Genomic DNA, 119,474 nt, shown 5'->3' on the forward strand with positions numbered 1-119,474 from the left:
TTTGGCTGAGGTCACGATCTCACGGTTCATGAGATTGAGCCCCGCATCAGGCTCTGTGCTGACAGCTCAGAACCTGGAGCCTGCTTTGGATTCTGTGTCTTCCTCCCTCTCTGCTCCTCCCCCACTCGTGCTCTAGGTCTCTCAAAACATAAATAAACATTAAAAAAAAATTTACTGACAAACTTTTTAAAACTTTTCTCAAAATGTATCAGCAGTTTGGTTTTTCTGTTGCTCTATGTTCGTTCTAATGCTTAGAATTGTGAGAATTTCTTTTCTGGCCAATCTTCTAGGTAAGCGATTGTATGATGGGTCTATTTTGTATGTATCTCATTATTTTACTGATGATACTGAGCACTTCCCCCATGTTTAATATTTGGAGTTTCTCCTTTGCAAAGAAACTGTTCAGGTCTTTAGCCAGTTTTTCTTTTGCCCGTTTTCTTATTGGCCTGTACATGTTACTTAATATTCTACATACTAGTTTGGTGTCAATTATGTGTTGTCATTTTCTAATATTTTTACTGTATAGAGACTTTGATAAATATAAATTCTTACTGTCCTTGTAGTTGAATTTATGGTTTATGCTTTACTGTCTTAAGAAATCCTCCCCACCTCAAGGTCATGAAGAGTTACATAGCTTTTAAGAGTTACATAGCTTCATCTTTCATGTTTAGGCCTGTTGTTGCACCCAGAATTGATTTTAGTGAATGGTGTGAAACAGGATCAAATTTCACTTTTTCCTTATGTGTAGACAACTATTCCATTATCCTTTCACCACTGATCTTCCATGCCCCCTCTATTATTAGTGCACATGTAATTATACATCAGTTCCTAGGCCAGAGTCTTTTTCATTTTCAAAACCACTCTATGAGGATAGAATTAGCTCCATTTTGCAGATGAAACTAAACTCTAAAAGGTTAAATAGCTTGCCTCTCTATTCAGAGAACTAAGGGACAGAACCAGAATTTGAGCCAATATAAATTGGCTTGATTTTCATATATCAAGATACAGGAAGTTTTTAGTGTTCCGAGGAGTCTAAAACTCATTACAAGTCTAACCCCTTCTATCTTGCTATTAAATATTGAAATATGACTGACTTTGTTCATTTTTCTTCTCTCCAAGTGATGGGTAAAGAAGGAAGTATTTGTATTCTAAGTGCATTTGAGAAAGCATATAAAATTAAGTATTTATTTTATAGAACCATGAAAACAAAGGAAAAGAGCTTTATTTCCTAGGTTGCTTTTCCCCCAGGGACTTTATAGGTGACAAGTAGGAAAGATATTTAATTCAGCAATAGACCAGTTTTATTTAAAGCAAGCAAATAAATTCTCCCTTTGAGGTAGATATTCTTAAGCTCCAAAATATACATTTGCTGGGTATTCTAGTCCCCTTGTGTTGAAAAGAATTGGAATTTAGTGTCTATGTTTAAAAAAAATTTTTTAAATTTATTTTTGAGACAGAGACAGAGCATGAGCGGGGAAGGGACAGAGAGGGACAGGGACAGGGAGACACAGAAGGGACAGGGAGACACAGAATCGGAAGCAGGCTCCAGGCTCCGACCTGTCAGCACAGAGCCCGACATGGGGCTTGAACTCACAGACTACAAGATCATGACCTGAGCTGAAGTCGGACGCTCAACCGACTGAGCCACCCAGGCGCCCCCTAGTGTCTATGTTTAAACTAAATTAACAGGATTAAAGTAGAATATTAATCTATTCTAAACCCTTGATTTACTAAAGCTAACAATCTAGGTTTTTAAGCTTACTAATATCATCATATAACAAAAATACTATTTTTTAAAAGCTCATCACTGGGCACCTGGGTGGCTCAGTTGCTTGAGCATCCAACTTCGGCTCAGGCCATGATCTCATGGTTCGTGAGTTCGAGCCCCATGTTGGGCTCTGCATGGACAGCCCAGAGACTGCCCATCTCCCTCTCTCTCTGCCCCATTCCCGCTGATGCATGCACACACATTCTCTCTCAAAAATACATATTTTTTAAAAATAATAAAAATTAAAAAAATTAAAAAGCTCATCACATACTGAAGTATAGCAGTGAAATTAGATGACATCTAGAATTTGCTTTAAAACATCTCAGCAAAGGAGAAAAAGAATATTGAAAATATTGCAGCAAAATCTTCCATTACATATGTGTGATGGGTATATTACATATGGGTGATGAGTATATATATATACAGGAATTTACTGTTCTACTTTTGTGTCTTTTTTTTTTTTTTTTTTTTTTGAGAGAGAGAGAGAGAGCGAGCGAGCGAGCAGGGGAGAGGAGCAGAGGAAAAAAGGGAGAGAATCTTAAGCAGTCTCCATGCCCAGTGCAGAGCCCGACAGGGATTGATCCCACAACCCTGGGATCACGACCTAAACCGAAATCAAGAGCCAGATGCTCAACTGACCGAGCCACTCCAGCACCCCTTTTGTGTCTTTTTTATATGTGATATACCCTAATATTTTCCACTCTTTTCCTTTAAAAGCAAAGCTGGTTGTAACCTATTAAAATTGCTTTCATGTGCCAGTATTGGGAATCATGGTTTGTAATCCATGGTCTCTAATACTTCCTTGTATGTTTCTTTTAACTATACTAAACTATTTTTGCTGTTGCCTATACATTTCTTTTCCTTTTCCCATTTGTTGTACCCTCTATCTAGATTTGTCTACAATTTATGCAATTCTACCCAGTCTTTACCAGACTTTAATAAGATACCTTCTCCAAAAAGCCTTTTCTTTCCCTGCCAAAAGAATGGTTTCCATTTTTGTGCTACAAAAGTATTTATATACAGCTTTACAGCATTATCAACATTTCACTTGTTACTACCTGAAAAAATGCTGGGCAACCCTGAACTTAATTAGTAATCAGGATTAATAATTGATATACTAAGGTCTAACAGTAGAAAACAATTTATTTAATAAAAAACTTCAAGTAATTTTTAAGGAACATGTGAGGTGAGGTAGAAGCAACAATTTTAACACATTTAACATTCATTAAAAAAAAAATACAACCTTGAGAGAGATATCCTCCCACAGAAGATGGATACAGTAAAATTAAAATTGATCACCATTTACTTAACTTAAGCATTTTGAGGCAATTATTTTACAAAAATATCTTTATTCCCAAGAAAAAGAGAGAGAGAGAGAGAGAAAACTGAGTAGTGTTTCAAAACAAAGGGTCATATGAACAATAGGTGAAAATAAACTTTTTATCATCAATTCAGCAAACAAAACTTCTCAAAATAATTATTTTCTTTTATATCAAAATCTACTGAAAATAACAAGTGGGAGATTAAGGGGCAATCAGGAATTAGGGAGAAATAATAAATTTATAATTAATAGTTTAAAAGACTAGATTTAAAGTAAAAATATACCTTATACCAAAAAAGCAATAGTCAAGGGAAAAATCCTGAAAAATGGTCTTTGGATCAGAGATCTCAAAACACAGAAAAGAATCACACCTGTGTCCTCATCATCATAAGGCTGTGCTTAGGTAATAAAAACAAATAATTTTCTTTCCCTAATCTCTTAAAGAATGAGCAAAATATGATAACCTATAAAATCAAATTAGTATTGAAATTTTAGTCTTAAAGTTTCTCAGATCCTAGAGTTAACCCATCAATAAAGCTGATAAAAATTTGTCAAACTCTTTCTAGGTCACACAAAAACATACTTATAGTACGTATAAACATACTTTTCAGTTTTGGGTACACTTATACTGAAACAATACTGTGTTAAATTCTGCATAGTGATAGAACTTTATGTTTAAAAGATTATACCAAAAAAAAATAAATAAATAAACAAAAAACTGGAACTCTGAGCAGAGTACATTTTACATTATTTCATATCCTTGGGATAAAAGTGATCTTCATAGTCTAACCAGACACTTTTCACAGATATCCAAATTATAAATAACAGGTAATATTTAGAGAAGATCACTATGCCAGTGAAAGAAAATCAAGGAAAACAGTGCTTTATCTTCTTTGAAAACCACCTAATACATGACAAAGACTTTCATGTTCCTCTGATGGAAGATCCATGATGTAAAATAAATTAAGGAAGATATACTTAACACAAAATGGAATTGCAGGAAGACATTTATGACATTATTCAACATTTTGTAATTTGGTTTAAAGAAGTGCTAAATGGATAATAATGTACCTAAGCAATAAGGTTTATATATCATAGCCTAAGACCTTCATATAATTTTTTAAAAGATGATTTATCTTAATAACCCATAATATGACTAGGAATAATTCTCCATTTTTTAATTCTTTGAATTTAATTTTTCCACACGAGAGCACGAGCAGGGGAGGGGCAAAAAGAGGGGACTGACTCAGAATTCAGTCTCACAGATTGGATCTCATAATCGTGAGATCATGAACTAAGTCAAAATCAAGAGTCCAGATGCTTAACTGACTGAGCCATGCAGGCACCCCTTTTTGTTTATATTAATGTTCTGTTCCAGATTAAAGAAAAATAATTATAAATTATTGTGAGAGGATCCAGAAGGGGTAAGAAACATGCATTCTGCTCCTAGGGCAGCAGATCAAGTCCCTTTTCTTCCCTTTCTCCCTTCACAAATCATCCTTCTCCATCACCTTCATTATTTCAGTTTTTGCTTAAAATTACTTCCTGTGACAGGGCACCTGGGTGGCTCAGTTAAGTGTCCAAACCTGATCTGAACTCAGGTCTTGATCTCAGGGTTGTGAGTTCAAGCCCCATGTTGGAGTCCACACTGGGCATGGAGCCTACTTAAAAAAATAATGATAAAGTAAAATAAAATAGGGGTGCCTGGGTGGTTCAGTCAGTTAAGCCTCTGATTCATGGTTTCAGCTCAGGTTACAATCTCACAGTTTGTGAGTTTGAACATCACGTTGGGCTCTGTTGGGCTCTGTGTGCATGGACAGTGCAGACCCTGCTTGGGATTCTTTCTCTCTGTCTCTGCACCCTCCCTGCTCCCTCTCTCTGTCTCTCTCTCAAAATAAATAAACTAAACTAAAATAAAATAAAATAAATAAAAATAAAATTAAAATAAAATAAAAATAAAATAAAAATAAAATAAAATAAAATAATAAAGTAAAATAAAATAACTTCCTGACAATTGTTTTCTCTCTTTCCTTTGTAAAATCAGGTCTTTGAAATATGCCCACAGAAAACACAGGACACTAAGTTTTAATTATACAAGTACATAAAATACTCACAAAGCACAAATGTGACCATATACAAAACAAAAAGGATATTAATTTTTCTGAGTTTAGATGATTAAGTAACTTCCCCAAAGGAGGATAGCGGTTTAGTGAGGGTACACATCCCAGAAGAATTAGTTTATGTTTGGCTCTGGTTATAGCAACATTAAGACGTCGCCAATCTCTCAGGAGTTCACCAAGCTGAAAGAAATAATTTTCAATTTATTTGAGTTTTCTTATATATTTAAGTTTGTTATAGCAAAGAACAGTTTGTTGTGAACTATTTTCCTACTTTAAGCATATAGTGCAGAAAAGATTCACCAACACATTTAAAATTCTATAGGCAGTTGGAAAAACTTGTTCACAACACCAACTTACAAATATTTTATCTTGGGTGCAATATCCTAGCTATAATTTAAGGAACTGAAGCTATATCCACTCATTATAACATTGCTGGTTACAGCAATAAAAACTTGTAATAGCAGAAGACTCAGAGGAATGATTAAACTGACTGGGTAGCTTCGTCGGTTAAGGATCCAACTTCAGCTCAGGTCATGATCTTGTGGTTCGTAAGTTCAAGCCCTGCATCTGGCTGTCTGCTTTTTCCACAGTGGCTACACCAGTTTGCATTCCTACCAACAGTGCATGAGGGTTCCTTTTTCCCCACATTCTCACCAACACCTGTTTTTCCTTGTGTTTTTTATTTTAGCCATTCTGACAGGTGTGAGGTGATACCTCATTGTGATTTTGATTTTGATTTCCTTGATAATTAATGTTCTTTTCATGTGTCTATTGGCCATCTGCATGTCTTTGGAGAAATGTCTATTCCTGTTTTCTGCCCATTTTTTAGTTGGATTGGTTTTTTTGGTGTTGAGTTGTATACAATTTGGGGTTTTTTTTTGGTAACCTATAATTCCTTTATGCAAACAGGTATGAATCAGTATTCATATTTCCTTTTTTTTACACAGAAGGTAATGTATATACTCTAACGGACTTTCCTTTGTTCACTTAAAAAATAGCTTACAGATCTTTCCATGTCGATACACAGAAAGAGACTTCATTCTGTTCTTACAATTGCATAGTTTCTTATGGTATATAAGTGTCATGGTTTGTGTGTATGTGTATATCTATCAAAATATCTATCTATATAGATATATGTATATGTTTTCATGTATATGTGTTTTTAGTGTTTATTTTTGAGAGAGGGAGAGAGAGAGAGCATGAGTAGGGGAGGGGCAGAGAGAGGGGGCAGACAGAGGATCCGAATCAGTCTCTGTGCTCACCAGAATGGAGGTTCCTCAAAAAATTAAAAATAGAATTACCATATGATCCAGTAATTTCACTACTTACTAGGTATTTAACCAAAGAATACAAAAACACTAATTTGTATGTACCCTAATGATTATTAAGCATTATTTACAACAGCCAAATTATGGAAACAGCCCAAGTACCCACTGATAGATCAATGGATTGGTATGTATACATATGGAATACTTGTGAGCCATAAAAAAGAAAGAAATCTTGCCATTTGCAACAGCATGGATGGATCTACAGGGTCTAATCCAAGTGAAATAAGTCACAGAAAGACAAATACTATATTATTTCACTCATATGTGGAATTTAAGAAACAAAACAAACATACAAAGAAAAAAGACAAAAAACCAGACTGTTAACTCTTAAAATTAACAAACTGGTGGTTACCAGAGGGGAGGTGGGTAGAGGGATATATGAAATAGGTAAAGGGAAGTAGGAGTACATGATCACCATGGGCACTGAGTAATGTATAGCATTGTTGAATCACTGTATCACAAACGTGAAACTAATATAACACTGTATGTTAACTATACTGAAATTAAAATTAAAAAATAAAAAACAGGGGCACTTGGGTGGCTCGGTTGGTTGAGCATCTGACTTCAGCTTGGGTCCATGATCTCATGGTTCATGGGTCCAAGCTCCATTTCAGGCTCTGCGCTCACAGTGTGGAGCTTGTTTGGGATTCTCTCTCTCTGCCCTTCCCCAACCACCACACATGTGCATGCATGCTCTCTATCTCTCTCTCAAAATAAATAAACAAACATTAAAAAAAAATTATGATTATCTGTAAAGGTGAGAACTGAGTGGAAGAGGAACTGGTAGAAAGGAGACTTTTTACTACATATATTTTTAGAACCTTATGAAGGTATCTCATATAATCTAGAAACAGGAATCAAAAGAGGTAAAAATGCAAAAAACAAAACAAAACAAACAAACAAACCCTGGAATTATATATAAAATTAAGAGTATATCGAAGGAAGCCTCTATGTTTAAAATGCCCCAAACACAACAGCCAAAAGATGGAAGCAACCCAAATATTCACTGATGGATGAGCAGACAAACAAAAGGTGCCCTTTCCATGCAATGCAATATTACTCAGCCTTAAAAAGGGACAAACTTCTGACATACTACACAGTGGATGAACCTCGAAAATACCACGCCGAATGAAACAAGCCAAGTACAAAAGGACAAATACTGTACAAGTCCACTTAAATGAGGTGACTATGGCAGTCAAATTCAGAGACATAAAGCAGAATGATGGTTACCAGAGACTGGAGGGACAAAGAATTGGAAGGTTGTTATTCATGGGTATAGAGTTTCAATTTCTCAAAATGAAAAAGTTCTGGAGATCTGTTGCAAAACACTATGAATAAACTTAACACCACTGAACTGTATATTGAAAAATGGTGATGATTTAAAATTTTACATTACATTTTTACCACAACCTAAAAAAAAGAAAAGAAAAAAATGTCCCAAGCAAATCAGAAGAAAATACAATGAACTCACAGGTCCATCTTTATTACTTCTAACAAAAGTTACTAGAATGATACTTTTGTCTCTTCCTTGGTATTTGTCTACGGTGTTAACTTCAACCATTCCAATAGAAGAATGGGACAATAAATCATTGATGATCTTTAACTGCTGCCTGTATGGTGCAATAATACCAATATCAGAGGGTTTACATCCAGCCTAAACAGAAAAAAAACACAATGAAAATGAAAATCCTGATTTCTGTTAAAGCTTTACTAAACTTATTAAATGTGTGCCCAATTAATGTTTATAACAGATCCTCTTGTTGCAAGGAGTAAATACAATTGCTAAATTTGCTCTAAATCTATATCTGTATTTCCCGAGATTAAATAATTTCCTCAGGGCACCTGGGTGGTTCAGTCGGTTAAAGGATCCAACTTCGGCTCAGGTAATGATCTCACAGTTCATGTGAGTTTGAGCCCCACATTGGGTTCTGTGCTGACAGCTCCGAGCCTGGAGGCTGCTTCAGATTCTGTCTCCCTCTTTCCCTGCCTCACCCCTGCTTGTGCTCTGTGTCTCTTAATGAATAAACATTAAACAAAATTTTTAAGTAATTTCCTCAAACATGGCTCCCTTGATTTTTATTGATTCATGGCAGTATAATGGTTTGCATGCCACTACAACAGTGCTGGCATTTAAAAAAAAAGTACAAAAAATACATTACACCCTGCTATCCCTTACATTGAAGTTTCCAATCCCCAACCATACTGATCATACTGACTACAACCCTACATGACACAATCAGAATTATCTGATGTTACAAAAAATTAACCTAAATGGAAACCCAAATTACCATTATAAAAAATTATATCCTAGATAGTTTTCTCAAAACAGAACAAAAGCAATCAGGCTGCATCTTAATGAACAAGGATTAACGTTAATTCTTACGTTCCTTGCATTCTAACATTATACTGCATTTCACTTTAATATTAATTAGCCCTCAAAATTAAAATTTAAATTACCTTAATAAACATTGAGGTCAGGAAAACTATTAGTTTGGCTTCTGTTATATTGCTCACACCACCCTTTTCAACTTGTTCTGCTGCTGGAACCTAAAAAGAAAAATAGGTTAAGAGTACTGTCAGTACACAGGTAGCCATAGAGACTAAACAACCAGTTGTGGAGACCAGTGAAAAATATTGTCATTTTAAAAACTGAAGGTAAAAGATGGGGTGCTCGGGTAGCTCAGTTGGTTAAGCACCCAACTCTTGATTTCAGCTCAGGTCATGATGCCAGGGGTCCTGGGATTGAGACTCGTGCTCAGCATGGAGCCTGTTTGGGATTCTCTCTCCTTCTGCCCCTCTCCCCTACTCACTCTAGCTCTCTAAAAAAAATTAAAAATAAAAGTTGAAGGTAAAAGAATAAAAATGAATGACATTAGCCACTTTCAGAAAGTCACCCAGAGGCACCCCATCTTAAACATCCTACAGTTCAGATTAAAATCTCTGTGAAAGCTGACCACACATTGGGCTTCACATAACTTCCTTTGTTATCTCCCAGTTTATAAGCATCAGAAGCTAGAAAAGATAAGTAACTTGCCCAAGACTTCACAATAAATCATAGCACTAGGATTCAAACCTAGATCTGACCCTAATATCTGTTCTCTTTCCATATTCTTGTTGCCTTTTATTTTTTACTTTTATAATTTACTTATTTTTAAATTTACATCCAAATTAGTTAGCATATAGTGCAACAATGATTTCAGGAGTAGATTTCTTAGTGCCCTTACCCATTTAGCCTATCCCTCCTCCCACAACCCCTCCAACAACCCTGTTTCTTCTCTATATTTAAGACTCTCTTATGTTTTGTCCCCCTCCCTGTTTTTATATTCTTTTTGCTTCCCTTCCCTTATGTTCATCTGTTTTGTATCTTACAGTCCTCATATGGGTGAAGTCATATATTTGCCTTTCTCCAACTGACTAATTTCGCTTTGCATAATACCCTCTAGTTCCATTCACGTAGTGGCAAATGGCAAGAGTTCATTCTTTCTGATTGCTGAGTAACACTCCATTGTATATAGATATACATCACATCTTCTTTATCCATTCATGAGATGACGGACATTTGGGCTTTTTCCATACTTTGGCTATTGTTGATAGTGCTGCTATAAACACTGGGGTGTGCATGCCCCTTTGAAACAGCGTACCTGCATCTCTTGGATAAATACCTAGTAGTGCAATTGCTGGGTTGTAGGGTAGTTCTATTTCTAATTTTTTGAGAAACCTCCATACTGTTTTCCAGAGTGGCGGCACCAGCTTGCATTCCCACCAGCAATGCAAAAGAGATCCTCTTTCCTCACATCCTCGCCAACGTCTGTTGTTGCCTGAGTTGTTAATGTTAGGCATCCTGACAGGGGTGAGGTGATATCTCACTGTGGTTTTGATTTGTATTTTCCTGATGATGAGTGATGTGGAGCATTTTCTCATGTGTCAGCTGGCCATCTGGATGTCTTCTTTGGAGAAGTGTCTATTCATGTATTTTGCCCATTTCTTCACTGGATTATTTGTTTTTTGGGGTGTTGAGTTTGGGAAGTTCTTTACAGATTTTGGATACTAACCCTTTATTGGATAATGTTATTTGTAAATATCTTCTCCCATTCCGTCGCTTGCCTTTTAGTTTTGCTGATGGTTTCCCTCGCTGTGTAGGAGCTTTTTATTTTGATGAGGTCCCAGTAGTTCATTTTTGCTTTTGTTTCCCTTGCCTCCGGAGACGTGCTGAGTAAGAAGTTGCTGCGGCCGAGGTCAAAGAGGTTTTTGCCTGAATTTTCCTCTAGGATTTTGATGGCTTCCTGTCTTACATTTAGGTCTTTCATCCTTTTTTGAGTTTATTTTTGTGTATGGTGTAACAAAGTGGTCCAGGTCCATTTTTCTGCATATCACTGTCTAGTTTTTCCAGTATCATTTGCTGGAGACCGTCTTTATTCCATTGGATATTCTTTCCTGCTTTGTCAAAGATTAGTTGGCCATACATTTATGGGTGCATGTCTGGGTTCTCTATTCTGTTCCATTGATCTGAGCGTCTATTTTTGTGCCATCTTGTTGCCTTTTATACAAATAATGAAGCCCATCGTTCCCTAGGTTCTACCATCCCCGGTAAAACTCTCCGAGGACTATTTTTTTCCTACATAATTCTTAAGTAATCTTGATGATGACGTTGATTATACATTATTATTATTATTATTATTATTATTATTATTATTATTAATTACAGTAGGCCCCATTGCCCAACATGGGGCTTGAACTTAGGACCCTGAGATCAAAAGTCACATGCTCAGGGCACCTGGGTGGCTTAGTCAGTTGATCATTCAACTTCAGCTCAGGTCATGATCTCATGGTTCCTCAGTTTGAGCCCCTCATGGGGCTCACTGCTGTCAGTACAGAGCCTACTTTGGATCCTCTGTCTCCTTCTCTCTGCCCCTCCCTGGCTTGTACTCTCTCTCTCAAAAGTAAATAAACCTTAAAAAAAAAAAAAAGAGTTACATGCTGTGCTGACTAAGTCAGCCAGGCAACCAAATCTTGATTATTTTTTACTTATTTTTTTGCATTTTTTTAAAAGTTTATTTGAGAGAGAGAGAGAGAGAGAGAGAGAGAGAGAGAGAGAGAAGAAAGCATGCATACACATGGGGGGAGGGGCAGAGAGAGAGGGAAGAGAGAGAATTCTGCACTGACAATGTACAGCCCGATGCTGGGCTCAAACCCACAAACCATGAGATCATGACATGAGGTGAAGTCGGATGCTTAATGGACTGAGAGACCCAAATGCCCCAATCTTGATTATTTTTAATACATTTTATTTGGATTCTTGATGCTAAGAAAGAAAAAAACTGAGTAGCAAAAACAAAAAATGATTGGTGAGGAAAATAATTGTAAATTATAACTAAAAAATTGGAATTGAGGTTTCTAAATGTAATCATTTGTGAAATCAGTTTACTGAAAAAATTTCCCAGAGCCCACTTGCCCCTATTTATTACTCCTTGAACCTGAAATGTTAAAGGCAATATCCAAGAGAATGAAAATTCCATCATGGTACACAGTGGGGTCCTATTTTTATTCTTATTTATTAAAAAAAAAATTTTTTTTAATGTTTATTTCTTTTTCAGAGAGAGAGAGAGAGAGACAGAGCACGAACAGGGGAGGAGCAGAGAGAGAGGGAGACACAGAATCTGAAACAGGCTCCAGGCTCTGAGCTGTCAGCACAGAGCCTGATGCGGGGCTCGAATTCACAAACCATGAGATGACCCGAGCCGAAGCCAGATGCTCAACTGACTGAGCCACCCAGGCGCCCCTCTTACTTACTTACTTATTTTTAAAGTAAACTCTATGACCAATGTGGGGCTCAAACTCATGACCCTGAGATCAAGGGTTGCATGCTCTACAGACTGAGACAGCCAGGCTCCCCTGCAAGAGGGGCCCTATTTTTAACAAAGCTGACTCCACTGATCATAATAACAAAATATATAATTATTTTATACTATATGCATACATAATATTGATAACTATTCTTATCTGAAGTCATATAAAGACTTCCAAATCAAGTGCTGGGAAGCACTATATAAAACACACTATTGAAATACAAGGTTAAAACTTTTTCTTAGTCCCTAGAAGTAAGAATCAAGTCATTTAAAGTCCTTGTGAAGATTTTCGTTTAATGACAAGTTTGTAAAGAGGTCTTTATGTGCATATGTGGAGGCAAGAGGTGGTATTTGGGAAATATCTGTACTGTCAAGCTCAATTTTGCTGTGAACCCAAAACTCCTCTAAAAAAAGAAAGTCTCCATTTGTAAACCCAGCCCTTTGATAACATCAATGCCAATTTCTTTTCTAAGAAATGTAATTATACACTTGAGTTCACTTTCTTTTCTTTTTTTTTTTGGTTAACTTTCTAGCTTTCCTACTTTAAAAGTCAATTTTGACATCTATTAATTCCCGGAATAAAGTGCCTTCCAAAGATACTGGGTCAATAGAAAGAAGATTCTTTTGTGTTGAAGTAAAAGAAATACACTAGTTTTAACTGGTAAGTTCTATTAAAGCATTCACTATTAAAAACTCAAGAATTTGGGGCGCCTGGGTGGCGCAGTTGGTTAAGCGTCCGACTTCAGCCAGGTCACGATCTCGCGGTCCGTGAGTTCGAGCCCCGCGTCAGGCTCTGGGCTAATGGCTCAGAGCCTGGAGCCTGTTTCCGATTCTGTGTCTCCCTCTCTCTCTGCCCCTCCCCCGTTCATGCTCTGTCTCTCTCTGTCCCAAAAATAAATAAACGCTGAAAAAAAAAATTACAAAAACAAACAAACAAACAAAAAAACTCAAGAATTTAAATAACAGGACTTGAGGTGCCTGGGTGGCTCTGTCAGGTAAGTGTCATACTTCAGCTCAGGTCATGATCTTACAGCTCATGGGTTTAAGCCCTGTATTGGGGTCTGTGCGGACAGCTCAGAGCCTGGAGCCTGCTTCCCATTCTGTGTCTCCCTCTCTCTCTGTCCCTCCCCCCACTGATTCTCTGTTTCTCTCAAAAATACATAAAACGTTAAAAACAGTTTTTTAATGTTATAAACAAACAAACAAACAATAGGACAAAAGGAGAAAAACCAAAGAAAATACTTAGGTTTTGTTGTTGTTGTTACCTTATCTGTATTAAGAAAACAAACAGGATTGTTTGGCTCAAATACTCCAATCATCCAAGGATTTTCAGAATAATCAGCATAAAATTCCAGTTCCAGCTTTACAGCTTTAAAGTTAGGTAGGTTTATCACTGCATTGGCCACTTTGTCCGATCCACACTCCAGCTTTCCTTCATATGTCAGTTTATTACTTAAGGACATAATTTTACTAAGGGAATTACAAAAATAATTTTAGTTCTGGTAGATGAAAACGAACATAAAAATCACTCATAGCTGACACTCTTAGAAATACCTGTTCATTCTGTACTGCACAGTTAATTGTACGACAGCATTCTTATTCTGTTCCAGCCTCTTGAATAAGCTTTCACTCATGCCAAGAGCTCTGTCAACAAATCAAATTCAGGCTTATCAGTATACTGAAATGGTTCCTTAGGAAGAATCTAATTTAAAATTAAAATGTCAATGTCTGCTTACCTTGCTTCATGGTTTAGCACCAAGGGAGGAAGCTGCTGATGATCCCCCACCAACACAAATCTTTGCGAAAAAAAAAGTGGCCCTAGGCAGACTGGTTGGCTAATTTGAGAGGCTTCATCCACAATACAAAAATCAAAAGTTTTACGAGAAAATATTGGATGGTTTATTCCCATACACGTTGTTGCCACTATACGCTAAAAACAAAGAAAATAGATCAGTTATCTAATATATATAAGAAACATAACTTGCTTTTCCCATTTTTTAAATTAAAGGCTCAAAAAGATTTTTGTCCCAAACAACAGAAATCCCGCAATATTATTTAATTCTGAAACATTTACAGTATGCAAGAAAAATTTAATTTTTTACTACAAATTGAAAAATCAAGTAAATTTTCTGGATACTATAACAGTGCTCAAATTGGGATATTTCCCAACAAAAATCTGAAACATTCAAGAGGCAGTAAGTTCATTTTTTTAAAGTTTTTATTTATTTAGTTAAGTAATCTCTACACCCAATGTGGGGGGCTCTAACTCACAACTCAGAGATCAAGAGTTGCATGCTCTTCCAACTGAGCCAGGCAGGCACCCTGATAATTTTTTTAAATGTGAACCAGGAGTTCACTTCTGGGAAGTGGAGTACTTTTCCTCCCTCCTCCCACAAAGCACACAACTAAAAATTCTAAAACATTATATATAAAACAAACATAAGGACTCTGAAAGGTGGAGTAAAGGTAGACCAGTTGGACACCTTGGGACCCAAGGAACAGCACAGAAGTTTGTTCCCTGGATTTTCTTTTGGCCTCACATATCCCAGCTTTGGAGCTGAAGAAGCTAGTGACCCAGGAGCACCAATGGGTGCAGACAAAAAAACCTCAAACAAAAGCCAAAGGAACAGGAAAGACAAAGCCTTGTATGCAGAAAACTTGTATACAGCCACTCTATCCTAGCCAAATACCACAGAAAACACTGTGATCTTACATAACCCCCACCGATGCCAGCAAAGGCACCCCAATATCCTACTGAGGTAGTAACAGAGAAGCCAAGCAGGGAGCCGGGACTTTCATCCCTGCTAGTTGATAATAAGCGCGCACCATAAAGTGTCAGTGGAGACCATGTGGGGAACCTAGACATCCACCCCATCCAGCAGGAATGAGGAGCCCCCACCCCATGTGTTAATAGAGGCTGAATGGTAACCTGCATTTCAACTCTCACCTGGCAGCAATGAGGTGGCATACACTCCTGCCCTATCAGAGTAATGTCAGAGGAAAGTCAGCTTAAACAAAAGTTTTAAATAATATAATATAAAAGTGTTCTGGTTTCATCAAAACTAGGAAATCTAGGAAAATCTCAAACTGAATGAAAAAAAGACAGTTAATAGATGCCAACTCCAAGGATGAAACAGATGTTAGAATTGTATAACAAAGACTTTTTTAATTTTTTAATGTTTTTTTATTTTTATTTTTTATGTTTATTTATTTTTGAGAGTGAGAGAGACAGAGCACAGGCAGGGGAGGGGGAGAGAGAGAGGGAGACACAGAATCTGAAGCAGGCTCCAGGCTCTGAGCTATCAGCACGAAGCCCTACACAGGGCTCAAACCCGGAACCGTAAGATCATGACCTGCACCGAAACCTGACGCTTAACCAACTGAGTCACCCAGGTGCTCCAAAAGTTTATTTTTTTAAGTTTATTTTCAAAATTTTTAGTAATCTCTACACCCAATGTGGGGCTTGAAATCACGACCCCAACCAAGATCAAGAGTATATGACAAGGATTTTAAAGCAGCCATGATAAAAATGTTTCACTGAAAAGCTATGAACATACTTGAATCAAATAAAAAAATACAAAGTCTCAACAAAGAAATAGAAGATGAAAGCAAAAGCAAATGGAAATTTTAGAACTAAAAACACAATAACTGAAATTTTAAAATCATGGGGCGCCTGGGGCTCAGTCAGTTAAGCGTCTGACTTTTGATTTCAGCTCAGGTCACGATCTCATGGTTCTTGAGTTCAAGCCCAATATAGGGCTTCAAGCTGCCTATGTGGCGCCTGCTTGGAATTCTCTCTCTCTCTCTCTCTCTCTCTCTCCCCATCTCTCTCTGTCCCTTCCCTGCTCACTCGCTCTCTCTCTCAAAATAAATAAACTTTAAAAAAAATTTAAAAATCATGGAATAGACTCAATAGCAGGGGACAGGGGAAAAATACAGTGAACCAAGAGACAGAAAAACAGAAATTATACAGGCCAAATAACAGAAAGAAAACAGACTGAGGGAAAAAAAATGAATCTAGTGGAACTATCAAAAAATCCAACATTTGTGTCTTCACAGTCCTACAGGGAGAAAATAAAAAGGAAAGAGCTGAAAAAGCACTAGAAGAAATCATGGCTGAAAAAGCAATCCTGTCTGAAAATGTCCCAAGTCTGACAAGAGACATTAAATCTATATTAAATCTATAGGTTCAATAAGCTGCGAAAACTTCAAACGTGATAAATAGAAAAGAAAAAACACTACAATACACACCATTATTAAAATTCTAAAAACTAAAAGAAAAAAATCTGGAAAGGAGTCCAAGAAAATAACAACTTGCTATAGGGGAAAATATTCTAATTCAAATGTCAGCATATTTCTCATTAGAAATAACAGAATACTTAAAAAAAAAAAATCATGGAATCCTTAAAAAAGTGGTAGAATATTTTTCCAGTACTAAAAGAAAACAAATTATTTACCCAGAATCCTATAAGTAACAAAATAATCCTTCAGAGATGAAGACATTCTCACAAGGAAGGAAAACTAAGAGAATTTGTTGCCAATAGACCCACTACCCTAAAAGAATGAATAAAGGAAGATCTTTAAACAGAAAGGAAATAATAAAAGAATGCAAATTTGGAGGGAACATCAGGAGAGAAGAACATAGTAAACAAAAATATGGATAAATACAATAGGTTTTTCATTTCTTCCAAATTATGTTTCATGGTTGAAGCAAAAATTAGAACAGTCTGACACAGTCTATGTAGGAGGAATATTTAAGACAATCATAAACAGGAGAAGGTAAGGGACATAAATGGAAGTAAGGTTTCAAACTTCACTAGCACTAGTAAAATGACATAATCAATGGACTGACTATACATTATGTATATACAATGTAATGCTTAGATCAAGAGAGCATCCACTAAAAGCTATTCAAAGTGATACACACAAAAACACTATAGAGAAATCAAAATAGAATTCTAAAAAGTGTTCAAGTAACCCATAAGGCAGGAAAAACAAAACAGAATAAAAAAAGAGAGAGAAGCACCCAGCTGGCTCAGTCAGTAGAGTGTGTGACTCTTAATTTCTGGGCTATGAGTTCAAGCCCCATGTTGGGCAAAAGGATTACTTAAAAACAAAAACAGAAACAAAAACAAACCACTAAACATACAACTACCAAATGATCCAGAAATTGCACTCCTGGACATTTATCCAATAGACTTAGGTTCACACAAAACCCTGTACGTGATTGTCTCCAGCAGTTTTATTCATAATAGCCAAAAACTATCCAGATGTTTTCAGTGATTGAATGGTTAAACAAACTGTGGTACATCCATACAATGGAACAATACTCCCCAGTAAAAAAACCCAACTATTGACACATTCAATAATCTGAATCTCCAGGGCATTAGACTAAGTGAAAAACACCAACCCCAGAAGATTACATATTATACGATCTCATTTATATAACATTCTTGAAATGACAAAATTGTAGAAATGGAGAACAGACAAGTGGTTATTAGGGGTTAAGGAGGGGGTGGGGCAAAAAAGAAGTGGGTGTAGTTGTAAAAGTGCAACGCAAGTAATCCTTGTGGTAAAGGAGCTATTCTGAAGGAGCTATTCTGTATCCAGACAGTATCAATGTCAATATCCTAGTTCTTTACTAGTTTTGTAAAATGGTGCCATTGGGCAAAGGATATACATGATGTCTATTATTTCTTACTACTGCATGCAAATCTATAGTTATCTCAAATACTAAGTTTAATTTTTAAAAAGTCAATCAGATATACATCTTAGCCACTTCAAAAATTTTCAATAACTGCTATAGACATTTGACAAAGGACTTGAAGGAACAGCCTATTACATTTACTTTAAGAGATTTTTTTTCAGACAAAAATATCAGTTAATTCCAGAGGGGCACCTGGCTGGCTCAGTAAATAAAGCATGTGACTCTTGATCATGGGGGTTGACTTCGAGCCCCATCTTAGGGGTGGAGATTACTTAAAAATAAAATCTTTAAAAAAAAAACAAAAAACAAAAACACTTCCCATAAAAATATATACAAAACATTAAATAATAAAATAAAAGCTAGGTTCTATATCAAAGTCTGGAAATACCTATAACAAGTCTGTTCATGTACCATTGCTTTGAATTTGAACTTGCTAAAAAATCCCGATTATTAGTAATATAATAACATGTAATATAATAATGTGTTTGGTGTTCCTCTGGGTTTCTGGCACAGAGCTCCTAAAACCCTTGGAATTTCCTGAGTGCAAGGGGTGAGAGGAATATCTTTTGTTATTCATAATAAATCCCTTTCAACCACACCTCAGTTTATGCTAATGAGATGGGAGTTGGTTGCCAGAGGAACAAACCTAGAGATTAAAGAGTCAAAACTTTCAGCTCCACCCCCTCCCCTCTACCTCAGGGAAGGGGAGAGGGGTGGGGATTGAGCTAATCACCAACCACCAATGATTTAATCAGTCATGCCTACATGATGGAATCTTCATAAAAACCCTAAACAAAGGGGTTTGAAGAGCTTTTGGTTTGATGAACACCTGGTGTTGGGAAGGTGGTTCATCTGCAGAGGGCATAGAGCTCCATGCCCCTCTCCATATTCCTTACCCTATGCATCTCTTACATCTGGCTGTTCCTGAATTGTACCCTACATAATACATCCAGTAATATAGTAAGTAAAGCACTTACTTGAACTCTGTGAGCCATTCTAGCAAATTCTCAACCCAAGGAGGGGGTCATGGGAACCACAATTTATGCCTGGTTATGCAGATAACACAGAAGGCCCAGATTTACAACTGAGAACTGAAAGGGGTAGTACAATCTTATTGGGACTGAGCCCTAACTTGTGGAATCTGCACTAACTCCAGGTAGTTAGTGTCAGAAGTGTTTTTGAGTAGAGAGCAACAAGTTTTCCTTTATTAGGATATTTTAATCTAGAAGATGGGAGCCCTGAATAAGAAACCAGAAACCTCGTCTCAGTTCAAAAGCAAACAGTAAATTATAAATTAATAAATTGGTCAACGTGACTGAATTTCCCAGAATGCCATTACTCCACTCTAGCTGCAAAAATTACTGTTGGCATTATCATGCAATAATTGTACTTACATGACTATTGTAGAGTTCTTCTAGAAGAGCTAAGGATGTAATGGACTTGGATCGGCAAACTTCCTCCTCTGTGAATTTCTGGATGTCTAGATGTACCTTCTGAGTCTGACCCAAACGCAAAAATCCTATTTTAAACTTTGCTAACTTCAAAAGAATATTGTCAACAGCAGAGTGTGTATAGCTGGTCAACAGAACACTAAAACCACAGGCATAGAGAATTCTTACCTAATAGTGAATAAAAGAAAGGAAAATAGCATTATTTTTAACTCCAGATAATTTTTAACATGCTTATATTTTTCAAACAGAATCAGAAAACTTAATAGTTAGGAAGCATATCTTAAGAGCTGAGCCAAGGTAACTTTTTATTAAGTTAAAGTGTTTTATGACAAACAATCACATGGCATTATTGTTATTAAGGATATGTTAATAACATATTATTAGTGATAATAAAATTGAATACATATGAACTTTGAATAGTGCCTTGCACACAGTATTAATTGATAAATATTTGTTGCCATCATTTTGGTTATTCTAAGATTAGCACAGAAATTTACTGACATGGAGGGAGAATACCAGAAAAATCTATTTCAACTACTTCTATATAATTTATCATTTTTATTTACTTTATTGTTTAATGTTTATTATTAAATATTTATATTTATATATTTTTATATATATTCTATAAATAATTATACTTATATAAATATTAGATTTATAAATATTTTCTATTTACACATATATTTTAAAATTTTTAAATATTTTTAAATACTTAAAAATTTTTAAATATTTAAAAATGTATAAATATAACATTATATTTATAATATATAAACATATATATTATGTAATATTTAAATATATAAATATTTATATTTATATATATTAAATATTTATTATTTTTGAGAGACAGGAAAAAAGTGTGCACACATGCACGCACATGCAAGCAAGGGAGAGGCAGAGATAGGGAGACAGAGGATCTGAAGCAGTCTCTGTGCTGACAGCAGAGAGCCTGATGTGAAGCTTGAACTCACAAACCACAAGATCATGACCTGGGCCCAAGTCAGATGCTTAGCCGACTGAGCCACCAGGCATTTTTTAAAGGGAAGGAAAACATACAATGACATACATGCCACCAACAGAAAGAGATCTCAGACAATCCTAAATGCAGGAAACCTACAACATGATTACAATTTTTTGTGACTTAGTTTTTCTATTTCTCCTGTCATTCTAAAAGGTTAATTTGAAATGAAGACTTGATTTAAAATTCAGCCCTTTTGATAGCAGACATCACACTGTCTGAACTTAGAAGCTGATTTAAATACTTAGTTTCTAAGCAAAAGAATAATAACCTTACGAGAGTACATATGGTAGTTGTTTTTCCTGTTCCAGGCATGCCCACGATGAGTGTGTAGTCTTTTGAAAGAAGTACCTTTTTCATTGCTTGCCTCTGAGGTTTATTCAAACCTGCATTTAAATTTTAAAATAATGGGAAAAAGAATGTTGGATTTCAGTGAGCAAATTAACTAGAAGAAAAGTAGCCTTGGGGTGACTGGGTGGCTCAGTCCATTAAGCCCCGTCTACGGCTTAGGTCATAATCTCACAGTTTATGAGTTCAAGCCCCACATCGGGCTCTGTGCTGACAGTGCAGCCTGGAGCCTGCTTCAGATTCTGTGTCTCCCTCTCTCTGCCTCTGCCCTGCTCGCTCTCTCTCTCTCTCTCTCTCTCTCTCTCTCAAAAGAGAAAGCAGCCTCTATTCAAGTCTGTTCTTCAATACATCTGTTTGTCTCTTTCTTCTTTTTCTTTCTTTCTTTCTTTCTTTCTTTCTTTCTTTCTTTCTTTCTTTCTTTTCTTTCTTTCTCTCTTTCTTTTCTTTCTTTCTTCCCTCCCTCCTTCCTTCCTTCCTTTCTTCCTTCCTTTTTTAAATGTTTATGCATTTTTGAGAGAGAGATATAAAGCACAAAGAGAGGAAGGGCAGAGAGAAAGGGAGACACAGAATCTGAAGCAGGCTCCAGGCTCTAAGCTGTCAGCACAGAGCCCTATGAGGGGCCTTAACTCAGGAACTGTGAGATCATGACCTGAGCTGAAGGTAGATGCTTAACCGACTGAGCCACCTAGGCGCCCCCAATAGGTCTTTTCAAAATAAGAAAATGTGACAGTGATGTTAAAGTGTATATGTAAACTGTTTCCTAAGAGAATCTGTCCAAAAATTATAACTGCAAGTTAAATAAATAACACGATAGACTATGACATACATTACATTATAAATACAACCAAGAACAATGGTAGAAGACATGCTCATTATCACATACCTTTCAGAATGCAGGCAACTGTATCCTTTGCATCATGTGGAAGAACAGAACTGAGGTAGGATATAAACTGAGGTTCACGAAAGTCAATGATCAAATCTCGAAGTTTCTGACTGACAAGGAAAAAAAATGCTTTTAGTAATATTCCTTAGGAAAGTGGGGTAAATTTCAGATTTATTCATTGTTACAAACCTGACACGAGTATTTTCCATCAATTTAGAAAGATTTCCTAATGGGGTATCTATATCACAATTCTTTTCTTCCTGGTCCAATCTGAACAAAGTTGATTCTGGGAGTACTGACAAGTTCCTACAACAGCAAAACACATGTACATAAATGTTTTTCATTTAACACGGTCAGTCTATGTAAGAAATACACTGCTGTTTGCTAAGAGTAAATGGGCCAGAATAGCTATTAAAAATGGCTACTAGGCCCTAAAATTCATACTTGCCAATCAAAGACAATAGAAGAAGGGTGGACTGGCAGGAAAAGAGAGAAAAGTAGGGTACAAGACACTAAGGTCAAAGCAGTTAATCAGGAACCTACATCTGCTGACAATTCACTAGGCCTTGGTTTACAGTCTAGCCTGGGCTCACCACCCCCAGAAGGATCCTGAACACATGGCCTCTCTCTCTTCTAGCCTGGAGCACAGGTCTCTTTCCTGATGCCTTCTCCCACTCTTCCTCCAGCTCCTCAAACCCTAGGGTTCCTTCCATGGTCCTGTATACTGCTCTTCCTTGGAATTTCCCTTTGGTTCCAAGCCCTTATGTGGCTCTGACCTCATATTCCTCTTCCAACTGGTTGCTCACCCAAGCTTCAGGTTTGGATATCCATCAGGCAGCAGTATCTTTCCACATGGCCAAACCAAGGCTATTAAACTGAATATATTCAAAACTGAACAAATCTTTATCCCTGCTGAACCTGATCCTCATTCTGTGGTTCTGATCCCAGTTAATAGCACTTGCTTCTATACCACTGTTTTATTCTTCCCTCTCCCTTAACCTCACCCTCTTCCCAACCTGCATATTCAACCAGCATACATTGTAAAAGGAGAAAATGAAATGGTGAGAGCTCAGAATAAGCTTCATAGCTGACAAAGGGGGTCTAGCCTGCCTGCCATTCATGTGATTGTGAGAACTAGATCAGATTATGTCCACATAAGCATTATAAAACAGAACATGCTAGATAAATGTTTGGCAGTTTGGTAGCTCTCAAAATATTAAGCTCAAAATAGTGCATAGCCCAGCAATACCACTGGTAGGTACCTACAAAGGTAAATAAAAAATATATTCACATATGGGGCACCTGGGTGGCTCAGTCAGTTGAGCATCCGACTAGCTCAGGTCATGATCTCACGGTTCATGAGTTCAGGCCCTTCATCGGGCTCTGTGCTGACAGCTCAGAGTCTGGAGCCTGCTTCAGATTCTGTGTCTCCCTCTTTCTCTCTGCCCCTCAAAAATAAAGAAAACTAATAAAAAATATTTAAAATATATATATATATTCACATAAAAATTTGTATGTGTATATTTATAGCAACACTAGCTATAATACCCAAAATGTGAAAACAAGTCAAATGTCAATCAGCTGATAAATGGAGGAGCAAAATGTGGCCTATCCACATAACAGAATATTATTCAGACATACAGAAATAAGGTACTGGTAAATGCCAAAACTTAGATGAACCTCATAAACATTATACCAAGTAAAAGAAGCTAGGCAATAAACAACAACAACACATATTTTGATTCTATTTATATGAAATATCCAGACTAGATGCATCCATAGAGACAGAAAACAGAATAGTTGTTGCCAGGGACTGAGGGGAGATAGACTGCTTAATGGGAATGTTTCCTTTCAGGGTGATGAAAATACTAGATAGAAGTGACAGTTACACAATATACTGTGAATGTATTAAAGGTCACTGAACTGTATGTTTTTAAATGGCTAGTGGTTAATTTTGTGTTATGTGAATTTTACATTTTTTTTAAGAAAAGGGAATGAAGTGGGGCACCTGGCTGGGTCAGTCGGCGGAGCATGCAACTCTTGACCTAGAGGTGGAGAGTTCAAGCTCTAGGTTGGGCATAGGGATTAGTTAAAAAAAAAAAAAAAAAAAAGGAAGGAGTGGGGGAATGAAGTATTGACATGTGCTACTCCATGAAGATGAATCTCAGTAACAGTATGCTACGTGAAAAATGCCAGTCACAAAAGACCACATATTGCATAATCCCATTTATAGGAAATGTTCAGAACAGGCACATTTAGAGAGACAGAAAAGAAACTGGTGACTCCCTAGTGTAGGGGGTGTGAATACCAAAGGGTACAAGGGTTCTTTCTGGAGTAATGAAAATATGCTAAAACTGACTTTGGTGATGGCTGCACAACTCTAAGGATATACTAAAAACCATGGAATTGTATACTTTAAACGAATGACTAGTATAGTATGTAATTTACATATCAATAAAGCTGTTACCCACCCCCTCCAACGGAACTTTTCATTACCTGTCTAATAAACAGGTTACTGATGTCATGTTAATCTCCTTCACATATCCCCTAGACAAAGCAAACAGTGTTCTCTCTTCTCCACTTAAAATAACTCTATCACCTGCCATTAGATTTGTGATAGGCATGGCACCATTTTTACGTTGAAAATTATGTAAATATTGCCCATCACAAACTGTCTTTACACGTTCTGTTCTAATCAGGTTTCCAATGCAGTTGCCACTCTCTTCCCTATGAAACAGAGAGAAAGAGAAAAAGCTTCCATTTACATCATATATATAAATACTGTATTTGCATTTTTCCACAATTTACTTGTTCCTCTGACCCCTGGAAGTTATAATGGTAACAATGAGTCCATCATTTTTACATTTTCTACAATCTACATTGAAGTGTTAGAAATGCTAAGGAAACATTCTGTTAGTTTTAAAATAATCTCTCACCAAACCATCCCTAGACAAGTGCTAGGAAGCACATCCCTTGTACCCACAGGCTGGTTTCTCTGAACAACATGTATCAGCACTTTGAACTCTGAACAATACCTCAACTTCATATGCTGATACATGTAACATTACAGAAAGCAAATGGTAATAACGTTTCCTGAACCTGATGTGAAGAAAATAGTGCCTATTTCTTTAGTATTTATAAAAGGATTTGTAATTATTCTTATTAAAATAATGGCAAGCAAACTGATAATTCCACTGTTTCTAAGAGATAAGTATTAAGCATTTACAATCTCTCAGGCACTACTATTAAATACTATACAACTTCAGAAGCTTGTTGGCATGTACACTTGACACATTCACTATACTTATGGAGTCTATCAAAAGCTACTTACACTTTATCCACTGTAATGACTCCTTGTGTTAAAATTTACTATTAAGAAAATGATTCAATTATTTCTAAAGTCACATTAAAATCAATATTCATTCTCGGGGCGCCTGGGTGGCGCAGTCGGTTAAGCGTCCGACTTCAGCCAGGTCACGATCTCACGGTCCGTGAGTTCGAGCCCCGCGTCGGGCTCTGGGCTGATGGCTCAGAGCCTGGAGCCTGTTTCCGATTCTGTGTCTCCCTCTCTCTGCCCCTCCCCCGTTCATGCTCTGTCTGTCTCTGTCCCAAAAATAAATAAACGTTGAAAAAAAAAAAAAAAATTAAAAAAAAAAAAAATCAATATTCATTCTCAAAAGTTATAAACAAGTAGATCAAAAGCAACTAAATACTAAAGAAAAATACTATGTAAAGATAACAAAATTACTTATTTATATGCAACTTGTAAAAAAAATAGATATCACAAAATGACTAACCAACTTTAGAAAATTTGAATCCATTATTTATAAGCAACTTGTAAAAAAACAGATCTCACAAAATGAAAGATGGACCAACTTTAGAAAATTTGAATCTGTATCAGAACTTACTAAATATATAAACTTTATAAAATACTAAGTGAAACTTCATTAACTTGTACTCTACTAGGATGCTAAAATTCACCTTATGATATATTAAACTTTATGCTCTTTTCAATGATAAACAAGGACTTACCAATAATTTTTAAAATAAGATTTATCAAGTCATATTTAACCTACTAAAAGTAACAATTGTGCTCTACTTAGAAATAATTCCTTCATAGCCATCTAGAGTTGGCATGAATATATGAAACTGCACATCTCTGAAATGTTATTACATATCCTGACATTTTTCCAAATGTCATCCCATTAGCTAATATAAGTTACTGACGTTTTACTGTATTAAATGGACCACTCACATTTCTGAAGCAGGCATTAACCATATATGTTGGTGATTCTTTTTATTATCCTTTGATTGTGACTCCAGGGTTAACATTAGACACCAAAGGCTGAAATACTCCAAGTGTGAAAGCTTCAGATGTTGGGTTTCTTCTTTTATTTTGGGCAGCATGCCAATCGGGACTGAACTGTCATCCATCTGTTGTTCAACTGCTCTAAAGATATAGCTCCAAGTCAGAGATGTATATAAAATATTAGACTGGCTAGCTATAAAAATGAGGCTATTTCTAAAATAAGCACATGTATATGATGATCACCATAGCTTATAACCAAAGCTCCTAATTTTCGTTAAGTCATTTCAACATGTTACAAGCAAAATGGCTTTTTATAAAACAAAATGCATAAGAAACCCAGTACTGCATTATTTTGCTTTTAAGGACTATCACCCTAACTTAAGTTTGGGATACTCTAGTTTTCATTCCTATATGTAGCAAATCTTGGCTTTTTATACAATTTCATTTCTCAAAATCACAATATTGTACATCCAGCTCTGTATCATAAGAATGTCAACATAAAAACATGGAGAATTGTATGGAATATAAATTCTGCTTAATACTAATTTTGGGATTATTGTATAGAAATAAATGTTATAGAGGCATACAAAACATAAAGAATAAAATAAGATTTCTTCTGCCTTTAAGAGATCATTTATTTGATAAAATACTTTTAAAAGTCCTTTATGGGGACCTGGGTGGCTCAGCTGGTTATGTGTCTGACTTCAGCTCAGGTCATGATCTCAAGGTTCGTGGGCAGCCTGGAGCCTACCTCTGATCTGTGTTTCCCTCTCTCTGCCCCTCCCCCGCTCACACTCCGTCTCTCCCTCTCAAAAATAATAATAATAATAAACATTAAAAAAATTAAAAAGTAAATAAATAAAAGTGCTTTATGTGGGAGCGCTTGGGTGGCTCGGTTGTGTCCAACTTTGGCTTAGGTCATGATCTCATGGTTCGTGGGTTCGAGCCCTGCAAACAGTTCTGTGCTGACAGCTCAGAGCCAAGAGCCTGCTTTGGATTCTGTGTCTCCCTCTCTCTGGCCCTCCCCTGGTCACGCTCTGTGTCTCTCTCAAAAATAAATAAACATTAAAAAAAAAAAGTCCTTTATGTGAATAGACTGAATTAGAACTTTGGACTTAAACAAAAGAACTTTGGTCTTGCTTTGATATTGTTTCCTACTCTGTATTTACATCTAACTACTTTTTTGTGTCCTTCAAGATTTCCACTGGCCTACGAAGGTCCATAAGACACCTAATAAACTCCCCATACATAGAAAAATACACATATAGGCACCTGGCTAGCTTAGTCAGTAAAGCATGCAACTCTTTATCTCAAGACTGGAAGTTAGAGCCCCATGCTGGGTATAGAGATCACCTAAAAAAAAAAAAAAAAAAAATCTTAAAAAAAGAAAAGAAAAATAGACATCTATAAACAAAACAAGTCTGTTGAATCATACTAAAAGAAACAATTTCCCTGTTTTTAACTAGACAAGGCATGAAATTAAAATAGCAACTAAGAACTGGAAGATTTCTTAAATATCATTTAAGAAAAGTTACTTAGAATTCCTATACTAATTCCCTTTTTCTCTTTTTAAGATTTTTTATTTTGGGGTACCTGGGTGGCTCAGTCGGTTGAGCATCTGACTTCGGCTCAGGTCATGATCTCACGGTTCATGAGTTTGAGCCCTGCGTTGGGCTCTGTGCTGACAGCTCAGAACCTGGAGCCTGCTTCAAATGCTGTGTCTCCCTCTCTCTCTCCCCCTCCACTGCTTGCACTCTCTCTCTCTCAAAAATAAATAAACATTAAATTTTTTTTTTAATTTTTTAAATTTAAATTATTATTTTTTTTAATGTTTATTTGAGAAAGAGACAGAGAAAGAGAGAGGACATCAGTAGGGAGGGGCAGAGAGAGAGGGAGAAAGAGAATCCCAAGGAGGCTCCACGGTCAGTGCAAAGCCCGATGTAGGGCTCAACTCCACAAACAATGAGATCATGACCTGAGATGAAATCAAGAGTCAGACGCCCAACCAACTGAGCCGCCCAGGTGCTCCAAAGATTTTTTATTTTTAAGTAATCTCTACACTCTGCATGGGGTTCAAACTTACAACTCCGAGATCAATTCGCATGTTGAGCCAGCCAGACCAGTTGAGCTAGCCAGACGTCCCTTAACCAGATTCCATTAAGTCCTAAAATTATTTCATTTCCCCAGAAACTATTTGCAGCAAAAATAAGTAACCACTTTTGGAAAAAGCTTAGAATGCATTCTATTATTCCCCAAGGAAAAAGGCTGCTTACAAAATATGAACTGTGCTTTTATTCCCCCTACTCTCTTCATTTTAGGAATACTACCCACAAAGAAAAATAACTAAAATGAAATCATCAATGCCAGACCATACAACAAAGTTAAATCCTTTTAAGTTGAGTAAATACTTAACTGGAACGAATACTTTTGGAAGGCAATGTTTTTACCTGCTATAAAGAGCACAGTTGCCAACATGTGAACAGTATTTACAAGTTTGCTCTTCCTCAATTATTTGTGGCAAAGCAGCAAGGTTTGTTTTCTCCTTTCCAACAGAAGATTTGCTAATACGGTTAGACAAAGAGAATGCCATCTGGTTTCTTAGCCTTAATAATTCTATGGGGGAAAAAGGGGGGTAGTTTAAGAATTAAGTAAAGCTTATTACATATCCTTCTCACATAAAGCTTTCAGATTTAAAAACATAAAATAAACAACATTCGTATTTCCCATTACACTAGAATAACCACTGTTAACAAATTGGCATATATTTCCCTTCAACTGTTGCTCACTTGATAAGTTCTTTTAAACAACCATATATCTCATAAACAGTAAATATTGTGAAGTTGGTATTTATAATTAAATTTTAAGGATGAATACAGCTATCTAGAATGTCTCAAATATAAGACAGGAAGCTTAAAATAAATTTTTGAATAATAAAACTTTAAAAGGTTAATGTTTTCATCTATACAGTATATTGTTCAAATTCTTTTAAAAATATACCACAATCAATCAATCAATGAATCAATCAATCCACAACTATACATTACAACCTGTATTAGGCCTAGCAAATACAGTGGATACTGCCAGGTATATACACAGATTGCCAAATGTTAAAGGAAAAAAACAAACAAACAAAACCCAGGGAAGTAAATTGAGAGAGAACAGCTCAACCTCTTTTATCAAGATGTTTGGCGGGCACAGGGTACATGTGGCCAGTCTTGAGGTAAAGGAGCAGGCCGGCCTCTGGATCAGCTCTCCTCTCTTGACTTAGCAGTGTGTACAGAACAAGCTGTGAAAAAACATTGTACATTTTGTCAAATAAAACTTGAGCTCTCATATTTCCATGCATGTTTAGCAATCAACACATATTGTAATTTTAAAATCAAAAGGTCAATGAAGTTATTTCCACTTTGAAAACAATACAAGGCAAATTAGTAGAGGTAACAGGATAATTCAATGACAAATATTTAATTTCCACAACATGACCACTGTTTATACTTCTCAGTTTTACACCAAAAAGAGATACATAGAATTTTTCTTAGTAAATATTTAGATTTCCAATAAATTAAAGAGGGAAATTAACCAAACTATATTTCACATTCTGAAGTTAACAGACTTTAGACACTATTTTCCATGTTTAAAATAAGTGAACTAAATAAAATAAATAAAATAAGTGAACTAAACACAAAAATGCGTGTTACTTATGTCATAGTTACTGGGACAACTAAGTGAGACTAACTCTACAGCGTTCACTGCTTTTTGCAGAGCATGAGTCATTATTAACTGCGTTAAATTTATGTGGTGCTCTCCTGGGAAACCATCTAAGACAAGTTAGAAACAGCTGGTTTACAGTTCGTGAAAACACCTTAGCAGTAATGGCAAGTCATTCAGTCACAGACACCCTACTAACAAGTTAGCTTGTTTTCCAAGAGATTTCCAAGATTAAAATGTTGAATGATTTGTCTTTAAATCATTCTAAAATACCAACACCAGTCATTGTAATTAACATGCCTACATAGGTCAAATTATAATTACATTCTTGTTTTCTAAGCTATATTTAAAATATAATGGGGCACCTGGCTGGCTCAGTCAGTAGAGCATAAGACTCTTGATCTCGGGCTTGAGCCCCCCATTGCATGTAAAGATTACTTAAAAATAAAATATATTTTTTAAATTTTATTTATTTTGAGAGAGAGAGCATGCACACAAAAGCTGGGGAGGGGAGAGAGAGAGAGAGAGAGAGAGAGAGAGAGAGAGAGAGAGAGAGAGAGAGAATCCCAAGCAGGCTCCTGGCTGTCAGCACAGAACCTGATGTGGCGCTTGATCCCAAATCAAGATGCCCTTACATAATATCCTGATGAAGGGCTGTTGCTTCAATATTTGAGCCTATGAAGCATGTTTTGGGAGGCAGTTTTACAAACACACTACTCGTGTTCGTGTTCCCTGATACAGCATCGGTACCAAATAAAACTTTTGAAAAACTTTTTTAAATTAAAATCAATCCATAAGTGACAGGGTAGAGCCTTGGGGCTGTAGACCAAGGGAGTCATCTGAAATTGTTTCCTTCTGTGCTATTTTTCCCTCCAAAGGAACTGAGGCAGAAGGAAGGAATATAAAGAACTCTGATGCTGGAACTTATTAGAAGGGAAAAGTATCTGAAATGACATTTTCTTATATTGTAACAAAAGGAAATTGGGTTGAAATTTTACAGTATTATTATAATTCAACTGTATCACAAGTTAAACAGGTTTTTTTTTTTTTTTTATGTAAGCTGGTTTAGATATCATAGCTCCATATAATATTTTTCCTTTAAAAAATGTGTTTTGGGTGCCTGGGTGGCTCAGTCAGTTAGGCATCTGACTTTGGCTCAGGTCATGATCTCATGGTTTGTGAGTTTGAGCCCTGCATCAGGCTCTGTGCTGACAGCTCAGAGCCTGGAGCCTGCTTTGGTTTCTATGTCTTCTCTCTCTTCTGCCCGCCCCCCCACCTTGCCCCCATTCATGCTCTGTCTCCATCTCTCTCTCAAAAATAAATAAACATTACAAACATTTTTTTTTTTTAAATGTGTTTTAGGGGTGCCTGGCTGGCTCAGTCAGCAAAGCATGTGACTCTTCATGTCAAGGTTGGGAATTCAAACCCCATGCTGAGAGCTTACTTTAAAAAAATAACAAAATTGGGGCTCCTGGGTGGCTAAGTTGGTTAAGCATCTGACTGGCTCAGGCCATGATCTCATGATTCATGGGTTTGAGTCTCACATCAGACTCTGCACTGTCAGCACAAAGCCTGTGTGGGATTCTCTCTCTCCTTCTTTCTCTGCCCCTTCCCTGCTCTTTCTCTCTCTCAAATAAATAAACTTAAAAAAAAAAAAAAAAGACAAAAAAATAACAAAATTTAGGGGGGCCTGGGGAGCTCAGTTGTTTGAGCATCTGACTCTTGATTTCTGCTCAGGTCATGATCTCATGGTCCATGAGATCGACCCCACGTGGGGCTCCGTGCTGAGTGTGAAGCCTTCTTGGGATTCTCTTTTCCCTCTCTCTCTGCCCCTTCCCCAAGTGCTCTCTCCTGCTCTCAATAAATAAACAGAAAAAAAAAAAAAGAAAAAAGACATGAGTTTTGGTAACATTATCCATTTATAAAGACCTTCCTTAAATTAAGTTAGTCTATAACATGAGCTTTTTCTGCATTACCAAAGTGAAACAGTCAGATCTTCTAAGAGGGGATATATATGTCTTTCCTCATCCCCAATACCTATATAACTCAATGGTTTACTGTAATTTCTTCAATGTCTCTTTTTTACTTTTTGTTGTTGTTGTTAATTTTAGAGAGAGAGAGAGGGAGAGAGAGAGAGAACACACACGCATGACTAGGGGAAAGTGGCAGAGGGAGAAAGAATCATAAGCAGGCTCCATCTTCTACCCAGAGCCCAACCTGGGGCTCAATCCCACAACCCTGGGGTCACGACCTGAGCGGAAATTAAGAGTCAGATTCTCAACCCACTGAACCACCCAGGTGCCCCTCCTTCATTCCTGAATAGTGAATATGCAATATAAATTCCAATATTTTAAAAAAAAAAATTTTTTTTTAACGTTTATTTATTTTTGAGACAGAGAGAGACAGAGCATGAATGGGGGAGGGTCAGAGAGAGGGAGACACAGAATCTGAAACAGGCTTCAGACTCCGAGCTGTCAGCACAGAGCCCGACACGGGGCTCGAACTCACAGACCGCGAGATCATGACCTGAGCCGAAGTCGGCCGCCCAACCGACTGAGCCACCCAGGCGCCCCATAAATTCCAATATTTCTGTTTGAGCCTTGCTCTAATCATTTTCCTCGTGTTTTAATACAAGAAATACTATATTATTCTTAAAATTCTTCTTGTAGCTTCTCTTCTTGCAAAGATAAAAGTTTCAACTGACTAAAATTATTTACAATTAATATTCTTTGTATACAGTAATATTCTTGAAGGTAAAGTCAGAATGGCAACCTTAGAATGTCTTTGAATCTTGACAACTTTAGATGCTAAAATGCTTTTATATTTCTCTTCCTTTTAGCAATCAAAAGTGATTTCAATCAAACTTGTCATTAAAAAAAGTAAAATTTTCGGTCACATGTACATAGAACACTTTTTTTCAAATCTTTGACTTCAAAAACAGCTTTTCTTATATCTTGGCATGATTTTCCTTCCTCAAGAGAGCTTTAATCTTTAATTAATTTAATCTTTAATTCATTATTTTAGCCATTCCTGTATTGCCAAAGTGAAAAGTTCAAGTCTTCTAATAGCAGAAATCTATTTTTTCCTCTACCTCCAATATCTGTAAAACCCAATAAGGGGTGAAACACCAATTCCCAAATGGAAAAGCTTGCATGGGAACATTTGGTGATGGGTATACAATTAAGAATGGTGAGACAGATTTAATGAGAAAAAGTCCCTTTAATCGCTAATTAAGTATTTTGAATCCGAACAGTACTTTATACAAAATCTGTTGAAACTAAAAAAAAAAAAAAAAAAAAAAAATCTGCTGAAATATCATGTAAAATTCCAAGGGCAAAAGGAAATTTAAGTTATATTACAAATGCTATGTTGTTATATTATTTATTCCCATAATATATATTATACCATAATAATACAATAATAGTACTATCTTTTAGTTTTACCTTTGTTGGTATAAAACTGTCTAGAACATAAATAAACTTAAAAAAAAATATTTGGGGCATCTGGGCTCAGTCGGTTAAGCACCCAACTCTTGATTTTGGCTCGGGGCATCATCTTGCAGTTGGTGGGTTCAAGCCCCACATTGGGCTCTGCACTGATAGTATGGAGCCTGCCTGGGATTCTCTCTCCCCTTGTCTCTCTCTCTGCTCCTCCTCCACATGTGCGCTCTCTCTCTCTCTCAAAATAAATAAATAAGCTTAAAAAAAAAAAAAAAAACTGTTTAGAATATGCCACAGACTGCCAATGTGGAGATGGGCAGAGGGAATGAAAATAATGAGAAAATTGGGAGGGGGGGGATGCGCTGAATAGGTAAGGGGCATTAAGGAATCTACTGAAATCACTGTTGTACTATATGACAACTAACTTGAATGTAAATTTTAAAAAATAAATTAAATGAAAAATAAAAAAATTTTTAAAAAGAAAATAATTAGAAAACAAAATAAAATTTCATGTTAATTGCTTTAAGTCATTATAAATAATATAAATTCCAGATTGTTTTGGAAGACAATAAAAGACTGTTGGGTTTATACATACCTAATACAAATCCATATTAAGATTTCTCAGAAACTTTAATACGCTAACATGCATCATTACATCTTCAAATATACTTGGTTTCTGCAACTTTTATCACCAAAGAATTATTTTTTTAGGAGTATCTGTTTCATAGTTTGGCAGCATAAACTTGGCAACACTGGCCTACAAATTCAGCTATCATATTTCTTTGCTGGGGAAAACTTTCTGCTATAGCTATGTATACATTTATAAACAAATTGAGTACTCTGGGTACGTCCCAAATTGAAAAGGACTGAGGGGCTCCTGGCTGGCTCAGTTAGAAGAGCATATTGATTTAGGAGTCATGAGTTTGAGCCCCATGTTGGGTGCAGAGATTATTTAAAAAAAAAAAAAAAAGTACTATATGAAACTTAAATAACAATTATACAAATTGAACCAAAATATGTAAGCAGACCTACATTTTTTTCAGACCTATTTTTTTTTCATTGTTTTAATGTTTTATTTATTTTTGAGAGCGAGAAAGAGAGGGAGACAGAGTATGAGCGGGGAAGAGGCAGGGAGAGAGGGAGACACAGAATCCGAAGCAGGCTCAAGGCTCTGAACTGCCAACACAGGGCCCGCATGGGACTAGCACCCACAAACCATGAGATCATGACTTAAGCTAAAGTCAGATGCTTAACCGACTGAGCCACCCAGGCGCCCCAAATATATATGTTTTTTAAATGTGTATTTATTTTGAGAGAGAGTGCAAGTGGAGAAGGCGTAGAGAGAGAGAATCTCAAGCACGACACACGACTTGATCTACAAACTATGAGATGACTTGAGCCAAAATCAAGAATCAGACACTTAACCAACTGACCCACCCAGAAACTCCCAATTTTCTTATTAAGACTTATACCCACCTGACTACGATGTTCGATAGAATTTAACTCTTTGCCAGTTTTAAGTTCCAAAGGCATTATCTTATATTTCGTTTTATATCCTCGATGTATTTTCACACCAACTGTGACATCTATTTTGCCTTTCAATCCAAACCTAGGGGACCAAATGCTTTCTTCAATATCCAATGAATTTATGACTTCAATATTACACGTTGAATTATTGTTACTACCATCACTTGGCCTAAAAAACAAAACACAAAAATACTTAATTAGAACACTTAGCTCGTTTCTCATATGCTGGCATTAACTTCATTTTACAACAGAGAATGTGGGGATGGGAAACCATCCACATACCTTTATAGCAGTGATTCTCAAAGTGTGGCTCCTAGACTGGCAGCATCAGCATCACCTGGGAACTTGTTATAAAAGCAAATTCTCAGGCTCCACTCCAGACCTACTCAATCAGAAACTCTCTAGGTGAAGCCGAGCAATTTGTTTCACAAACTCTGCAAGTGATCCTGATGCATGCTCAAGTTTGAGAACTGCTATCCTATAGCCTCTAACTAATGTAATTTAAATTTCCTTAATGTTTATCATCTATCCTTTTCAGTTCATTTCTACTACAATCTTCCTAACTTGGGCCTTTAAATTCCCCAGTCCTAGATTACTACAGAAGTCTATTTAGACTATGGAAGCCACAATACCAATCTGAATATTCTGATATACAATTATTACACTGATTAATATAAAATGGCTTGAATATGGTTGCACCCAGGGTAGCAAAGGTGTGTTCTTCATTAACACCATATTAAACTGTGTATGAGCTACCTTTCCCCATCACCTATGCAGTGTGTGTCTTGATTATCCAACATTTCACCGCTATACTCCCCACAACTATCTTCAAAAGGACCTCATGTGCTCCTACATTTCCTCATTGTTTTCTTTACTTAATCATTAAATGAATCCATCTCTGTCACTATCAATATTTAAAACTAAGTACTCAGCATTGTTGTTTGTATTACAAGAGGTTCTGAGTTTAATATCTTAACTGTTAAAAAAGCCAAGAGCACAGGAAGGAGGAAAAAAAATCTATAAACATCAAAGGAATTAGGGGATGAAAATAACTTTCCAAGCCTCTTATACTTTTCTTAGATCTAAGATTTATTTTCAGAGCAGTAAGTTATTCTTCAGGAGAAAAGTCAGATAAGCACTAACTTTTATTAATCCTATTTCAGACTCAAAGCCAAATAAGATATTAAATCTAATGGAAATCTTACATGAAAAGGAAAATTTTTCTAGTAATAAAATGTAGTTTAAGGGCACCTGGGTGACTCAATCAGTTAAGCAGTCTTAATTTCGGCTTGCGTCATAATCTCACGGTTCGTGGGTTTGGGCCCCACATGTGGCTCTGCAATGATGGTGCAGAGCCTGCTTGGCATTCTTTCTCTCCCTCTCTCTTTGCCCCTTCCTGGTTCACAGGCTCACTCTCTCTCAAAAAAAAAAAATTTTTTTTTTAAGTATTTTATGACATATAAAAATTGAGATTTATTATAACCATCAGAATACATGATTTAGTTGACTCTGGTTTACTAATTTTATGTTATTTATTTATATCAGCAGCTATTTCTTAACAATATGAGAATATTTTTTAAGAGAAAAATTGCCACCTTCAGTAACTTTTTTAGCTGTTTCAGGATGCTTCAAATATAATCTCCAGGTATGTATGAAATTCAAGAAAGCTACAACTTATCTGAAATTTCTTAAATATTATTGTTTCCTCTACCCAAATGTTACCTAATCGTGTTATATATTCAAATATGCTGTGAAATAACACAAACTTTATTATTCACAAAATGTTACATATATACTTAATAGAAGATAGGTAATGAAACTGTTAATGTTGCTAATAAAGTTCATTCCCCTAGAAAAAAAAGTAATGTGATTTTACACCTAGATCTGTGGAATAAATGACAGTATTTGAATTCAACTACTATGATTTTAATCAACATAATGTTATAAAACTCCTTCAAGAAGGACCTGATGGAGAATAGAGTATCATGAAAATGAAGAAAATATACATTTACCACCAATTGATGAGAAAGGTGTCTCTTTAAAAGGCTTTTAAAGGTCTCATTCTTGGGATGCCTGGGTGACTTAGTCGGTTAAGCATCTGACTTTGGCACAGGTCATGATCTCACGGCTTGTGAGTTTGAGCCCTGCATCGGGTTCTGTGCTGATAGCTCAGAGCCTGGAGCCTGATTCAGATTCTGTGTCTCTTTCTCTCTCTGCTCCTCCCCCGCTCACACAGTCTCTCTCTCTCTCTCTCTCTTTCTCAAAATAAACATTAAAAAATTTAAAAAAAAATAAATAAAGGACTCATTCTCTGTGCTATATACTAAATTTTTTGTTGTCGTTGGTTTTGTTTTGTTTTGTTTTTTTAAAGACTGGCTATAAACTGCTGGGAAAAGGGCACAAGCTAAAATACAGAGGAGCGCCTTCTTCACAGACATATAAGATTCCGTTAGAAATAACGGAGACAAAGAAAAATCTTATACCAAAACACAGAGATGAGAACACTGAGCTGGGAATCTTGGTTCCTACTATAGACTCAACTCCATCACTGTTTCTCATATAAAACCTAAACAAGTCACACTACATTTCAAGTCAAAGACAACTCTGAATCCCACCCTTTCCCCAGCTTCCTGATATATTTCTTCCAGCCTACCAAATCCCTTGTGGATCCATCCTAATCCCTCAGCCTCCTTTGATGGAGTCTACTCATCTCCCCCTCTGTCCTTACATAACACACCCTTACCTCCCAGAGTTCTGTGCCTCTTCTGTTGCCCTGCATGTTTTCTTTGAGCAATGCCCTCCACTCCTATGTTTTCAACTACCAGCAACAGAGTTTTGGAGAGAGTTAGTCTCCCTGTAACACTAGTACCTAGCATAATCCTGAGCACAGACACAGCATATGGAATACATGTTTGCTGAATAGGTTAAGTCCATGAGTCTATGAGAAAATGCAGCTTATGACTGCAAAAACACTAAGTTTTAACCAAAAGAAAAAACATGGAGACAAAATGCTAAAACAATTAAAGAGTAAAAGAAAAGCTAATATCTGAAACAACCATGAAAATGGATATTCACTACAATTTTAACTTTCAAGCAAATTTAAAGAACTCCAAAATAAACAAGAAAGGAAAAGAAAGGTGTGTAGTGAGGGAGGGTAAATAAGGATAAAGAAACAATTAGGAACAAGAGAAATCAAAAATTCAGCTTGTAATTATTACAGAAAATCAAGAGACAAGAATGACAGAAATACTACAAAACAATGCAAGGAATCAAGAAAAGAATGACTACTTAATAAACACTTAGTTGTTTATCACAATGAAGACTAAAGAACCAAGATCCATGCCCCATCCTAGACACAGGCAATCTGCTCCAAAGAAATAACAAAGAATGAAACATTTATAAATTTATAAAAAACACTACAAGGAGAGGCTGGGGGTTGGGTGGGGGACACCTGGGTGTTGGACTTTGGCTCAGGTCATGATCTCACGGTTCACAAGTTCGAGTCTCACATCAGTCTCGCTGCTGTCAGCACAGAGCCCACTTTGGATCCTCTGTCCCCTTCTCTCTGCTGCTGCCCAGCTTGCATGCGCTCTCTTTCTCAAAAATAAATAAACATTGAAAAAAAACAAAACACTACAAGGGGGCACCTAGGTGGCTCAGTCAGTTAAGCATCTTACTCTTGATTTCAGCTCAGGTCATCATCCCAGGGTCGTGGGATTGAGCCCTGGAGTCTGCTTAAGATTTTCTCATTTCTTCTGCCCCCCTCCCTGCTCAAGTGTTCTCTCTCTCTAAAAAAAATTAAATTAAATTTAGTTTACTTTTAAAGTTTAATTTATAAATAAATATGTATTTCAAAATAAATAAAATAATAAATAAAATAATATAAAAATCTAAATCCTGGCAAACTGATTGTGGTAATGGTGCACAACTCTAAAAATATACTGAGAGTCACTGAACTGTAAATAATAATAAAATAAATAAAAATAATTAAAATCCTGCTGGCAGATATAGGATTTCTTAAATTATCATTTTTTTAAAGCTTATTTATTTATTTTTGAGAGACAAAGAAAGAGGGTGAGCAAGGGAGGGGGCAGAGAAAGGGAGGGAGAGAATCCCAAGCAGGCTCCATGCTATCAGCACAGAGCCCAATGCAGGGGGAAGAGCAGAGAGACAGAGAAGAAGAGAGAATCCCAAGAAACTTCTGCGCTGCCTGACTTGGGGCTGGATCTCACAACTGTGTGATCAAAACCTGAGCCAAAATCAAGAGTCTGACACTTAACCGACTGAGCCACCCAGGCACCCCAGACACAGTACATTAAACATTACTAGCAACCTTCTAAAATGATTACAAAATTCTCAGAGAATTCTAGCAATATGTAAAAGGTTGTAAAATTTCTAAATATCTTTGATGAAATAGTCCACTTCTGAGATTTCAATGCCAGGAAATAAGTGTTCTCATAGTCAACCCTTCCACTAGTGTACCCTCATTCCTTCTCCACACTCAAGACATAACTGAACTCTCCCATCTCTCAGGATGAATTCTGCCTTCTCTGTGGAACTCTCCCTGTCAGCATATGAACATGTCATACTTCCCATCTTCAAAACAACAGCAAATCTCTCTTAACCCCACATGAGCCTCTGCCTACCATTCCATTTCTGTGTGTTCTTTCATAGAACAACCTCTCAGTATGGTTGTCTAACTCCCTGTCTCCAAATCCTCCTCTACCAGTCTCTCTTGATGCCCTTCTAAACACACCTGCTCCCCTAGAATCACTGCTGACTATTCTTTCCCTCTTACTCCACATCCAATCCAAAATCTATCAGTTCCACCTCTCAAGTCTGACCAAAATCCAACTGATTCTCATCACTTCCACAACTCTCACTGTGGTCTAAGCCACCGGCTTCTCTTACTTGGATTCTTGAAAGAGCCTCCAAATTGGTCTACCTCTGCCCTTATCCTACATCATAGTCCCAAAAAAGCAGCCAGAATGGGCCTTTTAAAAGTAAATCTGAGCAATGCATAAACTAGTACAGGGGTTAAGTCACACAGCTAAATTGTGGCAAAACTGGGATTCACATCTGGTCTCAGTATCTCCTTTTTTCTTTATTAAAAAAACATTTTTTTTTTAATGTTTATTTTTGAGAGATAGAGTGCAAGAGGGGGAGGGGCAGAGAGAGAAGGAGACAGAATCTGAAGCAGGATCCAGGCTTAGAGCTGTCAGCAGTGCCTGATGCAGGGCTTGAATCCATAGAAATGCAAGATCATGACGTGAATCTAAGTCAGACACTTAACCAACTAAGCCAACCCAGTCACTGCCGTCCTTTGAACCAGGGAACCTCAGACAACAAATTGATCAAAGGAACTGACGGTTCCCAAGATTTCTGTTGCGCAAGTCTTAAACAAGTTATTCAGATCACAAAATGTCCTGAGATAAAATACTAAGAATGTTGAAAAAAAATATTAAGAATATTAAGAAAAAGTTAAGAATATTTACATGAATGGAAGCCGTGCCTATTCAAAAAAAAAAGAAAAAGAAAATGTTGCTCATTTAAAAAAAAAAAAGTTAAATCAAAACCCTCTGTGCAAACTCTCCAGTGGCTTCTTATCTAATCAGAACAGCAGCCAAAGTCCTGACATGCTTCTTCCAAGGCCCCAGGAAAGCTACTTCTGCTCCTTCCTGTCTCATTCTGCTCCGGCCACCCTGGCAAGTGTGCATCACCCAGGGCTTTTACCTGGAACATTCTTCCTGGAGACAGCTGCACGGTTACCTCCTTGATTTCCTTCAGGCTTCACCTCAACACCAGCTTATTACAGAGGCCTTTCACAACCATTCAGTGGAAACATGTCCCACCACCACCACTACCAACTCCACTTTCCTTCTCACATTATTCCACACTGCATTTATCACAATCCAGCCCCCTGTTATTTACTTGTTCAGTAGTCTAGAAGCACCTTGAAGTCAGCTGCTTTTTTTTCATACGATAATCCCAGCACATAGAACATCATTACTTGGCACATATTAAGCATTCAATAAATATTTGTTGAATGAGTAAATAATGAAAGAGAAAAAAAAAGTATTACCTATTATCAATGCTACTTTAAGGGGGAAAACAATAAAATCCCAATGCCAAACAGCATTAAATGGTTAAACGCAGGATTTAAACATAAAGCACAAATCCACAGGACAATCAACAGATGACATAGTCCATATATGATAGTAATTGAAATATATATGAAATTAGGACCCCCACAATATTTACAAATTGGTTATTTAAAAAACATACTGACAGGGGCGCCTGGGTGGCTCAGTCGGTTAAGCGGCCGACTTCAGCTCAGGTCATGATCTCACGGTCTGTGAGTTCGAGCCCCGCGTCGGGCTCTGTGCTGACAGCTCAGAGCCTGGAGTCTGTTTTGGATTCTGTGTCTCCCTCTCTCTGACCCTCCCCCATTCATGCTCTGTCTCTCTCTGTCTCAAAAATAAATAAATGTTAAAAAAAAAAAAAAAATTAAAAAAAAAAAAAATAAATAAAAAACATACTGACATACAAAAATCAGAAGAGTTTATTATAGTGAAAATAGAATTTTTATTCACTAGATTATTTTTGGTTTTGGAAAGACACTCAGAACTGTAATTTATAAAATAAGCAAACAAAAGCTAGTTGTAATAACTTGACCTTTTAAAAAGCTTTAATTCGACATACAGAATAAAATCCTAATCTGAACATATGAACACCATATAAACAAAATGAGTTTCTTACAGAGAGAGCTGCATCTGAGGGAAGTCAGTTGAAATATATTTATGCATGAAATCTCCGGCCCATTTAGAAAATGAAGGAAGATACTCCTCTACTTCTTGTTTTATCTCATCTTGATTCAAATTTAAGCGATACCTGCCAAAATAAGAGATTAAACATGAAAGCATGAATATGAAAAAAGTAAGTAAGGACAAAAATATCCAAATAAGCAACTTAAGTTACCCAGCAACTAATTAACGGATATATAATGCGGTGTATACATGGGGCACCTGGCTGGCTCAATCATAGAACATATAACTCTTGATCTCAGGGTCATGAGTTCAAGCCCCACATTGGGAATAGGGTTTACTTAAAAAATGGGGGCGCCTGGGTGGCGCAGTCGGTTAAGCGTCCGACTTCAGCCAGGTCACGATCTCGCGGTCTGGGAGTTCGAGCCCCTCGTCGGGCTCTGGGCTGAGGGCTCAGAGCCTGGAGCCTGTTTCCGATTCTGTGTCTCCCTCTCTCTCTGCCCCTCCCCCGTTCATGCTCTGTCTCTCTCTGTCCCAAAAATAAATAAACATTGAAAAAAAAAAAAATTAAAAAAAAAAAAATAATTAATAAATAAATAAAATCTTCTGTGGGGGTGCCTGGATAGCTCAGTCAGTTAAGTGCCTGACTTCAGCTCAGGTCATGATCTCATGGTTGGTGGGTTCAAGCCCCATTTGGGGCTTGCTGCTGTTAGCACAGAGCCCGCTTCGGATCCTCTGTCCTCCCTGCTCTCTGCCCCTTCCCTGCTCATGCACTCTCTCTCAATAATAAACAGACATTTCTAAAAAAATATATTTTTTTAATGTGGTACATATGTACAATGGAATATTATTCAACCTTAAAAAGAAAGACAGCAGAACCCTCTGAGCCCTCCAAAAGAACTGGTTCAGCAGGGAAGACAAAATTAGCAACCCTAGCTCTGCCAAGATTGTATCTCCTGGGCATAGCAGCAACCTCAAGCTGAAAGAGAAGCTGAAATTCCTCAAGCCAGAGAGCAACTGCTAATACCAAAATACCCCAAATGATCATACATTCAGAATACCAGAGGCAAAGGTTATCCTTACAAAAGGCTGCTTCAAATCTGGCAACTTCCAGTTGATAAAAGAAGATGTAGGCGAGAATGCGGGAAAACAAGGATTCATGTAAACTAGGACAATGCCTATAGAGAACAATTTGGCAATAATTATCAAAAATGTTATTTATTTTTGGGGCGCCTGGGTGGCTCAGTCGGTTAAGCATCCAATTTCAGTTCAGGTCATGACCTCACAGCTCATGAGTTCAAGCCCCATATTGGGCTCTGTGCTGACAGTTCAGAGCCTGGAGCCTGCTTCAGATTCTGTGTCTCCGTCTCTCTCTGCCACTATCCTGCTCATGCTCTCTTTCCTTCAAAAATAAATATTTCAATAAATATTTTTTTAATGTTTATTTATTTAAATAATCTCTACACTCAACATGGGGCTCAAACTCACAACCCCAAGATCAAGAGTCACATGCTATTCCAACTGAGTCAGCCAGCCTCAGTATTCAAAATACTAGATGTACCCAGACTAGATCCTGTCCTGGAGGGGAAAAGATGGTATGAAGGAAGGACATTATTGGACAAAAATGTGGACAGATCAGACAAAAGTATTTTACCAATATTAAATTTCCTGACGTTGAAACCATATTGTGATTACATAAAAGAAAAGCCTAATCTTAGGAAACGCACACTATTTAGCACACACACATTTAGCAGATGAATCTGAGTAAACAGTACATGAGTGTTGACTGCACTAATCTTGCAACTTTTCTTTATATTTGAAATTATTTCCAAATAAAAAGATTTTTTAAATGTTTTAAGTGTACATATTCTGTGGCCCAACAATTCCACTTCTAAGTATTTAACCCAATATATGCCTCACAGGTGTGAAATAAAAGATGTATAAAGGTATTTCTTAGGGGCGCCTTACTTAGCACAGCATACAACTCTTGATCTCAGGGTCGTGAGTTCAAGCTCTGCATTGGGTATGGAGCCTACTTTAAAAAAAATCTTGGGGCACCTTGGTTGAACATCTGACTTTGGCTCAGAACCCACAGTTCATGGGTTCAAGTGCCATATCAGGTTTTGCGTTGACAGTACAGAGCCTGCTTCGGATTCTGTCTCCCTCTCTCTCTGCCCCTCACCTGTTCAAGCTCTCTCTCTCTCAGAAATAAATAAACATTAAAGAAAATGTTTTTAAATCTTTAAAAAAAAAAGTTATCTCTTATAGGATTGCTAATAAAAGCAAAGATTGAAATGCCAAGGAGATACTTAAATAAATTACAGTACATCCATACAATGAATCATTATGTCATTATTAATTAAAAATGAGACAGCTTGATGAGTACTGATATGGAATGATCAGCAAGATTTAATCTTTAACGTGAACTTAAATCTTTAAGTGAACAATAATATACATGGTATTCTACAATTTACCTAATGAAAAATATATAGGGGTGTGTGTGTGTGTGTGTAGGTGTGGATGTGTGTATACACACACACACACACACACACACACACACACATACATTGTCACACATAAATGTTTGAAATCTCTGTGAAAGGATATATAAGAAACTGATAGCAATGGTTGTCTTTAGGGAAAGGAACTAGGTAACAAGTAGGATACAGGGAGAAAGGACTTACTTTTTTACCATATACCTTCTTATACTATTACAATATGGTAAACACAAATTTATAATCTGTTTAGAAATAATAACATTATTTAAAAAATACCTGCACAATTGGGTACTCATTTCCTTTTTTTATTATTATTTAATTTTTTAACCTTTATTTTTGAGAGAAAGAAAGAGAGAGAATACAAGTGGGGAAGGAGCAGAGAGAGAGGGAAACACAGAATCCAAAGCAGGCTCAAGTCTCAAGCTGTCAGCACAAAGCCCAGTGTGGGGCTCACTCATGAACCATGAGATCATGACCTGAGCCAAAGTCAGATGCTTAACAGACTGAGCCACCCAGGCACCCTGGGTAATCTTTTCCTAAATAACTTTCTCTAACCATCTTGGACCCATTCTTTACTGTCATGATCTCCTTAGGCAGATTCTTCCAAGTGTTTTATTTCTTACAGAGCAGGACTCTATTTAAAATCTCCAAACCAGTTCATACTCATTATTTAATGTCTTCTGCATTTACATTCTCCCTTTTTACCAAAAACCATAAAATACCTAGGAATAAACCTAACCAAAGAGATGAAAAACGATTCACTGAAAACTACAGAAAGCTTATGAAAGAGATTGAAGAAAACACAAAAAAATGGAAAAACAGTCCATGCTCGTGGATTAGAAGAACAAATACTGTTCAAATGTCAATACTACCCAAACCAATCTACATATTCAATGCAATCCCTTTCAAAATAACACTGGCATTCTTCACAGAGATAGAACAAACTATCCTGTATGGAACCAGAAAAGACCCTGAGTAAGCCAAAACAATCCTGAAAAAGAAAACCAAAGCCAGAGGCATCACAATTCCGCACTTCAAGCTGTATTACAAAGCTATAGTCATCAAGACAGTATGGTACTGGCACATGAACAGACACATAGATCAAGGGAACAGAATAGAGAACCCAGAAATAGACCCACAAACATATGGCCAACTAATCTTCGACAAAGCAGGACAGAATATCCAATGGAAAAAAGACAGTCTCGGTGCACCTGGGTGGCTCAGTCGGCTAAGCTTCCGACTTCAGCTCAGGTCATGATCTCACGGTTTGTGAGTTCGAACCCTATGTCGGACTCTGTGCTGACACCTCAGAGCCTGGAGCCTGCTTTGGATTCTGTGTCTCATTCTCTGTCTGCCCCTCCCCAACTTGTGCTCTGTGTCTCTATATCTCTCAAAAATAAATGTAAAAAAAAAAAATTTTTTTTTAAAAGTCTCTTCAGCAAATGTTGTTGGGAAAACTGGACAGCGACATGCAGAAGAATGAACCTGGACCACTTTCTTACACCATACACAAAAATAAACTCAAAATGGATGAAAGACCTAAACATAAAACAGGAAGCCATCAAAATCCTATAGGAGAAAACAGGCAACAACCTCTTTGACCTCAGCTGCAGCAACTTCTTACTTGACATGTCTCTAGAGGTAAGGGCAACAAAACAAAAATGAACTACTGGGACCTCATCAACATAAAAACCTTCTGGGGGTCCCTGGGTGGCTCAGTCGGTTAAGCTTCCAACTTTGGCTTAGGTCATGATCTCACGGTTTATGGGTTTAAGACCCACTTCGGGCTCTGTACTGACAGCTCAGAGCCTGGAGCCTGCTTCAGATATTCTCTCTCTCAAAAATAAACTTAAAAAGAAGTTTACTAAGAAACTTTAAAGAAAATTAAACATCAAAAGCTTCTGCACAGCAAAGGAAACAATCAGCAAAACTAAAAGGCAACTGATGGAATGGGAGAACATATTTGCAAATAACATATCAGATAAAGTGTTAGGATCCAAAATCTATAAAGAACTTACCAACTCAATACCCAAAATACAAATAATCCAGTGAAGAAATGGGCAAAAGACATGAATAGACACGTTCCCAAAGAGGACATCCGGATGGCTAACAGACACATGAAAAGATGCTCAACATCACTCATCATCAGGGACATACCAAAAAAAAAAAAAAAAAAAAAAAAGGCACTATGGTTTCCTGCTTGCTCACTTCCTTAGACACTTTAATCTGAAGTAGCACCTGCCATGTTGTGAGAACACATTAGACAGCGCTACAGAGAGGCTCACGTGGCAACAAAATGACGCCTCATGACTACAACAGCCAGCTAGGAATTCAGACCTCATGACAACAGCCATGTGAATGCATCATCATGGAAGCAGATCCTCCCTTCAAATGACCAGCTCCACAAGGGAGACCCCACGGGAGACCCTGAGCCGGTACCTTCCAGTTAAACCACCTCTGAATTCCTAACCTAACATAGTTTGCTAACAGAAACTATGAGGTAATAGATTAGACACGAGTCATTTAAAGCTACTAAGTTTTGATGTGATTTATTTCAGGGGAATAATCAATACAACATGCAACAGATAAGGCATCACTGTATGTTGACTAGGATATGACCAAAAAAAAGTTAAAACTCTGAAATGCAAAAAACAAGTGTTGGCAAAGATGTGGAAAAACAAAAAACAAAAAAAAACAAAAACCCTCTGTTGCACTGTTGGTGGGAATGCAAACTGGTGCAGCCACTGTGGAAAACAGTAGGGAGGTTCCTTAAAAAATTAAAAATAGAACTACTCTTTGATCCAGTAATCACACTACTGGGTATTTATCCCAAGAATACAAAAACACTAATTTGAAAGGATTTATGCACTGCCTATGTTTATAGCAGCATTATTTACTATAGCCAAATTATAGAAGCAGTCCAAGTGTCCATCGATAGATGAATGGATAAAGAAGATGTGATACACACACATACACACATGCGCACACATCCATGTATAATGGAATATTACTCAGCCATAAAAAAGAATGAAATCTTGCCATTTGCAACAACATGGATGGTTCTAGAGAGTATAATACTAAGTAAAATAAGTCTGTTAGAGAAAGACAAACACCATACGATTTCATGCATATGTGGAATTTAAGAAACAAACCAAATGAACAAAAAACAAAGAAAAGAGACAAACCAAAAAAGACTCTTAACTATAGACAACAGAGGGTTACCAATGGAGGTGAGTGGTGGAATGGTGAAATAGGTGAAAGGGATTAAGTGGTACACTTATGATGAGCAGAGAGTAATATACAGAATTGCTGAATCACTATACTGTACACTTGAAACTAATATAACACTGTATGTTAACTATAGTGGAATTAAAATTTTAAACTTAATTTAAAAAATAAGTTTCTAATTTTAAAAATTTTTCAAATTTCTAATTACAAAAAAGAAAAATGGGGTGCTGTGTGGCTCAGTTAACTATCCCACTGTGGATTTCGGCTCAGGTCATGATCTCAGTTTGTGAGTTAGAACCTTGATCAGATTCTGCATTGAGAGCATAGAACCTGCTTGGGATTCTCAAGTCTCTCTCCCTGCCCCTCCCCTGCTCATGCACACATACATGCTCTCTCCCTCTCAAAATAAATGAATAAACTTTAAAAAATAAAAATTAAAAAGGCAAAATGTAAATAACAGCTGTGTTTTACTGAAATGCAAAGTGGCAAATAAGGCAATAAGTAGAACTCTTTAAAGCAAAAGCTTTATGAAATCTACTCATATTCTGAATGTCATGCTATGTAGTCATGACCAAGGGACAGCTTCTGTGTGTTTCAGTTTCTTTCGGTTGCTGTGAGATTATATAAGATGTCTAAAAGCACTGAACACAATGCCTGACACATGTCAGGGATCTAAAATGTTTTTAGGACAATAGGTCATATGACATTAGTAAATAAGTTGTGTGGCATTTTGGAACACACTTTTTCCATATAAACAGCGAAACAGAATTACATCTGGGAAAAGCAGATTTATGTCAACTAGTCTGGAAATCAAAATTACCACTAATAAAAATACTTCTGTGAAAAAAAGACAGTCTGCAATAGGAGTGATGACAGAACAGCAGATTATGCCAACCCCTCTGCATGTAGTCACTCACAAAATGCCAACAATTAGGGGCGACTGGGTGGCTCAGTCAGTTAAGCACCGACTTTGGCTCAGGTCACGGTCTCATGGTTTGTGAGTTCAAGCTCCACGTCAAGCTCTGTGCTGTCAGCTCAGAGCCTGGAGCCTGCTTCTGATTCTGTGTGTCTCTCTCTCTGCCCTTTCCCCGCTTGCATTCTGTCACACTCTCTCTCAAATATAAATAAAACATTAAAAAAATAAAAATAAAATAATAAAATAAAATAAAAAATGCCAACAATTAGTCATTTGTGGGTTTATATGTATTTTCTCCACTGTCACAGAAGTCTGCAAAATAGGATTTATTGCCTTTTTCAAAACCTTTCAAAAATAGTAACCTGTTCAATCCTAAAACTAGCAAAGCTAGAATGTAAAACCAAGTCCATCTGATTCCCAAACCCATCCAATTTTCAGTATGTCACATAACTCCAAGTAAGGCAAAACATTTTTTACACTGAGAACAGCTGAAGAATCTATTGCACACATGTACAGAATATTCAGATATTTTTAGCTCAAGTTTCTATTCTGCAATTTCAGAAGCTCTTCACAGAACTGCAGTGGGGTACTACAACCCTGGAATCTATATTCTAGTATTACCCTGATTTATATTTAATAGTCTAATAGCCAAATACCTTCTGGATTCCAGGAATAGATTTTATAATAGAATTGTACCTACAGCATGTCTTGTACTACTTACATTTCCTTCAGATGTTTTATTTCTTGAATAGTTTGAAAAGCATATTCTTGTAGTTTTTCTGGGGCAAAGCTATTGCTTATTGCTTTTTGAAATACTTCATGAAGAACTGTACCAATCAGCATTTGACGTGTGGCTGGATTACAGCTCTATTAAAAAAAAAAAAATCATATATTTTATTCCACACTATTAACACACATGATCTCATATTTATTACCTATTTTAACTTACCATAGCCAAACTGCACTAGTGAGACAAATGCTAAAATATTAAACAATTTTTATTCTAGTAAGTAGAATTACAGATGACTTTCACTTTCTTCTATTCAGAACTACCCGAATTAAAGACTATACTTTCAGGGATCATTTCTATAGTTTGTTATTAGAGACGTTTCTCTGAACGTAAAGAATTACCCAAATTATTTTACAAGCATGTTATTTTTAAAGAAAATCAGTAATTTCCACTTTGAAAATATTAAAAATAACCTATATGAAAAATTTCAATGTATTTTCAAATACTTAATATATTCTTTTCTAATTTCACTTTATAATCTACTGAAATAAAATGCAATAAAGCCATGGCTCATAAACTCATGTAAGTAAAAGACATTATTCAAACTTAAAATTTAAATTTACAGCACAGATTTTTGACAAATTCTCTCCACTCAAAAAGAAATAGTATTTAAAAAAAGAAAAGGGCGCCTAGGTGGCTCAGTATGTTGAGTATCTGACTTCTGCTCAAGTCATGATCTCACAGTTCGTGGGTTCAAGCCTTGCATCGGGCTCTGTGCTGACAGCTCAGAGCTGGAGCTTGCTTCAGATTCTGTGTGTGTCTCTCTTTCTTTGTCCCTCCCCCACTCATGCTCTGTCTCTGCCTCTCAAAAATAAACATTATAAAAAATGTTTAAAGAAAAAAAAAGGCATATTATTTCTCAATTAACCCTTTTCTTAGCCTAGACATTCCCCTTAAAGCTATCAAAAAACTAGATAAAGTCCACCAAAACATGCTTCAGAAATTTAAAAAATTAATTTACAGAGGGATTCTCTGTACTATTCATGCAAGTTCTTAACAAGTCTAAAAGAACTACAAAGTAAAAAGTTTTTAAAACAATTTTGGTTTTCTACATAGATATAAATTGTATAATTTTTAAAATACACTGAAAGGAAGAGGAAACTCTTAATAAAAACCCAGGTTCTTCAGTAAATGGAACTGAAACAAAGAGGGTAAGAATAGGTAGAATGTAGATTAAAAAAAACTTAGGAGACCTATCAAAACATAAATCAAAGACTCTGTTTGGGGGTGCCTGGCTGCCTCAGTTGGTAAAGCATCTGACTCTTGATATCAGGGTTGTGGGTTCGAGCCCCACACTGGGTATAGATATTACTTAAAAATAAAATCTTAAAAAAAAAACCAAAAAACCTTGTTTGAATTCTGACAAACCAACTGAAGAAAAAACTACTTTCTATTAAAGACATTACAGAGAAATAATGGGACATTATCTATCTGGGCATTATAGATAAACTGGGCATTATATTAATGAAAGGAAATACTTTTAATTTTATGGTATATGATAAAGGTATCATATTTATATTTTTAAAAGATCCACCTTCATTTACATGCAAAATAATATAATGTTTGAGAACAGCAAAATGGGTATATGGGAAATTATTCGAATCATCTATTTATGTATGTTTGAAATTTTCCAGAATATTTTTTTATGAGAGACAGTCACATTTATTTTTAGTTTATTGGAAATCACATGAAGCCAAGTTTGGAAATTCCTAGAAGCATTAAAAAATATCATCGCTTACATTACTTTTATCATTAGAATTAATTATTTATTAAGCACTGATCAAGATTCAAAGGATTCAGTCACCTGGACTTGAGTCCTAGCACTGCCATTTATTAGCTACAGTAACTTTCAGCAAGTCATTTAACATTTAACCTCTCTGAGCCTGATTTTCCTCATCTGTAAAATGCAGCTGATTATTACCATCTACCTCACAGGAATTTGTGACGACTAAATGAAATAAGTATAAAAGTGCTCTGTAAACTCTAAGACCCTGCAGAAACATTAGCTGTTAATATTATTCACCCTAAAAGTTTCACTTAGGACAGCTCTTCTCATACATCGAATACTACTGGCTATGCTTGTGCCAGAAATCAGTATGTCTGGATATAGAATCAAATATCCAAAATCTTCATCTATTATCCAAGTATCAGATATGCAGTCTCCCTCCAAATGAATGATGTCCCCCGGCTCCACTGGTAAAGAGCACCTAAAAATAAAGCAAAATATACATAGTTTAGGTTCCTATATTTAAACATGTTAAGGAAGCTTCAAAAAGCAAATGAGTACTTTATCTGAAGGAATAGTATTTGTAAATTTCTGGGTCTTTCAAAATAATTTCATACTAGGATGCAGTCTTCAGAATCAACTCCTACTCATTCTACTCCTTTCTACCTTTGAAATACAACTGAGAACACTCAGGGGTCTTCCTTAAATACCAAAAAGGAAAACTGCTTAGTGTTAGCATCATTTACTGCAAAAGCTATCAAATCTTTAATAGCGTCAATACATAGTTCCACTTATGGATTAGCTTATTTCAATAATAATTCTCTCATTCTTAAGATTTTTAGCATTTCTACAGTTTATGTAAGTCTTGAGACATGAAGACAAACCCAATGTGTTAAGAATAAAAACACACTGGGGCACCGGGGTGGCACAGTTGGTTAAATGTCCAACCTTGATTTTGGTTCAATCTCATGAACCGTGAGATTGAGCCCTGATTTGGGGCTCCAGCATGGAGCCTGCTTGGGATTCTCTCTCCTCTTTCTCTGTTCTTCCCCCAAGCTAATGTGCACACACAACCTCTCTCTCTCACTCTCTCTGAAAATAATGAATAAATGCTAAAAAAGAAAAAAAAAAAGAACAAAATCGTATTTATCATTCTTATCTAGACAAAGAGCCTAAATAGACAAAATTAGACCTCCACTTTCTCTGAATTTCCCCTTTACCCCTCACATACCATACTTTGCTTGTGTAGAGAAACCTAGGGTTTCAGAATGTTCTTATGCTGTAATTAATTTTGCTTTTAGTGAAAATAATTACGAGTTTTAACCTGCAATCTTAAAAAGTACTGGGAAGGGGCGCCTGGGTGGCTCAGTCGGTTAAGCGGCCGACTTCGGCTCAGGTCATGATCTCGCGGTCAGTGAGTTCAAGCCCCGTGTCGGGCTCTGTGCTGACAGCTCAGGGCCTGGAGCCTGTTTCAGATTCTGTGTCTCCCTGTCTCTGACCCTCCCCCCGTTCATGCTTTGTCTCTCTCTGTCTCAAAAATAAATAAACGTTAAAAAAATTTTTTTTTTTTAAGTACTGGGAAACTTTGGAAGTAGTCATCTAATAAGGCCCTTTGTTTGGGTTTGGGCCCCGCGTCGGGCTCTGTGCTGACAGCTCAGAGCCTGGAGCCTGCTTCGGATTCTGTGTCTCCCTCTCTCTCTCTGCCCCTCCCCTGCTCATGCTCTGTCTCTGTCTTAAAAATAAATAAAAACATTAAAAAAAAATTAATAAGGCCCTTTGTAGTTAATTTTCTTTTTTTATGCTTATGTTTTTGGGTTTTTTTTTAATGTTTATTTATTTTTGAGAGAGAAAGTGAACAAGAGAGGAGCAGAGAGATGAACCCACAAACCATGAGATCATGACCTGAGCTGAAGTCAGACGCTTAACCAACTGAGCCACCCAGGTGCCCATATGTTTATTTTTGAATGAGAGAGACAGAGCGTGAGTACGGGAGGGGCAGAGAGAGAGAGAGAGAGAGAGAGAGAGAGAGAGACAGAATCTGAAGCAGCCTCCAGGCTGAGCTGCAGCACAGAGCCCGACATGGGGCTTGAACTCACAAGCTATGAGATCATGACCTGGGCCTAAGTTGGACACTTAACTGACTGAGCCACCCAGGTACCCCGTACTTAATTTTCAAATGACAATAAAGATCAAGTTTCAGAATAAGGGCTTTGAGATGCTGAGGTAATAAGCAAAATGTTTACATGGGATTAATTCAGGTTCATATCTGCTCCCTTAAGACTCTTAAGCCAGATCAGTGCTCAAAGTCACACAAAAATTACCAGTCATTCCTAAGGATACACAGTTCTTTATATTCTAGTGACTGAGAAGCAGTGATGATTAGGTGCTTTTCATGGTTTCCTTCTTCATTCTGTACAGTATTGACTGCTAATACCAGGTACCGGTTATCCATTCCTCGGCTCAGAACTGTTTTAGAAAAGGAAGCTTCCACTTTCTTCTGAAATCTGAAGCATACACAAACAGAACTACTGTAGCATGAAATAAGCCATCCAATTTCCTTTATCTACAAACCAGCCTTCTAGTTTTCTAGGTTTGTTTCTTCTAGAAAGCTTATCACAATGACCATTAGCTAAAATACGTAAAAATTAAGAGAGCAAGGGCATAGCAGAATTCCGATTATAAAACTTCCCAAAAGTAATGCCATTTAAAACATGCTTGTGATACGAGTTTTTCCAAATACTGTATAGGTTCTCAGGAGCTCTGTGAAACATCCATGATTATGAGGATTAAGGATAAACTGAGAAATATCAAATAACAAATTCCTACCACTGGTACAAACCCTTCCAAAGTACAAATAAAAGCAAATGTCCTGTACACCATCTTTTTTGTAAATGAAAGGTATTGTTAAGGAAAACCATAGTGGAGGTGGTTTGCTGAAATACTACCTTGAGCCACAGTATTGTATCAATCTTTAGGAGCCTACTTAGAAATTATCTAGTCGTACCTACTATTTAATGAAGAAAATCTTTCTGTAAAATCTCAGTATGAATCAACTAGCACCTACTTCCTAGAGAAAAGCAAGCTTAATACCTGTCACATTAGTTCATTCATACAGTGACTCAACTCAGAAATTTTTCATTTATAATGGGCAAGTCAACTGCACAATACTTTTATCCATTGATCCTAGCCGCCTGAAAACTATGCAGGACTGCTCTAACCGCTCTAGAAAATATTAAGTCCCTCTTTAGTCCTTCCAGTTTGATTGCAGTCTTTATCAGTGACAGTACAAGAGTCCACAGTCATTACCTCTCTAATTATAATACCAAATGCCTTCCTATTACCCTCAAACTATCTTTGTCATCCAACCCTAGACTCTTACTACTTTGTAATCGCCTCATTCACCTATTCCAGGGAGCCTCAGGCTGCGAAATTCCCAAAGGTCAGTTGGGACACCTTAAGGATCTCGCAAAGGTATTGCTGATCAAAACCCAAAACGCAAAGATCCGGCAACAATAATTATCATTATTATTAACTGAAAATAATTCCACATTATGCTGGTCAAGTTGCCCTGACCATTTAGTCCAAGTTGAGGATGCAGAGTTCTCCGTGGGATGAGTTTCTCCAACTACATAAGGAGAAAAGCATCTAGCAGTTGCAATTTCCTTTTATGAAGGCTAGTTTAAGGTGACTGGCACTCCCCGAATACGGGCAGGAATGAACGGTTGAGTAAGCAGTTTTCGAGCTCTGGCCCAAGTGCGGACCCAAAGAGAACAGATCTTTGAAACAGATCCCAGCTCGGGAAACTCGTCCGGCACCCTGGGACCCGAGCGGGATCATTTTATCCCAAGCCTGGCTTCCCGGAGGCGTGGGTGCCGCCTCTCCCGCTCCTTTCTTTCAAATCTCCCGCCTTGCTCCCAAACCCTCCCTCCGCTCCGCTCACAGCTCCGCCGGCGGACCAGCCTCTTCCCCGAGACTCTTCTTCAACAGCTCCAGTTCTTCCAGCTGCAACATCACGGGGGAAGACACTGCAAACACACGCCAGTTAAAACCAGGGAAACGGAGAACCTCAGAGAAGGAAAAGAAGCGCGAGTCCGAGAGGCGCCGCACGCATGCGCATGTCCGCCTGCCCACCGCAGTCCCAAGTGACCTGCGCGAAGCAGCCCCTCCCAGCCCGGCATGCTCCACGTGGAGAGCGGCGCTTGGGCGGAGATTTTAAGAGATCCTTGCTCCCTTGCTTATGCGTTAGGAAAATTGGGGGTGTTCTTAATCTGGCCCAAATATTCTCGCATTTTCTCTAGACACGCCAACGCATGCTCAACACACACTCTTAGAACAGAACCAATTACCCAAACCCAGGCGTCCCTTGTTAGCATGCAGAATTTTCTATTGTTTAGGGAGAAAACCTCGCCTTTTTTTTCCGGAAAATTGAGAAAATAGAAGCCATCAGGTAGGAATTTCCTCATGATACCACGACTTTCTACAAAAGTACTAATATCCGTGCTTGGCTTATATCCTCTTTCCACTTTTTCAACAGTGGACAAAGTCCACTGATCAATGAACAATCCTATTTGCACTCATTCAAGGGCCTTTTTTTCTTCAGCTACTCCGTCATTCTCTTGTATCATCAATGTGGACCTCACTAGTAGGTTCCTCCCAGACTTGTAATGTGGCCCAGTGTCTCCCACCTTTAAAAGATGTTACCTTGGGGAGCCTCGGTGGCTCCCTTGGTTGAGTGTCTGAATTTGACTAAGGTCCTGATCTTGCTGTTGGAGAGTTAGAGGCCCTGCATTGAACTCTCCGCTATCCCGGAAGAACCTGCTTTGGGTCATCTGTCCTCCTTACTCTCTGCCCCTTCCCTGCTGGTTCCATCGCAAAATAAATAAACTTTTAAAAATAAATAAAACAAAATAAAATAAAAGATGTTGCCTTGATGGATTTACTCCATCTCTCTCTTGGCCATCCTGAGAGCAAAACTTTATTTTTTTATTTTTTCAATAATCTCTACACCTAACATGGGGCTTGAAGTCACAATTTGAAAGAGTCACTGGCTCCACTGACTGACCCAGCCAAGTGCCCCTATCCTCCCATTTAAAAATAATCTTTATGGGGCAGCTGGGTAGCTCACTGGGTTAACCATCTGATTCTTGATTTTTGGTCAGGTCATGATACCATAGTTCTTGAGTTTGAGCCCTTCATGGGGCTCCCAGCTGACAGCATGGAGCCCGGTTGGGATTCTCTCTTTCTCTCCCTCTCTCTCTGCCCCTACCCTACTCTTAATTTTTAAAAATCAAAATAATCGTTATTAAAAGTTGTCTTTTATATTCATGTTTATTCATACAAAATTATGAGAAATTTCTTGGGGGGAAAAAAAAGCCTTGCCTGTAATAGATACAGATTTTCTTCCTTTCTTTCTTTTTCTTTCTTTCTTTCTTTCTTTCTTTCTTTCTTTCTTTCTTTCATGTCTATTTTTGACACAGAGAGAGAGAAAGAGAGAGAGCAAGCACGTGTGGGGTAGGGGCAGAGAGAGAGAGGGAGACACAAAATCCAAAGCAGGCTCCAGGCTCTGAGCTGTCAGTACAGAGCCCCATGCAGGGCTCAAACACATGAACCATGAGATCATAACCTGAGCCAAAGTCAGAGGGTTAATGGATAGAGCCACCCAGGCGGCCCAATACATACAGATTTTCTATCTGTGACACCACACTCATCTGGTTTTCCCCCAACCTCACAGGCCCTCTTCAATCTCCTGTATTGTTTCTTCATTTTCTGCCCAATCTCTAAATGTTGGAAGTCCTCAGAGTTCAGTTTCTGGACATATTTTTCTATCAACCAGTTCCCTAGGTTTTTTCAGACATTGTCATGGCTTAATTTTATTATTATTTTTTTATTCTCGTGGCTTTAAATACCATCTCTATCCTGCCAATTCTCACATTCATGTGTATAGGCAAGGCTTTTCCTCTGAATTCAAAAACACAACTACTGCTTGATATCTACACTTAGCAATATGGGGGGGGGGGGGGGGCGAGGTCTTTAATTATAACATGGCCAAAATGGAATTTTTATTTTCTTGACAGACCTATTATTCTTCTCAGTAATAGCACTATCGACCCAGAAGACAAGGCTAGAAACTCAGAAGTCATCCTGATTCTTTTCTGTTACTACTCACATCCAATTCATAGGCAGACACGTAGATTCAACTTCTAAAACTATCTTAAATCTCTTCATTCGTTTCCATCTCCACTGTCACTACCCTATCATTGTCTCTAACCTAGAAAACTGCAACACACTGTTTTGTTCTAAGTTTATTTATTTATTTTGAGAGAGAAGGGAATGCATGCCTGTAAGCAGGGGAGGGGCAGAGATTTTATTTATTTTTTTTTTCAACGTTTTTATTTATTTTTGGGACAGAGAGAGACAGAGCATGAACGGGGGAGGGGCAGAGAGAGAGGGAGACACAGAATCGGAAACAGGCTCCAGGCTCCGAGCCATCAACCCAGAGCCTGACGCGGGGCTCGAACTCACGGACCGCGAGATCGTGACCTGGCTGAAGTTGGACGCTTAACCGACTGCGCCACCCAGGCGCCCCAGAGATTTTATTTTTGAGTAATCTCTAAACCCAACGTGGTGCTGGAATTTACAACCCTGAGATCAAGAGTCACTCTGTCTTCTGACTGAGACAGCCAAGTGCCCCGGTCTCTTCTGTTCTAATGTGATTGTTTTTTGTTTTTGTTTTTATTTTTATTTTGAGAGAGAGAGAGAGAGTGTTTGAGTGGATGGTGCGGTGGCGGGGGGGGGGGGGGGGTGGGTGGCAGTGGGAGAGTGAGAGAGAATCCCAAGCAGGCTCCACACTCAGCACGGGGCCAGAAGTGGGGCATGATCCCACAACCGTGGGACAAAGACCTGAGCCAAAATCAAGAGGCAAGTGATCAACTAACTGAGTCACACAGGCACCCCTAAAGTGATTAGTTTTTATAATGAATCAATGGTGAATTTTGCTAAGTACTTTTTCTGCATCTATTGAAGGATCATGTGCATTTTCTCCTTTGTTCTGTTATTGAAAATTACTGACTTTATTAAACAATTTGGCAATCCTAGGATAAACTCGGATGTATCTCTGGGTTTGATTTGCTAATGTGTTGACTACTTTATTTTTTATTTATTTTATTTTTAATTTTTTTAATGTGTATTTATTTTTGAGAGCAAGAGACAGAGAGTGACTGGAGAGGGACAGAGAGAGGGAAACAAAGAATCCAAAGCAGGTTCTAGGCTCCGAGCTGTCAGCACAGAGTCCAACATGGGGCTGGAACTCACAAACCACGAGATCATGACCTGAGAGGAAGTCTGACACTTAAACGACTGAGCCACCCAGGAGCCCCTATTTTCTTTTTTTAAAGTAATCTCTACACCCAACTCATGACCCTGAGATCAAGAGTCACATACTCTACTGGCTGAGTCAACCAGGTGCCCCCAATTTGATTATATGTTGTTAAGGATTTTCCAATCTTTGCTTTTGAAAGATACTGGTCTATAATTTTCTTGTAACAACTTTGTCAGGTTTGGATATCAAAGTTATGCTGGCATCATAACATGAGTTGGGAAGTGTTCTTTGTCTTTTAATTTCTGAAAGTTTATAGATTCTTTCTTTCTCAGATGTTCATTAGAATTCATATCTGAGTCTGGAGTTCCTTTTTTTTTTTTTTTCCTTTTTTAAAGATTTTATTTTATTTTTTAAAGTTATTTACACCCAGAATAGGGCTTGAACCCACAAACCCAAGATCAACAGTTGCACACTCCACTGACTGAGCCAGTCAGGGACCTGGAGTCTGGAGTTTCCTTCTGGAAGAATTTTTGATGAATTCAATTTTTTAAATTGGCTGTGAAGATTTTTTTCATCTATGGTAGTTTCTATGGTGTGATTTTCAAGGCATCTGTCCATTTCATCTAAATTGTTACATTCCTTGGCAAAGAGTTATTTAGGAATGCCTTGTTATCTTTTTAATATTCGTAGGATCCACGGGCGCCTGGGTGGCTCAGTCGGTTGAGTGTCCGACTTCAGCTCAGGTCAGGATCTCGCAGTTCGTGAGTTCAAGCCCCACGTCAACTTCTGAGCCGTCAGCCCAGAGCCTGGAGCCTGCTTCCGATTCTGTGTCTCCCTCTCTCTCTGCCCCTCTCCCGTTCATGCTGTCTCTCTGTCTCAAAAATAAATAAACGTTAACATTTTTTTAAAAAGTATTCATAGGATCCCTAGTGATGTCTTTTTAATTTTTTTAAAATTTTTAATGTTTATTTTTTTTAATTTTTTTTTTAATGTTTATTTATTTTTGAAGGAGAGAGAGAGACAGAGTATGAGTGGGGGAGGGGCAGAGAGAGAGAGAGAGAGAGAGAGAGAGAGAGAGAGGGAGAGAGAGAGAGGCACAGAATCTGAAGCAGGCTCCAGGCTCTGAGCTATCAGCACAGAGCCCGAAGTGGGACTCAAATGCACAAACCATGAGATCATGACCTGGGCCAAAGTTGGACACTCAACTGACTGAGCCACCCAGGTTCCCCTTCTGATTTCTGTTTTAACTGCAAACTTTGTGGACAAAGTAGAGTGATCTTTGAAAAAACATAATCAGACAGTTTTATTCCCCTGCTGAAAACCTTCAAGCATTTCCCATTGTATTTAGGATAAAAAACAAAATTATTACCATATCCTTTAGAGCCCTCAGTGGTCTGGCCTTTGTCTATTTCTCCAACCCCATTTGTTGCTACTCATTCACTCACAAAGTTTCATTCACAGTGGACTTTTGACAATTCCTATGCAAGCCAAGCTGTTTCCTGTTTGAGGCTATTCTCTTCACCTGAGGCCATTCTGCCCCCACAATTCTGCATAGTTATTTCCTTTTTATCCTCCATGTGTCAGCTTAAAGTATAGCATATTAAAGAAACTTTTCCCTGATGATTCTAAAGTAGTTCTCTGATCCTTACACCCAACAATTATTCTCTATAATGTGGCCTATTTACTTAATAAGCATTTTCCATAAACTATCATAATTTTATTGATTAGTTTATGTTTGACATGTTCCAAATTTATTTGACGTTAGAGTGTCATCTAAATAGGATATTACTGGGGCGCCTGGGTGGCTCAGTCGGTTAAGCATCCAACTTCCACTCAGGTCGTGATCTCCCAGTTCATGGGTTTGAGCCCCACATCAGGCTCTGTGCTGACATGTCAGCTCAGAGCCTGGAGCCTGCTTCAGATTCTGTGTCTCCTTCTCTCTCTACCTCTCCCCCGCTTGTGCTCTCTCTCTCTCAAAAATAAACATAAAAAATGTTTTTAAATAGGATACTACTGTGTTGAAGTATAGCATCATGGATAGCAGAGTAGGCTGTAGATTCACTGGCTGAATTTGAATCCTAGATCCACCACTAACTGTGTGAATTTGGGCAAGTTATTTGATCTCCCTGGGCCTCCGTTATTCCATGTGTAAAAAAGGGATATCAAATAGTACCTATCTTATAGTTGTTGTAGAGATAGAGTTAAGGCATTGAAAGCGCATAAAACAAAACCTGGAATATAGTAGGTCCTCAGGAAATATGCATGACTTATTTGTCATCAATTTCTAGGGCTTAACGGTCTGTTTTTCAAAGAATTGATGTGAGGAATTGTGTAAAGTGTTCAGTTGTTATCCAAGTATGTCAGGTATCATTGGCCCAACTCCTCAAGGCAATGCATTATTCACATAATATAGGTTTTATTATTTGCCATTCATCTTTGCTCAAATTAGCAATAAGACATTTCCTTCCTTTCTCTTTTCTTTCTTTCTTTCTTTCTTTCTTTCTTTCTTTCTTTCTTTCTTCTTTCTTTCTTCAAGACAGAGACAGCATGAGCAGGGGGAAAAGCGAGAATCCCAGCACAGAGCCCAATGTGGGCCTCAGACTCATGAAACTGTGAGATCATGACCTGAGCCAAAACCAAGAGCTGGATACTTAATTGGGGGAGCAACCCAGGCGCCCCAGTAACAAGACATTTCTATGAAACAAAACAAATGAATTTCTTAATTGTTCTTCCCATGGTCTAATTGTGCCTTATTTCTGCCTACTGAACATAAGGTCTCCAAAAACGGGGACTGAGCCTTCCTTTTTCCCATCAGTATACATCACTGAGCACCTATTATGGTGCCACATCCTGTGCTCCTTATAGGAAATGAAGGCATGGCTCTGCTTTGGAGAGAACCAGTTCAGGGGACACAGGTAAAAAGGTAATTACCATAAAGTGTGGTACATACTGTTTTAGAAAGATACCTGGTGTTAGATGCTACTGAACATTCAAATCAGACTATAAGTACAGCTAACAGATCTCCCAAGGTAAGCCCCCCATTATGCTGATACAATGCCTGACACACAATGGATGTTGAATACCCAAGGGGAGAATAGTGTAAGATATTAGTATATATACCCATTAAACTTTCTTTTTTTTAAAGTTTTATTTATTTAATGTTTATTTATTTTTGAGAGAGAGAGCGTGAGCCGGAGAGGGGCAGAGAGAGAGAGGGAGCCAGAGGATCCGAAGCAGGTACCAGGCTCTGCACTGACAGCAAAGAGACCAATGTGGGGCTTGAATTCACGAACCTCGAGATCATGACCTGAGCCAAAGTCGGACACTTAACTGACTGAGCCACTCGGGCGCCCCTACCCATTAACCATTCTAACTCCATACCCTTGAAAACTAGGAGTGGTACCTCACTTACTGCCTAGACCAGACCACTGTCCCATTCTATAGATCAAAGGGGTATTCTCAAAAAAGGCAGTAAAAGAGTAACAATGGAAATCAAAACAGAAATAGTCAATCTTCAGTGGAAGATAACCTGGCAAGATACACTTTGGGTCATCAATCTGAAATAAATCAAATATAACTATAGTCATTATTTTAAATATTCTTGCATTCTGACTATTGATGTTTATCATTTGTGCTTTAATAATGTGAATAGTTAAAAAAGAGAAATAATGGGGGCACCTGGGTGGCGCAGTCGGTTAAGCGTCCGACTTCAGCCAGGTCACGATCTCGCGGTCCATGAGTTCGAGCCCCGCGTCGGGCTCTGGGCTGATGGCTCAGAGCCTGGAGCCTGTTTCCGATTCTGTGTCTCCCTCTCTCTCTGCCCCTCCCCCGTTCATGCTCTGTCTCTCTCTGTCCCAAAAATAAATAAACGTTGAAAAAAAAAAAAATTAAAAAAAAAAAAAAAGAAATAATGGTCCAAATATGAATAAAATTCTGTAACATAGAATGCAAATTTTTATTTAAAAAAATATTTGCAGTCCTCTTTTATTGATAACATAACTGAGATATTTATTTCATACATTTAAATTATCTTGTGACTTGATAACAATATTTAGCTACAGTATAGCCCAGAAATGAAAATATACAAAATACTTTCAAGAACACACGTATTTCTACCTGTGGGGTACACTTACAAATCATACAAAGACACATATTTATTTTAAAATAAAGACTTTGAAAATGAAACCAGTTCATCTAATTTTTACCAAAGTATGACAAGAAATCTTTTATGCAAACAAAATTAAAATTGAAGCAGAAGTAACACTTTTCGACTTAGTTTTCTTTTCTTTTTTTTTTTTTTTTTTTAATTTTTTTTTCAACGTTTTTTATTTATTTTGGGACAGAGAGAGACAGAGCATGAACGGGGGAGGGGCAGAGAGAGAGGGAGACACAGAATCGGAAACAGGCTCCAGGCTCCGAGCCATCAGCCCAGAGCCCGACGCGGGGCTCGAACTCACGGACCGCGAGATCGTGACCTGGCTGAAGTCGGACGCTTAACCGACTGCGCCACCCAGGCGCCCCTCGACTTAGTTTTCTAATGTCCTAAAAATCACATCAATTAGATGGTAAGTAGACTATTGTGGTGATTGTTTTGCAGTAAATACAAATATTGAATCATTACATTGTGCACCTGAAACTAATATATTGTTATATGTCAATTTTACCTCAATAAAAAAAATTATAAAGTTAGAGCAGTTAAAATAGTTTGCATTGATCAAAAAAAAAATCACATCAGTTCTACAAATTGCTATGTCTGAGGACAGAACTGTATTTGTTCCCTTTCCACTTCTGTCATGCTTACAGTAAAAGATAGAAAGTACTCTAAACACAATAAATGGAATTCTTATATTTTAAACCATTTTAATATAAAGGATAGCAAATCAAATCAGTTTTATGTTTCTACTTAAGTTTATATTGCACTAAAATTATTTTACATGGAAGAACTAGTTGATGTATCATGACAAAATACCTTAGAAACATTCTTTGACATTCACATCTATATTAATAGATATTTCACAGTTCACTTAAATAAGTTTTCTAGTATATACCAAATCATGTAACAAAAACAAATCTATAATGCTAATCTGTTTTGAGAGCAAAGATATTCAGTATTTATTATTACTGCCTTTGGGAAATATATTGACTTTTAAAAACAAATTTAAGTCAGTCATAGTACCTAGTAATAACATTTGAGCAACACCTGAAAATTCTTCATTTATTGTTGAGCTTCTACAAGGCTAATTTTTAAATACAGCATTTATTTTATTTAAAAACAAAGAGAAAAAGTGTCAGTCCTTTTATGCAGTGGAGCAGAATTATGAGAAGAGAGATACTAAGAATAATGTTCAATGCTGGCTTCTAAACTACTTCCCTCCCCCCCCCCCCCCCCCCCCACCGCCCCAGTAATCTCTACACCTAACATGGGGTTGGAATTTATGACTCCGAGATTAAGAATCTTAATCTCAGCTCTTCTGGCTGAGCCAGCCAGGTGCCCCCTAAGCTACATTTTATAAACATAAAAATTCAGTTCTCATCATTCTGCTGCAATATAACCAAGCCTGTTTATTACAATAATAATAACCAATGTTAGAGTCTTTGAAAATCATGATTATACTTAAAGCTTGGAATTAAAGCATGATAAAGCCTAATGGCAACCTCTTGAATCCCATTTTAAGTTAGTGTACTCCCAAAAAACATTTTAAAACAGTTTCAAATAACCTAACTGATTAGCCAGCATCAGCTTAGGAATTTTTTTCAATGTTCTCAGTTATAACTTTTGGCATCAAAAAGCACGGTAAGCACTTTTGATTTGTTATGAATAAAAAAATCAAGTACTAAAATACCAGTGGTTCCTGTGACTAGGGAAATAGCCCCCTTCAAGTAATGTTCCCCTCAAAATTAAAAGAACATTTATGTCTCCCTGTGAGAGTTTACTCAGGAAAAGAAATCACGATTTTCTTCAGTTGAGGTGAAAAAACTGCTTCATAAGTTCATATGTTGTAAAAGCCACTGCTTGAGAGGGAATACAGCGAATGTAATTAAGAGATAAGCCACGATATAATCCTCTTCGAATTCCATGGTGTCCATAGACGTACTTCATAGTCTCCCACATGGTACTGAAAGACAATAGTTAAATGATGACACCTTTATGCCCACTGATGAGATATTTTCAGGATCCATAATAGCATTTTTAAAAGAAGTCAACGGGGCGCCTGGGTGGCGCAGTCGGTTAAGCGTCCGACTTCAGCCAGGTCACGATCTCGCGGTCCGTGAGTTCGAGCCCCGCGTCGGGCTCTGGGCTGATGGCTCAGAGCCTGGAGCCTGTTTCCGATTCTGTGCTCCCTCTCTCTCTGCCCCTCCCCCGTTCATGCTCTGTCTCTCTCTGTCCCAAAAATAAATAAACGTTGAAAAAAAAATTTTTTTTTAAAAAGAAGTCAAAATGTCAAGGGCACCTGGGTGGCTCAGTCAGTTGAACATCTGACTTTAGCTCAAGTTATGATCTCACAGGTTCGTGACTAAGATCCCCACATACCTCTCTGTGCTGACAGTGAGGAGCTGCTTGGGATTCTCTCTCTCTCCTTCTCTCTCTGCCCCTCCTCTACTCACCAGATCTTCTGTCTCCCTCTCAGCCCCTCCCACACACCCTCTTTCCCTTTCCTTCAAAAATAAATAAACATTTAAAAATAAAAAAGCCAAAATGTCATCTTGAATAGCTTTTGGAAAGCAAGTGTTAAAACAAGGTGAAAATGCACCATAAAACAGCAATTCATTCCAAACAAGTACAAGCATTATACACAGAATTGCCGGCTCATTAATACAATTTACTTTGTTTGGACTATGTAAAATTTACTGGCAACACTATATCATAAAAATATTTGAAATATTTATGTATTCTTTTTGAGGGATGTATGCTCAGTTGCCCATCAAGCTTCCATTTCAACTCAAGTTTTATACTACAACTAGCAGATGGTTATAGAACTAATGGTTAAAGGACTATCAGATATAGGCAATAAAGACTTTCTAGTTTCGGTGTTCCTTCCTTTCAAACCAACATTTTGGCTTTTGCCTTTCTCTTTTGATAGGCAATCTGGACTAAAATCTTCAAAAAACCTTTTAGGCAATTCAAAGGCAATTCAAAGTCCTGAGCAAATGTTCTGCTCTTCCCCTGAGGAACAACACACCACCCAGAAAACAGAATGATTCTAAATCTCTACAGATTATAGAAAACTCTAGAGCTGTGCTGGGTAATGATGGTAGCCACTAGCCATGCATGGTTAGTGAGCACTTAAAATGTGGCAAGTCCAAATTGAAATGTGCTGTCAGTGTTAAATACACCCTGGATTTCAAACACTTAGTTTCTTTATTTTTTTAATGTTTTTAAATGTTTATTTGTTTTTGAGAGAGAGAGAGAGAGAGAGAGAGAGCCAAGAAGGGGCAGCGAGAAAGAAGGAGACACAGAATCTGAAGCAGCCTCCAGGCTCTAGCTGTCAGCACGGAGCCGGATGTGGGGCTCGAACCCACAAACCGTGAGGTCTTGACTTGAGCCAAAGTCTGGGCTTAACTGACTGAGCCACCCAGGTGCCCCTCAAACACTTAGTATTAAAAAAAGGATGCAAAGTCTTGAGATGTTGAAGTGATAATATTTTTGACATATTAGGTTAAATTAAAATATTTAACTTTTTTTTAAGTTTATTTATTTAAGTAATCTCTACACCCAACATGGGGCTCGGACAAACAACCCCAAAATCAAGAGTTGCATACTCCTCACAATGAGCCAGCTGGGTGCCCCTAAATTAAAATATTTTAAAACAGTCATCTGTTTTTTTATACTTTTTTTTTAATGTGGCTACCAGAAAATTTTTAATTATATAAGTGGCTCACATTATATTTCTATTTAACCAAGCTGCTCTAAAGTGATTTTTAAAAATTTTTTTTTTTTGAGAGAGAATGAGAAAGAATGCGCACGAGCACATGTGCAAGTGAGTGAGGGTGGGACAGAGACAGAGGGAGAGAGAGAATCCCAAGTGGGCTCAGAGCTGTCAGCGCAGAGTCTGACTCAGAGCTCAGTCTCCCAAACCATGAAATCATGACCTGAGCCAAAATCAAGAGTCTGACACTTGACCAACTGAGCCACCCAGGTGCCCCTAATGTGAATTTTTTTTTTAATTTTTTTTTTCAATGTTTATTTATTTTTTTGGGACAGAGAGAGACAGAGCATGAACGGGGGAGGGGCAGAGAGAGAGGGAGACACAGAATCGGAAACAGGCTCCAGGCTCTGAGCCATCAGCCCAGAGCCCGACGCGGGGCTCGAACTCACGGACAGCGAGATCGTGACCTGGCTGAAGTCGGACGCTTAACCGACTGCGCCACCCAGGCGCCCCCATAATGTGAATTTTTAACAAACTTTTAAATAATCTTTACACCCAACATGAGGCTCAAATTCAGAACCTCAAGATCAAGAGTTGCACACTCTTCCAACTGAGCCAGCCAGGTGCCCCTAAAGCGAAATTTTTAATAGGGATTGGGACTTGGGGTACCTGGGTAGTTCAGTCAGGTAAGCGTTGGACTTTAGCTCAGGTCATTATCTCACGGTTCGTGAGTTCAAGCCCCGTGTCAGGCTCTGTGCTGACAGCTTGGAGCCTGGAGCCTGCTTCGGATTCTGTGTTCCCCTCTCTCTCTGCCCCACCCCTCCTTGTGCTCTGTCTCTCTGTCTTTCAAAAATGAATAAACATTGGGGCGCCTGGGTGGCTCAGTTGGTTAAGCATCCGACTACGGCTCAGGTCACGATCTCACGGTCCGTGAGTTCAAGCCCCGCGTCCGGCTCTGGGCTGATGGCTCGGAGCCTGGAGCCTGCTTCCGATTCTGTGTCTCCCTCTCTCTCTGCCCCTCCCCCGTTCATGCTCTGTCTCTCTCTGTCTCAAAAATAAATAAACGTTAAAAAAAATTTAAAAAGAATGAATAAACATTAAATATATATATATATATATATATATATATATATATATATATATTGAAGTGATAATATATATATATGGATTGGGACTAGATTGAAAGTTTGTAAATTTACCAAAGGATACTATGGAAGATCTGAACTACTGGTAAGACCACAGTCCTATCTCTATACCTACTTTAAACATTACATTTCCTAAAGAAAATGAACAATGACAAATGGAAAACTTACAGGCACTTTTCAAATTCTGGAAGAACAGTTCCTAATTGCATTCGCCGACGAGTTACATCAAACGGGTAGCTAAAAGAAGAAAAAGGCAGAAGGATATAAAAATGATTTCTAGCATTGTACTCAACAATTATTGAATACAAAGTCCTACATGTTATTTCCCTAGGAAATAATGTGTTCTTATACCTTTATTGTTTTGTCTAATTTAGGAATCAGGACATAAGCACATGAATACAATCAAACAGCAATAAAGAGGTCTTGCCTTTGCTTATGTGGTTCTATTGGGTTAGATGATTCTCTCTCATCACCACAATATAGAGTTCATTCCTCAAGGCCAAATTCAGTGCCACTTTCTGAAGAAACAAACTGGGTATTTTTCATTGTTGGAACCCTAGGACAGGGTTTCTCAACTTTGGCACTATTGACATTTTAGGTTAGATAATTCTTAATTGTGAGGATCTATCCTATTCAATGTAGGATGTTTAAGCACATCCCTGGCCTCTACCCACTCCATGCCAATAGCATAACCCCAGCTGTGACAGCCAAAATTGTCTCCAGATATTAATAAATGTCCACTGGAGGCAAAATCACCTCTAGTTAAGAACCACTACTCTAAAAATATTCAGCAAGCCCCCTTGTATACAGTAGACCAACAAAAAATTTTCCTTAAAGGCAAAAATTAACAATACAGATACTGCATTTAGAGAACAGAGAAAATTCTGTTAAAAAAAAATTTGCCTGAGGGGCACCTGGGTGTCTCAGTTGGTTGAGAGTCCAATTCTTGGTTTCAGCTCAGGTCATGATCTCACAGTTCGTGAGCCTGAGCCCCACATTGGGCTCTGTGCTGACAGTGTGGGGCCTGCTTGGGATTCTCTCTCTCTGCCCCTCCCCTGCTCATGCTCTGTTTCTCTCTCAAATTAGGTACACTTAACTAAAATATAAAATAAAATAAAATAAAATAAATAAAATAAAATAAAATAAAATAAAATAAAATAAAATAAAATAAAAAATAAAATAAAATAAAATTAAATTAAATTAAATTAAAATGCCTGAAATGAAATATACAAAAGGAATCTCTCTTAAGAGTGGGACCCCAGGTGATTTTTTTAAATTACTTTTATTTTGCTAATATTGACTACTTGTCAATGTAGTTAAACAATTTATGTAATTTATCTCATTCCATCTTCATAATTGCATGAAATAGGTATTGTTATCCCAACATTAAGAAAATTGAATCTTACATTCTCAAGTGTCACAAAGCTGCTTTTTACTTTCCTATTCAAAGATCTCCATGGTACCTAATATATACTTAAGTGATATATGACAAAAATAATGATATATTTGTATAATTATATATATATATATATATATATATATATACACACACATACATATATATATATTTTGTGTGTGTGTGCAAAAAGGTGATTTTATCAAAGCATGGGGACAGGACCCGTGGGCAGGAAGAGCTGCCTATATTTATATTCATAATGAAATGTTATAATCAAAAAAACATGTGGGGCTCCTGGGGGGCTCAGTCAGTTGAGTGTCCAACTTCGGCTCAGGTCAGGATCTCATGGTTTGTGAGTTCGAGCCCTGTGTCGGGCTCTGTGCTGACAACTCGGAGCCTGGAGCCTGCTTAGGATTCTGTCTCCTTCTCTCTCTGCCCCTCCCCCATTTGTGCTCTGTCTCTCTCTGCCTCTCAGTAAAAAAATTTTTTTTAATAATTAAAAAACATGTTTTTTTAACCAAACAGCTTAAGAAATAGCATTACCAATAATTGAAGTTCTGTATGCATTTCAATAGCATCTCCAGGAATTATTTTTTAATGGGGTAGTGAGAAGAAGAAATTTTATGGGAATCAAGGGAACAAAAACCTCAGTCTGAAGGATTCAGTTTCCAAGCCGGAAAAGACGTATGTGAGTAGAAGGAATTGGTTAGTAGAAGGGAGAGAATGTAAGAAGACAAGGTACAAGGATTAGAATACGGGAAAGAACAATGGGAAAGAAAGAAAATAGCATTCTAGGCAATGTTCTACAGTAACAAACAGTAAGACATAGTGAGTATTTGGATACGTACAATGTGAAAAATGGTTTCAAGGTATTATTAGGGCTAGAAGATTAATGGTTATCAATAACAAATAAGAAAGCTGGGAGCTGAGGATTGTCACCAAGAGGAAAAAAGGAATTAATATCTGAACTATGGAGTTTGCACTGATGGCAGAAGTCCAAGCAGAAATATCTAAGAGCTTGCTATACAGAAGTAATGGAGAGGAAGTAATGGAGAATTAAATAAAATTTGTTATCTGTGCAGAGGTGACCACTGAAACCATAAAGATAGATGAGCTATTCTACACATTTATGGGAAGAGCATAGGACTAAAGCCAGGCTGCGCCTTAAAATATCAGCATGGATAGGAAGAAAGAGGAAGATATGAATCAGTAAGATACTTGAAAAGGTGGGGGTGGGTGGGTTGGGAAGGCAGATGGCTAAGGAGAGGTACTGTTACAAAACTGAAGGAACTAGGGGTGCCTTGGGTGGCTCAGTCGGTTGAGTGTCCGACTTGGGCTGAGGTCATGATCTCGCGGTCTGTGAGTTCAAGCCCTGTGTCCGGCTCTGTGCTGACAGCTCAGAGCCTGCAGTCGGCTTCAGATTCTGTGTCTCCCTAGCTCTCTGCCCCTCCCCCACTCGCACTCTGTTTCTCTCTCAAAAATAAACATTAAAAAAAATTTACAAAAACGAAGGAACTAGAACAATTGGAAGGAAGCAAAAGAACTAAGAGGGAGCCTTTGGATCTGGTAAGAGTCAATGGGTATAGAATACAGTTTAAGAAAAGAAATGAGAAAGAAAAGATTTGAAGGATCTAGATTGGAAGTGAGTAGTAGTAAAGAAAAAGGTAAGAGCAAGAAGAGAATCAAAATAACTAGAGGTGCATGTTTCTACAAATGTGCAAGGTTCCACAGCCAGATTGCCAAAAGTAAACCACCACCTTTTTTTCTTTACCTTCAACCTAGTATGATCTGCTTCCACACACAAGTATACGGAATCTGCTTTCACACAAGTAATCCTTGACTGTAAAATCCAATGAACACCTTACTTTTCAGTACTTATATTACTTTGATTTTTCTTTTCCATTGGATACTCTTTTTCGTCTTTGTGACAATACTACATCCTGTTTTTCAGGATACTCCTCAGTCACAGAAAGCTTTTCTTCTTCTTCCTGAAAAATTCCTGCTTCTTAGTGTTCCAGCCTCTTTTTATCTCATCTACACAATCTCTCTTGGACTAGGGAAATCCTTTGAAGCTACTTTTTCAATTACAATACAGCAATCCCTTTATCTATATTCAGCAAATGTCCCAAAACCTAGTACATTGTCTGACACAAAGGAGGTCTTCAAGATTTAATGCAAGAGAAGTGACTGGGTCGCTCAGTCAGTTGGGTATCTGACTTCGGCTCAGGTCATGATCTCAGGGTTCATGAGTTCGAACTGCATCAGGCTCTCTGCTGACAGCCCAGAGCCCACTTTGGATCTTCTGTCATTTTCTCTCTCTGCCCCTCCCCCACTCGTTCCCTCTCTCTCTCTCTCTTCTCTCTCTCTTTCACAAAAATAAACATTAAATATATATATATATATACATGAGAGGGAGCAGGGATGGGCTAAATGGGTAAGGGGCATTAAAAAATCTACTCCTGAAATCATTGCTTCACTATATGCTAACTAATTTGGATGTAAATTTTAAAAAATAAAAAATAGGGGCGCCTGGGTGGCTCAGTCGGTTAGGCGTCCGACTTCAGCTCAGGTCACGATCTCACGGTGCATGGGTTCGAGCCCCGCGTTGGGCCCTGGGCTGATGGCTCAGAGCCTGGAGCCTGCTTCTGATTCTGTGTCTCCCTCTCTCTCTGCCCCTCCCCCGTTCATGCTTTGTCTCTCTCTCTCAAAAATAGATGAACGTTAAAAAAATTAAAACAAAAACAAAAACAAAACAAAACAAAAAATAAAAAATAAAGTTAAAAAAGAAAAAGATCTGCAAAGTGGTAAATATATATATATATATATATATATAATAAAAAATAAAATGAATAATGCTGAAAATCAAGATTGAAAAACTGCAATTTGATTGGATTAAGTTAATGAAGAAACTTACGATATTGTTTGTGCTATTGCTCCAGCAACACCACCACAAAGTAAGTTTATGTGGGTTTTCAAAACTAAGACATTAGGATTGTCTGATGAAGGTCTGCCAAGAAGGGTAGGGGCATGGGAAAGCCCAACACTCTTTAAGGTACCAAAAGTAAAAAATGAAACACCTGAAAAACAAAACATAAATTCACCATGATGCTTAAGATTACATAAACCATGAAAAGATACCATTCTTTATAATAACCAATTAACTCAAAGAACAAACTATACATTTCCTGATTTCTGAAAGAAAAAGGCTTAATTAATGTTTATAAGTAACCTAAAGATAACAAGATACCTATAACAATTATCGCTATGGTTTTCATACACTTATACTTCAATTTACTGAATAAAGGCAGTAGTTGGGTATAAATGCCAACTTATATATTAATAGGATTAAGTCGTTTTCCAAGGTTTCACATCAGTAAAAGTTAAATTCATGATTAATAATTACAAGTAAATACTACAACTTAAATTCACAATAACAATGATGGTGATAAGATACAAACAGAACATTCAGAAGTGACAAAAAATTGTTATTTTAACTCAGTGCCTAATTTTGTCTCCAAGGAAGAGTGGTAACCATGAGATAAATGTTCATATTGAATCACAAAACACATGAAACCTAGTAAATATTAAATTATCAATAATATGCACTTAGTGCTTGCTGAACATTTATGATTGCATAATAGACCCATTAAAGTCTTACATTAACAAAATCAAGAATAGAATTCAAGCAATCCTATCAACTAAGCATTATTCAAGATACCTTGATATCTACTAAATTTTAAAATATATTTAAAATATACTTGATGCTTAATAAGAAATAAGCACTAACAAAAATTTAGTCTAGGAGAATACCTCAATATATGCATTTATTCCTTATACAAAATTCTCATAACTTTATAGTATTTTGAAATGACAGTATACAATTTTAGAATATTCATACACTTTTATATATTCATACACTAAAGACTGAATCTAAAATCTGAAAAAGTTCACAATGGTGAAATTCGTAGCAAATTAAATGTAAGTTAAAAAAATTGGAAATACCTAAATAATGTGGAATAGTATTCAGTGAAAATATGACACAACTAATAAAATGATGTTTGTGAAGAGTACAGATATATGTGAAAAATGTTTGGGAAATGGGGAAAAATTAAGAAACAAAATTATATATATACTATAACTAGGTTAAAATATATTTTAAAAACAAAAAACTTAGAAAGAGAGGAAAATAAGACCAAAAAATTAAAGAGTTCTTCTTCCAGCATAATGGCAATCTAGGTATTCTGAATGACTGTCATTGCTACAGGTCTTGCAAAAAGAATGAGAACGTCTCCAAGAACCCCAGCACCACCACCTTCTAAAAACAGAAGCTGGAGCTCATTTGGGAGTTGTGGGCCCATGAAAGAAGTGAAGTGACTTTTCATATTGGTGCCAATAGCAGCAAAGCTATTGAGATGCATCTTGCTATTGGGTCTACAGAAGATGGAATCACTGGGTCTGAAACTCAGAGATTCAGATCAAGTAATGGGTTCATAATTAAAGACCACCAACATAGGAGGAGGCAAATAAATTTATACATTTATAATAGAGCAGGTAAGAGTTAGCCAAAATAAGTGAACAAGGAAGAAATATTTTAAAACATAACAAAGAAAAGCCTCTAGTGGAAATCAAATAGCAAGGTACAGAAACAAGTACAAATGTATCAATAATCACAATAACTATCAGGTGAACTAATTGGCAACTAAAGATTTTACAGACCAGATTTTTAACAATATCCAGTTATATAATGATTTCAAAAGAAATACCTAAAACATAAAGATATGAGAAAGTAAAAAATCAAAGGATGAAAAAAGATATACTAGGCAAATATTAACTTGGATCTGTCCAAAAGCTAATTATGAGTTAAAGGGAGGGGGCAGGGATTTGAACAATGATAATATACTAGATGATATTAAGAAACTTTTTTATGGGCACCTGGGTGACTCAGTTGGTTAAGTGTCCAACTCTTCGTTTTGGCTCAGGTCATGATCTCACAGTCCATGAGCTTGAGCCCCACATCCGGGCTCTGTGCTGACAAGCAGAGCCTGCTTGGGATTCTCTCTCTCCCTCTCTCTCTCTCTGCCCCTCCACTCACGCTCTCTCTCTCAAAGTAAATAAATAAACTTAAAAAATATGTTTAAAGTTCATAATAGTGTGTGGTTATGCTTTTTAAAAAAGCATAGAGAGGCACCTGGGTGGCTCAATTGGTTAGGTGTCCCACTTTGGCTCAGGTCATGATCTCACAGTTAGTGGATTCGAGCACCACATCCGGCTCTGTGCTGACAGCCTGGAGCCTGCTTCAGATTGTTTCTCCCTCTCTCTCTCTGCCCCTTCCCCACTCGTGCTCTGTCTCTCTCTCAAAAATAAATAAAACATTTAAAAAATAAAATAAAAAAATTAAAAAGCATAGAGAGCTGAATACTGAGATACTGTGGAGCTACTTTAAAACAATTTGGAATGAGGGGCGCCTGGGTGGCTCAGTCGGTTAACCGTCCAACTTCAACTCAGGTCACGATCTCGCGGTCCGTGAGTTTGAGCTCCCGTCGGGCTCTGGGCTGATGGCTCAGAGCCTGGAGCCTGGTTCAGATTCTGTGTCTCCCTCTCTCTCTCTGCCCCTCCCCTGTTCATGCTCTGTCTCTCTCTGTCTCAAAAATAAATAAAAAAAATTAAAAAAAAAAAACAATTTGGAATGAGAGTGGAGGGAGTATTTAAGGGTACAGATGAAACAAGATTGGTCCTGAGTTGATCACTTTTGAAGATAGGTCATAGGTGCATGGTGGCTCATTATACTATTGTCTACTTTTGTATACATTTCAAAATTTCCAAATTTTAAGAAAAAACAATTAATAAAATAATAAACTCATGGGATGCAGCTGAAGCATGATGGCGGGGCGGAGGGGTGGGTAGGAAGCCCACATTAGGAATAAAAAAACCCAAAGGTTGAAAATGAAACAGGTAAGCATCCAACTGAAGAATAAACATGACGAAAAAGGAGATAATTAAGAAATGAACAAGAATCAATGAAAGGTAAAATAAAGGTAGACTAGAGAAAAACACAAGCCAAAATTGATTCTTTGCAAAATCAAATAACTGATCAAAAAAAAAAAAAAGTGAAAAAAGGAGCATGGCAATAGAGTAGATGTCAAAATGATATGAAGAAATAAGGGAAATCTTTTGCTAAAAAATTGAAAATTAATCCAAAAAGGTCAAATTCAAAATGGTAAAGAAAGGCATGAATTACCAAAAATGGTTCACAAAAGATAAAAAATCTGAATGGTCCTACAACCATTTAAGAAGTTAAACCAGTATTAAAAAAATCACCCACAAAGAAAACTTTCAAGAAACAGATATTCTAATCATCTTATAGAGATGGAAGATGAGGAAATACTCTACAACTCATTTATGAGACTTATATAACTTTGATACCCAAACCACACTTCTCTCTTTTTTTTTAATGTTTATTTTTGAGAGAGAGAGAAACAACGTGCCAGCAGGGGAGGGGCAGAGAAAGGGAGACACAGAATTCGAAGCAGGCTCCAGGTTCCGAGCTGTCAGCACTTAGGCCAAAGCTGGAACTCATGAACGGGGAGATCATGATCTGAGCCGAAGTCAGATGCTTAACCAACTGAGCCACCCAGGTGCCCCTAGATGTAGAACTTCTAAAGACAATTAGCAAACTTAATCCAACAGGATGTAAAAAGGTCATTATGTCATAGCCAATTTGACTTGATCTTGGAACATCTATTAATATCATTTATCATAATAACATATTAAAGGAGAAAGCTATATGATTACCTCCATAAATGCAGGCGAGGGTGTCTGATAAAATTCAACACCAAATCAGATAAAAATTCTTAGCAAAACTTCCTTAACATCATAAATGAACATTAAACTAAATGAAGAAGTATTACAAACAGTCCCTTTAAAATAATTAATGAGCCAAAATGCCTACTATCATCACTTCTATTCACTGCTGCACTGTAGGTCCTTAGCATAGTACAGTAAGTGAAGATAAACATAAATAAATAAGGAAATAAGGATTAGAATGTAAATAAGAAAAAGACACCATGTGGACAGGATACGATTGCCCACATAGGAAACCCAAAACATCTGCAAGTAACACAGTGGCTGGCTATGATACCAACAAGTAGGATAATGGCTAGCTATAAAATCATAAAATTAAATCAAGTAATAAACTAAAAATGTAATTTTCTAAAAGACGCAACACAGCTTACATGGTATCTATAAATATATCTAACAAAAATGTCCCGGAACTGTATAAAATTTCATTCAAAATCCCAACAAGTGTTTTTGTGCAACTTCAAAATGGATTTTAAAATGTGCAGGAAACAGAATATCTATAGTTCCTACATTCCTGGAAAAAAAAAAAGCATAAGGTAAATGGACTTGTCCTACCAAATATAAAGAGTGCATAAAACTGCACTTTATTCTTATTTTTAGAAGTGGCACTGTAAAAAAAAAAAAAAAAGCAGTAGCACTGTAGATCACTGGGGAAAGGAGGGACTATGGTGCTGAGTCAAATGCTTATCCTTAGGGAGGAAAGAAATAATTCCTGAAGGAATTGGGGCTTAAATACAAAATGCTACAATTTAAAAATCATTCTTAGAAAAAAATGAAAGATCAAGATTCTGCCAAATTTGAAAATACCTGCATACGGAGCCATTCCTAATATAGTGGGCATCAGGCCTCTGTAAAATCCAAGGAAACCACCTTCCTTTTGAATGAAGAAAAAGTAGAAGTGAGATTACATTGTGTTTATTATGATAAACATCAAAAAGCAAAAGCATACATTACAATGAAAAAATTATTCTGGGACCCAACCTGAAACACAAATGTGTCACAATCATTATTAACATCAATAACTATAAATAAAATAGCTTATATAACTTTCAAAATATTTTTCTAAATATATAAGGACACATTATAAGGGCACCTGACTGGCTCAGTCAGTAGACCTTGTGACTCTTGGTCTTAGAGTCATGAGTTCAAGCCCCATGTTGGGCATAAAACGCACATTATTAAAAAAAAAAAAAAAAAAAGACACAATATAAACAAGAAAAGTAAATGTGAAATACCTTTGCATAAATTGTTTTGAATGCATGAATAATTCCTGTATAAGTGTGTTCCCCTTTCACCTGGAATGCTAGGCGTACTCTAACCATGTCAAGTGGGTAAGTACAGATAACTGCTGTCATACCTGAAAAAAAAAAGGAAAAACTTAAAAATGTAATAGAAAATATATATCTCTTTCCGATTAGTAGTGCTCTCAAAATATACCTATGATGAAAACCCAATGCAATCGAAAGTGATATTACTTATAGAATTAAATCATAATATTATCAGTTGAAAAACAACCTTGCAAGCAAAGGGTCAGTTTGTAAACTCTTTCAAAATTCTTCCCACTGTGAAGTTATATTATTAACACCAAAACAGTGCAGTGTAGGTGTATGATGAGTATTTTTTTAAATTCTATTTCTTGTCTATTTCCAGGAAAGATACCAGAAAGGAAAAACTATCTCCTAGCACTAGGCAAGATATTTGACTTTTTATGTATTATCTCTAATCCTAAAATGAAGAGATGTTTACCTATCAAAGGAATTTTTTTAAGTTTATTTTGTATTTATTTTGAAAGAGAGAGATATACAAGTACTTTGGATTATAAGCATGTTTCCAGAAGGAATTATGCTTACAAACCAAGGTTTTACTCTGTGTGTGTGTGTGTGTGTGTGTGTGTGTGTGTGTGTGTGTGTGTGTATTATCGTCTTCTTTATCCATTCATCTATTGATGGACACTTGGGCTGCTCCCCTAAGTTGGCTATTGTAAATAATGCTGTAATAAACGTAGGGGTGCATTGTCCTTTCAAATTAATGTCTTTGTATTGTTAGGGTAAATATGCAATAGTGGAATTACTGGATCATATAATAATTCTATTTTTAATTTTTTCAGGAACCTCAATGAGGCCTGCAACAGTGGCTGCACCAGTTTTCATTCCCATCAACAGTGCATAAGGGTTCCTTTTTCTCCACATCCCTGCCAATATTGTTTTTGTTTGTTTGTTTGTTTGTTTTTGAGAGAGAGCAATAGAGAGAGAACGTGTGCACGAGTCAGGGAGGGGCAGAGAGAAAGGGAGACAGAATCCCAAGCAGGCTCTGCACTGTCAGCGTACAGCCTGATGTGGGGCTTGAATTCAAGAACCCACGAACCATGAGATCATTACCTGCCGAAGTCAAGAGTTGAACTTTTTTTTTTTAATGTTTGTTTATTTTTGAGAGAGGAAGAAAGACAAAGCATGAATGGGGAAGGGGCAGAGAGAGAAGGAGACATAGAATCCGAAGCAGGCTCCAGACTCTGCACTGAGAGCAGAGAGCCTGATGCAGGGCTCGAACTCACGAACCATGATCATGACCTGAGCCGAAGTCAGATGCTTAACCAACTGAGCCACCCAGGCGCCCCAAGAGTTGAACTCTTAACCAGTGACTGAGCCACCCAGGTGCCGCTCTTGAGTTTTTTATTTTAGCCATTCTGACAAATGTGAGGTGATATCTCATTGTGGTTTTGATTAGCATTTCCCTGATGATGAATGATGTTGAGCATCTTTTCATGTGTCCATTGGCCATCTGTATGTCTTCTTCCAAGAAATGTCTGTTCATGTCTTCTGTCCATTTTTTAATTAGATTACTTGGTGTGTTTTTTTGTGTTGAGTTGTATCAGTTCTTTATGTATTTTGGATACTAACCCTTTATTGGATATATCATTTGCAAATATCTTCTCCCATTCAGTAGGTTGTCTTAGTTTTGTTGATAGTTTCCTTTACTGTGCAGAAGCTTTTTATTTTATTGTTTATTGTTTTTAATTTTATTTTTAAGTGATCTCCACACCCAACATGGAGCTCAAACTCACAATCCCAAGATCAAGAGTCACAGGCTCTATGGACTGTGCCAGCTAGGTGCCCCCAAAAGCTTTTTATTTTGATGTACTCTCAATAGTTTTTTTTGATTTTGTAAGAATCTTCTATTTTTGTAAAATACCAAAGAAATGTATGTTCAGTGTAGAAAAATTTTAAAAAATAGATAATAAAAATTAAACATATACATATTCATCCACCAGTAATAACCACCTACATATATAATATCCCAAACCCTTATACATGTGCATTTACACATGTAAACACACGCCCACATATATATTATGATAATAGTATAATTCTGGGATAGCTGGCTGGCTCATTCAGGAGAGGATTTGACTCTTGATCTTCAGGCCATGAGTTTAAGCCCCACTTTGGGTGTAGAGATTACTAAAAAATAAAAAACGTAAATTTAAAAAATAATTTTAATATGTAATTCTATTTTGTAGCCAATTTTTCTACTGTATGTTATATTATGAACATCTTCCCATGTGAGAAAAACATCACCTGGATGTATCAAAATTTATTAAAACAATCCTCTTAGACATTTAGGTTGTCTAACCTAATTTGATATATGCTCCATTATTTGTTATATGATATTGTAATAGTGAACAAGGTTTTGGTAAATGATTTTATAACTAAATATTTTTGTGCATCCTTATCCTTTCCATTATGGATAAATTCCTAAATTAGAATTATTAAGTCAAAGAGTAAGGCTTTTTTTTTTTTTCCAAATTCTACTAGTTAACATACGGTAAAATTGGTTTCAGGTGTAAAAGAGTAAGGCTTTTAATAGAAAAATTGTCTTCCAGAAAGATTGTTTCAATTTATAATGTCAGTCATTGGAATAAAAGTCCTATTTTCCTGACTTCTCAGAGTATTAGATAATTATTAGACAATCAGAATATTCAATTATTGGATAATTTCCCCAACATTTCATGGACAAAAAGCATTCTGTGTTATTTTGCCTTCTTTCTCATTTGACTTTTTATCTCTTTTTTTTTTCTTGAGGTTTTATAACTTTATTTGACACTCAGTTGTCAGTTCTCATCCACATTTTTGTTTGGATAGATTTTTTAAAAGTGGTGACAGATTTTTGAAAGTGGTTACCTGCTTGTTACATAGGTAACCAACACCTATAGCTTCTTTGATGAATCTTCATCCTCATTACAGCTTCTGAACAACCTCACTTGAATACAGTGTGAGGGACATTCCTTATTCTTTTGGCACAGACAGTTTTGTTGGGCCTAATGTCAATGTGTATATCTGGAGTTCCCATTTCCTTCAGGGAAAATTTCTGGATCTCTATGAGTACATGAAGCACATGCTTCCTGAAGACTACTCCATGGATGTACTTGTGGATGGTAAGGTGTGTTCTCTGGTCACTACCTTGTAGTCAGCAGAACAGCCTTATTTTCACCATCCCTCTTTGCAGAGCCGTTCTGGGCCCAGGTTGGGAAGGGAGAGTGCAAGGTATTGTCATGACTCCCTTTTCCTACATAGGCTTTTTTTTTTTTTTTAAGATTTTATTTTTAAGTAATCTCTACACCCATCTTGGGGCTCAAGCTTAACAATTCTGAGATCAAGGGTCATACATTCCACCAACTGAGCCAGCCAGGCACGCCCAGGCTTTTAATACTATCTTTTAAATAAGATAAGTTCATCTTTTTATTAGTCTTAACAAATAAAAATAAAACTTTTATGCCACAACTTTGACTTAGATTAGCCAACAATGTAAAAGTGATTTTATTTAATTTCCATTTTCTTGCCCTAATTTAACTTAAATTTTTTTTTAATGTTTATTTGTTTTTGATAGAACATAAGGGGGGAGGAGAAGAGAGAGAGAGGGAGAGACAGAATCTGAAGCAGGCTCCAGGCTCTGAGCTGTTAGCACAGAGCCAGACACAGGGCTCGAACCCACAGACCACAAGATCATGAGCTGAACTGCAGTCGGTTGCCCAACTGACTGAGCCACCCAGGCGTCCCACCCTAATTTAACTTTTTAGTTTTAAATTATTTTTTAGTATCTGTTTAATATTATTTAATAGACCTGACATATCTTACCCCATTTACTTAGCAAATGCTACTGTAATTTTGCATCCATTTTTTATCAGCGCACACCTAAATCTATACTAACTTTCAAAGCTTCCACTGCTCTCTAAAAAAAATCTACATCAGTTTGCCATCCTTATACAGGAGTTGGAAATGAGTGTTCTTACGTTATTATCTAGGTAACTTTCATAGCATCTCTACCTAGATGATTAAAACATTACCTGAGCTAAAAACCTACACAGCTAATATACAGGTAATATTTCAATGCAAACACACGCAACCCTTAGTTCTCTCTTGAGAATGACAAAAATTAAATTCCTCTAGACAATGAAGGGAAAGTCAATTTGAATAATATGTGAAGTAATGGAATTTAATTTATAATTTGAGAGAGAGAGAGAGTATGCGAGTGGGGAGAGGGGCAGAGAGAGAGAATCTTAAGTAGGCTTCATGCTCAGCTCAGAACCCAACAAGAGGCTTGATCCCACAACTCTGGGATCATGACCCGAGCCAAAATCAAGAGAAAGACACTCAACCAACGGAGCCACCCAGGTGCCTCTGGAATTTAATTTAAACACAAGCAGTATTTTGGATCAAGATTAGCCTAATGATGGTCTGAACAGGTTAGACTCATACAAGAAAGGTTGATCTATTTTTTTTTTATTTTTTTTAATGGTTATTTATTTTGAGAGTGAGAGAGCATGAGTGGGGAAGGGGCAGAGAGAGAGGGAGACACAGAATCTGAAGCAGGCTCCAAGCTCTGATCTGTCAGCACAGAGCCCAAGGTGGGGTCTGAACCCACAAACTGTGAGATCATGACCTGAGCCAAAGTCGGACGCTTAACTGACTAAGCCACCCAGGTGTCCCAGGCTGATCTATTTTTTTAAAGTTTATTTATTTATTTATTATTTTTTTAATATGAAATTTATTGTCAAATTGGTTTCCATACAACACCCAATGCTCCTCCCAACAGGTGTTCTCCTCTCCTCAATGCCCATCACCCACTTTCCCCTCCTTCACACCCCCCCATCAACCCTCAGTTTATTCTCAGTTTTCAAGAGCCCCTTATGGTTTGCCTCCTTCCCTCTCTGTAACTTTTTTTCCCCCTTTCCCTCCCCCATGGTCTTCTGTTAAGTTTCTCAGGATCCACATAAGAGTGAAAACATATGTCTTTCTCTGTATGACTTATTTCACTTAGCATAACACTCTCCAGTTCCATCCACGTTGCTACATAAAGCCATATTTCATTCTTTCTCATTGCCAAGTAGTATTACATCGTGTATATAAACCACAATTTCTTTATCTATTCATCAGTTGATGGACATTTAGGCTCTTTCCATAATTTGGCTATTGTTGAAAGTGCTGCTATAAACATTGGAGTACAAGTGCCCCCATGCATCAGCACTCCTGTATCCCTTGGGTAAATTCCTAGCAGTGCTATTGCGGGTCATAGGGTGAATCTATTTTTAATTTTTTGAGGAACCTCCACACTGTTTTCCAGAGCAGCTGCACCAGTTTGCATTCCCACCAACAGTGCAGGAGGGTTCTCATTTCTCCACATCCTCTCCAGCACCTATAGTCTCCTGATTTGTTCATTTTAGCCACTCTGACTGGCATGAGGTGATATCTCAGTGTGGTTTTGATTTGTATTTCCCTGATGAGGAGTGACGTTGAGCATCATTTCATGTGCCTGTTGGCCATCTGGATGTCTTCTTTAGAAAAGCGTCTATTCATGTCTTCTGCCCATTTTTTCACTGGATTATTTGTTTTTTGGGTGTGGAGTTTGGTGAGTTCTTTATAGATTTTGGATACTAGCCCTTTGTCCGATAGGTCATTTGCAAATGTCTTTTCTCATTCCGTTGGTTGCCTTTTAGTTTTGTTGATTGTTTCCTTTGCTGTGCAGAAGCTTTTTATCTTCATGAGGTCCCAATAGTTCATTTTTTCTTTTAATTCCCTTGCCTTTGGAGATGTCAGGTAAGAAATTGCTGCGGCTGAGGTCAAAGAGGTTTTTTCCTGCTTTCTCCTCTAGGGTTTTGATGGTTTCCAGTCTCACATTCAGGTCCTTTATCCATTTTGAGTTTATTTTTGTGAATGGTGAAAGAAAGTGGTCTAGTTTCATTCATCTGCATGTTGCTGTCCAGTTCTCCCAGCACCATTTGTTAAACAGACTGTCTTTTTTCCATTGGATATTCTTTCCTGCTTTGTCAAAGATGAGTTGGCCATACGTTTGTGGGTCCAATTCTGGAGTCTCTATTCTATTCTATTGGTCTGTGTGTCTGTTTTTGTGCCAAAACCATGCTGTCTTGGTGATTACAGCTTTGTAGTAGAGGCTAAAGTCTGGGATTGTGATGCCTCCCACTTTGGTCTTCTTCAAAATTACTTTGGCTATTCAGGGTCTTTTGTGGTTCCATACAAATTTTAGGATTGCTTGTTTTAGCTTCGAGAAGAATGCTGGTGCAATTTTGATTGGGATTGCATTGAATGTGTAGATTGCTTTGGGTAGTATTGACATTAACAATATTTATTCTTCCAATCCATGAGCACGGAATGTTTTTCCATTTCTTTGTATCTTCTTCAATTTCCTTCATAAGCGTTCTATAGTTTTCAGCATACAGATCTTTTACATCTTTGGTTAGGTTTATTCCCAGGTATTTTATGATTCTTGGTGCAATTGTGAATGGGATCAGTTTCTTTATTTGTCTGTCTGTTGCTTCATTATTAGTGTATAAGAATGCAACTGATTTCTGTACATTAATTTTGTATCCTGTGACTTTGCTGAATTCATGTATCAGTTCTAGCAGACTTTTGGTGGAATCTATCAGGTTTTCCATGTATAATATCATGTCATCTGCCAAAAGTGAAAGCTTGACTTCATCTTTGCCAATTTTGATGCTTTTGATTTCCTTTTGTTGTCTGACTGCTGATGCTAGCACTTCCAACACTATGTTAAACAACAGCGGTGAGCGTGCACATCCCTGTCGTGTTCCTGATCTCAGGGGGAAAGCTCTCAGTTTTTCCCCATTGAGGATGATATTAGCTGTGGGCTTTTCATAAATGGCTTTTATGATGTTTAAGTATGTTCCTTCTTTTTTTTTTAATTTATTTTTAAACTTTATTTTTTATGTTTTAAAATTTACATCCAAATTAGTTAGTATATAGTGAAGCAATGATTTCAGTAGATTCCTTGATGCCCCTTACCCACTTATCCCATCCCCCTTCCCATAACCCCTCCAGCAACCCTCAGTTTGTTTTCCATACTAATGAGTCTCTTTTGTTTTGTCCCCCTCCCTGTTTATATATTTTTTTGTTTTCCTTCCCTTATGTTCATCTGTTTTGTCTCTTAAAGTCCTCATATGAGTGAAGTCATATGATTTTTGTCTTTCTCTGACTAATTTCACTTAGCATAATACCCTCCAGTTCCATCCATGTAGTTGGAAATGGCAAGATTTCATTCTTTTTGATTGCCGAGTAATACTCCACTGTATATAAATACCACATCTTCTTTATCCATTCATCCATTAATGGATGTTTGGGCTCTTTCCATTAAGTATGTTCCTTCTATCCCGACTTTCTCGAGGGTTTTTATTAAGAAAGGATGCTTATTTATTTATTTTGAGAGAGAGTTAGAGTGTGCACAATCAGGGGAGAGGCAGAGTAAAAGGGAAAGTGGGAGAGAGAGGATCCCAAGCAGGCTCCACACTGACAGCTCGGACACAAGGCTCAAACCCATAAACCCTGAGATTGTGACCTGAGCAGAAATCTAGAGACACTTAACAGACCTAGTTACCCAGATGCCCCAAGAAAGGCTGATTACCATATCTGTAGTTTAGCTATAAGTGATATTTTAAACCTTCCTTTCTTTAGTTTGCCCATAGCAATAAAAACTAGCCACTATGTGCCAAGCACACCATACCAGGCTCTCTATAAATACCACCTCTAATCCTCACATGCCAAACACCACCAACAATCCTACCAGGTAGAAGATGGATATTATTATTACTGCTTTGCAAATGAAAAATTGAGGTTCAAAGTAGTTAAGTAACTTCACAAAATTCATATAGTTTCTGTATCACAGAGTAGGATTTGAAACAAAGTTTTCTGACTCACATCATGACATATGTTGCTTCTTGTAATTTTGTTTTCTTGTTAAACATTTGCTTAGTAATTTCTATACTTAACTTTTTATTCAGAAATTCCACCAGTCCAGTGATTAGAACTGTCAATTCCCCACTGTAGCAGTTTGATTTGTGAGCTCTTTCTTTATCTGTGCTATTTGTTTCAAGCCATTCATTTTCAAACTATGTAACATATTTATATGTTACCTATCGCTATTCAAGTCAGCCACCTAGGCCGGGCAAGGCAGTGACTTTCCTAAATGGTGTCTTTTAAGCTGCATCTAAATTAATATAGTACAAAGGTGATGTTCCTGAGACAAGGTTTGGCAGTAACATTAAAGTCACAACAAATACCTTATTATCCAGATATTTGTAAAACTATATGTTTTTGCAAGTTGGCTTAATTTTTTTTACAGCTTGTGATAAAGATTTTGCAAGGGAAATTTTTAGAAAATAAAATTAGAGATTCTCTATAAACTAGTTCCATCTTTATTGGTATATTTCATATTAAGAAGTTTTAACAAAGAAGAGAATCAAAGGGCTGACCATTTTAAGGCTTGATTGTGCTGACATAACACAACCTGGCTAAACATCAGATTTTGCTAAGATTTTCCCAATTCATCAGTATCCATTTTATTTTTACCACATCTATTAATTTTTACAACTTTTTTTTCCTCTTCCCTAATCGGTATCACTTTGGTCTTGCCTCTCCAATTTGCTCTCTGACTCCATTTATTTCTTCTTTCCTTCTCACAATGTTCCAAATCTTTTAGTTGTCTTCTTACTGGCTTTGGGTGGCTTAACATAAAATAACTGTGAATTAACAAAGTGGCAAAATGATGATTTGGTTAAAAAATGAGTATATTCAGAAATCTGTAAAAGGTAAACAGGGCATCAGCCTAAAAGTTGCAAGACTATGAGTCACACAGGAACTGGCATAACCTAATTGTACATAATCATTGGCAAAAAATGATGCCAATGATTATTGGAAGGCTAAACTCATTATCTAGTTTCACAATTTTTTTTAGCCAGTTTATTTTACCATACTTTTATATGGTATAGTTCTTTTAAATTTGAACAATCAATCAAATCTTCCTAAAGAAAAACAAATCTGTTAACAAATGTTAAAAAGAAATAACAGATTTATAGGGCACCTAGGTGGCTGACTTTGGCTCAGGTCATGATCTCCCAATCTGTGGGTTCAAGCCCTGCATTGGGCTCTGTGCTGACAGCTCAGAGCCTGGAGCCTGCTTTGAATTCTGTGTCTCCCTGTCTCTCTGCCCTTCCTCTGTTTGCACTCTCTCTTAAAGATAAATAAACATTAAGAAAAAAATTTTTTAAGGAAATAGCAGATTTAGAAGCAAAAAAGAAGGCCCAAAATGGAGCCACTTGTGCTAAGTCCATGTCACCAAACCAGGTCTTAATACTTAACCTAACTGCAGTTTCAACCTTCTCCAGGAATGTGCCCACTATTTCTTTATCCCTTTCCCCTTCTGCCTGTAGAAGCCTTCCATTTTGTACACCTCCTCAGAGCTCCTTTCTACATACTAGATTGGATGCTACCCAATGCAAGAATTGTTGAATAAAGCCAACATGATCCTCAAATTTTTTCAGTTGAATTTTGTTACTTAACATAAGGATACAAAAATCACCAAGGTTTGTTGCTGGTTTTTAATATTCTTAAAAGCAACTTAATGATTTCAATATAATTTTAAATCCTGAAATATAAGCGGAAGATTCTTAATAATTTTGTACTCTGTAAATCTTGAAAACTCATTTATGACTTTAAATGTTTACTTATTTTTGGAATAAAGAGGAGTAAGAAATATTCCTTTGATAATCATATTTTACCCTTCACTCTAAATATAAAAGTATAAAGCCCTCTCACAGGGCTAGATGTAGATTTCTACAAACCCTAACTGCAGAAAAGATTACTATGTCTTGCATTGTTGAAACTAAAAATAATATTGCACTGTAAAATAAGTTTGAGGACATCTAAGTTCTGATTTTCCTCATGATGACTACATCAGTGCTTTTTAAAAATACCAAATAGGGGCGCCTGGGTGGCGCAGTCGGTTAAGCGTCCGACTTCAGCCAGGTCACGATCTCGCGGTCTGTGAGTTCGAGCCCCGCGTCAGGCTCTGGGCTGATGGCTCAGAGCCTGGAGCCTGTTTCCGATTCTGTGTCTCCCTCTCTCTCTGCCTCTCCCCCGTTCATGCTCTGTCTCTCTGTCCCCAAAATAAATAAAAAAACGTTGAAAAAAAATTAAAAAAAAAAAAAGAAATACCAAATGTCCCTGCTTTGCCAGAGACTTAGGCATGTATATAGTCTACCTGTCAAGTAATCCAGCACTAGATTTTCTTGGCTTGAACTTTTCTCATTTCAGCTAATTTATTTTTATATTATTTATTTCTGACTAATTTTGACTGTTGTGATCAAAATTGATCAAATGGTCAAAAGAACTTATGAGTATGGACCCAAGAGTGAGCCTGCTTGCATTCAAATCAGGTTCTACCACTAACTGGCTGTGTGATCTTGAGCAACTTACTTAACCTGGGTGTCAGCTTCAGAATCTATAAAATGGACATCATAATAAGTCATTACCCAAATCAGGGTTTTATGAAGTTTAAGTGAGTTAATATATGTAAATGCTTAAAATAATTCTCAACATATAGTAAATATTATATCTAAGTGTTAGCTATTATTACTCTCCCAATATGTTCTTTTTCAAGCCATTCGTTTTTTGACCTTTTCTTTTGTGAACCAAATCATTTGTCTCCTCTTTTGACCCAAATTCCTCCATTCTCAATCTCTTCCTGCACTTCAAGACTTCAAATAAAAAGAAAAAAAATCAAAAAAGAACAGTAAAAAAAATAAGAAAAAGAAAAAAGAACATCAGAAGATTACTGAAGAAGAATATGCAACTGAGTGGGAACTTAACTTGACTGCTAGTAATCAGACTGACATATATATCCAAATGGTGACTGGGATTTTCAATCCATAAACCTAGTGTCTCCCATTCTGGCCTTTTTTCTATACTCACATATCTCTTCCTTACTATTCTAACTAGCCCTGCTTTACAGAGAGGTCAAAAAAGTCCTCCAAGGGCAAATAAGGGAAATCAGAAGATACCTACTTCAAATAGTAGTGTGATAGTTTTCCTATTCTCCCACTTTACAACCACAATCTAATACAGAGAGCAGTGTATCTTCACCTACTAGGAAGCAATGAGACTCAAGTTGAGACATGTTTGCAATCTTTGTTTATGTGCAAACTTCTCTTTTTCTCCCTTAATCAAGAAACTGAGGACTTAATGATGAATCCAAACTGACTAAGACTGTTTCTTCCCTAAATGCTAATCTTATTATTATCTCTATAGTCTAGAATCCAGGAATTGTGGTAAACCAAGGACATACTTTAGTCAGCAATTAGATTTTGCTGATTTGCAAAGCTTCAAAGAGCTCAACACTACCTCATAATCACTGTATAAAAAACAAAAATCCTCTGATTGGAAATTCGATTTGTAACCACGATACCAAAGACAGATCCTTGGTCATTAAAACTTTGGAGATCATATTCTGAAAATATGGAAAATACGAATTTTTTATTCTGCTCCAGCAAGAAGCATAAAGAACTTACCAGAGGAAGTAACACTGTACAAGGAGGAGGCAGTAGAAGGAAGATGAAGGAGGACTTCAACTGCCTCCATTTTGACCTCATCTATACTTTCTAATTGCTTAAGTTTGTCTTTCCAACTTATCTCTTAACTCAGGCAAAAGACCAGCAAGCATCCTTGATGGGAACTGAAACTACCCCCTCAAGCAATGATGACTGCTAGATGCCAACAGGACCCTGTGTGAATGACACCAAGACAATGGTTGACCTGACCTTTACTGTCCACCGACCTTTGTCCCACATTTTCCTTATATAAACCTAGAAGTATTTTCAGCACTTTAGAGACAGTCTTTGAGACATTAGTCTACTGTCTTCCAGGTGTTGGCCTCACTGAAACAAATTTCGTTTTATTTCACTACCACTCAGTCTCTGCCTTTGGATTTTGTCAGTAGTGAGTGGCCAAACCTGGTCTGCTTGGGACCCCTAGAACCAGGTGCTCTTGTACCCCAGTTACAAAGAACAGAATAGGTATTAGAAATTGGATAATACAGGGTTGAAGCAAAGGAGCATATCCAAGCCGTCATCAATTAAACTCCTTCCTCTCTAACTTCTCAATGAATATGTAAGTAGATTTCAGTTTTCAGAGATGGCTTCCCTCCTCGCTCATTACCTTCCTTCCCATCTGAGGCTACATGTAGGAGCAGCATCCAGACTTCATGTACACATCCAAAGAGATTAAAGTTCAATGAAAAAAATGAATGCATTTAAAATAAACACTTTAGACAAAGGAAGGGCTCCATGCATCATAGATACAAAAGATAAGCTGGAAAGCTAAGGAAATTGGTCTAGAGTAGATATCCAAGAAAGTTCAATTCTACTATATCCTGTCTTTTGGAACCACATCACTACGTCAAGCCTGATGATTAAAAAAATATCAACTGTAAAGAACTAATAACCTGTCTACAGTTATGTGCAACCTCTAATTCAAATATGACATTCAGGAGCCACACTTGAAATCATTATTACTCAAAAGAATAACTGTGTGTGACTGGATGACTTTTTAGTATAGTAGTTTCATGTGGAAATCAGATGTTTCAATAACTGCATGACATTAAGTCAAAGAGCCAAAGGGCTAGAGAGCAGAGATCTGAACATCATGCCCATCCCACATTCAAATCGGGCCTCAAATCTATTAACTAAAGAAAGTAAGTTCTGAAATCAAGAGTTCTACTACCAGCTCAGAAGAGTAATTTCTCCAAAAATATAGGAAGCTTATTGCATCTAGATTCTGGATCAGGGCTCAAGGGAGAATAGCATTCTCTTTTAAATATTAAATTCTCTGGGAAATGTGCCTCTACGCCTCTTTGAGAGTCTCAAAAGAGCAGTTTGTTCTAACAATCAACCTGTTCTGATAATAATCTAATAATAGCACCATAAAGCCATTCTCACTGCTAACATCCAGCCTAACCTGCTTGGTTGCTATACATGCTATACTGATTGTTAAATATTTTTAGTATCACCTTTATTTGTTTGTTTATTCATTTATTTTTTGAGCAGCAGGCAAAAGTTTATTAGAGTATAATATCAGAAAGTAAGAATAGTATGACAGTTCTCTTTACAGAGGGGGGCATTGGAAAGTGAATGCCCCCAATATCACCTTTATTTAAACTAAAATTTTCCCTGTGTTACAAATGAGACAGAAAGAGGAATAAGGAATTTAGGTGGCTGGCTCAAGAGCTGTAATAAGTCTCTTGAGCTGGCATGGAAGGTTTAATAATATTCCCTCATATTTAAGGAGGACCTCAGATCTTTCAGAATATTTTCATAGCAGTTCTTTGACTTTCAGAACAACTCAGAAAGAGAGGGAGTGGGGCAAACACAAATTCCACTTTAACAAATGAAGAGTGAATTACAGAAGGCTTAAATGATCTGCCCATGGTCAATGTAATATAATGGAGGCCAGCCAGGATCCAGGAAGTGTTCAGTACATTTGACCTCCCAGCCTTGAGCCAAAACACCAAAGTGGAGTAGACCAGAGCAAGCAAAGCTTGAGATAAGCAAGCAAAATTCAGCCTATCACTTCTAGTTTCTAACTCTTCTCTCTTTTTCCTGTCACTGTTCATTCCATAAGAACTGTCAGAACAAGACTGATTTCAAACAATTGAAACAGAAGGAAAGAAGAGGAAGACCTCTGTAAATATACAAACCTTGATTCTCAGTCACTAGGTTTTCCTTTTTCTGGCTGACTGAGGTTCCACATGTACTGGATTGTAGTTATAGGATGAGGGAAAAGTTTGAAATTCAGAAAAACTTTAAAATAAGCTCTGTTGAAATGACTGTGAAAAACACACCAGTTTTTATTTTGGTAGATATAGAAATTTCCAAACATACTTTCAAAGGCCACCTAAGGTACAGGAGCAAAGATACCTAATATAAATAAAATTAACTAGAACACTCATTTCAATGATTTATAATCATAGAAGCAAAATGTAAATTATAATACTTAAACATGGTAATAAAAATAGAAATACTCAATAATGGAGGCACTAGTCTTATCTGTAATTGCTAGAATTTTTAAAAACTTTTTTCTTTAAAACTTAAAATTTATGGGGCACCTGGGTGGCTCAGTTGGTTAAGCGTCCGACTCTTAGGTTTCTGCTCAGGTCATGATGTCGTGGTTTCATGACTTGGAGCCCAGAGTAGGGCCCTGCACTGACAGTGTGGAGTCTACTTGGGATTCTCTCTCTCTCTCCCTCTCTCTTTGCCACTCCCCTGCTCCAGCTGTCTCTGTCTCTCTTGAAGTAAATAAACTTAAAAAAATTTTTTAAATTAAAGTTCCTATTGGTTATTATTATTTTCTAATATGTACTGAAAACTAGATGTTAACATGTCTTTCATTTCAGAAAAATGAAACTAGAAATAGCATTTGAATGAATAATGCTATTCAATAATACCAAGTGCTGTGAAAAGGAAATAAAGTCTCCATGATTTAACACATGTTCACAATCCAACTTAATCTTTCTTATAGCCTTCAAAGAAAGGATTTTGATCAGTCATTTGTAAAGTTAAATTTATTTATTTATTTATTTTAATGATTATTTATTTATTTATTTATTTATTTAAAAATTTTTAACGCTTATTTATCATTGAGAGACAGAGAGACACAGAGCGTGAGCAGGGGAGGGGCAGAGAGAGGCGGAAGCACAGAATCTGAAGCAGGCTCCAGGCTCTGAGCTGTCAGCACAGACCCTGACTCGGGGCTCGAACTCACAAACCACTAGACCATGACCTGAGCCGAAGTCAGACGCCCAACCGGACGCCCAATCGACTGAGCCACCCAGGTGCTGCTTAATGTTTGTTTTTGTGAGAGAGACAGAGACAGAGACAGAGTGTGAGCAGGCAAGGGATAGAGAGAGAGGGACATACAGAATCTGAAGCAGGCTCCAGGCTCTGAGCTGTCAGCACAGAGCCTGACACGAGGCTCGAACTCACGGACCCCGAGATCATGACCTGAGCCGAAGTCAGAGGCTTAACCAGGCGGCCCTGTAAGGTTAAATTTAAAAGATACAGGGCGCCTGGGTGGCTCAGTTGGTTAAGCATCTGACTTTGGCTGAGGTCATGATCCCACAGTTCCTGAGTTTGAGCCCCATGTCAGGCTCTGGACTGACAGCTCTCTCCCTGCCCCTCCTCCATTCACAATCTGCCTCTCTCTCAAATATAACTAAACATTAAAATGAAAAAATTAAATATTAAAAGACAGTGGGGTGCCTGGGTGGCTCAGTCAGTTAAGTGTCCAACTTAGGCTCAGGTCATGATCTCACAGTTTGTGAATTGATGTCTCTGCATCAGCACAGAGCCTGCTTTGGATCCTCTGTCTCCCTCTCTCTCTGCCCCTCCCCTGCTTGTGCTCTCTCTCTCTCTCTCTCTCTCTCTCTCTCTCCCACTCTAAAAAATAAATAAGCATGAAAAAATTTTTTTTAATTTAAAATACAGAAAATTCATTCATTCATTCATTCATTCATTCATTCATTTATTACTTATTTTTATTTTAGGTGTTTTTATTACAGCACAGGGATGGGACCCATGGGCAGAAAGAACTGCCTAAAAGAAAATTTAAACAGTAATGTACAAAATCATACATTTTATAATCTGGAATCTTTACTAAAATTTCTTTTCTATAAAAATGAAGATAATCATGGCATTTTCCACATAGTATTTTTCTGTAGACTACATATTAAGTGCCTGAGGATTACATGTCAAGTGCTCAGGTCTATATATGGTACATAGCAAATAATCAATACTTGTTAGCTTATGTTAGCTAACCAGCACTGTCATACCAATGTAACATACCGAAATATTTCGATACCAGTTGGCAAACAGCTGTTGCTCCAACTCCCTAAGATCCCTACCATGGCTCTGGTACCCCTCTTAACCCACCAGAATTCCCACCACCACTACTACCACATGCTATCTCATGCTACAGACACTAACAAGTTAATTGGAGGCTTTCACAACCTGTGCTATTTATTAGTACCTCTATAGTTGTGTTGCTAAATATTTTGAATATTACTCCTGATCATTTTTACTACTTATTGAAATTGGATCAGCCAACCAGGAGTCAAGAAGAGCTAAACAGGGGTGTCTGGGTGGTTCAAGTCAGTTAAGCGTCCCACTTTAGCTCGGGTCATGATCTCATGGTTTGTGGGTTGGAGCCTTGTATCAGGCTCTGTGCTGACAGCTCAGAGCCTCCTGCTTTGGAATCTGTCTCTCCCTCTCTCTCTCAAAAATAAATAAACATTTTTTTTTAAAAAGAGCTAAATAAACACTGGATAAGGCAGAACCATAAAAAAAAGACTATATATCTAGGTGGAAAGGTAAGGCTGAGTGTCCTTGGTTTCAGAGTGTGATATTCTACCTGGAAAGTCCCTGAGACCTGTCATCCAAGAGCAAGCCTGTCGTCCCAACCAGGAAGATAGATGATTATCTATAGTCATAGTGTCTCCAACATCTATCCAGATTTTTGTTGTCTTTTGAGGCCTACATGCTCAACACATTTGTCCCCATTCCTCTCCACATCATACCACATATGCAGATCTCAAGGGCTTTAGATATTCTGATATGTGGAATTTTTTTTACCACTCTTTTATAGCTACATATTTAAATAACTGTTGAGGGGTGCCTGGGTGGCTCAGTCGGTTAAAAGTTGGACTTCAGCTCAGATCATGATCTCATGGTCATAGGTTCAGGCCCTGCATCGGGCTCTGTGCGGACAGCCCAGAGCCTGCAGCCTGCTTCAGATTCTGGGTCTCCTTCCTTCTCTGCCCCTCCCCCACTTGCACTCTGTCTGTCTCTCTCTCTCTCTCTCTCTCAAAAATAAATAAACATTAAAAATGTGTTTTAGGGGCGCCTGGATGGCTCAGTCGGTTAGGCGGCCGACTTCAGCTCAGGTCATGATCTCGCGGTCCGTGAGTTCGAGCCCAGCGTCGGGCTCTGTGCTGACAGCTCAGAGCCTGGAGCCTGTTTCAGATTTTGTGTCTCCCTCTCTCTGACCCTCCCCTGTTCATGCTCTGTCTCTCCCTGTCTCAAAAATAAATAAAATGTTAAAAAAATAATTTAAAAAATGTGTTTTAATTAAAAAATAAAAAAATAGGGTGGGAGGGAGGGGAGGGTGGGTGATGGGTATTGAGGAGGGCACCTTTTGGGATGAGCACTGGGTGTTGTATGGAAACCAATTTGACAATAAATTTCATATATTGAAAAACATAAATAAATAAATAAAAAATAAAAAATAAAAAAATAACTTGATATGATAAAACTGCAGTGAACATCTCTGTTGTTAAATATGTCACTGTATACATCTTTACTTCCTCTCTTAAATAAAATCACTGAATTTAGTATATGATACAGATGGGGCTTAAAATCAGAAAAAAGCATGTTATTAAGTAAATAATGTTGGCATAAGTAGCTAGTCATTTGGAAAAAAATTTTATTTAATCCTTACTTCATTTTTTACATAAAAACAAACACTAGGGATGACTGGGTGGCTCAGTCAGTTAAGCATCAGACTCTTGATTACGGCTCTGGTCATGATCACATGGTCATGGGATAGAGCTCCAAGTCAGGCTCTGCACTGAGCATGGAGCCTACTTGGGATTCCCTCTCTTGCTGTCTCTGCCCCTCCCCTGTTCACACACACACGCATTCATGTATGTGCTGTCTCTCTCAAAATAAATAAACTTAAAAAAAAAGTTATCAGTGCCTTAAAATAAATAAATAAAATATGAAAAAAATCAACATAAAAATCATCAATATAAAAAACATTTTAGTAGAAAACATGATCAAATGTTTTTATCTTAGAATAGAGAAGGCATTTCTAAACACCACAAAAATTTTTGAAGCCAAAGAGGAAAAGAGTAACCAACTGGCATGTAAAACTTATGGGTGTGTGGGGTATGTATATTTGTGTGTATGTGTAAGAGAGAGAGAATTGTGGAGGATTATTCTTTTTTGTTGTTTTTACATTGTACTTTATTTCTCTCTCTCTCTCTCTCTCTCCCTCTTTTTAATAATTTCTATTTAGGGGCCCCTGGGTGGCTGAGTTGGTTAAGTGTCTGACTTCAGCTCCGGTAATGATCTTGCAGTTTGTGGGTTCAAGCCCTACATTGAGCTTTTTCTGCTGTTAGCACAGAGCCTGCTTCAGATCCTCTCTACCCCCCAGCCCACCCCTCCCTTGCTGATGCACACATTCTATCTCTCTCAAAATAATAATAATAATAATAATAATAATAATAATAACAATTTCTATTTAAAATTTAGTTGGTTAACATACAGTGCAGTATTGGTTTCAGAAGTGGATGATTTTTCTTAAAAAAATCACAAATAAGGTTAAAAGACAAATCTAAAACCGAGAAAGAAACTATTAGCAATACTTGACAGAAAAAAAAATAATGTCCTAATTCCCAAACTTATAAACATAATTTTTCCTAGTTGTTTTAAGCAAAAATGAATATTTAAAAAATAGAAACAACTCAGGTTGCAAGTAAAAGAAATACGAATGGTCAATAAACATTGGAAAGCTGATCAACCTTACTCATAATTAATTGCCAAATATTGGGGCGCCTGCGTGGCTCAGTTGGTTAAGTGTCCAACTTCAGCTCAGGTCATGTCTTGTGGTTCGTGGGTTTGAGCCCCGCATTGGGCTCTTTGCTGACAGCTCAGAGTCTAGAGCCTGCTTCGGATTCTGTGTCTCCCTCTCTCTCTGCCCCTCCCCACCTCACACTGTCTCTCTGACAAGAATAAATAAACATTAAAAATAATAATAATTGCCAAATATTAAAAATCTAATAAGACCCACTGTTGGTATGGTATAGTAGGAGGAAAAGCCATTAAAAGCATTATGAAGATCAGTTTGACAATGCTTATCATAATTTAAACACACATATCCTTTGATAAAGTAATTTTCCTTCTCAAAATTTATTCTACAGATATAATAATACAACTATAATGGTTATTTGTGAAACAAAAACTGAAAATATTCCAAAGACCAATCAATAGGGGACTGGATTAAATAAAGCATGATATATTCAGGGATACCTGGATGGCTCAGCTGGTTAAGCATCCAACTCTTGATTTCAGCTCAGGTAGTGATCTCTCAGTTCGTGGGTTTGGGACCCACATGGCAGTGCGGAGCCTACTTAGGATTCTCTCTCTCTCTCTCTCTCTCTCTCCCTTTCTCTGTCCTTCCCCCACTTGTTCTCTCCCTCTCTCTCAAAATAAATAAACAAAAACTTAAAAAAGAAAAAGCATGGTACATTCATACATTAGAATATAACACAGGTCGTTTAAAAAAAATAAGAAAGATCTATGTATTGATATAGAAAACAGTCTCGAGATAACGGAAAAGAAAGGTTCCAATCTTACAGAATAGTACTGGAAAAAGCATATGGGGCACCTGGGTGGCTCAGTCAGTTAAGTGTATGACTCTCAATTTCAGCTCAGGTCATGATCTCTTGGTTTGTGGGTTCAAGCCCCATGTCAGGCTCTGTGCTAACAGTGTGCAGCCTGTTTGGGATTCTCTCTCTCTGGCCCTACCATTTGTGCTCTCTCTCTCTCAAAATAAATAAATAAACTTAAAAAAAAGAAAGCATACATAAGGAACAGCTAATAGTGATTAGTGATTGTTTTTAGGGAGTGGAAATATTTGCACTGTATAAGAGTTTGTATTATTATAGTCATTATAATATTTTTAATGTTTTTTTTAACATTTATTCATTTAAAAAAAATCTTAACATTTATTCATCCTTGAGAAACAGAGAGAGACAGAGCATGAGCAGGGAAGGGGCAGAGAGGGAGACACAGAATCCAAAGCAGTCTCCAGGCTCCAAGCTGTCAGCACAGAGTGCGACACAGGGGCTTGAACTCGTGAACCACAAGATCGTGACCTGAGCCGAAGTCGGACGCCCAACCGACTGAGCCACCCAGGCACCCCAATATTTTCGAGAGCCAGAGACAGAGTGCAAACAGGGGAGGGGCAGAGAGAGAGAGGGAGAGACAGAATCTAAAGCAGGATCCAGGCCCTGAGCTAACAGCACAGAGCCTGATGCAGGACACAAACCCACGAATGGTGAAATCATGACCCGAGTCAAAGTCAGACACTTAACCGACTGAGCCACCCAGGCATTCAAATGTTTGTTTCTTTTTTTTTTTTTTAATTTTTTTTTAATGTTTATTTATTTCTGAGGCAGAGAGAGACAGAGCATGAGTGGGGGAGGGTCAGAGAGAGAGGGAGACACAGAATCAGAAGCAGGCTCCAGGCTCTGAGCTGGCAGCACAGAGCCCGACGCGGGGCTTGAACTCACAAACCGTGAGATCATGACCTGAGCCGAAGTCGGTGGCTCAACTGACTGAGCCACCCAGGTGCCCCTCAAATGTCTGTTTCTTTATAAAGGCGCAATGGCCTCTTGTTTTTTCCAACATTTTAAAAAAATATTTGAAAGAAAAAAACAATTTCCAGAAGTAGAATTGTTAAAGGGAATATATGTTATTCATAATTGTACATTTAGACCATTCCTTACCTTCTCCTACTGTAAAATACTTTTTTTTTTAGTTGGGATACTAATGATTTCTTATATAACTGAGTGTACAAAGATGAACAATTCATGTTACTTAATCAATGTCATAATATTATCTAAACCAAATTAAGTATTTTAGTAGAAAATTAATTTGTCAGAAATGAAATATACCCACTCCTCTTACCTGCCATGGATCCAGCCATTAATCTGTGCACATGACCAGAAACTCCCAGTTTTGTAGTAATTACCTAGAAACCAAAATACCAAATTAAATGGAATATTTTAAAAATACGTCTCATTTCACTGTTTAATAATGAAGAAATTTCAAAAGAGTTACACAACTAGTAAAAAGAAAATTAGTAAATGAAGTGACCACAATTGTAACACATCATAAGGTCAGGTATTTCCTATGTAGCTTTTATGCCAATTATGCTCTTTTACAATCTAACTTAGAATTGTCAAATATACTATATTGCACATTCCTGACCACATATACTTAAAGTGTGAGTGGCAGTAGTACAAATAAAATGCCACTACAATGAAGTCTTGACATATTGATGACACCAATTCTGACTGATTAGCTTGGAATGTTGTTCTCATCTCCATTGCTTACTTTTCCTTTTAAGACACCCTATGAAATTTAGCATACTTAACCATTCTGTGTCACTTTCACTCCCACAGAAAAGAGAACGTCAATCAATGAGTAGGATGGGAAAAGTTGTTAATTGATTGCATTACTCAAAAACAGACTTTCACAATATGATTTCACTATTTTATTTGTAAGAAATCCAAAGCTACAATGTTCCTTTCCTAAAACTGAGAAACAAAAAGCACATTAAAAAGCTATTAATATTTTCTGTATTTATTATTACCTATTTGAAGTATATTTTGGCTCTTCTTCGTAAATGTATACATAAACAATTTGCTCAAAAATGACTAACAACTGGGGCGCCTGGGTGGCTCAGTCAGTTGAGCGTCTGACTTCGGCTCAGGTCATGATCTCACGGTTTGTGAGTTTGAGCCCTGCGTTGGGCTCTGTGCTGACAGCTCAGAGCCTGGAGCCTACTTCAGATTCTGTGGCTCGCTCTCTCTCTGCCTCTCCCTTGCTCATGCTCTGTCTCTCTCTGTCTCAAAAATAAATAAAACATTAAAAAAAAATTTTTTTTAATGACTAACAATGCTGGACTAGATAACTCCAAAACCAAGTTACATTTAAAAATTAAGGGGAGGGGCGCCTGGGTGGCGCAGTCGGTTAAGCGTCCGACTTCAGCCAGGTCACGATCTCGCGGTCCGTGAGTTCGAGCCCCGCGTCGGGCTCTGGGCTGATGGCTCAGAGCCTGGAGCCTGTTTCCGATTCTGTGTCTCCCTCTCTCTCTGCCGCTCCCCCGTTCATGCTCTGTGTCTCTCTGTCCCAAAAAATAAATAAACGTTGAAAAAAAAATTTTTTTTAATAAAAATTTAGGGGAGCCTGGGTGGCTTAGTCAGTTAAGCGTCTGACTTTGGCTCAGGTCATGATCTCACTGCTCATGGGTTCGAGCCCCACATGGGGCTCTGTGCTGACAGCTCAGAGCCTGGAGCCTACTTCTGATTCTGTGTCTCCCTCTCTCTCTTGCTCCTCCCCCACTTATGCTCTGTCTCTCTCTCTCAAAAATAAGTAAACATTAAAAAAAAATTTAAACTATCACAAGTCTTCTTCCTTCAAAAAGGCATTACTTTACCCATTCATCCAAAGTAACTTTAAAGGCCAAAGCAAATGCCTGTCAACTAAGTATGATATTCAAACACAAAAGGAAAACAAGATAAAAGTTCAAATACCGTTTTATAATGCTCAAATGCCATAAACTGGATTGCACCATAGGGAAAGATTCGAATCATCATTGCACCATTCCCTTTATACAATCCAAGGTATCCTTCCTTTTGGGGAACAGCACGCAATGCAGAAAATACTCCTATTTTTAGAAAAATGTTTAGAAGAAAAATACTATTAAAACAGAGAAAACTAAATTCAAATTTTCATGACAATCACAGAAAAGATTACTATATCATCATTCATGATACAATTTTGCATGAGGAATTAAATGAGTTGTAATTTATGTTTAATAGTTAAACCTACTTAAAATATTTAAGTCCAAATTACATAAACATACCTCATATAAAAATATAAAACATATTATAGCAAAAACAGCTATAAATTGTAGTAAAGTAGATTATAATTATCACAAATTATATTATTTTACAGCAATTTAGAAATCTAACAGACATATATTCAACGACCAGATATTACACTGCAGGTGGTTGACTCTGAAAGGATGAAGGAAGGTTTCCCAGACTGACCTAGATACATGTGTGGTTTGTTTATATAAGGAAACTGCTAAATAAAAGAAAAATATTTCAAAACTACCTATTATAACTATTTAAATTTGGGGGGAATTTTCATTGTTAGAACACTTTAATTAGGAAGAGTGATAAACAAAGGCCTGAGTTCTGATCCTGTACATTTATATAAATAGATATAGATATAGATACAGATATAGATATAATTTACTCTATTAATGTCAATACTAGTCCTATTTGCTGTACAGACTTCTCATAAACACATCATTCCTTATATTATTAAACTACTTAAATTCAGGTTCTTTTCCAAATTTTTCAAACAAAAATTTGATCAAATATAAAAATAAATCATTTTGAATTTTTAGAATGCAAATAACCCTTTGATCTCTTCCTGCAAATTAAAGTTGTAGGTACTTATTAACATTAAAAAAAGATGTCCTGGGGCGCCTGGGTGGCGCAGTTGGTTAAGCCTCCGACTTCAGCCAGGTCACAATCTCACGGTCCGTGAGTTCGAGCCCCGCGTCAGGCTCTGGGCTGATGGCTCAGGGCCTGGAGCCTGTTTCCAATTCTGTGTCTCCCTCTCTCTCTGCCCCTCCCCCATTCATGCTCTGTCTCTCTCTGTCCCAAAAATAAAATAAAACGTTGAAAAAAAAAATAAAAAAAAAATAAAAAATAAAAAATAAATAAAAAAAGATGTCCTAAAAGCATTTTTTAATAAGTAGATATCTAAATGAACTAATAGTTTATTAAAAAGAATTCTATATTACATATATTATATATACCTATATATATGTATAATATATAATATGTATGTAAAATTCTTCCCAAACACATGAAATATTAAACTAAATATACTTCCCCACACCCAAAAAAATTGTTCTTAAAGACGCCCTCTTGCCAAAAGAAGGGGCAAAGGTTAAGCCCTGTTTAATTTGTTTCAAATGTGTTCGTAACACTTTAAGGATAATCAAATTTAGAACAATAGCTACCTTGTAGAGACAGGAAGGCTGTTGATGAGGGAGAAGTAGAGGTTTCAAATGTACCAGTAATGTTTATTTCTGAATCTCTGTGTGGGTCCACATATGTTTTCTACATTAGTCTTCAAAACTCTTTAATTACCACAAATAGTGTGTTAAAACAGATTTTAACAGAAACTACTAGTAGAAGTGAAATAGATATAGCAATTTCAAAAAACGAAATCCAGAAAACAAAGTGGGGGAGGTTGCTGGGGAGGATGGAATACAAGAAAATGCAATAAACAAAACATTATGATGGTGAGTGAAAAAAATCAGTGATCACAAAAAAAAAAACCCAAAACAACAAATAACAGAAATACAGAAATTCCACTATTAAAAGCCAAAGATCCTCAAATTCTGTTAAAAGTCCATATCTAACATATGCTTTTTACAAAACTCTTACCTAAAACAAAATAACAGAGAAAGGAAGAGCGAGAATGAATGTTGTATGTTTTCAAATGGCTTTTAAATATACACTGAGATGATTATAGTGTTGTTTTTCTCCTTTAACCTATAGTCTGTACTATTTTTACTTTGGCATATTTTTACTTTATGGTATAACACTGGACCAATTCTTACAAATTTACAAGCATGTTTGGAAAGACTATTCTCTGTAGGGGGGTACAAAGTTTTCTGTGTATCTTTTATATCAAGCTTGTGTTATTTAAATCCTTCCCTGCATCTTTACCTATTTTCTCAAGCTAGGATTAGAAGGAACTAACATTTGGTAAAATATAGCATATGCTTGTGTATATATACATTAGTTCTGAAAGGAAATGGAAGTAACTGGTAAAAATGTTAATTCCAAGGAAGAAATAAGGGAGGGAACAAGATGTTTTTATACATGTTGAATTATAAACTTGTGAAAACATCACACATTCAAAAAACTAAAAATAAAAATTTTAAAAGCAATGAAATTAAAAGTAAAAATTTTTAAAGAATCCTATTATGACTCATCTACCTATTTTTATTTTTTATAAATAAATTAAATAAATAAATAAATAACAATTATCAGAGAATACTATGAAAAATTATATGCCAACAAACTGGACAACCTGGAAGAAATGGACAAATTCCTAGATACCCACACATTACCAAAACTCAAACAGGAAGAAACAGAAAATTTGAATAGACCCATAACTAGTGAAGAATTGAATCAGTTATCAAAAATCTCCCAACAAATAAGAGTCTTGGGCCAGATGACTTCCCAGGGGAATCCTACCAGACATTTAAAACAGAGTTAATAGTTATCCTTCTCAAGCTGTCTCAAAAAATAGAAATAGAAGGAAAGCTTCTGGACTCCTTCTATGAAGCCAGCATTACCTTCATTCCCAAACCAGACAAAGATCCCACAAAAAAGGAGAATTACAGGCCAATATCCCCAATGAACATGAATGCAAACATTCTCAACAAGATACTAGCAAATCAAATTCAACAGCATATAAAAAGAATTATTCACCATGATCAAGTGGGATTCACTCCTGGGCTGCAGGGCTGGTTCAATATTTGCAAATCAACCAATGTGATACATCACATTAATAAAAGAAAGGTGAGAACCATATAATCCTGTCAATAGATACAGAAAAAGCATTTGACAGTATGCTTTCTTAATAAAAACCCTCAAGAAAGTCAGGATAGAAAGAACATACTTAAACATTATAAAAGCCATTTATGAAAAGCCCACAGCTAATATCATCCTCAATGGGAAAAAACTGAGAGCTTTCCCCCTAAGATCAGGAACACGACAGGGATGTCCACTCTCACCACTGTTGTTTAACATAGTGTTGGAAGTCCTAGTATCAGCAATCAGACAAAATGAAATAAAAGACATCAAAATTGGCAAAGAAGTCAAACTTTCACTCTTCACAGATGACATGATACTCTACATGGAAAACGTGAAAGACTCCACCAAAAAGCTGCTAGAACTGATACATGAATTCAGCAAAGTCACAGGATACTAAATCAATGTACAGAAACCAGTTGCACTTCCATACACCAATAATGAAGCAAAAGAAAGAGAATTCAAGAAATCAATCCCATTTACAACTGCACCCAGAACCATAAAATACCTAAACCTATCCAAAGATGTAAAACCAATGCTGAAAACTATAGAAAGCTTATGAATGAAATTGAAGAAGATACAAAGAAATGGAAAAACATTCCAGGCTCATGGATTGGAAGAATAAATATTGTTAAAATGTCAATACTACCCAAAGCTATCTACACATTCAATGCAATCCCAATCAAAATTGCACCAGCTTTCTTTTAGAACTACAATTCTAAAATTTGTATAGAACCACAGAAGACACCGAATAGCCAAAGTAATACTGAAGAAGAAGACCAAAGCGGGAGGCATCACAATCCCAGACTTTAGCCTCTACTACAAAGCTGTAAATCATCAAGACAGCATGGTATTGGCATAAAAACAGACACACAGACCCAGTGGAACAGAATAGAGACTCCAAAATTGGACCCACAAAAGTATGGTCAACTAATCTTTGACAAAGCAGGAAAGAATATCCAATGGAAAAAAGACAGTCTCTTTAACAAATGATGCTGGGAGGGGCACCTGGGTGGCTCAGGAGGTTGAGCGTCTGACTTTGGCTCAGGTCATGATCTCACGGTCCGTGGGTTCAAGCCCCACGTCGGGCTCTGTGCTGACAGCTCAGAGCCTGGAGCCTGCTTTAGATTCTGTGTCTCCCTCTCTCTCTCTGCCCCTCCCCTGCTCAAGCTCTGTCTCAGTCTCTCTCAAAAATAAATAAACATTAAAAAAAAAAAAAAAACAAATGATGCTGGGAGAACTGGACAGCAACATGCAGAAGGATGAAATTAGACCACTTCTTACACCATACACAAAAATAAACTCAAAATGGATGAACGACCTAAATGTGAGACAGGAAACCATCGAAACCTGAGAGGAGAAAACAGGCAACAACCTCTTTGACCTCAGCCGCAGCAATTTCTTGTTCGACACACCTCCAAAGTCAAGGGAATTAAAAGCAAAAATGAACTGGGACCTCATCAAGATAAAAAGCTGCAAAGGAAACAACAAAACTAAAAGGCAACCGATGGAATAGGAAAAGATATTTGCAAATGACATATCAGATAAAGGGTTAGTATCCAAAATCTATAAAGAATTTACCAAACTCATCACCCAAAAACCAGACAGTCCAGTGAACAAAAGGGCAGAAGAAATGAATAGACACTTTTCCAAAGGAGACATCCAGATGGCCAACAGACACATGAAAAGATGCTCAACGTGACTCATCATCAGGGAAATACAAATCGAAACCGCACTGAGATACCACCTCACACTGGTCAGAGTGACTAAAATTAAACAACTCAGGAAACAACAGATGCTGGCGTGGTTATGGAGAAACGGGAACCCTCTTGCACTGTTGGTGGGAATGCAAATTGGTGCAGCCGCTCTGGAAAACAGTGTGGAGGTTCCTCAAAAAATTAAAAATAGAACTACCCTACGACCCAGAAATAGTACTACTCAGAATTTATCCAAAGGATACAGGAGTGCTATTTCACAGGGCACATGTACCCCAATGTTTATAGCAGCACTTTCACCAACAGCCAAATTATGGAAGGGGCCTAAATGTCCATCAACTAATGAATGGATAAAGAAGATGTGGTTTATATATACAGTGGAATACTACTTGGCAAGGAGAAAGAATAAAATCATGCCATTTGCAGCAACATGGATGGAACTGGAGGGTATTATCCTAAGTGAAATAAGTCAGTCAGAGAAGATAGATATCATATGTTTTCACTCATATGTGGAGCTTGAGAAACTTAACAGAAGATCATGGGGTAAGGGAAGGGAAAAAAATAGTTACAAATAGAGAGGGAGGGAGGCAAACCATAAGAGACTCTTAAATACAGAGAACAAACTGAGAGTTGATGGAGGGTGAGGAAGAGGGGAAAATGGTGATGGGCACCGAGGAGAGCACTGTTGGGATGAGCACTGGGTGTTGTATGTAGGCAATGAATCAAGGGACTCTACCCCCAAAACCGAGAGCACACTGTGTACACACTGTATGTTAGCCAATTTGACAATAAATTATATTAAAAAATAAAGATAAATAAATTAAAATAAAATGAAAGGAAGGTGATGGGTATTGAAGGGGCATCTTTTGGGATGAGCACTGGGTATTGTATGGAAACCAATTTGACAATAAATTTCATATATTAAAAAAAGAAAAAAAAAGAGAGCAGAAGTCAATAAAAATAAATAAAATAAATAGAAATTCCTTTTGCAAAAAAATAAATAAAAGCAGTAAAATTAAAAGTAAAAATTTTTAAAGAATCCTATTATGACTCATCTACCTTTATTTATTTATTTATTTATTTACTTACTTATTTATTTTCAAATATTTGTTTTTGAGAGACAGAGCACGAGCAGGGGAGGGTCAGAGAGAGAGGGAGACACAGAATCTAAAGCAGACTCCAGGCTCTGAGTTGTCAGCACAGAGCCCAATGAGGGGCTAAAACTCACCAACCCTGAGATGATGACCTGAGCTGAAGTCGGACGCTTAACTAACTGAGCCATTGATTTCAGATTCTTTATTTCGACTCAGGTCATGACCTCAGAGTTTGTGGGGTCGAGCCCCATGTCAAGCTTGGCACTGGCAGTACCGAGCCTGCTTGGGATTCTCCCTCACTCCCTCTCTCTCTGCCCCTTCCCTTCTGCTCACATGCTCTGTTTCTCTCCCTCTCTCTCAAAATAAGTAAACTTAAAAAAACAAAAAGAAAATGAGCTATAGTTTATATACAACATAAATATCCATTACCCCTTTTAAGAAAAATCACATTTTAAAAACACAATTGGAAAAACAATTTATTCTCTTTTTTATGTTTGTTTATTTATTTATTTATTTATTTGAGAGAAAGAGACAGAATCTCGCACTGTTAGTGCACAGCCTGACGCAGAGCTTGAACCCATGAATCCTGAGATCATGACATGAACCAAAATCAAGAGTTGGATGCTAACCAACTGGGGCCACCCAGGCATCCCGATTCTTTTTTTTTTTTTAATTGAAGACAGTTGACACAATGTTACATTAGTTTAGGTTTACAACTGTGATTTGATAACTCTATATGTTATAGAAAAAACAACGGACTCATTCACTCGGTAGAACACGTTAGAACACGTTCCTTGTACACTAATGCTGCATAAGTCATACAGAGCACACATCATTCCTATCTACCAAAGCATGAACCTATAAAGCAATGAAGTGGTATGAGTTAGTTGCCTCGACCTAATTTCTTTCTTGGTCTCTGTCCACATTAATTCTTTTTCTTTTAAGTCTTTTCCCCTCTACTTGAAAAAGTAATATATGTTCAACATGTATTAATATTAGCTTAGGGGAAAAAATTTCCTTAAAAGTTCACCAAAGTATTTATTAAATAAATTAATAAATAAGAAAATTAACCAGTTAATGTTTTTATTTCTAGCCTTTGTCTAAGAATATATTTATATAAAATGCAATATGATTAAACCATTTTGTAATATGTTCTTTTTTTAAATTTTTAAAAATGTTTATTTATTTTTGAAAGACAGAGAGACAAAGCACAAGTGGGGGAGGAGCAGAGAGAGAAAGGGAGACCGAATCCGAAGCAGGGTCCAGGCTCTGAGTTGTCAGCACAGAGCCTAACGTGTGCTTGAACCCACAAACTGAGATCATGACCTGAGCTGAAGTTAGATGTTTAACCACTGAGCCACCCAGGAGCCCCTGTAATATGTTTTCATTTATCTAATACATTATGAACATTGTTCCTAGACAATATATAGATATATAGATATAGATATATAGATATATAGATATAGATATATAGATATAGATATAGATATACATATACATATAGTTTTTTTTTTTTTTAAGGAAGCTCTAGGGATGCCTGGCTGGCTCAATCAGAAGAGCATGCATTCCTGATCTTGGGCTGAGTTCAAGCCCTATGTGGTGTAGAGATTACTTAAATTAAAAAAATAAATAAATAAATAAATAAAATAAAATAAAATAAAATAAAATAAAATAAAATAAAATAACAACTTCATATAAAAAATAAAAATAAAAAATAAAGTTAAGCTCTAAGCCCAATGTGAGGCTGGAACTCACAACCTTGAAATCAAGAGTCACATGCTTATGGCACCTGGCTGGCTCAGCCTGTAGGGCATGCCACTCTTGATCTTGGGTTGTGAGCTCCAGTACCACGTTGGACATAGAGTTTACTTAAAAAAAAAAAAAAAAGAGGGGCGCCTGGGTGGCGCAGTCGGTTGAGCGTCCGACTTCAGCCAGGTCACGATCTCGCGATCCAGGAGTTCGAGCCCTGCGTCAGGCTCTGGGCTGATGGCTCAGAGCCTGGAGCCTGTTTCCGATTCTGTGTCTCCCTCTCTCTCTGCCCCTCCCCCGTTCATGCTCTGTCTCTCTCTGTCCCAAAAATAAATAAAAACGTTGAAAAGAAAATTAAAAAAAAAAAAAAAAAAGAGTCAGCCAGGTACCCCCAATTAATATTCTTTTTACAGTTTTTGTGTGATTGGAAAATAGTCTACAATATGAATTTATTTATTTAAATAACACTTATTTAAACTTAACCAATTCCCTATTATTGAACATTTTGGGGTTTGTTTTTTGTTTTACTAACATAAATAATGTTTTCATCCTTGTATATATGTCTTTGAGCACATTTCTTTTTTTTTTAATGTTTATTTATTTTTAAGAGAGAGGGTGAGAGCATGAGCAGGGTAGGGGCAGAAAGAGAGGAGGGCAGAGGATCCAAAGAGGGCTCTGTGCTGACAGGACTCAATGCAGGACTCAAACTCATGAACCCTGAGGTCATGACCTGAGCCGAAGTCGGACACTTAACTGACTGAGCCACCCAGGTGCCTCATATTTCCTTCTTAAAAAAAATTTTTTTTATTTTATTTGAGAGAGAGCATGAGCGCACACAAGCAGGAGAAAAGCAGAGGGAAAGAGAGAATCTTAAGCAGTCTCCATGCTCAGCGCAGAGCCTGACAGATGGCTCAATCCCACCAACTTAGGATCGTGACCTGAGCCGAAATCAAGACTCTAGCACTCAACCCACTGAGTCACCCAGGTGTCCCACATCTTTGAGCATATTTTTCTTTTTTTTTTAACATTTATTTTTGAAAGAGAGACAGAGTGCAAGTGGAGGAGGGGCAGAGAGACAGGGGAGACACAGAATCCAAAGCAGACTTGAGGCTCTGAGCTGTCAGCACAGAGCCCGACGTGGGGCTCAAACCCACAAACCATGAGATCATGACCCAAGCTGAAGCAGGACGCCCAACCAACTGAGCCACCCAGGTGCCCCTGAGTATATTTCTGATTAGTTCCTTACAATAACTTCCTAGAACTAGAATTGCACGGTGAAAGAATATGTATCTTTTCAAGATTTTTGATGCATATTACCAAAACACCTTCCAAAAAGGCTATAAAAAAATTCCTACTCCCACCAATGATATATTATTAGAGTATCCATGTTAATCAAATGGCTGATTTTTGTATTTGTAAGGAACAAACAAGAGCTTGATATTCTTTAACAATTGAAGTTTATCCATACTAACTGCATTGAATTTTATTTGCACTAAGATTTCTAGGAGCTTGGTTTTTTTTTTTTTTAACGTTTATTTATTTTTGAGACAGAGAGAGACAGAGCATGAACGGGGGAGGGGCAGAGAGAGAGGGAGACACAGAAACCGAAACAGGCTCCAGGCTCTGAGCCATCAGCCCAGAGCCCGACGCGGGGCTCGAACTCACAGACTGTGAGATCGTGACCTGAGCTGAAGTCGGACGCTTAACCGACTGAGCCACCCAGGCGCCCCTCTAGAAGTTTGTTTAACTGGGTGTTTAAAGGAATATGGTTGCCTGTCTGACTCCGTCAGTACAGCCTGCAACTCTTAATCTTGAGGTTATGAGTTCAAGTCCCACATTGGGTGTAGATTACTTTAAAATAAAAAATAATAAATAAAGGAATAAACTTTACCTCCATCAATAATTGGATATTTTTTTTAAAAATCAGGTTGAGGGGCGCCTGGGTGGCGCAGTCGGTTAGGCGTCCGACTTCAACCAGGTCACGATCTCGCGGTCCGTGAGTTCGAGCCCCGCGTCAGGCTCTGGGCTGATGGCTCAGAGCCTGGAGCCTGTTTCCGATTCTGTGTCTCCCTCTCTCTCTGCCCCTCCCCCGTTCATGCTCTGTCTCTCTCTGTCCCAAAAATAAATAAACGTTGAAAAAAAATTTTTTAAAAAATAAAAATCAGGTTGAGGGTCACCTGGGTGGCTCAGCCTCTGACTCTTGGTTTTGGCTCAGGTTATGATCACAGGGCTGTGGGATCAAGCCCACATTGTACTCTGCACTAAGCATGGAGCCTGCTTAAGATTCTCTCTCCCTCTCTCTCTCTCTGCCTCTCTCCCCCACACTCACTCTTGCTCTCTCTCTAAAATGAAAAAAAAATCATGTTGAAAAAAAATAATAAAAATAAAAATCAGATCGAGCAGTTACATGTGTCTGGAAAAGATGTGACTTGTTAATCCCAATAAACAAATAGTACTTACTTCAAGAATTCTAAGATTTTGCTTTACAGAATATCAGTACCCTTAAATTGATAATATATATAACCACTAATTGCAAGTGAAAAGTTTAAAGTAGGTAAGAGATAAATCTCATGCAAAATTTGCTCCCAAACTTGAATTCCCTTTTGTGTCCTCTTTCCACTAATTCACAAATGGAAACCAACCCAGTAGATGGATAATGTTTTCATTCATTTTTTATCTTTAGCATCCATTAACTCACCTAAATGTTTGTAATGGTGATTGTGAGCTTGTAACAAAACCTTTACTCGATCCAAAGGAGCAACTGTTGTTTTGGCACAGCATCCAGCAATACCTGAAAAATTTTTAAACAGGATGAAATTGCACACTATTTCTTTCCACATGGAAATCGTTATTTATTCAGCCAGCACACCTCCTGATTTCTAATTTGGTCTCCACGGGTAGAACTGCCCAGTTGCAGGGATATGCAGATGACTGGCCCCCATTCCCTGTAACTTAATAATTGAGCATGTCAGACTTAAAAATAAATTCGGAGAGTGTAAATCTTCCCTCTAATACCTGATGAACACTAGGAATCTTGCTAACTGTAGTTAAGGAGACAGACACTTGAAGGTATTTACCCAACTGTGAGGCTCTATTTCAAGTAACCTCTACTTCTAGATGACTCTTTCGTTGAAACAACCAACTTTTACCCATAAAATTCAGTTATTCATTTATATATCTAGCAATTATGTATTATGTATTTGGTCCCTAACACCCCTGTGTTGGCCCCTGTGGAGACATATGGATGACACTAATGTGTATACATGGGCTTTAGTGTAGGTCAGAATTCAGGGCAGCCCTACCTCCTTGCATGCTTATAAGATGATAATATATAAAGACTCTTTACTATAGATTGTTCATATGTTGAAAACTAATTCCCAATGTGATAGTATTTAGAGGTGGGGGTTTTAGGAATTGATCTGGTCTGGAGGGTAGAGCCCTCGTGAATGAGATTAATACCCTTATAAAAGCCCAGAGAGGGGCGCCTGGGTGGCTCACTCAGTTGAGCGACTGACTTTGGCTCAGGTCATGATCTCACAGTCTGTGAGTTCGAGCCCCGCGTCGGGCTCTGTTCTGACAGCTCAGAGCCCAGGGCCTGTTTCGGATTGTGTGTCTCCCTCTCTCTGACCCTCCCCTGTTCATGCTCTCTCTCTGTCTCAAAAATAAATAAAAAACGTTAAACAAAATTTTAAAAAAATTAAAAAAATAAAAGCCCAGAGAAATCCCTGGCCCCTTCCACCAGGTGAAAACACAGTGAGAAGGTGCCCTCTATGAGGAAGCAGGTCCTTAACAGACACCAAATCTGCTGATACCATGATTTGGCTTTCCTGGCTTCCAGAACTATGAGAAATAAATGTCTGAAGCTTCCAGGTTGATAGGAAGGAAGGAAAGAAGGAAGGAAGGAAGGAAGGAAGGAAGGAAGGAAGGAAGGAAGGAAGGAAGAAAAAATGTTGTTTATAAGCCAACTATCTAAATTATGGTATTTTTGGTATAGTAGCCCAAATAGACAATTTTGTAAAGTACCTTACATGTTGTAAGCACTTGATAAAATAGGCTGTTATCATTATAAAATGATGGATTAAAACTCTTTGGTATCTTTTTGTGACTACTTTAAGCTCTTCACCATTGCATATTTGATCCAGAAGGTACAAAAGGACTGGGATTTTGTGGGTCTCCTTTACAACTATATCCCCAAAGACCAGTACAGGGCCTGGCACATAATAGGCACCCAAAAGATGTTTGTTTAATGAATGAACATAGACTCTTACTTTACAAACTTTTTAAAATGTAAGACAAAATCACTCATTTATTTAATAGCCTAGCATGTAACTAATATTAAAATCCATACTCTGAGATATCTAAAAATAAAATGCCTATCGTATTCAAATTCACATATAAGCTTTATATATTACAAGCTTCTCTTATCTTAACTAATGAAAATAATAGTCATGGCTGCCTCAAATTGAGGATAAATGAAAAATATTTTGCATTTGGGTATATTTGGTTTCAGAATATTTTGTTGTATTATCTTTTCAGTCATTATTATAAAATTTGGAATGCGTGCAATAAGTAGTTTTCTTTGATAGTATCTTAACTCATTTCGTCACATTACTTTATAGCTCAGTTGATCATCACAACAATCCATTGAGTTAGGTCATGAAGCTTTTATCTTCCTTTTGAGCAAATGAAGTTATTTGTCCAACACTGCTGCTAATCAACAATAACAGTTAACAAGTATTGAATGTTTACTTTATACCAGGTACTAGGCTAAGAGATTTAACTGAGGGCATTATGCCAAAGCTTTTATGGGTACTATCTCATTTAATCATTACAATCTTCTGAGGTTGGTACTATCCTTTTCCCACTTAAAAGATGTGGCAACAGGGGGACACCTGGGTGGCTCAGTCAGTTGAGTGTCCGACTTCGGCTCAGGTCATGATCTCATGGCCCGTGAATTCGAGCCCCGCTTTGGGCTCTGTGCTGACAGTCAGAGCCTGGAGCCTGCTTTGGATTCTGTGTCTCCCTCTCTCTCTGCTCCTAACCCACTCGCATTCTGTCTCTCTCTCAAAAATAAATAAGTATTAAAAAAAAAAAAGATTATAAAGTACTTTAAAAAAGAATAAAATAGGGGCGCCTGGGTGGCGCAGTCGGTTAAGCGTCCGACTTCAGCCAGGTCACGATCTCACGGTCCGTGAGTTCGAGCCCCGCGTCGGGCTCTGGGCTGATGGCTCAGAGCCTGGAGCCTGTTTCCAATCTTGTCTCCCTCTCTCTCTGCCCCTCCCCTGTTCATGCTCTGTCTCTCTCTGTCCCAAAAATAAATAAACGTTGAAAAAAAAAAAAAAATTTAAAAAAGAATAAAATAAAAGATGTGGAAACTGAGGCACAGGGAGGCTAAATAACTTGCCCAATGGTATTTTTTTCTTATCACTTGAACCAAGAATTCCTATACAATCTTCAAAGTTATTCACACTTACCAAAAATTTGAAGCAGCGCTTTACCAAATAAGAGACCAAAGAATATGAAAAGATATTCAGCATCATATGTTATCAGGCAAATGCAAATTAAAACTACAATTAGATACCATTAAACACCTATTTAAAGGGAAAGCACACACACACACATACACAAACACAGAGGACACAAACTCTGATAATACCAATACACTTTAGAAAACAGTTTGGCAGTTCCTACTTCACTCCAAGTAAAAGTCGGAATCTTTTTTTTTTTTTTTTAATGTTTACTCATTTTTGAGAGACAGAGAGACAAAGCACGAGAGGGGAGAGGCAGAGAGAGGGAGACACAGATACCAAAGCAGGCTCCAGGCCCCAAGCTGTGAGCACAGAGCCCAACGTGGGGCTTGAAACCACCGACGGTGAGATCATGACCTGAGCTGAAATCAGACGCCCAACCGACTGAGCCACCCAGGGGCCCCTAAAAGTCAGAATGTTTACAATTGCTTGCAAAGCTCTTCATTCTGCCTCCCCATTACCTCTAACCTCCTTCCCCCATCAACACCACTTGGCTCCAGCTACATGGCTTTCCTTCTGGCCTGAAATGCTCCTCTTCAGACATCAACTTGCTCAACTCTCTCACTTCAAGTCCGCTCAAGTGTCATTCTCTCCAAGAGACTTATGACCGTCCTATTTAACACTGCACCCACTCAGCTTTGCGTTCCCTTGCCCCATTCTCCTTTTACTTCTCCCCATTGCATTCATCACCTTCTCACATACTATGTAACTTACTTTCTCCCCTCAAATCCCCAATCAAGGTAAACTCCAGGAGCTTTGTTTTGTTCCATGGTATACACTGACCATGTAGCAGGCACATAGCAGGCACTCATATTCCTGGTATAAATGAATGAATGTCGTTTTTATCAGAAGAACAAAATAATTAAATTATTAATACTACTGCTGCCTACAGATATTCTTTCCACAAGCCCTCATAACGTGGAATTTTTTAAATTCCCAGCCTTAACAAGTAATTAAGTGTTGACAACCCGGACAATCAAATAAGAGAAGGCAGTGACTGAAAGACTTCTTTATGGTAAGGCAGAGGAAATTTCTGAGAGACAATTATGAACTTTCTGGCCTCACAGTAACAGAGATAGAAGGGCTGCACCAGCTACCTATCATGTAACTATAGAGCAGTTTACTAGAATCACTGGAAGCAGTTTTGGTTGTAGACAGTTTTACACAATTTCCCTCATCATCTTTAAAAAGCTGACCTCCAGTATTTGTTTTCTTTAAAGCAAACAGCAAAATCCAACTCTACAATGGGTCATTTATGGTCTTTGCAAAAGAAAAGGGTGCCCAACATGTCTCACTGAAACCCTGGCACTCCGCTCTTTCTCCTACTTTCCCACCCCGAAGAATGGGTGCTTGGTTCGGCCCGTCCACATCCCCAGCCGCTCCCAGACCGCTCGAGGCCCTTCTTCCCCAGGATCCTGTTGTCACTAGTCAAGTGGTTATCAGAAAGAGTTACAACAGGTCAGTGCAAACAACCGACCGGGCACTGAAGCAGCCAGAGTCCAAGAATGTCATCGCGGCCGCAAACACCGGATCTGCCCAGGATCCCGCCCTGCCACCCGAGCGCGCCGGCTCCTCTCGGCTGACACCCACCTCCGGCCAGAAAGGAGCGCAGCCAGTAGAAGTCCCGGCGGGCGGTGGGCCCTCCGGCTCCCGCCGCTTGCGGCATCGCGGGAGGGGGATCGGCCGCTGCCAGGGCCGCCGCCGCCGCCATCAGGACCAGGGCCGCGACGGGAAGTCGGGTCGCCAATTTACAAGCCACTGGCTGGAGACATGACCAGAGCGGGCGGTGACAGAGCACCGACCGCCGCGCGGGCGGGACGGAATAACACCAAGCGGCGCGGCGCGGGCTGATGGCGTACACCAGGGGCGGGGCCTGGGCCCGCGCCACGAGTGGGAGTCACCCACGCTCGCCACCTCCCCCGTACAGCCTCACCCAAGACCCTCCTCCCGGCCTCGCTTACCAGGCCTCTTCTGTTCTGATGGAAGAAGGAAAGCGTGGCCAGGGAGAAGGTCCCACCAAAACCCACCTCAGAAAGCTCTCCCCGTCCATTGACTTGTAATTACCCTAGCTCAGATGAATCCTTTCCAGAAACAACCTTTGGTTCCTCACTGCTCTTTCCAGGAACCTCTGAAATTGCACCATCTCCCGCCAAATCAGTTCTGCCTTCTCAGAGCTTCCCACTGAACCTCGGTTTCTACTCTCCCTAACCACCTATTAAGCTTCCACTCCACCCCATCACCTCTGTCAAAGAAATATTGCTAAAGCAGATTGCTCTTTCTTTGGGGCCCTACAAATTACACAATTACTATGCTTGTCCAGCGTTTCTGAATCTATGCCTCTGCTTAACCGAACTCTGCTCCCCACCAGCCCAGTCTCTGCCATAAAATCTTAGGAACTTTCCAGTTGCTTCTCCGCACCCGCACTGTACTCCAAGACTTCTACTTAACTACTCCTTAGGGGCACTATTTCTCTCTCTCTCTCTCTCTTTTTTTTTTACAGATTTTTTAATGTCTATTTTAACAGGGAGAGTAGGGGAGGGGCAGAGAGAGAGGGAGATACAGAATCCGAAGCGGGCTCGGAGCAGCACAGAGCCCAACGCGGGGGGCTTGAGATCAGGACCCGGGCTGAAGTCGGGCGCTTAACCTGCTGAGCCACCCAGGTGAGGGGCACTATTCTCTTACTGTAAGCCCCTCATCACTTCCAGGCTGGGCAAAATTCATTCCTATTCTTTATGACCAAAGTTGTTCTGCACTTGTTTTGTCTCTTTCAGAAACGATATTAGAATTTTCTTCAATAGTTATTCCAACCTTTCTTATTATTGGCACCGGTCTCCTCTTTCTCTTTCTATGGATATGCTTCTGCAAGGTCTTTCTAGACACATGTAGTCACTAGTAATGAGTCCAGATGTATAATTTATTTTCCTCCAGGTTCCCAATTTTCAGTTTCTGCCAGAAAATACAGACCTATATAATAATATCATTATTTATATGTTACATGTCTAATGTGTAGAAACTAAAGCTTCTCAAATGGAATGGTTGCACTGTAAATGTAACTAATGCTACTGAATTGTACAATTAAAAATGGTTAAGGGGCGCCTGGGTGGCTCAGTTGGTTGAACAACCGACTTAGGCTCAGGTCGTGATCTCATGGTCTGTGAGTTTGAGCCCCGTGTCGGGCTCTGTGCTGACAGCTCAGCGCGTGGAGCCTGCTTTGGATTCTGTCTCCCTCTCTCTCTCTGCCCCCCCCTCCCCCGCTCAGGCTCTGTCTCTCTCTCTCTCTCTCTCTGTCAAAAATAAATAAACATTAAAAAAATTTTTTTTAATGGTTAAAATTGTAAATTTTAAGTGAAGTGTATTTTACACAATAAAAAAATACAAAGAGAAAGCTCCTTACATTTTTTTTTTAATGTAACAACAAAGGAGAAATTACTTAACTAGCAAAACTGCCCCAATTCCTAGTGCTAATGTGGATTTCTCCCCCAGGCCTGTAGGCTATACTGGTACATCTCTTCTCTTCGGTTTCCATTTTCAATGAGATGTACCTTACAGGTTCAGCTTATCATTTAATGGCTCCCAACTCCAAAACTCAATCCAGATGAAGGATGGAAAGTTGATATAAATGATAACTGACAAGTCTAGTGATTTCAACATCCTTTATTTATTTATTTATTTATTTATTTATTTATTTATCTCTACACCAAATGTGGGGCTCAAACTCACAACCCCGAGACCGAGTCACATGCTCTTCAGAGTGAGTCAGCCAGACACCCTAACATCCAATTATTTCTTCTCCATCTATGCAACCGGTTACTACTAAACTACCTAACCTACAGATGTTATAGTGTCCCAGGGCTCAGTCAGCGGGTCTCTTCAATAATCACACTCACTCTAGATCTTACCCAACCTCACAGTTTTATTATATTTTTATTATTATATTATATTATATTATATTATATTATATTATATTATATTATATATTTTTAGGTAAACTGTACACCCATCGTGGGGCTTAAACTCACGATCCCCGAGATCAAAAGTCTCATGCTAGGGGTGCTTGGGTGGCTCAGTCTGTTAAGTGTCTGACCCTTAATTTTGGCTCAAGTCATGATCTCTTGATTTGTGAGGTCAAGTCCCCTTTAACAGAGCCTACTTGGGGTTCTCTCTCTCCCTCCCTCTCTATACCTGCCCTGCTCCCGCTCTATCTCTCTCAAAATAAGTAAACTTTAAAATAATAATAATAATAATCTTTGGAAATAGATTAAAAAGTGAAATAAAATTTTCTGGGGCACCTGGCTGGTTCAGTCAGTAGGGTATGTGACTCTAATTTAAATATTTTCCACAGGGGTGCCTGGGTGGCTCAGTTGGTTGAGTGTCCAACTTTGGCTCAGATCATGATCTCACAGTCCATGAGTTCGAGCCCCGCATCAGGCTTTGTGCTAACAGCTTGGAGCCTGGAACCTGCTTCAGATTTTGTGTCTCCCCCTCTCTATCTGCCCCTCCCCTACTCACTCTCTCTTTCTCTCAAAAATAAATAAACATTAAAAAAGATTAATAAAGGGCACCTGGGTGGCTCAATCAGTTAAGCATCCAAATTGGTCTCAGGTCATGATCTCAAAGTTCATGGGTTTGAGCCCCACGTCAGGTTCTGTGCTGATAGCTTAGAGCCTGGGGCCGGCTTAGGATTCTGTGACTCCCTTTCTCTCTGCCTCTCCCCCACTCGCATTCTCTCTCTCTCTCTCTCTCTCTCTCTCTCTCTCTCTCTTTCAAAAATAAATAAACATTAATTTTTTTTAATTTAATAGATATTTTCCACAGCATTTATCAGCTTTCCATATATATTATATACAAGATTTATGTTATATATAAAATGTTTCTATATCAGTTTCCCTCCACTAGAATGTAAGCTCAAATGACGTTAGGACTTATCTGTTTCATTAATTGGGTATGTCCTTTGACACTGAATAGGTGATACATGATGGTGGATCTACTTAAAGACCAAGCTTTTCTTTTTTTCTTTTTTTTTTAAAGTTTATTTATTTATTTTGAGAGAGAGAGAGAGAGAGAGAGAGAGAGCATGTACCAATCAGGGAGGGGCAGAGAGAGAGGGAGAAAGAGAATCCCAAGCAGGCTCCATGCTCAGTGTGGAGCCCAACACAGGGCTCAATTTCAGGACCATGAGATCATGACCTGAGCCAATATCAACAGTCAGACACTTAACTGACTGAGTCACCCAGGCACCCCTCTTTTATCATTTTTTTAAAGATTTTATTTTTAAGTAATCTCCACATCCAACATGGAGCTCGAACTCACTACTCCAAGATCAAGAGTTGTGCGCTCTACTAACTGAGACAGCCAGGCATGCCAAAGACCAATCTTTTCTCTCTGTCTTTCACTTTTAGAATATCTAGCAACTAGTAGCCAGAGGCTAAAAAAGTAGAGAAAAATCAATCCATTTCCTCAGAGAATGTATTATTTCATGGAATGAATGTGAACCTAATAGTAAAATACATATAATACAAATAAAAGTGGGGATGCAGGAGAAAGATCATATTTGCTAGTGGTCATCAGGGAAGGAGATAATGAAACTGTCCTTTGACATGGCTAAGCATGGACTAAGGCAAACATATATACACATACACACACACAGAATAAGAAAACTGAACTTGTTCAAGAAACAAGGAATAGTCCAGTTTGTCGATCCTTGATTCCCTCTCCATGATGGCCCAACACTTGTGTGGCAGACTACTGACCAATAATGTTAGAGAAGTAGGTCAAGGCTATATCATGAACTGGTTTAATCTTTGGCTAAAGAGTTTAGACTTAGTTCAATGGATAATAAGAAGCTGATGACAGCTCGATTTTAGAAAAGTTAATCTGGAAGAGATGAATAGAATGTTTAGGAAGGGAGATACTAACAGATCCTTAATAAAGAAGCCAGTTGGGAAGCTTTTGCAACAATCCAGGCAAGAGGGCCTGGGTGATTCACTTGGTTAAGTGTCTGACTCTTGATTTCATCACAATCTCACAATTCATGAGATCAGTGGGCTCGAGCCCCATATCAGGCTCTGAACTGACATCCAGGAGCCTGCTTGGGAGTTTCTCTCTGTCTCTCCCCCACTTGTGCTCTCTCTCTCTCTCAAAAAATTAATTAATTAGAAAAGAGGGCTGATAGGAGCATAAAAACATAGCGACCTAAAAGGAAATTGATGGAGGAAAAGCCAAAGCTGCTGCAAACCTTTTTGCTAGAGTGATTAACAGACTTGATGGTATCACTAACAAAATAAGGAAGACAGAGGAATTGGCTTAAGACACAGAAAGGTTAGAAATGTTAGCACAAAAACAAAAAACAAAAAACAAAACACAAAGACAAAACAACAACAACAACAACAACAACAACAACAACTGGGCGCCTGGGTGGCTCAGTCGGTTAAGCATCTGACTTTGGCTCAGGTCATGATCTCACGGTTTGTGAGTTCCAGCCCTGCTTCAGGTGAACATGAGCCCCACTGGGTGAGCTCTGCTTCTCTCTCTCCCTTTGTCTCTACTCCTTGTTCACTTGTGCCCTCTAAATTAATTAGTTAATTAATTCAGTCGAAAAAAAAAGATGAAATACAAAAACAACAGCAAAAAAAAAGCCAAAATATTTTTTTTAATGTTTATTTATTTTTGAGAGACAGAGAAAGAAAAGTGCGAGCAGGAGAGGAGCAGAGAGAGAGGGAGACACAGAATCCAAAGTAGGCTCCAGGCTCTGAGCTGTCAGCACAGAGCCCATCGCGGGGCTCAAACTCACAAACTGTGAGATCATGACCTGGGACGAAGCAGGACCCTCAACCAACTGAGCCACCCAGGCACCCAAGCCAAAATAATTTTCAAATAAACACTGTATGTATAATGCAGCATTTGAGTGAGAACATACAAAATACCAAAACAAAATTTGTTTTGTTTTTAAGTTCTACCCTCTAAGAGGGGCTTGAACTCATGACCCCTAGATCAAGAGTAGCATGCTCTACTGACTGAGCCAGCCAGGCATCTCCTGCAAAGGACAAAGTTTTGACAAAGCTTTTTTTTTTTTTTTTTAATATGACAATGTATGAATACCATGTAGACCATATATAACGATAACTACCTGAAAAACCTTCTTTGAAAACTTTCCCATCCCCACATGCACCACCGTGTTATGTGAAATAGGGAGAAATTGGAGTGCCAATTTGTAAATGTTTATTTATTTATTTTTGAGTGGGGGAGGGGCAGAGAGAAAGGGAGAGAGAATCTGAAGCAGGC

At 37.7% G+C, this 119,474-nt stretch overlaps 2 protein-coding genes and 1 pseudogene across 4 annotated transcripts; 1 reads left to right on the forward strand and 2 right to left on the reverse strand.

Annotated features, from left to right (window-relative positions):
• Positions 1-2,930: 2,930 nt before the first annotated feature.
• On the reverse strand, positions 2,931-54,795 carry DNA2 (DNA replication helicase/nuclease 2). Of its 2 annotated transcripts, XM_047826295.1 has the most exons (21): positions 54,637-54,795; positions 53,018-53,200; positions 50,994-51,177; positions 48,902-49,047; positions 41,534-41,665; positions 34,724-34,943; positions 29,268-29,385; positions 28,547-28,712; positions 26,046-26,240; positions 24,287-24,517; positions 21,980-22,096; positions 21,791-21,900; positions 20,836-20,945; positions 19,485-19,709; positions 14,120-14,313; positions 13,938-14,027; positions 13,649-13,853; positions 8,995-9,084; positions 8,009-8,191; positions 5,243-5,389; positions 2,931-4,042 (listed from the first exon to the last, which is right to left on the reverse strand). In XM_047826295.1, exons 1-21 carry the CDS (start codon positions 54,705-54,707, stop codon positions 3,974-3,976), a joined length of 3,186 nt encoding a protein of 1,061 aa, XP_047682251.1. In that variant the 5' UTR covers positions 54,708-54,795; the 3' UTR covers positions 2,931-3,973. The 2 variants fall into 2 exon arrangements, with proteins under 2 accessions (XP_047682251.1, XP_047682250.1); XM_047826294.1 differs by lacking the exon at positions 2,931-4,042 and having other exon boundaries at positions 5,102-5,389.
• On the forward strand, positions 49,242-49,319 carry LOC125148478 (uncharacterized; annotated as a pseudogene).
• A 7,745-nt stretch (positions 54,796-62,540) lies between the features above and the next one.
• Positions 62,541-114,021, reverse strand: SLC25A16 (solute carrier family 25 member 16). Of its 2 annotated transcripts, none has more exons than XM_047826386.1 (9): positions 113,784-114,021; positions 109,364-109,456; positions 99,012-99,145; positions 97,381-97,444; positions 76,517-76,638; positions 76,089-76,155; positions 71,338-71,500; positions 67,196-67,264; positions 62,541-64,130 (listed from the first exon to the last, which is right to left on the reverse strand). In XM_047826386.1, exons 1-9 carry the CDS (start codon positions 113,902-113,904, stop codon positions 63,974-63,976), a joined length of 990 nt encoding a protein of 329 aa, XP_047682342.1. In that variant the 5' UTR covers positions 113,905-114,021; the 3' UTR covers positions 62,541-63,973. The 2 variants fall into 2 exon arrangements, with proteins under 2 accessions (XP_047682342.1, XP_047682343.1); XM_047826387.1 differs by having other exon boundaries at positions 62,541-64,158.
• Positions 114,022-119,474: the final 5,453 nt, after the last annotated feature.

The sequence above is a fragment of the Prionailurus viverrinus genome, chromosome D2, assembly GCF_022837055.1.
Source record: "Prionailurus viverrinus isolate Anna chromosome D2, UM_Priviv_1.0, whole genome shotgun sequence".
NCBI lineage: Eukaryota > Metazoa > Chordata > Mammalia > Carnivora > Felidae > Prionailurus > Prionailurus viverrinus.

What these genes read in the sequence shown, in the direction of transcription:
- DNA2 (XM_047826294.1), bottom strand. Translation starts at nt 54,707, where the DNA reads ATGTTGCAGCTGGAAGAACTGGAGCTGTTGAAGAAGAGTCTCGGGGAA. An exon ending in CAAACATCTTGATAAAAGAG is followed by an intron (nt 28,713 to 29,267) that starts GTTGAGCTGTTC and finishes TTTCCCCCATAG; the next exon opens with AATTATTAAGGCTAAGAAAC. An exon ending in AACTGTGCTCTTTATAGCAG is followed by an intron (nt 26,241 to 28,546) that starts GTAAAAACATTG and finishes CTATATCTTTAG; the next exon opens with AGCAGTTGAACAACAGATGG.
- SLC25A16 (XM_047826386.1), bottom strand. Translation starts at nt 113,904, where the DNA reads ATGGCGGCGGCGGCGGCCCTGGCAGCGGCCGATCCCCCTCCCGCGATG. An exon ending in AATGGCTGGATCCATGGCAG is followed by an intron (nt 76,639 to 97,380) that starts GTAAGAGGAGTG and finishes TTTTTTTTTCAG; the next exon opens with GTATGACAGCAGTTATCTGT. An exon ending in CCAGAATTTGAAAAGTGCCT is followed by an intron (nt 64,131 to 67,195) that starts GTAAGTTTTCCA and finishes ATTGTCTTTCAG; the next exon opens with TACCATGTGGGAGACTATGA.